At 38.7% G+C, this 144,179-nt stretch overlaps 1 protein-coding gene across 2 annotated transcripts; it reads right to left on the bottom strand.

Annotated features, from left to right (window-relative positions):
* Nucleotides 1–37,598: 37,598 nt before the first annotated feature.
* LOC108138359 (poly [ADP-ribose] polymerase) lies at nt 37,599–134,407 on the bottom strand. Of its 2 annotated transcripts, XM_041708573.1 has the most exons (6): nt 134,216–134,407; nt 120,652–120,793; nt 120,260–120,593; nt 102,667–103,197; nt 70,805–71,374; nt 37,599–39,007 (listed from the first exon to the last, which is right to left on the bottom strand). In XM_041708573.1, exons 1-6 carry the CDS (start codon nt 134,327–134,329, stop codon nt 37,717–37,719), a joined length of 2,982 nt encoding a protein of 993 aa, XP_041564507.1. In that variant the 5' UTR covers nt 134,330–134,407; the 3' UTR covers nt 37,599–37,716. The 2 variants fall into 2 exon arrangements, with proteins under 2 accessions (XP_041564507.1, XP_041564508.1); XM_041708574.1 differs by lacking the exons at nt 120,260–120,593; nt 120,652–120,793; nt 134,216–134,407 and adding an exon at nt 109,943–109,999.
* Nucleotides 134,408–144,179: the final 9,772 nt, after the last annotated feature.

Genomic DNA, 144,179 nt, shown 5'->3' with positions numbered 1-144,179 from the left:
CGAGACAATGATAACAATGAAGCGGGGGCTACGTCGCTAACTCGCCATAATAACGGCGAAACCCCAAACAACGTGAACGTTCCAGAAGTTTCGTTGGAATCCATGAAGCTTCAGATGCAACTACTCCTATTGGAAAACGAGTTGCTGAAAATGGAAGTTTATCGGCGTCAGCCGTTAACAGTGTGACCCCTTCTTTAACAAACGATACGTCACAAGGTCTGAACAACGTGGTCACATCAAACAACAACAATGTTGTCCCATTGGATTGTCGTCGCCGAAAATGCCAGATCTGGCATATCATATTCTAATAACAATTATTTGCTGACCACGGTGACAGAAATGCTTCCTGTTTTTGACGGTGCCGCCAACAACAAAGTTCCAGTTAATACATGGATTGCTCATCTTAATGTCGTTATTAAGATTTAAAAACTCAGCGACGATCTAATTCGCATGCTAGTGATGTCCAAATTAAAAGACCGCGCTCAAGTTTGGTTACACTTCACTGAAAATATTTTGACCCTGCCAGCTCAGGAATTGCTGACTCTACTTGAGGAGGTTTTTCAGTCCAAGGAAAGCAAGATTATGTCCCGACGCAAGTTTCAGGAGCGTAAGTGGTAACCATCTGAAAACTTTGCCACCTATTTCAGTGGAAAAACACGTTTAGCTGCGCACGTTCAGATGGACGACGAAGAACTGTTGATAGTATCATCGAAAGAATACCGGATACACCTCTGAGTCAACAAGCGCACATGCACTTCTTCAACTCGTCTGCACAACTTTTGCAGGAATACACGAAAGTTTCGTTTCGCAAAACACCGTTTACACCTGGACCCCAAAAGCGGATGCCGGGAATGGACCTGGTTTGGGCACCACTATTAAATGTTTCAACTGCAAAACTGTTGGACATTTCGCTGCCGAAAGCAAGATTTCGGATCCTGCTACCGATGTGGAGGTCATAACCTAATCAGTATTTGTTTGTAGAACTGCTGAAAATATGATACAAATATTGAAAATGATTGCTCAAATGAAAAGATTACTGAAAATAATTGCTCAAATGATAGAAATATTGAAAAGTATTGCTCAAATGATAGGATTACTGACAATTATTACTCAAGTGATAGTATTACTGAAAATGTTTTCACGAATGATATGAATATCGAATATTATTTCTTAAATGATAGGATTACTGAAAATGATTTTTTGAACTGTAGTAGAATTAAATTTGAGGGTTGTATCAGAAGTGTTTACTCGTTTGATAAAAATGTTAAGAACAGTTGTGTCATTACAAGAATGGATCGGTCTGATGATAGAATTATAAATGATAGCAAGATAGACAAAACAAAAAAGTTTTAGAGTAAAGTTAATATTTAATTGGAGAGCAATAAGCAATGATAAAGATCTCAGTCAGATCCAGAAGTCCTTTACAAGAAATTTGTGAATCACCGAAACACCGGACAAGATAGTTTCATTCAACGAGTGAATGAGTAGTTTGGGTCACGCCGAAGGTTCTTATGGATGTCGTGAGAGAGAGCGATGACGGAGTTGATCACAGGACACAACTGTTCCGGAGTTAAAAATCCAACTGGCTGTACTTTCGGGCGAGACCGAGCCGGGAGGAAACCTTTGCGGACGTCTAAGTCTCGTGTTAGAGGCGTAAAAATCACAAGGCTGGACGTTCGGGCGAGTTCAATTCGGGAAAACTATTTCGCGAGAGTGGGAACGGTGGGTGATGTCACTGATCACTTCTGTGATTGGGGCGCACTAGCCGTTTTCCGCGTGTCGGAGGCCAAAAATCCACCGGGCTTGACCTTCGGACGGAAGCAGATTGAAGGGAAAAGGATGGAGACACAATCGACCGGTCGGGAATGATGTCCACACGCAGGTCCTAAGCACTACTACGAGGAGGAAAACTACTGATCAACTACGTATAACATCACAAACGAGAGATTCCACTTTCACACATTTCTTTATTTTTCATAAATTTTATTCGTTTAATATCCTCCTACGAGTCAGCTACACCGTCTTTCCTTAACGGAGAGGAATATTATATACACTAACCTTGGAGCTCTGATCAATCCACTTGTTTGTTTTTGATGAGTGCCGTCGCGCGATCGCGGCGTGGTACCTCGAATTAAACGAAAAATTACCGCGGGAGACGCGTCTATCCCGTCTTACCATTCCGATACAAGTGAACGGAAACTCCTTCGTTGTGTGACCACCTTCCCCAAGCTACCTTTTTCTCACTTTCGGGATTTCTGGATTATTCCTTACTTTGTATTATTTTCTATGACCATGCTAAATATCGGCTAGCGTTGCCACTCGGGTTTGGCACTTAGCTATGACTTAATGTTCTGTCTCAACTTAATATTTTTTATTCAGAATATATTTCTTACAACTACAACCTTACATACTACTAATAATTGTAACGTACACCTTCTAGGTTTGTCTCCGCCGAGCTACCGCCTGCCTCGCCCTCCAACGTGACGACCTCCTCCTCCAATGCTTCGCCACCTCCGTCACTGTAGTCCATCTTCGCGTTGAAGGCCTCCGTGTCGCTTGAATCACGCGACAAAACGATTACTTCGTCCGTCTGAAACGGTAAACAAAGCTTTGTGACGACCCACCGTCACAAATATATAAAATTCAACCTTCACATTAAAGCTTAAAAAGAACATTCCAACTACTCGCCTTTTATTATTCAAACGCGCGCCCAAAGCCAACAGCACCCGGTCACTTTTATTCAATGAAGTTATCGATTGCCGATATTCATCGCCCAATAAACCCGATAACAAAAAGCGGGATTATCATCATCGTCCGATCTGCTCACACTAAGCAGCGCCTATATAAGCGGAGACACAGCCCCAGACCAGTCACTTGCGTTCCGACGACTCTCGAGGAAACAACAACTAGGAGGAATACCCGGGTAAGTGTTCTGGTAGTTAGTCTTGGTAGTGGTGGATCCGTAAGAGTTCGGTTTGAATTCGGTTCTATGACCTGGTGAGGATCACCGACGCCCGGTGTGGTTTAGGAATAAGCACCCAGGCCCGGTCGTGATCGCTGAGCCCGGCACGGTTTTCGTAACTCCGGCCCATCTCAGTGAGTTCCTACCAGAAGTCACGTTTCCGGCTTCCGACCCGGAAACGATACGGAATAAAACGGCAGATCGAAACTAATGATGCCCGGCAGCTCGAAACAAACGATGCCCCACATCCCACTAGAAAATCCAAGTAGTTCGTTCCTCTAAAACGACCCAGAACACTACGAACCTGACGTAATCGAACGAAGAGACACGACGACACCAAGCAGTGCACAATCGACCCTTCCGAAGCGCCGACACCAAGCAGTGCACCCAGCTACCTCGCAACATCGACAACAAGCAGTACACTCAGCCATCACACATCGGCAACACCAAGCAGTTCTTTAAGCCATTGCGCAGTACCAGCAGCAGCTGCGATATACTCGGCCCTTCCGCAGCGTCGATACAAACAAGCAGTACCACATTCGGCCCTTCAGCAGCGCCACTTATCAAGCAGTATCACGCTCTATATAATTATAGTTAGAAAACGTAGTCTTAATCAATCGTACTATTAAAATATAACCATACTCTGTAGTATGTTACATTGTTACATTTGTGTTATTCTTTGGGGAAAGGGAGGTAAACCGATCAAAAGAGGAAATAAATTTCTGTCTCGAACCCTGGCCACGGCCGCCTCCCAAAACAGGTTCGTTACAGTGGCGCCCGAGCAAATTGAACACAAAAAGACAGTATCCTCAAAAAGAAACACCAAAGATCATTTACCCTCTTCCTCAACACAAAATAATACAATGGCAGACAAGTTAACTCGAGGCTGGATATGCAATGCCAATAAAACCCAACTGGAAGCCTATCTAATAGAATTCGGGGTCAAACCAGAAACACTGTTCGAGGACATGCGAAGACAAATGTCAGATTTTATAAAGAACGGCAACCACGGCGAGGAAATTATCAAACGCCTTTTAGAACTGGCTCAGAAAAACGCAAGAAGCCCATCACCAGCACCTAACGGAACAGGAAACCAACCGAAAGGTATTAGCGGGACAACCGACACAAAGAAACACACCGACCCGACGGAGTTTGTCGAAGGAAAACCTGGACCTAAGCACACAAGGACAGAAGGAAATAAAGTGGCCACGATGGGAGGCACTACAACCACATGGGCACACAGCACAGCAGACAACGTAACAAACACCGGAAACTCGCTTGGGACACCAACCACCAGAAAGTTCCAAAAAACCAATAGAGACCCCAAGAAACACAACCAATACTTAACAGAGGCGTCACAAGATATTGGGACATGAGCAATAGATGCTTGCGGTGCAAAGCAGAGGGACACATTGCACGCGGATGCAATAACCAACCAATACTGATTTGCTGGGTATGCGGACAGGATGGAATACGAACAATTCATTGCTGCCGCAGGAATGAAACGACGGGAAACGGAAGACACCCATGGGATCAGAGCGGGCACCCAGGGCACACACCACACCCGCAACATCAATAAAGTTCAACGGTCAACGTCACTAGCACAAGTCATCATAGCAGCACAAGAATTCGCGGTGCAATTGACACAGGAGCCACACGGAGTTTTATCGGCCAAGAACTAGCCAGTAGAATAACCAGTCATTGAAAAAGAAAACAAGTAATTGAAGCCATACGACTTGCAGACGGAACAAACAGAACGGTCACAGAGGCACTAGAAGTACCAATACAACTCGGGACACAAACAAACACAACAACACTATTAGTCCTTGACGAGGTCATCGGAGACCTACTCTTGGGAATAGACTTCTTAGAACAATGCAACGCTACACCAGAATGCGGAGGCATCACAGCGAAAATTAAAAAGAAGAAGAGGAACCAACGCAGAAGCAAGAAACACAAGAGACACGGCATCGGATCACTAGAAACAGGAGATTTAACAGACGCACAGATCCATGAGACCCTCGAAAGGGAGTTAGAGATGATGAGTCAAATCAAAGGAGTAAGTTACATTGCTAGCCACAAAATCTTCATGAAGCACGACCGCCCAATTAAACAGAGGTACTACCATCGAAACCCAGCAATGCAGTCAATAATAAACAAACAAGTCGACGAACTCATAGCACAGAACCTCATAGAACCCTCGCACTCCGCCTACAGTTCGCCAGTGGTAATCGTGGAGAAGAAAAACAAGGAATGGAGGCTTTGCATAGACTATAGGCAACTGAACGAGCACTCTGAGCGAGACGCATACCCAGTACCACGAATGGATCACATTCTCTTTGAAAAAACCTTTGTACTTCAGACGGACGCCAGCAATTACGGACTAGGAGCAGTACTGACCCAAGAGTACGAAAACGGAGAAGCACTTAAATGGCCTAACTCGATCGAGAGCCCTTCAGGACGGATTGCCAGATGGGCATTGGCAATGCAGCCATACTCATTCGAGGTACGCTATCGCAAAGGCAAGCTTAACGTCGTGGCAGACGCATTATCCCGAATGCTCGAGGAAGAAATACACGGAGCCGAAGTTGAAGAGGACGAGTGGATATAACAGAAACTCCTTGCAATAGAGAAATAGCCAGAAACATGACCAGATTACGCATTAATAGAAGGAAAACAGACATCTACCGTCATGGGCCGCAGACGAGGATACACAACCGTGGAATCTATGCAAGGCAAAGAACCAAAGAGAACGAGTGCTACGAGAAAATCACAGCGAAGCTACAGCAGGCCACCTAGGAGTTAGAAAAACCAAGCATCGGGTAATAGTATCGTACTACTGGCAAGGGATGCACAGAGACATTCAACAGTACGTACGTCGCTGTAAAACATGCCAACGGTACAAGTGCTCACAGCAGTAGGCAGCAGGGAAAATGCTAACAGAAATAGCAAAAGCACCCTGGGAAACACTCTGCATAGACTTCGTTGGTCCACTACCGAGGTCTAGTCACGGCAATAACTTGCTTCTAGTCATGTTCGACAAGTTCTCCAAGTGGGTGAAGCTAGCAGCCGTCAGAAAAGCAACAACAGAAAGTGTATTAAAAGTTTTACGGGGACAGATCCTTACACGATATGGTGCACCGAAAAAACTCATCTCGGACAACGGGGTTCAGTATACGAGTATTATGTTTAAGGCACAGTTACAGAAATGGAGCCATACACCCCGCAAAAGAACCCAGCCGAGAGGGCAAATAGGACAATAAAAACTATGATAGCTCATTTCTCTGGAACCGAACACACACGGTGGGACGACTGGCTACCCGAAATAGCAATGGCCATCAATAGCAGCAGGTCAAAATCAACAGGATACAGCCCGGCGTACCTACTATACGGACGGGAAATACGACTACCTGGGAGCCTGTATAACGAAACCACACCTGGATCCGGAATGGTAAAGGAAACGATAGAGGCAAGGTTGCAACGCATGATAGAAACGAACAAACTAGCACATCGGAACATGGGAAAAGCAGCACAAGACCAAGTCAGATCATACAACCAACATAGTGACGACCCACCGTCACAAATATATAAAATTCAACCTTCACATTAAAGCTAAAAAAAAACATTCCAAATGCTGGCCTTTTATTATTCAAATGCGCGCCCAAAGCCAACAGCACCCGGTCACATTTATTCGACGAAGTTATCGATTGCCGACAATCATCGCCCAATAAACCCGATTACCCAAAGCGGGATTATCATCATCGTCCGATCTGGTCACACTAAGCAGCGCCTATATAAGCGGAGACACAGCCCCAGACCAGTCACTTGCGTTCCGACGACTCTCGAGGAAACAACAACTAGGAGGAATACCCGGGTAAGTGTTCTGGTAGTTAGTCTTGGTAGTGGTGGATCCGTAAAAGTTCGGTTCGAATTCGGCTCTATGACCTGGTGATGATCACCGACGCCCGGTGTGGTTTAGGAATAAGCACCCAGGCCCGGTCGTGATCGCTGAGCCCGGCACAGTTTTCGTAACTCCGGCCCATCTCAGTGAGTTCCTACCAGAAGTCACGTTTCCGGCTTCCGACCCGGAAACGATACGGAATAAAACGGCAGATCGAAACTAACGATGCCCGGCAGCTCGAAACAAACGATGCCCCACATCCCACTAGAAAATCCAAGTAGTTCGTTCCTCTAAAACGACCCAGAACACTACGAGCCCGACGTACTCGAACGACGAGACACTACGACACCAAGCAGTGCACAATCGGCCCTTCCGAAGCGCCGACACCAAGCAGTGCACCCAGCTACCGCGCAACGTCGACAACAAGCAGTACACTCAGTCATCACACATCGGTAACACCAAGCAGTTCCTCGAACCATTGCGCAGTACCAGCAGCAAGTGCAACATACGGCTCTTCCGTGGCGCCGATCCCGCACACAAAGCAGTGCGATACTCAACGAGCTTCGATATACTCGGCCCTTCCGCAGCGTCGATATCAACAAGCAGTACCACATTCGGCCCTTCAGCAGCGCCGACGCCACTTATCAAGCAGTATCACGCTCGATATAATTATAGTTAGAAAACGTAGTCTTAATCAATCGTACTATTAAAATATAACCATACTCTGTAGCGTTCGATTTGTGTTATTCTTTGGGGAAAGGGAGGTAAACCGATCAAAAGAGGAAATAAATTTCTGTCTCGAACCCTGGCCACAGCGAGCTATACCGCCTCCCAAAACAGGGCCGTTACAGCTTATTGGTATCGCCCTACCTCTTCGAGCTCCCTACCTGACGATGTAGCTAACAAAGGACTCGGTAGTATTAATCAGTTACAATGGTTATACGATGGCTATACAATGGTTTTTAAGACTATTCTGCGGCTGCATGCTGCTTACTGTGTCGGGTTACTCAGCCCTTCGATGCTGTCGTCGATCCTGTCTGGAGTGGCTTCTGCGTAGTATGATTTGAGCTGGGATATGTAGGCGATCCGCCGCCGTCGATCTCCAGGGCGTTGCAGGCGTGCCAAATTCGGAGATATGAACTTCGTGACGGTGTAAGGGTCGTCATACTTAGGAGCAAATTTGGCGGCGAATCCCTCGGCCGCTTTCGATAAGGGATACTGTCGCAGCCAGACTTGACCGCAGAGCGTTGGTCTCCATTCTCACCTTCGTGGGTTGTAATATCTCGCCTGGTCTAGAGACGCTCGCTGAAAATTTGCTTGTACGATGTCGAAGATTCCTTGGAGGTGAGACGCCTTGTCAATTCGACACATTTCGTGAATACGTCGTAAAGCACGAGGCATAGAATTTCCTTGTTTCGACCAGGGTAGTGGGCCTACAAAGGTTCACTGACTCGAATTTCTCGGGGTCATCATGTATTTTGTCTATCCCCTTTTTGATCCAGTCGCAGTTGTCCTGCGATATTCGGCCGGAAGAGCTAGATGGTTGGTAACGACTTCGAATCGGTACCCTTCCAGGTAGCACCGCATCTTCCTGATTGCCCAGATTATGGCCAGACAATCTTTCTCCGTGGTCGTGTAGTTATGTTCCGCGGGGGCTAGTCGGCGGCTAGCGTATGCGATGACCTTTTCTTGACCTTCGGTGCCCTGGGATAAAACTACGCCCAAGTCGACGTCGCTCTCGTCTGTTCGCAAAATGAACTTCTGGTCGAAATACGGACAACCCAACACGGGGGCAGTCAGCCATCTTTTAATTTCTTCCAAGGCAGCTTGCTGTTCCGGTCCTCAGGTCCACTTCCGTCCTTTCTTTGGTAGCGCAGTCTCCGGTTGCACGATAGTCGCGAAGCTAGGGACAAAGAAACTACACTTTTTTGGATCTATCCTTAAATTCGCCGCCCGCAGTCTGCGGTAGACTTCCGAGAGATTTATGAAGTGCTGTTCTTCTGTCGCGCTTATGATAATAATATCGTCCAGGTAGGCGAAGGCGACCGGCTCCATCTCCACACCAATTACGCTATCCAGAACACGTTGAAAAGTGGCACTGGCAGAATGCAGCCCCAAGGGCATGACCTTCCATTGATACAATCCTCTCCCAGGAACCGTGAATGCCGTATATTGGCGACTATTTCTAGCCATGGTTATTTGCCAATAGCCATGTTTCAAGTCCAACGTGGAGATGTATCAGGCGAGGCGTAATTTCTCTAGAATGTGGTTGATTCTCGGGACTAGGTAGGCGTCGGGCACTGAGTGTGCGCTTAACAGACGATAGTCCACACACATGCGCCAATCGCTAATCTTCTTCTTAGTAAAAACGATAAGAGCGCTGTGTGGGCTTCTGGAAGGTTCGATGGCCCCGTCACGGAGCAGTTTATCTACTTGGGCATCGATGACATGTTAAATCGCGGGGTTCCCGGGATAATACCTTTGCCTTACGGGCTTGTCGTCGCGCATGACGATAGTGTGCTCGGCGACATGAGACACCCCCTGCAGCCTCTTGAATAAGGCCAGTTCTCGATCGATGAAGTCTTGTTGGGCCGGACTCAATGGTGGGTACCTCTGCTCCTCCTGGCCTGGCAGTCCCCAATTGGGCACCAACCTCAACAGAGTGTACCGTTTCCGCCTGGCTGTCTCGCGGCTTTATAAGTACTGGCTGTAATAGAGGGTCTCCCACCGCTTGGGATTCAGATTGCAAGTCAAAGGTGGCTCGCCCACCTGTGTTCCCGCTACTTTGAGGAAGTCCATCCCGTGTATTATGCGATCTTACATGATGGGCATTACCAACATAGGTAAGAGAACCGTAGTGCCTGCCAACGTAACCGAGGTTCGCCAGAGCTTCGTCACATCCAGACATGACCGGTCGGCCAACGCTATTCTAGTGACAACATCCCGTAACTCGCCTGCACGTGCGGCCAGCTTAGTAAAGCTTTCGCTGGCGAAACTCCTCGATGCCCCTGTATCAATGGTGGCGTCCACCCGTTGTCGTCCGACTTCTATCGCTGCTGTGATGAGCCCGCCGTGTAATCTTATCGGGGGGTTCACTGGGGTCGGGTTGCTGCTCCGTTCGTCTCCGCCGCACACGGGTTCCAGTGGAGACGTCCCCCGTTTCCCGACGCATTTCGACGGCAACAGTCTATGGTTAATACTCCTGGTCGTCCACAGTCCCAACAGAAATCTCGACGCGGTTTGGGGCAGTTCCGTCGGAAATGTCCATTAGAAGCCCGCTTTACGACCACTCGAGAGGTTCCTTGCTCGATCATCTGGTGGTGGTGTCTTGTCTGCGTTGTATTCTCCGGATTCCGGAATGGGTTCGGCGATCGGCGAAGTTGAGGTTCCTCTTGGTTACTATTGTCTCACGTCAAATCGACTGGAGTTGTTTGACACTCTCATATTCTGTGGCCATATGGGTCAACTGTGTAAAAATCGCGAATTCACTGCGTTTAATGTATAACCGGTATTCTGGAGCCATGTTTTCGTATGATCGGTACAATTCTTCCTCTTCTCGATAGCCGGCTTGCTGCATCTTGGTTCTGAGCTTGATCAGGTAAGTTTTGAAAGACTCTCCTCTCCGCTGCCCATGGGTCCGTATCTCCGTAGGAAGAAATCGAGGTATTCCCCCCGACTGAAGGTAGCTCGTGCGGAACCACCGTGTCGCTGGCCCTCTCAGCTTTTGGAAATAGCGCGGGGGTCGTCTTCTGGATTAATCCTGTACGTCGTCAACTTTTCCTCGAGCGCGACGATGAGAGTCAACGGATCCGAGCTCCCCTCGAACCGTAAATTCCACTTCTCGGGGAGCAGATGTTGAGTGGGAGCCGTGCTGCTCCGTGTGTCTCGCCTTTGTAGGTCGGCGGGCAAGCGGTCGTCTACTGGCGCCGTGTGTCGGTCCTGGGTGTATCCCTCGATGGCGGGCTGGAGTCCCGATCGAGAGAGCCATGGGAATAGTGAGGGATTCCGTGAATTGCCCCGTCTCACCGTTCCTTCCTGGAGGATTTGAGCTTGGGCCCGGCTGCTATATTGCTATTGCAACTTAGCCAGTCGGTCCCACACACCCTGTGGGAACTTACCTGTGTTGAAGAGGTTGGCGAACGCCTTCCTGGTTTCTTCGACGTTACCGTCCGCCTTGAAATCAAACTCCAAGGCGAGAGAGCTGAGTTCATTTTTCGGCGAGCGTATATCCAGAGAACTCCTATACCTGGATTTTTAATAAAATCGGCTTCTTCTTACTCACCGTCGGATTCCTTGGGGTTACTCATTGTTTATTGTCGTCTTTGATTTAATTCCTTCATTAACTTCCTTCTAAAGTCTTCCAAGTCTTTCCTGAGGCCGGATGTGAGCGGTCGCTTTATCTTCGAATCGACTCTTCGGGTGCCTCTTCCTTATTGCGGTGAGTCTTTAAGACACTTGGATGATTCTCTAGCTAATTTCGATGTCCCTGCTCGGCCGGGGTACAGATCTCTGTCAGATCCAGAAGTCCTTTACAAGAAATTTGTAAATCACCGGACTGGAGAGTTTCATTCAAAGAGTGAATGAGTAGTTTGGGGGGTCACGCCAAAGGTTTTTATGGATGTCGTGAGAGAGAGCGATGACGGAGTTGATCACATCGTGTCCTGTTCCGGAGTTAAAAATCCAACGGGCTGTACCTTCGGGCGTGGCCGAGCCGGGAGGAAAACTTTGCGAGCGTCTAAGTCTCGTGTTAGATGCGTAAAATTCACCGGGCTGGACCTTCGGGCGAGGGTGATGTCACTGATCACTTCTGTGATTGGGGCGCACAAGCCATTTTCCGCGTGTCGGAAGCCAAAAATCCACCGGGCTGGACCTTCGGGCGAGGCCAAGCCGGGTAGAATTTGTCGGGAATGATGTCCACGCGCAGGTCGTTTGCACTACGAGAAGGAAAGCTAAGGTATTAGACCAGACGGGATGGGTGTCCACGTACGGGTCACATGCACTACGAGGAGAATAACTAGGGTATTAGCCCAGACGGGATGGGTGTCCTCGTGTACTTGGCGGCCAGAAAGCCGAGGGACCCGAACATAGCAACTCGGATTCGAATCGGGCGAAGTGGCAACGTCAGCGTGACGACCACGGAAGCCACGAACCCCTATAACGGGGGGAGTGTGACGACCCACCGTCACAAATATGTGCAAAGTCCAGTTCGACATTTACATTAAAAACTAAACATAAGAAAATTCCAAATACTTGTCTTTTATTTGAAATAATTACTCAAAACACGCGCCCAAAGCCAACCACACCCGGTCATACTTTTTCCACGAAGTTATCGATCGCCGATAATCATCGCCCAATAACCCAATTATAGCCTGATTCCATTGCCGCATTAGTGGACTTTTTAAATGTGCCTGATTCCATTGGCGCATTAGCATTTAGTTAATGCTACTCCGACATGTGAGTGGCACGAACAGCTGATCTGGGCTTGTTTAATTCTGAATTTTGGCAAATCCAAAAGAAATTAATTAAAATTAATGAACTTGAGTGAATTTACTAAACTCTGTAATGCTCAGCAGGACATCCATATTGCGACCGAGCCATTTGCCAACTTGGACGACAAGGAAGAGAAGCTGATTGCGTTGTTATGACGGGTTCGCAATGGAGACCACCACAGTTTCTAAAAAGGGCAAGGATCCCTGTATATGTGGGAGTTATTCTATGCCAGAGATCCAGCAGTAATTCATTGTGGTACTGCGAGCAGAATTTGCAGCGTGCGCTCTAGGTTTCAGTCATTTTTATACAAAATAGATTTTATATTCAAAAGACATCAAAAATTGCGCCAACCTTTCTTATAGAAAACAGCTGTTTTAGTGGTGGCACGAACAAAATATCGTTAAACATCGGTATTTTCCGGTATTTTTTCTAAAAACGTTCGGGGCGAATGGTTTTTAATCGCATTTAAAAATCGCATTTAATTTAAATGCGGCATTTAGCCTTATGGGATTCCCTGTGTAAATAAATGCGCATTTGGCTAAATGCGTTTTAATGCGGCAATGGAATCAGGCTATTACCCAAAGCGGGACTATCGACACCGTCCGATCTGGTCACACTTACCGGCGCCTTTATAAGCGGAGACACAGCCCCAGACCAGTCACTTGCTTTCCGACGAGCTTCGAAGAAACATTACCAAGGAGGAATATTTGAAAAACCCAAGTAGATCGTTCCTCTAAACGACACAGAACACTACGAACCCGAAGTACTCGAACGACGAGACACGACGACGTCAAGCCGTGTACAATCGGTAATTCCGCAGCGCCGACATCAAGCAGTGCTCATTCGGACCTTCCACAGCGCCGACGCCAACCGAGAAAGCAGTATCACACTCGTCCTTCATAGCGCCGATATAATTATAATTAGGAATGTAGTTCTAAACCATACTATTAAATATAACATTGGAGCGTTCGACTTGTGTTACGAGGAAACCGATCTAAAGAGGAAATAAATTTCTGTCCCGAACCCTGGCCACGATGATCTGTACCGCCTTCCGAGACAGGGTCGTTACAATTGACTCAGGAGACGGGAGGACCGGAAAGAGTGATCGCCTACATCAGCCGCCGACTAAGCGAAGAAAACTATACCCCGACTGAGAAGGAGTGTTTGGCGACCGTATGGGTCATTAGCAAGTGGCGCTGTTATCTCGAAGGATACGAGTTCACCATTATACCAGAACGTCGTGGAGGTCGTTCTGTCCCGCCAGCCACTAGCAGTATTACAGTTGTAAGGATGCTCTCTGGCCGGGGTACAGATCTCAGTCAGATCCAGGAGACCTTTTCAAGAAATTTGTGGATCATCGAAACACCGGACTAGAGGTTTTCATTCAACGAGTGAATGAGTCGTTTGGGGGGTCACGCCAAAGGTTCTCATGGACTTCGAGAGAGAGAGTGATGTCGGAGTTAATCGCGTCGTATCTTGCTCCGGAGTTAAAAATCCAACGGGCTGGACCTTGGGGCGAGGCCAAGCCAGGCGAACGATTTCACGAGGGTGGGAACGCCGGGTGATTTCACTGGTCAATTCCGTGATTGGGGCGCGTAAGTCGTTTTCCGCATGTCGGAGGCCAAAAATCCACCGAGCTGGACCTTCGGGCGAGGGCAAGCCGGGACACTATTTCGCGAGAGTGGGACCGGTGGGTGACTTCACGCGCAAGTCGTTTTCTACGTATCGGAGGCCAAAAATCCACCGGGCTGGATCTTCGGCCAAGCCGGGTAGAATTTGTCGGACGTGGGGGGGATTGGAGGGAAATGGATGCCGGAATGATTGACCAGTCGGAAATGATGTCCGCGCTCAGGTCACATGCGCTACGAGGAGGGAAGCTAGGATACTAGACCAGACGGGACGGGTGTCCGCGTACAGGTCTCATGCACTACGAGGAGAGAAGCTACTGATCGACTACGAATAAAAAAATCACAAACGAGGGATTTCACTTTCACACCTTCTCTTTATTTTTTTCTAGATTATTTTATTTATCTAATACCCTCCTACGAGTCCGCTACACCGTCTTTACTTAACGGAGAGGAATATTATGTATACTAACCTCAAAACACAGATCAGTCCACTTATTCTCTTGCAGCGTGCCGTCGCGCTGTCGAGGCGTTACTCGGATTACACGAAAAATTACTGCGGCACGTCCGTCCCGTCTTACCATTCCGACACAAGAGACCGCCAACTCGACTCGTGTATAACAACCTTCCCCACGCTCCCTTTTTCCCGTGTTCGGGATTTCTGGTATATTCCTTACTTTCTAGTATTTTCTATTAACTTACTAAATATCGGCGAGCGTAGCCACTCGGGGTTGGAACTTAACTACGGCCTAATATACGCTTTCAACTTAATATTTATTATCCATAATACGTCGCTTACACCTATAACCTTAAATACTACTAACTTAATATTTATTAATCATCATAAGTCCCTTACACCTAAAACCGTACATACTACCAAAAATTGTACCGTACACCGTCTAGGTGTGTACGTTACACAGTGTACAGAAATAGACAAGAAAGAATGATAATGGTGGGTACAAATACACGAACAGATCTTAGGAAGCCAGGAAAATTTCCTGTATTTCACCTAGAACAGAGAGAACGGAGAGCCATATCGTCGACTTGGGACCCGAGCTGTGTGTAACTCCACACCACCGGAGACGAGTACTGGGAAAGTGTAATGACGCCCCAACGGCAGCACACCTTGGCAAAAGGAAAAACAATCCTACGCATTGCTTCGAAGTATTACTGGCCAGGGATGTATCGAGATGTCAAAAGGTACGTTCAAAATTGCCAAGCCTGCCAAAAGTTTAAGGTCGACCAACAGAAGCCCGCGTACAGATGCTAACTCGTCGAACAGAAGAACCCTGTTCGACATAGTGTGCCGACTTTGTTGGACCCTTGCTAAAGTCAAAGGCAGGTCACACATTTTTGTTGGTGTTCTTCAACTCAAGAAGGCAACCACAGCGACCCTAATCAAGGCATTCCGCGAGCGTATTCTTGGACATTTTGGGGTCCCACTAACGTTCGTGTGTGAATATATGAATATATGAGAACTCGGATGAGAGTTACAGTATACGGCGCCATATTGGCCACACGAGAATCCCACGGAGCGTGCAAACCGCACCGTCAAAACCATGACCGCGCAATTCATCGAAGGCGAAGAGTCAAGTTGGGACAACCTTCTACCAAAGATGACACTGGCAGTCAATTTTAGTATTTCAGATACTACGAACTTCAGTCCCATTTTTCTGATGCAAGGTCGCGAACCAAGGATGCCCAAGGCGCTGTACGCAGGAACACCCCAGAAGACTTCACGATCAAGGCGACCAAGATGAAGGAAATATTCGAGTTCGTCAAAGTCAATGCAGAGCGGACGAGTGCCGTCCAGATGCGCCAGTATAACCTGAGAAGACGCGAATGGGGCCCCACTTTGGGCTCATTCGTTTTGGTAAAACAGCACCAACTGTCCAGGGGAGTGGACGGCATCGCGGCGGAGTTGGTGTCGAAATATGACGGCCGAGTACTAAAGTTTATATCGCTGAACATGGTACGAATCCAGAAACCTGGGGAATGAAAGATTAAAATGACCAATTTTGCGGAACTAAGAGAATTCCGAGATAACGAGCCGGTCGGAGGTGAAGAAGTAGCGTAAGGTTTGTAACGATCCTGTTTCGGGAGGCGGTATAGCTCGCCGTGTCCAGGGTTCGAGACAGAAATTTATTTCCTCCCTAGATCGATTTTTTTCCCTTTCCCCAAAGAATAACACAAATCGAACGCTTCAGAGTATGGTTATATATAGTAGTACGGTTGGTTAGGGCTACATTTCTAATTATAATATATCGGCGCTCTGGGTGGGCCGAGTGTGGTATTGCTTGCTGGGTTGTTGTCGGCGATGCTGAAGGGCCGAGTGTAGGATTGCATGCTGGGTGATACCGACGCTGCGGAAGGGCCGAGTGCTGGCACTACTTGGTGCTGGCGCTGTGGAAGGTCCTATTGCGCACTGCTTGGTGCTTGCGACGCGGATTGGTCGATTGCCCACTGCTTGGTGTCGGCGATCCTAGACGAGGGCAAGGGGGAAACAGCGGGCATAGGAGACGACTTTGGACCGGTACAGGGTGTTGGAAGAATCCGAGGAAGAGGAGGACGAAGACAGCGAGATCACTACCAGCTTCTAAAGAGAACGGGAGGACTATCACTGGGCGACAATACCTGGAGGATATCGGGTCACCCAAGTCCGACAGGTGACGATACACATGATTCCACAACCAGGACAGGGGTCAGCGTTTCGGTTCGATTCGAATTGCGGCAGAACCATTGTGCCTCCCCTGGCTGAGCGACCAGCATGCAACGAAAGGGACACCAGCGAAAGCACCCAGGCGACCCGGACAACCACGCCTCCACCTCAGGAGAAAGTTGACGATGCCCTTCGAAGTGACGAGAGGAATCAGAGCCCGGTACACTCTTAAGAAGAGGTGCAAGACGGTGTCGAAGGATCCGGAACCACCCGATGCCAACTCCTACAAAGTAGGTACCCTGAATCGTCTGGGGTCGTTGATGCACTATGGTTAGTACAAACAAGTGGCTATGGCGACACCAAGAAATGCTTGTTACGCGAACCCCAGCGGGTTGTTCAAAACGAGATCGCGAGATTCGACAGAACCCAGAAAAGAATGGACGGACAAGTTCAAAATACATACGAAACAAAATACTACATACTAATTTCGTGCTAGGTAAGATAAGATCAGAGCTTTCAAAATTGGTAAAGAGTCGCTAGTAAGATGATGCGATAGAGTTTGTTATAGTCATTACATAGTACTCTAAAAGGCTCATGAATATCAGATTCTGATCGACAATGGCTTAAGATAAGAGGAATATATTTCCAAGTAATTTTAGTAGGTACAGAAAACCCAGTAACTCGGGACTCTCCACTTTTTCTTTCTACGATAAGCTAAAGTTGGTAAACTAATTAGAAGAACTGTAAGATGGTTAGATAAGGTTTGCATCCCAATTAAGGCCTCGTAGATCATATAGCTTAAAGTTCTTTTGCAGAGATTCTATCCTATACATTGGGGACTCCAAACTGGTGAGCAGTACTCCAGAATTAGACGTACTAATGCAATGAACAAAGTTTTTGTGAGATATGGATCATCAAATTCCTTAGACCAGCATTTTATAAATCCAAGCATTCTCCTGGCTTTAGTCACCATGGATGGAATATGGTCAGAAAATTTAAGTTTTGGGTCCAAAAGGACGCCATGGTCATCAGTATGACTAATTCAAGTCAACTCACAACCAACTAACGTACACGTCGTTTAATGTGGGTTGACCAGATACAATGTCATTACTTTGCATTTAGTGCTATTTGAGTCGAATAGATTTACAGAACACCATGTATGAAAAGCATTAAGGTCCGTTTGTAAATTTGAACGGAGGGAAATATCGCTATGTTGCAGGTATAACTTGACGTCATCTGCGTACATAAGGACACGCGACTTTATTAATACTAAAAGCAGATCGTTAGTAAATAGTGTAAAAAGAAGCGGGCCTAGGTTTCCCCCTTGTGGGACAGTAACTTGGATTATTTTAGAGACGGAGCTTTTAAAGGGGACTGGGTCCTACCATTTCGATAAAACAAAATCCATTTTAGAAGATCATTTGAAATCCCTAATAAGTCTAACTTCCGTACAAGATGAGAGTGATTTACAAAATCAAACGCTTTAATAAATTCAGTCTAAACAAAGCCAGTCTTAGGGTTATCTCTGAAGCCGTTTATAACGAAAGACGTTAGTTCGTAGACCTAGGACTTATAAACCCGTTTTGGCACGGGGATATAATAGACCTAAAGAGATGTTGCAAGTGGGGAAAAAATGTTTTCGAAAAGCTTGGGGATAACGGACAACTTGGAAATACCTCATTAATAAAAAGAACGAAAAGTAGTGGCCCCAGATGACTTCCTTGGGGGACACCAGAAAAAGCATTTACGACGGAGGAAAGTTGATTATTGAAGAGAACGCGTTGAGTTCTGTTTGAAAGATAGGCAGAAATCCAGTTAAGTAAATTAGGTGGAAAACCAAGAAGAGATAATTTATGAAGGAGAAGGCTATGGCTTACTGAATCAAGTGTCTTGCTGAAGTCAGTAAAAATAACGTCAGTTTGGCATTTATTTAGGAAACTACGGTGGATGAGAGTAGAAAATTCGAGAAGATTAGTAGTGGTCGACCGTTGTTTTACAAAGCCATGCTGTGCGGGAGAGATGATGGAGGCACACATATGTTGAAGTTGACAAGTGACCAGCTGTTCAAAACGTTTTGGTATGGCAGAAACTTTGGCTATACCACGATAATTTTCGACATCCGACCTTGAGCCTTTTTTATGAATTGGAATAATAAAAGATTCATTCAAAATTCTCGGGAACTCTGAAGATAATAAAGATAAATACATAGTTGAGGGATACGCATTTGATTTTCTTTTGGAGTTTACTAAGGAGTAAAAACTTTTCGGATCATTACGAATGTTATCTCTACATTGAGCGATGTAGCATTCATAACAAAGTTTAGAGGTATTAAAGAACAGCACGCGGCTCGTAACATAATTGGAAAAATCCGCCGCAGAATGGGATTTTAAGTATTTTTATACAGCCTCGATTTTTTATTTTTGAGGTAAGACAAGTGTCTATTGAACCATGGGGACTTAGAAGAGTCACTTACCGATACCTCGGGAACGAAAAGATTTAATGAGGACTGCAATGTCAAATTAAAGGATGACACTGCAGTTTCTATGTCATTACATGATTTTAAGAAGGACCAATCGATAGCACTCAGATGCTGGTGTAAACCAACAAAATTGGCATTGCGGAAACATTTTACGAGTAAGGCCGCCTTAGTCTGAATTTCTGCAACGATCTCAACATTCAACAACAGGGTTGAATGATAGGGGTCTTCAGGCAGAGAAAAGGGAGGGCTTCTGAGGACATTAGCTAGAGTGTCGTTATTAACAAATATTAAGTCGAGAAGTCTATCCAAACGCTTCTTTACAAAGTTGTAAGAGCAAGTTATATAAATATTAATGATATTGATATTAATTTTAACTGAAACGAATTCAATGGAAGGAGGGTTTTTAAAAGGAAAAATCTCCGATGAAAGTGAGTTGTTAACTGCAATTAACACGCCACCGCCCAGGGAGATGCGGTCAGTTCTATAGATAACAAACTTATCAACGAATATATCTTGATCGGAAACCGAAGAGTTTAGCCATATTTTAGTAAAGCAATGACGAGTATGCACTGCTCACATCGAGTGGTAGGCACATAGAATCACGAATCTATTTTTATTACACGCTTAAGAGACTCCGAACAACAATACATGACAGAGACAATTATAATTAACACAAAGAACACGGAAAGGGTCATGACGGGCAAAAGTTGACTTGCACAATGTCAGAGACAAATGCAGAAAACGACGAATTGACCTGCACGGTAAATTCCAATTAAGGGAACTCAGAAGAAAGAAGGAGTCCAGATCACCATTGGTAAATTTGTGCAAAAACAGTACGCCATGACAAGTTCTACGATTACTCAGGGAATCAATCAAATGTAAGATGGCAACCGACGGCCAGTGTCCCAGTTGAAACCTCTTAGAGCAAACACCAACAACTGCTTTTGAACACACTCTATCATATTTTGATAAGTGACATGCACGAACAATACTCTAACGATGGCCGGACAAGAGTAAAGTATAAAAGCCAACGTTTCATAAAAGCAAGCAGGCTTCTTGCTTTGTTGGTAATTGTCGAAATATGATCGTCATATAAAACACCTAGGCCTTGAACGGTAAAAAACACTTTGAAGGGCATTGATATCAATTGAATACGAATACAGAGATGTATTGCTACGATAAAAAGTCATTAAGGTGCATTTGACAAAGTTAAGCCGTAAATTTATAAATTATTCCACCAAGTCTGAAAATGGTCAAGATCAAGTTGAAGGCGAAAGTAAGAATCAGGTAATGAAATGGGCATACAAAGTTAATACAGTTGCGGAATTAATAATTTGTGGTAGATCATTTATCAACAAGTCAAATATTAGGTTCCCAGATGGCTTCCTTGAGGAACTCCAGAGGTAACTTGGATAGTTTTGGAAGTTGTATTATTAAATTTCACAATTTGTGAGCGGTTAGAAAGATATAAATGTATCCACATTAAAAATTTCGGAGGAAAATCCACTAATTTTAGTTTCTTGCAACTGCTGTTTTGAGCGTCCAAACCAAAAGTGGCGAGTTTGTATTAGCTCGAGCGTTGCTCGACTCTGGTTCACAAATAAATTTTGTGACCGATGAGCTCGCTCAGAGGCTCAAAATTACAAGAGAGGACGTGTGCATGAGCTTGCGAGGCTTTGGTGGAACTAATGCCCAAGCCACAAAGAAAACACACATGAAGTCTCGAGTAGGGCACAGCCAGTTGTCGTCCGATTTTTGGATTATCAAAAATATTTCTGGTTATCATCCGGATCAAGCGGTGAACACCAGCGAGTGGAAGGTGCCTGAAAATATTGTTGGCAGATCCAATCTTCTTCAAGCCCTAAAAATAGATATGCTTATCGGCGCTAATACATTTCTTGAACTTTTATCCATTGGCAAGATAAAGCAGGGGCCTAAATTCCCCATCTTACAAAAGACAGATCTCGGCTGGATATTGCTGAAAAAATGATACATCTCAGCTGCCAGGAGGAAGCGTTGGAATCAATTGACACAACCATGCAGACATTTTGGTCTGTGGAGGATTTGCCGCCCAAGGCTAAAGTCATTACTCCTGAGCAACAACTCTGTCAACAGCACTTTGAGAAAAATACTCAAAATTGTCGTCCGGTAGATTTTCGGTTCGGTTGTCGTATCGTACTTGACATACAACTACACCGATTCAAACTTTGAATTCCTAATTGTACCTTCCATACAGCAGAGCGTGATATGCGGTATGGATTTCTGGTTTATTCAACATACAGAATTCGAAATTGCAAAAAGTCAACGTCTTCTTCCCGTCGTTTGAAAAAAACGGCTTAGGCTTAACTTAACTGATTGACACATTGACAACATTGACACATCTTCACATTTCTACGAAATCCATTAAGCAAAGGTTTTATCCCTTATCGCCAGAAAAGAAAAAGTTGCTGTGTTTGGAAATCGACCGCATGATTTAGATGGATCTTATAGAAACAACTCCTTCATCGCCTTGGTCTTCTCCAGTAACCTTGAATATTGAAACTGGTAAGGGACGATTTTGTCTGGATGCAAGAAAACTTAATGCAGTCACTGTGAAGGACGCTTATCCGATTTCCATAATGGATGGCCTGCTCAGTCGCCTTCCACCAGTGCACTGTATTTCCAAAATTGACCTCGAGGATACCTTCTGGTAAATCTGCTCGGATCAAGAATCCCGCGCAAAAACCACTTTCACTGTTCCGAATTTTACTTTACCAATTCAATTACCTTTTGGGTTGACCAATGCTCCACAAGCTATGTGTCTGTTAATGGATTTAATAATTCCCTACCAACTCCCTAACAACCTACCAACTCAAACTGGTCTACCTTAATAACTTATTGGTGTGGTCATTTCGACGACTACCTTCTGCATCTGTCAAGCCTCTTTCGAGATAATTTGGGTGGACAGAGAGTTTTTCATTGTACGTCGGTTTTTCTTTGTCTAATTCATCTTTTACTGCAAGAATGCCGAGGTCCCTGTGGATGTTTTGGTTGCGAAAATATAATGGAGTTAAAGTTCTCAGGATTTTTGATTATGCGCACTGTATGATGTCTATAAAGCTGCTGTTCGCGTTCCCACATAGCTGGCCTTAAGAGTGGAGTTGTACAGTAGGACCTTGTATTCCAGACGCATGGGCGCTTGAGCGTTTAAGATCCAGTGTAAGCTGCTGGCTTTATTTTAGGTGTAGATTCTTGCATTCGATGTGTCTTCTCCAGGTTCGTCGTATGTCTAGGTGAACGCCGAGATACGTTACTTCGTTGAAATGGGGAATCTGCGTACTATTCAATAATAGTGGAAGACATGTTTGCCAGTTGAGAGTAATCGTAATGTGTTTTCATTTTCTTAAATGGCGATTGCAGTGTCGTAGATATATCCGCTGTATAAAGGACGAACACAGTATACCCAAATGCGCTTCCTTGCGGGACTCCAGCTTCGATAATGTAGTCTTCAGATGTTTGTTGTGTCGCACCTTACTGCGAAGACTCTGTTGTAGAGATACGACTCAAGCACCTTATGAATGTATGTAGGTAAGTGTGTTTTGATTTTATGAGGCCAAAGAGCCAGACTTGAACGAAAGCTTGAGATACATCGAGGAATATTGCGCTGCAGTATTCCCAATGCTTGAAGGCTGTGCGAATTTCCATGGCTTTAACGGAAGCCAAATTAATGTGCCGGGATGACATTGTGTGCTCCCAGATATGCTATTATGCGTGTTAAAAGGCTTTTTTAAAATAATTTAGACAGACACGAAATTGTGTGGTCGTATTATCCCATTGAAGAGTTTACAAAAACCTCGATAGCAGAGTTTGGAAGTTCAATTATCATTTTTTTGGTTATAAGGTGACCGCCCGAAAAATTTGTCGGTTTCAGTTTCTTGATGACTTTAGCGATCTCCTTTGGCTGAAACAGTGTTGGTATGGAACTAGTGTTCAAACATGAACACGTCTAAATATAAGTATGAACATATAAGCTGAACGGAGCAGTCACTTGACCTCCTGTGAGCGGTCACAGAATGTTTTAGCTACAAGTGCTATCAGGGTAGTTGTGATCTCCCGTATCGTACTTTAGCTTGTTTTCACAGTTAAGGGATAAACAAGTCATTCCGTGGGTTATTAGAAATAAGATAATGACTTCGAATATAAGATTTTATGAGTTCTGTGCATGTCACTTGTCAATGGAGCCAGAGCAATAAATTACGATCTGTTACTTAAAATCCAAGGGAACATTTGTTTCCACTTGTAATCCACGCGAGGCCACTTGAGCCTCTAAATATTATCACTTGAAAGGTTTCCCACACAACACAAAGGACTTGGGCGGGGGTCAAAATATAACTCTCCCGCTCAGGGCAAAACAGATGCGGTCTCTGCGTAGGCCATTGATAAGAACAGAATACGAAACACCCCAATGTTACTTGCTAAGAATCTTATTGAAATAAAAACAGTTTGAACTCAACAAATGTAGACGTCTTTCAGTAGATCGCTCTAACAACTAGTTTCAGATTCGGTTTGTGGGAACACAGTGGTCTAGTGGCAGAGTTTGGCTAAAAGGCTCTTCGGAGATGGGAAGTAAACGTTTCGGCTCTATCGTCGTCGCTGCGGACCCAGCTATTAGAGAGCTCACATTTTGATGAGCCCTCCACAGAGGGCTTTGTATTGGTTGGCGAAAATTTTTCGATGTACCGTAGTTGCGCGATTTCAGCGTATTTCTTCAGGGCTGAGTTTTGTGTGCGTATGACTTCCTTAAGACGTTGTTTTGAGGATGGCAATCTGTTGGCTTGCCAAGAAAGTTGTAGTCGCCTCTTTTTCAGTACAAGCTCTTGAAGTTGTAGATTAGTTTTGAAATGGTTGGCTTACACGTCCTTCCCTTGTGGTGTTGAAATAGTGGCTGCTGCCACGAGTATGTATTCAAGAGCATCGGTAGAGCAGTCGATGCCCGCTTCGATATTGAGCTGCGGGGTTAGTTCAATGTGGGAACTTACATACTGGCTAGTATGTGGGGCTACCACGGGAAACATAGTCCAATTTGTTACATTATAAAATTGCCTTGCTTTGGAAGTCTCGAGTCGTGATCCCCAGTGCATATGTTTAGCATTATAGTCTCCTGCAGCTATGAATCGATCTCCAAATCCAAATTGTAAAAATCCATGATTTTTCCTTCAGAGATTGTAAAGCAAGGCGTGCAGTATACGGTGGCTACAGAAAGATTTCCGTTACCTAAGAAACATGGAAGATCCAAGGAGTCCGATAAGGAGTACGAGTAATCTGATTTGAATGTGATTTAATTAAGAACCCGGGGGTTGGGGTACCATGGACTTACGCGCGCAGTACTGGCACTCGAATTCGGATTAAGCGCTAATGCCACCGTAGCCGAAACGCAGAAGGCGTTCGCCACGTTGGTGAGTAAAGGCGTAGGACTAGTACAGGGCCTAGTTCATCGTCGTCCAGAAGACTTGCTACGCAGCGAGGATCCCATCCCGGTATTCCGTCGGGATTGGCGGTCCAGGTAACCAATCCTCGATATTTATTACACGAACGAATGCGTAAATGGAACTTGCGATTTAACGGAGACTCCGATCCATTAACATTGATAGCTGAGCTTGAAGAAAAGACAGCGACTTATGGAGTCCACCTCGAAAAAGTACCTCGCAGCATGTCCAAAATTTTGAAAGGTTGGGCAGCACTTTGGTTTTGTACAAGTCGTCTACAGACCGCTTCTTAGGCAACGTTCTGCCAAAAATTAATTAAATTTCTTCCAGTCCGCCCGCTACTTCGCATGCCTAGAAGACGAGATCAGGGTCCAAGGAGTAGACGTAACGTTCAAAACTTACTTAGTTGAATTAAAAATGCAACAAGACGAAGGAAGCATCAGGAAAAGGTCTACCGAGTCTATTTCTATTTGGACGTTGAGGCACTATGGTCAGTACAAACAAGTGGGCCCAAGGGGGTGTTCAAAACGAGACAGCGAGAGGTGAAAGAAGACGGACAAGAAACAAAATTCTATACACTAATTTCGTGCTAAGTAAGATAAAACTACTGCTTTCAAAATTGGTAAAGATTCGGTAGTAGAAATTATGTGATAGAGTTTGTTATAGTAATTACATAGTACTCTAAAAAGCTCATGCATATCATAGTTTGATCGACAATGGCTTAATAAAAGAAATGTAGAATTAGACGAACTAATGAAATGAAAAAAGTTTTTGTTACGTATATCAACAAATTCCCTAAGCCACCTTGAGCGTCTTCAAAAGAAATTCTTAAAATTTGACCTTATATCCTTTTATCCGCAGCCATCATAGATATAGACATCACCTGGTTCTCTTATCTAGTCTTAAGGACCGGAGGAAAATTCAGTCACTGCTTTTTTTGAATGATTTATTAGCTGACAGCAAAGACGGCCCATTGCTGCTATTTAAAATTGATTTTTTTATACCATGTAGGTCGTTACGTTCTTTTGAACCATTCTCAATGAGAAGCCATCAAACGAACTATGCCGCAAATGAGCCCCTCTGCAGAAGTATGCGCTCGTGCAACAATTTGCCTGCTAGCATGCGGTTTAGCTTTAGCCGCGATTAAAGGGCAATTCGATATTTTTTTCCGAATATTTAAAAATAGTCAAGTTTATATAATAGTAGCCGTGTATTATTCGGCCGCCCTTAAAAGCGTCGAGAAATTTAACCAGCGAACTCAACAGACGCGTCATACTAATTCACAAATAATCATTGAACCTTTAAGCTTCTCCTTCGATTTCGAACTCATCGTTACGCTATAACAGCCGACTAAGTAAAAATGTTTCGACGAGTTTTAGTAAACAAAAAGCATCGAAAGTTTCAATACGATCTCTGGCGAAAATTACTTCGTTTGAACGATTGTAGTTGCTGCATATATGCACGTGCCCGCAGATCAGCTGATACAGTAAAGTTAATGCTTGTCATCGTTCTTTGTGAGTAATGGCATTTCGGAAGTCCAAAAAGGAACTACTGCCCGTCATTCAAATGCACTTCAATCCTGCAGATGTCATCTTAAGAGGCTGTACGGTAGACGAACTCAAGTCGTCCACATGGTTTACGATCCCGAAGTGGCTTCGCTTCATAGTTCATAGTTTCTGAAAATCGATATTTTTCAAGACTACTTCACACCCTTGAGTGCTGGAAAGGGGCTCTCCAATTAGAAACAATTTGAAAAATATTGGCCTTGGCCGCTCAGTAAGGCTTATAATCGCTGGGTGGGCCACTCATAATAGAATCGATATATCAAATATTTTGGTTTAGAATCACTATCGAGGTTTTAAATTCGAAGGTAAACGATTGTGGTAAACTCATTAAAAATTGTATATCACTAAATTTGGCGATTAAAAGCGTGCCTCGTTTGAGTGTTTATTTGTGTTGGCAGGGTAAGTAAGAAGTAACGAAAATTTTGCAACGTTTCACTTCATTAGCACAACATCCAACACCGATGTTGGGTATTTTTTTTAGACGTTGATGCACTACGTTCAGTACAAACAGTAGCCCTTACAACACAAAGCAATGCTTGCTACGCGCGGGCCCCAGGGGGCTATTCAAAACGAGATCGCGAGAGGTGAAAAAAGACGGACAGGAAAAGGAACGGACGGACAATTTTTCGATGTACCGTAGTTGCGCGATTTCAGCGTATTTCTTCAGGGCTGAGTTTAGTGTGCGTATGACTTCCTTAAGACGTTGTTTTGAGGATGGCAATCTGTTGGCTTGCCAAGAAAGTTGTAGTCGCCTCTTTTTCAGTACAAGCTCTTGAAGTTGTAGATTAGTTTTGAAATGGTTGGCTTACACGTCCTTCCCTTGTGGTGTTGAAATAGTGGCTGCTGCCACGAGTATGTATTCAAGAGCATCGGTAGAGCAGTCGATGCCCGCTTCGATATTGAGCTGCGGGGTTAGTTCAATGTGGGAACTTACATACTGGCTAGTATGTGGGGCTACCACGGGAAACATAGTCCAATTTGTTACATTATAAAATTGCCTTGCTTTGGAAGTCTCGAGTCGTGATCCCCAGTGCATATGTTTAGCATTATAGTCTCCTGCAGCTATGAATCGATCTCCAAATCCAAATTGTAAAAATCCATGATTTTTCCTTCAGAGATTGTAAAGCAAGGCGTGCAGTATACGGTGGCTACAGAAAGATTTCCGTTACCTAAGAAACATGGAAGATCCAAGGAGTCCGATAAGGAGTACGAGTAATCTGATTTGAATGTGATTTAATTAAGAACCCGGGGGTTTGGGTACCATGGACTTACGCGCGCAGTACTGGCACTCGAATTCGGATTAAGCGCTAATGCCACCGTAGCCGAAACGCAGAAGGCGTTCGCCACGTTGGTGAGTAAAGGCGTAGGACTAGTACAGGGCCTAGTTCATCGTCGTCCAGAAGACTTGCTACGCAGCGAGGATCCCATCCCGGTATTCCGTCGGGATTGGCGGTCCAGGTAACCAATCCTCGATATTTATTACACGAACGAATGCGTAAATGGAACTTGCGATTTAACGGAGACTCCGATCCATTAACATTGATAGCTGAGCTTGAAGAAAAGACAGCGACTTATGGAGTCCACCTCGAAAAAGTACCTCGCAGCATGTCCAAAATTTTGAAAGGTTGGGCAGCACTTTGGTTTAGTACAAGTCGTCTACAGACCGCTTCTTAAGCAACGTTCTGCCAAAAATTAATTAAATTTCTTCCAGTCCGCCCGCTACTTCGCATGCCTAGAAGACGAGATCAGGGTCCAAGGAGTAGACGTAACGTTCAAAACTTACTTAGTTGAATTAAAAATGCAACAAGACGAAGGAAGCATCAGGAAAAGGTCTACCGAGTCTATTTCTATTTGGACGTTGAGGCACTATGGTCAGTACAAACAAGTGGGCCCAAGGGGGTGTTCAAAACGAGACAGCGAGAGGTGAAAGAAGACGGACAAGAAACAAAATTCTATACACTAATTTCGTGCTAAGTAAGATAAAACTACTGCTTTCAAAATTGGTAAAGATTCGGTAGTAGAAATTATGTGATAGAGTTTGTTATAGTAATTACATAGTACTCTAAAAAGCTCATGCATATCATAGTTTGATCGACAATGGCTTAATAAAAGAAATGTAGAATTAGACGAACTAATGAAATGAAAAAAGTTTTTGTTACGTATATCAACAAATTCCCTAAGCCACCTTGAGCGTCTTCAAAAGAAATTCTTAAAATTTGACCTTATATCCTTTTATCCGCAGCCATCATAGATATAGACATCACCTGGTTCTCTTATCTAGTCTTAAGGACCGGAGGAAAATTCAGTCACTGCTATTTTTGAATGATTTATTAGCTGACAGCAAAGACGGCCCATTGCTGCTATTTAAAATTGATTTTTTTATACCATGTAGGTCGTTACGTTCTTTTGAACCATTCTCAATGAGAAGCCATCGAACGAACTATGCCGCAAATGAGCCCCTCTGCAGAAGTATGCGCTCGTGCAACAATTTGCCTGCTAGCATGCGGTTTAGCTTTAGCCGCGATTAAAGGGCAATTCGATATTTTTTTCCGAATATTTAAAAATAGTCAAGTTTATATAATAGTAGCCGTGTATTATTCGGCCGCCCTTAAAAGCGTCGAGAAATTTAACCAGCGAACTCAACAGACGCGTCATACTAATTCACAAATAATCATTGAACCTTTAAGCTTCTCCTTCGATTTCGAACTCATCGTTACGCTATAACAGCCGACTAAGTAAAAATGTTTCGACGAGTTTTAGTAAACAAAAAGCATCGAAAGTTTCAATACGATCTCTGGCGAAAATTACTTCGTTTGAACGATTGTAGTTGCTGCATATATGCACGTGCCCGCAGATCAGCTGATACAGTAAAGTTAATGCTTGTCATCGTTCTTTGTGAGTAATGGCATTTCGGAAGTCCAAAAAGGAACTACTGCCCGTCATTCAAATGCACTTCAATCCTGCAGATGTCATCTTAAGAGGCTGTACGGTAGACGAACTCAAGTCGTCCACATGGTTTACGATCCCGAAGTGGCTTCGCTTCATAGTTCATAGTTTCTGAAAATCGATATTTTTCAAGACTACTTCACACCCTTGAGTGCTGGAAAGGGGCTCTCCAATTAGAAACAATTTGAAAAATCTTGGCCTTGGCCGCTCAGTAAGGCTTATAATCGCTGGGTGGGCCACTCATAATAGAATCGATATATCAAATATTTTGGTTTAGAATCACTATCGAGGTTTTAAATTCGAAGGTAAACGATTGTGGTAAACTCATTAAAAATTGTATATCACTAAATTTGGCGATTTAAAGCGTGCCTCGTTTGAGTGTTTATTTGTGTTGGCAGGGTAAGTAAGAAGTAACGAAAATTTTGCAACGTTTCACTTCATTAGCACAACATCCAACACCGATGTTGGGTATTTTTTTTAGACGTTGATGCACTACGTTCAGTACAAACAGTAGCCCTTACAACACAAAGCAATGCTTGCTACGCGCGGGCCCCAGGGGGCTATTCAAAACGAGATCGCGAGAGGTGAAAAAAGACGGACAGGAAAAGGAACGGACGGACAAGTTCAAAATACATACGAAACAAAATACTACATACTAATTTCTCGCAAAGTATACTCCAGAATTGGACGAACTAATGAAATGAACAAAGTTTTTGTGTCATATGGATCATCATCCTTGGACCACCTTTTTATAAATCCAAGCACTCCTCTTTATTCACCATGCAGTAAATGTGGTCAGAAAATTTAAGTTTTTTGTTCAAAAGGACGCCAAGGTCATCAATATGTCTAATTCTAGTCAACTCATAACCACCTAACGTGGCATAATGTGGGTTGACCCGATAAAATGTCCTTACTTTGCATCTAGAGCTATTTATGTCCAATAGATTAACAGATAATCATGTTTAAAAAACATTAAGGTCCGTTTGTAATTCTGAACAGAGGGAAATGTTGCAGGCATAACTTGAGGTCATCTGCGTTCATAAGGACGCGCAACTTTGTGAAAACTAGAGCTCCATTGTGAAACGCCTGAAGTAACTTGGATTATTTTAGAGACGGAGTTTTTAAAGAGAACTTTTAAGCTCCTACCACTCACACACAAAATCCATGTTAGAAGATCATTTGAAAACCCTAAGAGGTATAACTTCCTTACCAGAAGAACGTGATTTACAGACTCAGACGCTTTACTAAAGTCAGTGTAAACAACGTCAGTCTGAAGTTTACTTCTGAAGCCATTTATAATGAAAGACGTTAGTTCCAAGAGTTTTGTTGTCGTAGACCTATGACTAATAAACCCGTGTTGGCACGGGGATATAGTCGACCTAAAAAGATGTTGCAAGTGGGGGTTATAATGTTTTCGAAATGCTTGCGGACAGCTTATTTTCCTTTTAATAAAGGGGAATAACAAATGACTCCTTCCTGCTAGGTGAGAAGTCAGAAGTTTCTAGGGATAGGGTAATCAATTTATGTAGTGGTCTGCACAGGGTCTCTGCGCAGTATCTAGGCAGACAGCCTGAAACACCGTCAGCACCCGGTGCGTAAACTGGCTTTACCCTTTGTAGATCTACAACAACGGAGTTTTCACTTAAATTCTGAAAAAAATTAAGTTCGAATTTGTCATGGCATTGATGTGTACTGGACGAAGCTGAATATGTGGTTTGGAAACACTGCGCAAAGAGATCGCCAGTGATGCTGGGTAAGAGGCGGATTTACGCTTAGTGTTAACAAAATTATAAAACTGTTTTGGATCTTGTGAAAACTGGATCCTACGGTAAAATTTGATCGAGCACTTAAATATCTGGAAGAGCCAGCTTGCGAACCACACGCTTTATATTTATTAAAAAGTCTGTACTTAACATTTTTTTAGACGTGTTGTTAAAAGGTTAGTGTAACGGAACACACTTTTGGAAGAAGGTGTTCAATACATAAAATATATTATTGGCCTCAGCCATGTTAGTGCATGAATAAAGTTCGGACCAGTCAAAGTTAGATAAACAAATATTTAAGCGACCAAAGTTTGTCTTACAAAAGCAGTGGATTCGTTTAACAGTCTTTCCAAAAATTTCCTTTATATCCTTTATATCCTATAGTCAGCTCTAATGCTGGGTGATAGGGATCTTCAGGTTGCGAAAGTGGCAACGTTCTTAAAACAAAGAACAAAACACAAATCCAGTTAACGTCCTAAAGAATTTTGAATATGGATTACTTGAGATAGCGCTATGTCAAGTAAGACTTCAATAAAAAAATTGTTTACCGCCTGCACACCTGTTTTTTGGACGTCCGTACACATTGGTTGCGTGCTTGACCTGTGGCATCGAAAACACTCAAATACACGGGGATTTTCGCCTTTTTTAAGCAACACCATCAGCCCTTCACCTTCGTCAAACATGTTGGCAAATGCCACGATTGCATTTTTCATAGCTTCAAACTGCTATATAAACTCACTCCTAATCAATATTGTACCCACTACTCAAAAAGGAAAAAGAGTATTTTAAATTTATGAAAAGTGTGTAGCAGGTAGGCACGGTTGCCCAAACTCTGCTAAGCAAAATACCAATACCAATGCACAAAGACACAAATAATTGGTGCGAGATTTTTTTTTTTCATTTCAAGTCGTTACACGTTACAAATTTATTAAAACTAATAAAATTACAAAGAGCATTTTCTGCGAAGAAGAAATTCATCGATGCGAGCTAGACCATTCTACCACCAACGAAGACAAGAAGTGATTTCAGGCGTGCAGAGTTTTAGGCAATCCAAAATCAAAATGCTACGATATTTTTGTAGGCCTGATCGTCGACAGAGGTAGCGGATGAAGAGATTGAGGAGAACACGCAAACTTTTTTTTTTGTAATTGGCCTCCGCTATGCTTAGAGAAACATGTGTAAATGAATTTGCTTTTCCTACATCAGGGGTGCTAAAACTGGCTAATGGAAGTGCATTACGCATTTAAGAAAGATCACGATCAAGCCTACAAGTTGTTAGGCGTTAGCTTTTTGGGCTTTTTTGTCACTAACAACGATGCCACTACCAACCCAGAAAAAATCAAGGCCATTCAGGAATTCCCCGAACCCAAAAATATATATTTCACGTTAGATGGTTCCTTGGAATGGCCAGCTATTACCGATGCCTTATCAAAGATTTTATGTCAATAGCCAGGCAAGTCTCCGTCATTCTAAAAGGGCAGCATGGAAGTGTCAGTAGGCACAGATCAAAAAATATTCACAATTGCACAATTTAGTGAGCTGCAACGACTTGCAGAGGATGTCATCCTCAGATACCCCGATTACAAAAGGGCATTCGATCTAACTGTCTAGGCATTTGGCATTGGCTCGGTACTATCCCAAGAGGGAAGACTCATTACGATGAATCAAACGCTGGAAAGCTCGCATCGTCGAGTCAGACGCTAAAATGTTTTATAGGCCCGTCGCGGATGCTCCCTCCAGGCAGCAAGTTAATGTTGTGAAGCAGGAGGAAGCTTTTTCGTGTGCGTCGGAAACCACGGATATGCCATTAAATTGCTTTCAGAATCAGATAACTCTGGAGGAAGCACGCTTTTCGTCTAAATGCAGCTTCTTGCTTTTTGGAAACAAGAGACGGCACAACATTGACTTCACATGCAAGGAGTCGCTGCTTGAGGAGCTCGCGGACACCATAGTCTCCAAAGGCGTAAACGCCATTCATTGCGATTTGCACACGCTAGCGATGATACAGGATGATTTGGTCCGGCAGTTCCCAGCCAACAAAAAATGTTGGCACTTCCAAAACCGCGTTACGGATATTTTCGCAGTCGCTGAGAGACGAGAAGTCCTCACCACTAAGCATAATAGGGCTCACAGATCTGCACAGGAGAATTTCAAGCAGGTACTTTCGGAATACTACTTTCCGAAAATGACCAAGTTAGCGAATAAAATCGTCACTAACTGTAAGACCTGCGCTAAAGCAAAGCAGGCATCCTTAAAAACACGAACTCGGCGAAACGCCGTCTCATGTGGGGGAAATGCTGCACATAGACATTTTCTCCACAGATAGAAAATACTTCCTCACATGCATTGACAAATTTTAAAAATATGCAATTTTCTCTAGAACAATAGAGGATCACAAACCGGCTCTGCTAAAACTCCTGAACGTCTTCCCCAAAGCCAGGGTCATCTACTCCGACAATATACCCTCATCGCATTCTGACCATGCTGAATAATCACTTTGGAGTTAGCAACCCGAATGCACCGCCCCTCCACAGCGTTTCAAACGGACAAGTGGAGCGTTTCCACAGCACTCTGGTGTAGTTTGCCAGATGGCTCAAAATCGAAAACGTTATCAGCGACACCGTAGAGTTGATCTTATTGGCCACGGCCAAATACAACAAGTCTATCCATTCGGTCATTGAAAAGAGGCCAGCTGACGTGGTAGTCACACAATCGAGTGACCCACAATGCGAAATACAGGATAGGATAAGGCTTGCCCAAAATAAGCTGAGAAGCAAGGACGGAGTTGATCGCATCGTGACCTGTTCCGGAGTTAAAAATTCAACGGGCTGGACCTTCGGGCGTGGCCGAGCCGGGAGGAAAACTTTGCGAGCGTGCAAGTCTCGTGTTAGAGGCGTAAAATTCACCGGGCTGGACCTTCGGGCGAGGGTGATGTCACTGATCACTTATGTGATTGGGGCGCACAAGCCATTTTCCGCGTGTCGGAGGCCAAAAATCCACCGGGCTGGACCTTCGGGCGAGGCCAAGCCGTGGAAAACTATTTCGCGAGAGTGGGAACGGTGGGTGATGTCATCACTTCTATGACACACAAGCCGTTTTCCGCGTGTCGGAGGCGATCGACCGGTCGGGAATGATGTCCACGCACATCTAGCTAGGGTAGAATACCAGTCGGGTGTCCATATACAGGGCGCATACACTACGAGGGGGAAAGCTAGGGTATTAGCCCAGACGGGATGGGTGTCCACGTGCGGGTCGCAAACACTACGAGGAGGGAAGTTAGGGTATTAGACCAGACGGGATGGGTGTCCACGTGCGGATCGCAAATACTACGAGGGGGAATGCTAGGGTAGTAGACCAAGCGGAACGGGTGTCAACGTGCGGGTCGCAAATACTACGGGGAGGAATGCTAGGGTAGTAGACCAATCGGGATGGGTGCCCACGTTCGGTTCGTATGCACTACGAGAAGGAAAACTACCGATCAACTACGTATAAAATCACAAACGAGAGATTCCACTTTCACTCATTTCAATTAATATCCTCCTACGAGTCCGCTAAACCGTCTTCTTTCGACGAAGAGGAATATTATATACATTAACCTTGGAGCACTGATCAATCCAATTGTTTGTTTTTTTTTCGCGTGACGTCGCGCATTCGCGGCGACAGAAGAGACCAGAAACTCGATCGTTGTGTGACCACCTTCCCCAAGCTCCCTTTTTCTCACCTTCGGGATTTCTGGTATAACAGGTTCACATCCATTTCTCTGCTATTCTCTTTGACCCTAACATCGGCACACATCACAGACTACTCGCAGGTCAAGCACATTCCCATCATTGATTTTAGTATGGGAAGAATTCGCAATTGTGAGACACTCAGCGAATCTCTTAGAGTATAGCCGCGTGGTAGAAGAGACTGGTGGCACGATTAACATGTTTCCCCAGTCACACATGCAGAAGCTCTTTAGCGTAGATTTCGCTCACCTGCGTGTCCTGCTCGAATCATAGATCATCCACCATAGGCTAGCGGCGTTAAAAATAGTGGCGGGAACGCCAGACGCGGAGGACCTTGAAACAATAGACAGATAAATATAAACAACAAAGTACAAGAACAAATCAATAGTATCTCCGCCACTGTCAATCAAATTCTGAGGTCGGCTAAATAATCCCATCTTGACTTGGGACACCTATACGAGATCTTATTGTCTCGGAATAGGATGATTGCAATGGAGCTACAAAATTTATCGCTAGCAATAGCTTTTGCTAAAATCATTATCGTTAGCTTTAGCATTCTAGATCATGCAGCCCTAAAAGTGTGTGGATCGAGGAGCCCACAGATACCCTTGCGTCCGTTAAAATATTACAATCCGTTAACATTTTCCATTTCATCATTAGAATTCCTAAAATCAAGTCAGCATGCGTCAAAATCACAGTTTTTCCCGTGTCACACCACGACACAATACTCAGCGGATTGCAACAGAGAGATGCACACAGTCAAAAACTACTCTGTGTCACCTGAAGACACATTTTGCCAACTGGCGCTGAGAAAATCATGCGCTCTGGAACTCCACGCTGGAGGAATTGTGCACTGCGATATTCAAAACAGCGATCTCCATCTCCGTCACCTACGTGGATGATGGACTCATCATCATAAACGATCGCCCGGCTCGTGTGAGTGTGGACAATGGCACTTACGACCACTTTCGAGGAACTCAGCTCATCACCTTCATTAAGAGTTAACGAGACCCGGAACGTCAATCACGACACCGCCCAGAAGAGGGCACCAGGAGTAGTTAGCTCGAACTCCCTGAACATCACCTTGGAACACGACATACTTAGCCTTCCATACCTTCACCGCTTGAGTGAGCGTAACCTGGAGCATATTAAGAAATACGGGGAGGATATCAATGTCCAGAAAGTGCTAATTGCACTCACTTATTGGTATGTCGCCCAAGCCAGGAGATCGACCGCCTAACTAAGGGGTGTGATTGCCCAAATAGGGCAAAGACAATTACCGACGGCAATTCGCTTATTCGCTTGACCTCATTACTCTATTAATTTGTACTTCAATTAGGACGGACAAGGAAAGTAAATAATAATTTTGTTGTATAAGGATCGTCAAATTCTTTTGACCATCGCTTATTAAATCCAAGAACACTAATAGCCTCATCCCCCTATTAAAGGGCATTACGTTACATATAAGGCAATTCAAATTTAATAGGTTGACACCTAAAAAAAATCAATATCAGACTGTAAAACGAAACCAGATTGCAAATTATTATAGGACAAATAAAGTTTAACATTATCAGCATACATTAATACTCGTTAATTTGTTAAGACAAAAGGAAGATCATTGATGGTATGGGTATGACATTACATTTTTCGCTTCATTCATTGACGGATTACTTGGTCCTTGGATTTAGAGACAACTATATGGATACTGCTTGACAATTGTTGTTTCCTTTAACTGGTCAAAAATATTTCGTATATATTTAAGCCTCGCTTTTTCATTCCGTTATGTCATCAACTCCAATCGACCCCGGTGGTATTTCATCGAATGGCATTTTTTTTACCAAAGTCCGGTTCATATTTTTTACTATCGGGTATCGGTTCTGACAATTTTCTTCATTCATTGCTCATTGGAATCGACATAGGTTGTCTTCCTCGCACTTACGTAATAGTTAAAACAAAAAATGAGCAATGAATGAGGCCAACAATGTAGTATCCTAACCCCATTAATAAAGTAAATAGCAATGGGTCCAAATGTCTACCCTGAGGCACTCCAGATGTTACGTTAATCATATTGGAACTGCGTTTTTAAAAATAACCATCTGAGTTCTTACATTCAAATAACTTGAAATCTAAGTTGAACGATTATTCGAAAACCCGAGCTGATCTAATTTAAATAAAAGAAGAGAATGGTTAACAGAATCAAAAGCTGTTTATCTGTAAATATAACATCAGTCTGTATAGTATTATTAAATTCTTTAGCTATAATAGATGTGAATTCAAGTATGATCGTGGTAGTAGACATTCGCTTAACAAAACCATGTTGATAATGAGATATTATGTTACAAATGAGAAGTAATGATGCGCTCAAATGCCTTAGGTATTGCAGACAATTTAGAAATACCTCTATTATTTTGTACATCTGATCCTCCCTTTTTATGGAGCGGAATAATAAAATAATCTTTTCAGAAAGTTTCAAAAACTGATCTTGAGGTAGACAATTGAAACAGTTTAAGAATCGGTTTATAAAAAGTTAAGGCACAAAACTTAAGCACGCACCCTGGAAGCCCTTCTGTTGTGGTTTTGTGGTTTTTAATTCCATTAGATGATATCTTTATGTTATTACCGGGGAAAAAAACATTTATTAAAGTTATTAAATTGCTTTGGATTATTTGAAATTTGGTTTTTCACCGGTTCAAATACATAGAACAGCATTGACTGTTAAGAACATTAAAATCCAATCGAGCAACCACATATTTCGAAGAATCAGTCCGTTTGTACTCTTTGTAAACGCAACCGATCACAAGCGACGCTAAATGGACGCTAAATGATCAAAATGTTTGTTTTTTGGCGCACCTACCCCCAGAATTTGCGTTATTTAAAATATACAACATCGATATTCCCAATTTTTTACAACTCAATTCCTATTAAGCCTGAAAATTAACAATTCAAAACCGACCGGAAGGCATCAGTTTGAAAAAACAACCAATTGTGCAAATTAAATGACAAAACAAACAATTATTTTGATTGAATTTTTAAATACTTTAATTCATGTAAGCACAAACCAGCGCCAATAAATTTGTAAATATAAAAAGTAGATACATTTTTTGTTTCGAAAGAAGATATAGTTTAAACTATTTTAGTACTTATACTTAAATTCCATTCTAAACAAATATTGCAAGTTAACTTGAGCAATATCATACACTATGTACTCATTGTATAATAACGATGATTGAAATTTCTCAGTGGTGACTGCTTTCCCCAACGGTATTTCGACTCCATCATTTCTTACATAGCTCATCTTCGGGTCTGGCATTGTGCGACCATGACCAAAGCAACTGTGTTTGTCCTTTGGTAGTTTTGTAATATATTTTGCTGCAGTGCATTCCATCATGTCCCCCAAAGCAACTTCGGACAGAAGCATTAACCCAGTTGAGTTTTGTTGACTTGTGCAACAATAATTTGCTGATTTCGACACCATATCTGCAAAATAAATGCCTTTGCCAAACATATAGCCAGCTGAAGGTGCTTCTGGAGGAGCAATTTTCAATCCATGCGATAATATACCAATAAAATTGGTAAGCCGAGATCCGTGCCACAACAATTTTCTATTATGTAGCTTCTTAAATGGTTTATAACGCCTTGCTTCCCCTTGGCGAGCAACTTTGAACACATCTACAACGTCAAGATCATAGCTGCTATGGGTAGAAGCATGAGTGTTTTTTACATACTTGTTTAGAATTGAAAATTCTTCACTACTTTTATCTAGTGGAACTAATTCCGTTTTTAATTGCATGTAATGTTTATCCAAAGGATTAATATTATCAGTTGCGTCTTCGGTTTTGATTAGCCTGTAGGCAACCTCGATCTCAGTTAATGAATCAAGCATTTGTCGCAAGTCTTCGATTTGTTTATGTGTTTCAATTAATGTTGGAGATTTAACTCCAAAGTTATGAGGAATCAATGTATAAAACCTATTAGTAGCATCAATTAAATTTGCATTACTTGTTCCGGATTCTATTAATTTAAAAATTTCTGTTATAACACTATAAGCGGATTGAATCTGATTTACACTAAGCTTACCCAAAGGCATTTTATTCATGTCAATTTGAAACTCTGTCAAAGTTCTATTCATAGATTCTACATCAAACATGAGCCTTATTAAATTTTGCAATGAAATTTCTAACTTAGACTCAACAGACCGACCGCTATGAGTTAACCACTTTGGGTCATCATCATACTGCATTTCTATTGGGTACATACGACCGGTAATTTTAACAAATTGGTCTCGTTGTTCGAATTCATTTCCAGTTTTGTCAGCATATATATCTTTAAACTTTTTTTTAGCAGAATCACTTGTGTTAAACTCCTCAACCTTAGAGCTTCCAATACTAGTTCCAATTCGGCCCCATGAACGAAAAATCCAATACCTGAAATTTGGAGTTTGTATAAGATTAATAAAATTTTAAAATCGTTTTTTGTTAATAATTAGTAAAATAGTTTCTTATGGTACAGTATAAGTTAACACGGTTTCTCAGCAACACGGAAGTTCCCAAGTTAATCATGCATAACCGACTAAAATAATGCAAGACCAGCTTCACCTACGGATGTTGCACAACGACGTCGCCAAAATCCCAAGCTTCGGTCAGCGCAATGCACTCTGATGCAACGGCGGCTACCCAGACCATGCATGGGCAGTCGGGTCAGCACTTCTAGGGCATAGGGCTAGCTTTCGTTATAACAATTATTGTACCTAGCAGTTAGTTGAATTTTGGAAATAATCCGTGACGGTCAAACCTCGCTATTACCAAGTCTTCTCATTCGCGCAGTACAGTGCGTCTTAAAATAAATCCTCAAACAGGACTTATAATTAGTTGGCACCCAACGCGTCGTAAGACACTCGACCCGTGTTAAATAAAAAAACGCGTCGTAAGACCCTCGACACGTGTAAAATAAAAAAAACGCGACCGTAAGACACTCGATTCAACGTTAAAATAAAAACCTAAAACAAAAAAAAAAAAACAACAAATCAACCAAATAAAAACAACCAGAAACGACTACAAGAGCGAAACTGAATTAAAAGAAGGAAGACACCGACAGCGGCAACAACATTTAGTTTTATAATCAAATAAAAACCATGTAAGTAGAGTGTTCATTGATATTCCCACTATTTTAAAATTGCAAAATATTTTAAAAATATTAAATAAGTGATTTTCTAAGAGTCTCAGTCAAAAGTAAAACAAGTTCGGAAACCTTTTTTAGAATAAATTAAATGCGAAAGGAACTAAATTCTTTGTTCTTTGTGTTAAAATCATATGAGCGTTAGAGAGATAGAAGAATTATTAGACAGATTTCAAAAACTAAATACCGCGGAAAGTTCACAACAAAATAGTTCAAGCATGGCATTGACCAGTGAACAATTAAAATCCATTATAGATGGCGCAGTTGCGCAAGAAAAGGCTGCGCCATCTATAATGGCGCGCAAGAAAAAGGCTTTGAGAAAAAATTACAAGATTTTCAGAAGCGATTAGGCGGTGTAAATATCGGCACACCAGAAGCAGAAACGTATAAGGATGCGGCGCATATCGCCTATAAAGTATTTGAAAAATATGATGGTAGTTCCAAGCACTACCAAGCCTTAGGCATTCTCCGAAACAAAATAAAAGGCTCAGCCGATATGGTTCTTTCGTCGTTCGACACGCCTTTAAATTTTAAGGCTATTATTAACAGGCTTGACTTTACATACGCGGACAAACGACCGATATATTTAATAGAACAGGAGATGTCAATACTCCGTCAAGGAAACATGACACTTCTGCAGTACTATGACGAAGTAGAGAAAAAACTGACTCTGCTAATAAACAAAACAATTATGACCTACGACAACACGGAAGCTAAAACACACTGAACGAAAAATACAGAGCAGATGCGCTACAAGTATTTATCTCGGGCATAAGAAAATCGCTTAGCTACGTTGTTTTTTCGGCAAGACCAACCGATCTTCCTTCCACTTTAGCATTAGCCCAAGAAGTAGACGCTTAGCATGAGCGATACATGTTCGCAAGTAGTTTTGCACGTACCACGGAAGAATAACACCAAAGGGCTGAACAAAGAAATGAAACGACAGACGCTAAGTTTAACCCAAAGAATTAAAAAACGTTATTTTCGTAGATAAACCATTCTCTATAAAATCAATTCATGGTCGCAACACAATAAACAAAAAATGTATAATACACCTTTTTAATATAAACCAAACTTACCAAACTTAACAACGTTTGATGGAATAATTGGACTGGACCTACTAAAAAAAACTGACGTCGTACTTGAGCTAAGAGAAAAAAAGTTAATAACTAATAGCAGTTCGGAGGAAATTAAATTTTTGAAATGTGCAGATGTTAATTTTACAAAAGTTGAGGATATAGTGGTACCACAGGAAATGTTGGAAAAATTTCAGGAAATGTCAGGAAACCGTACGGGTGCATTTGCAGAGCCAAACGAAGCGCTGCCGTACAATACTAACATTATTGGTACTATCCGGACAGAAAATGAAGATCCGATATATTCAAAATTGTACCCATACCCAATGGGCGTGTCCGACTTTGTAAATACAGAAACACAAGCGTTATTACGAGACGGCATAATCCGACCATCTCGGTATCCATATAACAACCTTGTTTGGGTTGTAGATAAAAAAAGGGACCGATGAACAGGGAAACACAAAAAAACGCCTAGTAATAGACTTCAGAAAGCTTAATTTGAAGACAATAGATGACAAATACCCTATCCCGAACGTAGTTTTTTCTTGGCAAATTTAGGAAAGGCAAAGTACTTTACCACATTAGATTTAAAGTCTGATTTTCACCAGATACTACTAGCCGAAAACGACAGAGAAAAAACGGCTTTTTCTGTAGGAAATGGGAAATATGAGTTCTGTAGACTACCCTTTGGATTGAAGAATGCACCCAGCATATTTCAGAAAGCCATTCACGATGTGCTCAGGGAACAAATAGGGAAATCATGCTATGTCTACGTCGACGACGTAATTATTTTTTCAGAAAATATGCACGAGCATGTGAAACACATAGCATGGGTCTTAGACAAATTATATGAGGCCAACATGAGAGTAGAAAATGTAGAGTACTTAGGTTTCGTGGTTTCACGCGGAGGCATAAGAACATGCGATAACAAAGTAGACGCAATCCGTAACTACGAACAACCGACCACACTATTTAATGTCAGGTCATTTCTCGGACTAGCTAGTTACTATAGGTGTTTTATTAAAGACTTTGCATATATTGCAAAACCTATAAGTGACATCCTGAAAGGAGGAAATGGCAAGGTTAGTGCAGGACAATCAAAGAAAATACCTGTTAGGCATTTGAAAATCTTAAGAGTGTTCTCGCGTCTGAAAACGTAATGCTATTATATCCAAATTACAAAAAAGCGTTCGACTTGACGACAGATGCATCATCTTTTGGTTTGGGAGCAGTCTTGTCACAGAACGGAAAACCCATAACCATGATATCACGAACTTTAAAGGACAAGGAACTTAATTTTGCAACTAGCGAAAGGTAGTTATTAGCAATAGTATTGGCCTTAAAAAGCGTCAGGAATTATCTATACGGCGTGATAAATTTAAACATTTTTACTGACCATCAGCCACTTACTATCGCCGTCTCAGATCGCAATCCAAAAGAAAAAATTAAGCGCTGGAAAGCTTTCATTGACGAGCACAACGCCCAAATTTTTTATAAGCAAGGAAAAGAGAACTACGTCGCTGACGCACTGTCCCGACAGCACATCCACGCGCTAGAGGAGGATGCCCAGTCAGATATTGCCACAATACATAGCGAGTTATCACTTACCTACACTATTGAAAAAACAGACAAACCGGTCAACTGCTTTCGGAACCAGGTAATCATAGAAGAAAGCAGAACTGCTTCAGTTAGAACGGTCAATATGTTTCGTGAAAAAAACTCGACATCTTTTATATTTCTCGGATAGAGAAACAAGTATACGATGTGCTCAAAAAATACGTAGTCAATACAATGTTATGCGAACTAGCAGTACTGGCATTTATCCAACACGAACCGTTTGGTGACTGACATCCAAGACAAAAATGAGAAAAAAGAAATTACGGTGTCAGAACATAACAGGGCTCATAGGGCCGCTCAAGAAAACGTGAAACAGATTTTGCAAGACTATTTTTTTCCCAAAATGACTCATATGGCTAATGAGGTGGTCGCAAATTGTAAAATATGCCAGAAGGCAAAATACGATAGACACCCTCAGAAACAGATTCTCGGAGAAACACCTACTACCTCGTACGCAGGCAAAATCCTACACATTGACATATTTTCAACAGACAAAAAATACTTTTTAACTTGCGTAGACAAATTTTCAAAATTTTCAATTGTCCAACCAATCGCTTTCAGAACCATTGCAGACGTGCAAACCGCGATTTTACAACTTATTAATTTCTACCGGCGACCGAAAACAATATATTGCGAAAATGAGCCCACTATAAAATCCGAAACAACTAGGTCTCTTTTAAGCAACCGGTTTAACGTGCAAATCGTTAATGCACCGCCTGTTCACAATACATCGAATGGACAAGTGGAAAGATTCCACAGTTCACTAACAGAAATAGCACTGTATTTAAAAATCAAAAAAGGTATTAAGGAAACGGTTGAATTACTACTCCTCGCGGCTTTAGAATACAATACAACATTACACTCTGTAACAAATTAACGACCCATCGACATAATTCATTCATCAACCTAAAGCTTAACGCAGAAATTAGAGATAAAGTCTCAAATGCACAGAACATCCAACTACAAAGATTAAATAAAACTAGACAAGACAGAAATATTCAAGTATCATATGAGACAAAGTTCTCGTAAAATCAAATAAGAGGTTGGGAAACAAACTTTCCAATTTGTACACCGAGGAAACCATAGAAGCAGACTTGGGGACCACAGTCTTAATAAAAGGGAGGGTGGTACATAGGGACAATTTGAGGTAATTAAATGTTCACCATAGACACGCTAGAAGCATCAACTTATTAGGCACCGCATTAAAAATCGTAGCCGGTACTCCAGATTTCGATGACTTCGAGGAAATTAAATTCACGCAGAAAGAACTCATAGAATCAGAAAATTATGCAGATAAACATTTACACTAAGACCCAAGAACAAATAAATATCCTAACAAACACAGTAAACATTTTAGTAAAAAAGGCAAAAGTAGAACAGATAAATACAGAAAATTTGTATGAAAAATTGCTATCAAGAAACAGAATAATTAGTTCCGAACTCGAAGCCTTAATGTTGTGAGTTACACTTGCGAAAATTGGAATAATAATCCCCGTAATTTTAGATTCAAATGATTTACAAAATTTAATCAATGAACATTCTACAAATGTTACTGTTACTGATCTAACGGAAGTTGCTCAAATTAAAGTTTTATTAAATAATAATTTTTTACACTTTATATTTAAATATCCTAAGTCGTATTTAGCTTGTAAGAAGATAATCTTGCACCCCGTTGAAAACAACGGCCCTATTATTAATTTTGCTGAAGACAATACTATAGCTGACTGCGGTAACAAAATCATGCCGATTGGAAACTGCAGCACCGCCCTTACAACAACATTTCGCAGAGAAATGCCCTACACAACCTGCGCACAGCAACTTCACTCAGGAGGCAACGCATACTGCTCGACTCGCACCAGCCACCTTGAACACCTAACAATCATCGATGATGGCATCATCATTCTTAATGACGGAACAGCTACGATCAATGGACAACTGGCAACCGGTACGTTCTTTATTACATTCGAAGACGAGGTAAGAATAAATAACACCGTATACCAAAACTTGAAGAGCTACGTTAAGAAGTCACCAGCCCCAGCTGCATCAACAGTCCTTAACATTACGGGCCATCAAGAAATACTGAGCTTACCATACTTACAAAAATTAAATTTGAAAAACCTACGTTACATTGGCGAAATAGAAAGGGACTGGAAACACGGCCTATAATATCTGGAATGGCCATGATCGCCTTCTTGGTCACCTGCTTTACTATTTACAAACTCTACCATAGATGCCAGCGAGATCAACGTCAGCGTGACCTTCAAATTATTATTGACAGCTTCAAGAAGTCCGAGGACGTCCTTCATCTAAGTAAGGGGGGAGGTAATACGGTTTCACAGCAACACGGAAGTTCTCAAGCTGATCATGCATAACCGACTAAAATAATGCAAGACCAGCGACACCTACGGATGTTGCACAACGACGTCGCCAAAATCCCAAGCTTCGGTCAGCGCAATGCACTCTGATGCAACGGCGGCTACCCAGACCATGCTTGGGCAGCCGGGTCAGCACTTCTAGGGCATAGGGCTAACTTTCGTTATAAGAATTATTGTACTTAGCAGTTAGTTGAATTTTGGAAATAAACCGTGACGGTCAAACCTTTACCAAGTCTGCTCATTCGCACAGTACAGTGTGTCTTAAAATAAATCCTTAAAAAGGACTTATAATTAATGTATACACTCAGAAAATTTGTAGACTAATTTAATTTTTAGGTAATGCATTACTTAAAAATACCAAAATGTGTCTTATTTCTTACAATTTAGATAGACCAATTTTGAAGGCGATTGTTTCCTTCAGTTATAGTCTATTATAGAATTACCAATAAATGGACAATTTTCATATTTTTTAGGCCATTTACATTTAAAGGCCATTGTTTTTAAAGGACTATTAAATTCAGACCATTAAAATCAAGACAATATTCAAGCATAAGGCATGGTGTATGATGGTGTAAAAAAAATGTTTAAAACTTATTCTTGGGCCGCTACATCCTGCTTTTTGTTTTCGAAGTAGGCGGAAGGCACGTGTTCGATTTTTAACATAGGAAAAATAAAAAATGCAATTTTTTATCTTAACTTTAGGTTACAAGTGAACTAAAATTGTAAGGCCATTAATGCTTTTGGCACCATTTTTTAGGTCACGTTTCCTAAAATTAGTTGTAATTTTAAGCTGAAAATCGCATATAATTTATGTTTTAAAATAATAAACAATTTTTGCTTCCATTATTGAAGTCTATAATAAGCTTGCTTAATATACGAAGGCAGTACATGTAGTGACGATGAGCACCGGAGAACGTGTGCAAGGAGACTACTATATATATACGCAATATTCGAAATAAGGAAAAAATAGTCCGATCTTAATAAATGATGTATCAATCAAAAGGTATAACTTTTACAACAGTTTGTGCATACTAAGAGTTTTAGAGTCAATTGGTTTCGGAGAAATGGGGGTGAAAGTGCGAACAAATTATGTCTACTGTTGGCCGGTAGAGCATGAAGTCTTACTTTTATAGCATTAAATACGTGTCCAACGACACCAAAATTTTATCGATCCGATACTCCGTTAAAAAGAAATTCAATCAACAAGATAAAAACAGCATTTTTGAAATGGGAGTTGCAATCCAATTCATATCTTCTTAGTTATCATTTAATACTTATTTGAATGAGCAGAAATCTATGCAAGTCCAATTCGATTATGAAAAATTCTAAATGCAATTAATAATTGTATCATATTATTAGTAATAATATATTCTTCGGTTTTTTTATATACAACTCATGGAAACAACTCCTCTTCATGGTGCTGATCTTCTTTAATAAAAACAAATGGGTTCTAGTCTTGTACAAATTAAAAACGAGAATTGAAGCTAAAGTTTAAATACATTTGCAGCCTTGTCAAAAATAAATTTCGATATATATTCGTATATGTTTCAAAACTCTGGAACATGATTTTTGGCTCAACTTTACGTTCTTTTTAAAACCCTGATTGGAGCTATATGATAAATTCGTCCGACTTTAATCAAATTTAACAAGAAATAAAAAAAAAACAGCAAAGCTATAACTTTTTTTTATTTTTTTTCGATTGTTCCAATGGAAGTTATTTGATATAATCGACCAAACAGTCTAGTTAAGACTTTTATTATACAATTGCAGAGGGTATTATAATTTCAGTAAGTCTTCTGCAACGCTGTGAAGGAGACATTTCCGACCCTATAAAGTGTATATAAGTGAAAAGATTAATTAGAATTTTGTTATAAAAAAACAAATCAAACTTCACTTTATTGGGTTGGATTAAGAACTAATTTACTTAAGTTAAACATATATTGATTATAGCTACGCGTCGCTCCATCGCTGCAACCGACTCTGCCGCTGTTGCTGTTTCTGCTGACGTTCTTTGATATTATTGGTTGCTGCTCTTGGTTGCCGTTGCCTTTGGCCAAACTAAATTGTAGTTCACCGGTGCATTTTATTGTAAGCACTTAGTTGAGTTCGATCAACTTTGGAAATTGGCTGTTCTGCATTCCCAAGATCGCTGACCACAAGGTGCAAGCTCAGCGCACGCGTCTAAGTTCTTTTGAACTTTATTGAGGGCATTGCTTTGCTGTTTGTTGTGCAATCAATGCTTACTCTTTTCTTCTGTCTGGGAGTTTGCATTATTTTGGGTGTTAACTCTTCCCTGCTTAAACGCGACTTTCCTCGGTCGCAACGTAGTAAAGTACAGGTCCGGAACGTGTGGGTTTATCTTGCGTTTCTGGCACTGAAGCTGATGTACTTTCCGTTGACCTACGCCTTCGTAGGAGTTCCGTGATTGATCCCATTATAAGTACTAGTAGGATGATGGCGGATCCGTAGCTAACGGCAGATTATATGTTTGCCTTGCTTCTTAATATTTCCAGGGTTTTTGTCCTGTTAATGCTGAGTTCCTTGACCATTTATAGTGAGAGAACTTACTCTAACTTAGTCTTCTGGTTTGTCTACGTGGATTTCCCTTGACTTGAAAGTGGTTTCGCCAATAGTTGCAGTCGAATTACGGTATTGTATTATGAAAGAGCCTTGCAGTTGTAGAAGTTTTCCAACTAGCGAGTCTGGTGCCTGGTAGTATTTCTTTGAAATCCGGTATATGTTTATTGTGATCGTCTTACATTCTGGTTCTCGAATGTTTAAGAGATCGTTTACGCAAGTATCATTGCTTAAATCTGACAAATTTTCTGAATTACAAATAGTCTTATCATTATAGGATTCACAAGGTTTAATTATTGCAAAATTTTGTCTGTTACATTCTAAAAAATGTTCATATTTAATATAATTGATTGGGAGGCGAATAATGTAAATAAGGTCGGTACCATTTGTGGCTAATTTGATTCGAGCAAATTTCAATAATTCTTCATTGTTAAAAAATAATTTTTTTTTCTTTTTCATCCACTATTTTGGTAACTGTGTTCGTAAGTACAAATGAATTTATTGTGTTAGATTTGGCCCATGTAATTGCGTATATTATTTTGGTTATTTCTTCTTTTATTAATTAAATTTTATACTTTAAAAAATTTGCTTTCTGATTTACGATTTCTTCCGAGCTCTGGCTAACTCTCAAAATTGCATTAGTAGCATTAGTAAGTTGGTTAATTTTTTGATTTATTAATCTGTTAATTACTACTTGTCTATTGTTGTTTTCTAGCTGCTCATTTATCTTATCTTCTAAGATCTGATACTCGTGGTGATATGGTGATCCCGCCAGCCATTTCCATGCAGTATCTATTGCTTCTATTGCCCTTTTTTGTCTTTTTTGAGTTTGGAGTATGCGTTTTAGTTCATAGGAAAGATATGGCTGTGATGGATGAGGTGAGTGAATGAAATGATTCTTCTACTTCGCCAGAGTTTCTTCATAGCTTTGTAGGTTGAAGATGTGGATGATTTTAAATATTCCGTCTTGCTTAGCCGCTAATCCGGTTTCGAGTGAGATGATTTGTGAATTGGAATCACCAAGCGTGTTGGGAAAAATAATCCGTCTGTTTGTTTATTTTTAATTTTCTATTTTATTTCTTCTCGTTTTTTTCTATGTCTTCTGCTGAACTGGAGATTGTGCTTCTGAAAAACATGTCTATGGGTCTTTCTTTTTTTTTTTTTTTTTTTTAAGTTACCACATGATTTCGGATAGGGTTGAATGAAACCTTTCTATTTGTCCATTACTTGTCGATGCGTACGGAGCAGTGGTGTGTACTGATATTTTCAGTTCATTTTCTAACATAAACTTTATTGCGAATTTCATGAGAAAAATGTATTATATATAAAAAACTTAGTAATCTAAAAAATAATAAGGACTCAAAATAAATAGAAATAATTAATCGTAATTGGTTCAAAATATCTTTCTAACGACACACAACACACACCCACAGCTTTAGAAGTTGTGGGGCGAGATATCTAGCTTTTCTATCTGTTTTCCCGCTAAAAATGGCTGGTTATTCAAAAAGTGGTAGAACAAAAGTTTTTTTTAACAAACAAACGGGAGAACCAGAGTTTTAATTTTAAAAATGCAGTCTACAATGTAGACTCTATGTCTTGTTTATTGAACATCTTTTATAAATATTGGATTGATTTATGTCGTTAGACGAGCTCAAAAAAGTTGGGTCGACTAAAATCGAATTTTCGAAATTTGAAAACGGAATCGTTTGCCCATTTTTTGCCCACTTTTGCCCACCAATTAGTTTTTTTGCCCACCTCCAGTTTTGAAAATATGGGAAGTTCGAAAATTTTCGAAGATTTTCGAAAACATAAAAGTTGACTTTTTAAAATTTTTTTTTTTAATCGCAAGAATTTAGAATTTTGAAAAAGTAAAAACTTTAGAAAATATTGAACTTTTAAGTTTTCATAACTTTTTACCCAATAAAAAATCATTTGCCGCCGAAGGCAAAAAAACAATTTTTTCGAAAAAATAAAAAGTGGCCATGTTTGCCATCCTTTTAAAATTTCAGAATCTAAAAAAAAATTCGTTTGTCCACCTCTTAAAATATGATTTTTTAGCAAAAAACGTTTGCCGACGGCTTTTAAACAGCCTTGTCCGAAAAAAACGTTTGCCCACCCATTAAAAATAGGTTTTTCAAAAAAATAAAAGATGCCCATGATTGCCCACCTCTTAAAATTTAAGAATTTAAAAAAAATCGTTTGCCTCTTAAAAATATGTTTTTTCAACAAAAAACGTTTGCCCACCTCTTAAAAATTAATTTTTCCGGTTTTGGTTTTATCGAAAACGGAACACTGCTTTCCGGTTACTGTCATTGACAAAAAAAAAACCAAAAACCTTTTTTTATTACTTTTAAGAAGTGGGCAAACGATTTTATTTAAATTCTTAAATTTTAAGAGGTGGGCAATCATGGGCATCTTTTATTTTTTTGAAAAAACTATTTTTAACTGATGGGCGCAAACGACTTTTGTCGAAAAAAGCTATTTTTAAGCCGTCGGCAAATGATTTTTGTTAAAAAACTAATTTTTAAGAGGTGGGCAAACGATTTTTTTTTTTAATTCTTAAATTTTAAGAGGTGGGCAAACATGGTCAGTTTTTATTTTTTCGAAAAAACTATTTTTAAGGTGTGGACAAACGACTTTTGTCGGAAAAGTTAATTTTTAAAAGGTGGGCAAACATTTTTTGTTGAAAAAACATATTTTTAAGAGGTGGGCAAACGATTTTTTTTTTAATTCTTAAATTTTAAGAGGTGGGCAATCATGGGCATCTTTTATTTTTTTGAAAAAACTATTTTTAATGGGTGGGCAAACGTTTTTTTCGAACAAGGCTGTTTAAAAGCCGTCGGCAAACGTTTTTTGCTAAAAAATCATATTTTAAGAGGTGGACAAACGAATTTTTTTTTAGATTCTGAAATTTTAAAAGGATGGCAAACATGTGCACTTTTTATTTTTTCGAAAAAATTGTTTTTTTGCCTTCGGCAAATGATTTTTTATTGGGTAAAAAGTTATGAAAACTTAAAAGTTCAATATTTTCTAAAGTTTTTACTTTTTCAAAATTCTAAAAGGTGGGCAAACGTGGGCAAACGATTCTCTTGCGATTAAAAAAAAAAAAATTTAAAAAAGTCAACTTTTATGTTTTCGAAAATTTTCGAACTTCCCATATTTTCAAAACTGGAGGTGGGCAAAAAAAACTAATTGGTGGGCAAAAGTGGGCAAAAAATGGGCAAACGATTCCGCTTTTCGAATTCGATTTTAGTCGACCCAACTTCTTTGAGCTCGTTAGACGCGTATTCAAATCCAAAATACAACCATGCTTTAAATCAGACTTTTTACTTCACCGGCCCCAACAACTCCATTATGTCAGACCCAATTTTAGATAGTACTTTCACCCCCCATTTTTCCTGAACCAATTTACTTTCTAAAAGTCTTAGTATGCACAAACTCTTAGCTATATTTATACTCTTGCAGAGGGTATTATAATTTCAGTTAGAAGTTTGCAACGCAGTGAAGGAGACGTCTCCGACCCTATAAAGTAAATATATTCTTGATCAGCATCACTAGACGAGTCGATCTAGCCATGTCCGTCTGTCCGTCCGTTTATATGCAAACTAGTCTCTCAGTTTTAAAGCTATCTGTATGAAACTTTCCCAAAAGCAGCTTTAAAACTGAGAGACTAGTTTCCGTAGAAACGGACGGACGGACAGACAGGAATGGCTAGATTGACTCTCCAAGTGATGCTGATCAAGAATATATATACATTATGGGGTTCAGAAATGTCTCTTCACTGAAATTTTAATACCGTCTGCAACAGTTTACAAATATATGTAATTATAGAATAAATATAGAGCAATTTAATGCAGGTGTCGAACTCGGGCCGTTCTCGCCCAACACCCAACCATCTAACGCGATGCGCCACTAACCACTCGAATTATATGTGAATAATGCGCCGGTAGTTTTGTTCCAAGTTGACAAATATGAAGGGAAGTGTGAAGTTTGTTTTCTTTTCGGCTTCACAAAAAAGCCGCTGCATACAAAAAAAATTTTCGTTCCTCGTTACTCGTTTTCGTAATAGAGTCTTTGAAAGTCACTTATCTGTTCGGACACGTTTCTTTGGAGCTCTGCATTTCATTTTTTTTTAAACATCTGTAAGCATCTAAGTTTATGGCCCATGCTAAGGGCGCGGGGTATGGCCGATAAGAAATGCCCGCATTGGAGTGCAGTTATCAACAAAAAAGTTTAAAATATCGTAATCCACTAGAACAAATATCAGAAACAGGGGCAATAAGCAATGAATAGTTACAAATACTATAAAATCATAAATATATTTATAACTTTATACTTTTTGTTTTATGTTTACACCCGTAACTCGTAAGGTGAAAACTTGTATTCGTTGAAAGTTATGAAACGTATTTCCGACCCTATGAAGTATGTGCATAAATTTAGCAGAACAACTTTCAAAATCAAAACTTTTAATTATCCGTAAATTATTGGTGAAACAAAAAAAATTGTTGCTGAATTTTTTAAAAGTTATATAATGTTTTGCTAACTTGATTGCAATTTAGCAATACACAAAACAGAAATTTTACTTTTTCAAACTTTTTTTTGCATGTATTTGCCGTTAATTGTCCGTAAATTATTCGTGAAAAATAAAATTTGCCTCTCTTGTTTCTATGTTTTTTTTTTTTTTTAAATCATTTGTTTTGCTAACTTGATATAAAGTTAGCACTACACCCCCACTAAACTTTAACATTTCGCAAATTTTCTTTTACAGGAATTTGCCGTTAATTATCCGTATATTATTCGTAAAAGAATCAAATTTGCCGCCTGTGATTTAATATTTTTTTTAACAGACCTTGTTTACTGATATCAAGTTAGTATTACACAAAACTAAATTTTAACTTTGCCGTTAATTATATGTAAATTATTATTTTAAAACAGACCTTGTGTTCTGCTAACTTGATGTAAAGTACTAACTTAATATCAAGTTAGCAGTACTCAAAACTTTAAATTTTTCAAAATTTTATTTTGGAGAATTCCTCCAAATTATCCGTAAATTATTCGTGAAACTTGATATCAAGTTAGTAGTACACAAAACTAAATTTTAACTTTGCCGTTAATTATATGTAAATTATTATTTTAAAACAGACCTTCTGTTCTGCTAACTTGATGTAAAGTACTAACTTAATATCAAGTTAGCAGTACTCAAAACTTTAAATTTTTCAAAATTTTATTTTGGAGAATTCCTCCAAATTATCCGTAAATTATTCGTGAAATAATTAAATTTAACTTGATAACAAGTTAGCAGTACACTAAACTAAACATTAAATTTTTCATAATTATTTTTTTTTTGCTGGAACTAGCCGTTAATTATTCGTACATTTTTCGTAAAAGAATCAAATTTGCCGCTTGCGTTTTAAATTTTTTTTTTTTACAGACCTTGTGTTCTGCTAACTTGATATCAAGGAATTGCCGTTAATTATTCGTGAAAGAATCAAATTTTCCGCTCTTGTTTTTATATTTTTTTAAAGCTATAACAAACAAAATTTATCACATGCATATGGATATGAAACACGTGAACGACAACAGAGCTCTGCTAACGTCAAAGCCCAGAAATCTAAATTCCCAGCCACTGTTGACAATCAGGCCTGTTCCAGTTTTCTCTCGGAAGTGAATTCGTTAACATTGGCGAATTTCCTACGATTTCCAGGCAAATTTCTGATCAATATTTGGTCCTAATGGTTGTGCATTATTGGTACACATATTTAATGTCTAAAATCAGACAAGAAATCATTGGTAGCCAAAAATAAAATACTTATTTTAAAGGCAGTTATGGAAACTGACCAACAAAAGTGTTAAAGAACTCATGTGAATCAACTGCTTGGCACCAGTTTTGAAAACTTTTCACAAGTTGTGTTCGGGACCAAAGTTGCCAAAGACAATAAAAAAGGTCCCAACACAACACGCTTTGTACAGTAAGTACATTAAATTATGGGGCAATTAGAACAAAAACACTTTTAAACGAAACTTAGATAATTTACACTTCTAACCCTATAAAAACAAACCGAAAGGCGCTTGCTAAAAGTAAGTCCCAAGAAAATAATTGTTATTTTTCGTACCAAGACAACCTTTGCTTTGTTTCTATCAAATTCGTTCCGAAACAGGACGAGGACGGCGGACTTGCAAAACTCCAGTAGGTTAGAATCGCAGCGATTCTGAGGTGCCATCACAAAATAATTTTTAAAATGTCAAAATCTGTTATGCAACAATGTTCTTGCTGGAATGATGGAATATTTCATGTGTTATACATAAATTTGGGAACTAATAATACTGAACAATTCTGAAAAATTCGTAAAAATGTTTTAATTGTATGGTTGATCAATACGGTTCTGCCACATTTTTCTTAACGCTAAGTCCGAGCAAGTATCGTTTGGAAGACTTTCACCAATTTCTTTAATAAAAATTAATGAACGTTAAATAGTCTTGTATCTGAAGATCCTCTTAGTGTTTCAATGTTTATGAATTTAAAGTTCAAAGAAATGTTACAATTACTAATATCAAAAGATATGCCACTTGGAGAAGTAGATCATTATGCATGGCGACTTGAGTGTCAATGACGATGCTTGCAACGTTTTCACATACTTTTATGGATAAAGGATGCACCGATTTGTTTGCTTCATTAGTAAATAAAATAATTATTGCATGCGGTAAAAAAGCAAAAAAGGAAAATCTTCAAAAGTATTCAGATTTGGCTTTCCAAAAAAAGTGGGCAGTTTTTTGGTTATGAATAGCGTAGCAAAATATTTTCTTGGTCGTCGAAAATTTACGAAAACTAGATTATATGATTTGCCAAGAAATGAATCGGAAAATCAAATAAACGATTACAATGCTCCAGTTTTACTAGCTTGGTGTGGAAACACCCACAAACTAAAGCAGAAAAAACATTTGCAACCGATGATTTTAGCGCTTGTAGCGGCTGACCCATTATTTAAAATTTCTCTATACGGTACCGAAAAAAAAGGTGATAAAATTGATAGACACACGCTATGAAAGAAGTCGAAGAGTAAAACCAAAAAACGAACTAAAGAATATGGAAGACGAAGATACAGATATATATTTCCCGAAATTGGATCGATGTGCATTATCCCAATCGGCCAAAACAATTCGAAAATATAAATTTAGGGATTTGAAGTCGAAAAAAACCCATATTTTTAAGTTTTTTTTTTGCGGATACATTTAAAATATATTTCTATTTAATTTAATTAAATATTATTATACAACTTTTAAAGAATGTAAGAAAAATGTTCAAAGAAAAATAATGAAAAACAAGCCGGTGAGCGTGAATCCTTGGAGAAATCAAAAAAAGAAGTGTATGAATTTTTCGAACTGATGAATTTTTCGAATATTATTTTTTTTTGAGCACTTTGAAGTGAACAACGCGATTTTACCAAATACCAAACAAAAACACCTCTTAACGAGGTAAAACAAAGTAATGATCGCACCTTCGCACAAAATTTCTGATATTAAATTTGGTTACTAAAAATTGTCAAGCATTCAACTTAACAAATACACATTTTAAAATTCCCTATTCGGCACCCTGCAACAAAAATATGCCTGTGTAGATAAAAAGATTTTGTTAGATCGCGATCAATAAAAAAAATGTAAAAGAAAAGATACAAAATGGTTTAGTCTCAGGAAGTCTATCTTGTGAAAACAATGTAATTGCTAAGTAGACTTTTACAATTTTCTTCTGTAAGGGATCCTTGAATGGATCCTTGAAATGGATCTTCAGGTTGCGTAAGTGGTGCTTCTGATATTAAATTTGGTTACTAAAAATTGTCAAGCATTCAACTTAACAAATACACATTTTAAAATTCCCTATTCGGCACCCTGCAACAAAAATATGCCTGTGTAGATAAAAAGATTTTGTTAGATCGCGATCAATAAAAAAAATGTAAAAGAAAAGATAAAAAATGGTTTAGTCTCAGGAAGTCTATCTTGCGAAAACAATGTAATTGCTAAGTAGACTTTTACAATTTTCTTCTGTAAGGGATCCTTGAATGGATCCTTGAAATGGATCTTCAGGTTGCGTAAGTGGTGCTTCTCTGGACAGAAACACGCTTTTACGCCTAACTCCAGGTAAATTAATATCACCTATCTCCCAGTTGTTTCATATCGGAAAGTATATTAAAAACTGATTTGATAGCGGAAATGTGATTTAAATAATCCGAAAGTTCAGACGATGGCTGACCAGGGAACGATAGCTTTATGCAAATAAATGCAATATTATAAAATTCCTCTAATTCCTAAACGGCAATTAGTACTCCACCGCCCCGCCTAGAAGGACGGCACGATGGCACACTGGTCTGGCCACGAACACAAACTCTTTTACCACCATATTTTCCGGCCAAAAGTCGCAGGAGCATATGACTGCAAGGAGCTCGTTTGGGGCAGTAATCTTGAAAGTTGAAAAGTCCCTAACGTAATAATATTTGCATTTTTCCACCTTCACATTAATGTGGATCGGCTTGGTTTTGTCCTATATACAGGGTTGCCCATATTCGACGGACCCATGTTTTTTTTAAAAAAATCAAAGAAAAAAATAAAAATTTGGCGGTTGGCAATCTTAATCATTTAATTTGTTCCAAGTAGATTTGTTTACATCAATTTTTGAATATGATATCTTTCAAATGGCCGCCTCTGGCGTTGATGGCGTATTGTGCCCTTTTTGCAGCATTTTCCATCGTTTTCGCCAACATTTCGTCCGGAATAGCGGCTATTTCTTCACGAATGTTGTCCTTGAGCTCTTCTAGGGTCCTTGGCTTGTTAACGTAAACCTTTGACTTTAAATATCCCCACAAGAAGAAGTCAGGCGGCGTCAAATCGGACGAACGCGGTGGCTTTTATTTTGCTTATTTACGGTCCAATTCAATGTGAAATGGGCTTCATCGGACATGATAATTTTGTTCCAAAATTGATCGTCATCTTCGGCCATTTCGATGACTCTCGCGTGGCGTGTATTGTTCCATGGTAAAAATCTGCTTGGACTGACGCTTCAAACGCGGTATGTCATTAAGCGATCTGGCATCGTCCGTCGAATATGGGCAACCCTGTACATCAAAAGATGTTTGAGTAGGGGAAAGCTGAAAAACAAATATTTGTTTCATCAGTGGAACCACAGAAAGGTGTTTTGAAAGTACAGACTGATTTTCTGCGGTCCCACCCTGGGCCGGTAGTCTGGACACAGTATTCCCTTGTGGCAGTATAGGTATTATACTTGTGCTTAATGGGTTCAGTGGTTGTGAACCCATAACGGACAAATCAGAATTTTTGGATATCCCTGGCTGCACACACTCCGCTCCGAATTGTTCGTGTTCAAAGTCTTTTTTTGCTGCCGATCTTAACAGCCTTGGAGGGTCTGCTGTGACCGGCTGCTGTTCGCGTGAAATGGACTTCAGGGTGTTCCGCTTAGGTCGCCTACCACCACTAATTGCCTTTTTGAGCTTAGAGGATTAGAGTTAATTTGGCTCATGAAAGCTTTCATTTCGTTCACTACCAACCTCAATACAGGCGCCGCAACATAATTGCAGGTTCGGTCTCTTGGAAAGGTCATCACTTGTCCGGCCTATAAACAAGTGCACTTAGAGTGGACCATATTTTCAAACGGCCAGCTATTTTATGCAGAACCCGAATACATTTTTTCATAATTTAATCTAATCAGACTGTTTAAGAGAAATACTACAAATTTGTAAGCAAGCAGTTAAAGGTACCGCAAAAGCGCAGAAACTGCACGTTTGGAACTTTTGAGAGAGAGAGACAGAGAGAGAGAGAGAGAGAGAGAGAGAGAGAGAGAGAAAGAGAGAGAGAGAGAGAGAGAGAGAGAGAATGTGAGAGCATGTGCATGGAAGCCCAACATCAAAAACAACACTACAGCGTTGGCGGACAAAGCACAAAGCAAAAAAAATAAAAAACAGCCCAGAAAAGAAACACAAATGCTTAAACAGTTTTTATGATTTATAAGAGGAAAAGCGGTTTAAAACGAAGCATTTAAATTTAATTTAAGTTTTTTAAGTTCACAAAGTTCCTCCATGATATCATTGGTTTTTAGTTGGCAATTAATTGCCTCTTTTGGCAATTCGACAATTCGGAAATGAATGTAACAGGTAAAGGGAATCGGTTTCGTCGCTATAAAGTATATATTTTCTTGATCGGGATCAATAGCCGTGACGATATAAATTGTCATTCTATTTTTCTGTCCATATGAACGTTGAGATTTAAAAATTTATAAAAGCAAGAGATTTGGGAATTGACATTCAGATTATTTCGAAACTGAGCAACGCTTACTCTAACGCCGTTGCTCGGACGCTGGCCGATGCTCTGCCTTCAAAACATTATCCAACGCTGATCGCTGATGTAGACAGACAAACGAAAGGACTTTAAGCGGGCGGGGGAGCTGCTTCAGCTTCTTTAGTTTAGTTTGAAATTTGTTTGCTGAGTAACGGGTATCTAATAGTCGGGGAACTTGACTATATTTCTTTCTTTCGTATTTCAATTGTTTTCATAGGAGCTATATAATATAGTCGTCCGATTTTATAGAAACTAAAACCGTAATTCTGAAATACTAAACCACTACTATCACAAAAAATATTTAAAAACAATACAAAAACAGAAAAATTTAAATTTATTTTTTAATTAGCTATACGATCTATATGATTGAGTCGCCCGATTTTAACAGTTATGGTTACGGTTTATGATTTTATATTAAAAATGGTTTTATAATATATTATATTTTTGTTGCTCTAGATCAGGGGTACTCAAAACAGTTTTCAATGAATTCAAACCCCATCGACGGTTTGACAACCTTAACATCCGAAACACTGCAGCGGCTTCCACGCGGAAGTATATGCGATAACGGTAGCACTTACACATCTAAAATATGCCAACTCTCAACTCTCTTCCACTCCTTTCGGGTAAGGAGAACAATGGTATTAAACTGTCGCTGATTTCTACATGACATGCCTGTGCAACCCGTTAATTAACTAAAGACCACGCTAAGAATAATAATTAAACGAAGAGTTAGTTGTACGTCTTTTTTCGGTTGATCTCAGCTTAAGACTATTCTTGTGACAAAAATTTTACTTACTGCCCTTAGTTTACATAAGTTTGGGAACGAAATCGCTCGCTTGGAATATTGATTGTACATAGTTTGGGAGTAAGACTGCCACTCAGGGAGCCGCACTTAGTGATTGCAAGAATGGTTAATGTTATTGAAGATTATAGGGTTATTTACATTGGTTCAGCGTGCCTACACTGCATATTCGTATTTCTTGGTATATAACTGAATATGTGAATGTGTCACTAAACCCCCCCTTAACGTATTTTCGCTTAAAATAACATTTTTAATTTTAAGTCTGTTTTTAACTAATCATTTTGCTTCCATTTATTTTTATATCGCCATTTAATTATTGACAAATTTGTGCGATTTTTGTTTCAGTTAGATTCCATTTAAGTATCTGGTAAACGTATTGAATCATTTCTTTTCAGAGAGTTGGTATAATATTACAAATTGGATTCTTGCTCCTAATTATATTTCATAAGCATTCATTACTAACTTATTTATTGTATTGATTATAAATTTTATTCCCATATTTCAAAAGTGATTGTTGATCTAGATAGTCTAACTAATACCCAATATAGTCGGGATAAGGAATTATTTTGATGGTGTTAACGATATTGTGGGTACTAGGGATATGTAAAATCACTAGTAATTTGTTATTTTTGTGGTCAATCCATGATATTTTGATTAAAAGTATATTTTCGCTGCTAATGCTTTCTTGTTTGTCGTAATTAAGTTAAAAAATGTGTCAATACTATTTTGTTATTTTCGTATTTTTTTTTAGAAAGTTTCTGCAGTCTTTCATTCATAAACCCTACGATATAATTTTATTTATGAGGTTGAATTGAATTTTCTACATTTAGGTCTGTTTTTTTTGTTAATTTATACTCAATCATTTTCATTAGGTGTGCCAAAAACAAATTTAAAAGATAAATCTATTATGGCAAAAAGTCCACGTTTTTGGCTATTTTGCTGATGAATAGTTATACCATTTAATTCTTTCAGTAGTTTATTGTACAAATATTTCATTCTGGGCGAGTCTGTGATTTTTTTCCCAAAAGGTTAAGTGATGATGTCAATTTCCGTTGAACTACATATGTAGTTCTTAGACAGTGATGTTCATATACTACCGATATTTGAATTGGAATGAATAAAAGTTAACAGCCAAGGTCGGAAACTGGATTGGTTATTTGAATTTGTTGAGTGTTGCCCGTGGTGAATACTAGAAACAACATCATTGTACAGAAGGTTACTGGGCAAGTTTAACGGCATTAGTTATCTTTTGTTTCTTAAATTATTTTGTAGTATTGGGTTTTCCTATTTCAATTAGTAATTTTGTCATTAACTTAGTCTCTTTTTTCTATATTTTTATTTGCTTTAAATGGATTTTTTAATTTTCATTTTTGAATTGGACCTTTTCTGTATCTAGTGTCAAATATTGGACGCCCAGCGTATAAGAATATTTGAGAAGGTGTTTGTCCATAGGTGTCATGTTTCATTTAATGTTTGTATGTGTAAAGGATTGCTTAATTTTACTTCTTCATCATTGGCTGAGTTGATTATACGGAAGTTTCCATTTATTTTCTAATGTATTTTTTCGACGTCTGCTACACCGTTTTGTTGAGTTTTAATTGAATTTCTTCTGCATCGGGCTATCGCTTTAGAGTAAGTTGGAAAAATCTCCGTCTGTCTGCTTTTAGTAATTTGGGTTTAGCTAACTGATTAAAAATGCGGATTAGCGAGTTCCTGCATTCTATCCAGTCCTTTCGTGAAAACTTGAACATTACTTCTTAGCAGCAGCAGGTAATGACGAAGGGTTTTTTTTTTAATATTTTTTAATAATAAGTAAAGCGCATTTTTGTAGCTAAAATCGCGCTTTTCACTTAAAAATGAATAAAAAAAATTTTCTTTAAAATTGTTTTCTAATATTCTTCAAAAGTTGTACAATAATATGAAATTAAGCTTAAAAAAATAATATTATAGGTTACGCCGCAAAAGAATCAATTAAATATGCGTTTTTGCCTTTAAAACCCAACCATCACCTTAAGGGGGTTTGGTTTTATGCCATTTTGGGTTACGATGTAAAGCAAAGTTTTTTTTTATGATTTTAATACCTGACTAAGCATTTCCTCAATTTGGTTTCCGACTTCAAATTCGTGCGCTTGAGCAAGTGGGTACTGTTTTGAAAAAAATGGGGAGTTATGTGTTGTATTTGGTACTTGTTTAATGGTATTTGATTTTTGAATTTATTTAATAAGCCTATCAACCTTAAAGTTTCCTCCTGATTCAGGTGATCTAATCGAAACAATTTAAAATCTATTTTTTTTAATGGATTCCTGTGCTGTTTTTTCTGATATTGCAGTAATTAATTTGTATATTTTATCAAGCAATTTTTGTAATTTATAATCTATTGTGAACTTTTCAACAATTTTATCCCAATCAGTAAATCGTAATAATTAGAAAAACTGTGTACATAAAATGGTTCATTTGTTTTAAAAATTCTATTGCTGGATAACATAATCAAGTCGTTCAACGCAATAGGGCTATTTGATATCAAAACTTTAAATTTTTTTATCATATTTATTGTGGGTTCTGTGTCTATAAGGCATTTGTATGTGCAACCTTTGTATGCTATTTCTATATACTGGTGTTGTCCGGGGCTGTTAGCCGAAATTTTTCGTTTGGTTCTGAGATTTTTTGTTCATGTGTATTTTGGATGGACTGTACCTGTTGATGCCCTTTATTAATCGACCGATGGTATTGATTGTGGTCATAATACTATTCTTCATAATTATAAGATTGTAATTCTTTGTATTTGCAATTCAGTGATCAAGTTTGTTCTGTTGAATACGCCCAATTACTCATAAAAATCTTTTCCCACAACATTCCTATAAAATTCAAAATCCTCAAACAGCATATTTTAAAGGAAATACAGCAGAACAACATGATCACTGATGGATATTTAAAAGGAAATACAGAAGAACAACATGATCACTGATCACTGAAGGATGAGTAATCAGTGATCAAGTTTTTTCTGCTGAACGCTTATGATACATTACGCATTATTAATTAGTTTTTGCTTGTTATATATTTTGGCTTTGTTTACATTCTGATTTTTCTGTTTATTCTTATTGATAATTGGTACAGGCAGGCTAGCAGATATGTATCATGTATCAAGAAAAGGTAGCGTACTATTTTTACGCTCTTGATCATGATGAAAGAATTTTTGCAATATGGTCAGTGATCATTCCCATTCAGCAGAACTATCATAAGAAATCCATCAGTGATCAGAGATCATGTTGTTCTGCTGAATACGACCATTGAACAGTGGTCGGGCTTGTATGGGAGCTGCGGCCATAACTACTGCTAGAGGGGCTATCGCTTTGAAACTTGTACCAAAAATCTAGAAAAATTGTTATAAATATACAGGACAAGAATTGGCCAGATAGTATTAGTACATCATATAGCTTTAACAGGAACAATCGGGGGAAAAAATTAAAAAAATTATAATTTTTTTTATTTATTAAATTTTTGTTTAGTTCTTTAAGATTTAGTAATAGTTTAATATTCCCGAGTTTCGGTTTTAATATTATTGAAATCGGACAACTGTATCATGTAGCTTTCATTGATGCGACTCAGAACAGAACGCAATCGCGAAAATAAGCACTCTTAAGGAAATAAAAGGCTATTATTTTAAAGAAAAATATAAACACAATTCATAACACAAAAAAAAACAAGAAATGACAAATAAACTACAAAACACAGCAGCAACACGCCTTTTTTAAATTGAGGTTATGTTACCTTTTCGTATAATTGCAAGCCTATTATACTAAAAGATTTTATTGTGCCTAAGAATGCCATCACAACTAAAACTCTAACCAAACACAAAAACAGACAACCCAAGAAAGCTCACAATTATGTACTAAATAAAATATTGATTTAGACAAAACACAACGCATACTACATATACTTTTTGTTGTAAATTGGAAGTTTATTTAAAATATTAAGCACTTTTAATGCACAAAAACTTGTTTTTAATAAGCTTAAAAAAATTTTTAAGGAGAGCTTCCCTTGCACGTTTGCTTACGCTGAAATACCCAATAAATATCATGTTTTCTCCTTTGATACTATTCTTGAAGAGGACAGACCACAGTGCATTGGTTGTGTGTTCATATATTGGTTGGGTCCAAAATGATTTGGTACGTGCCAAATAATTACATATATTGATTAAAATTAATTTGGGATGGTTGAGAATATTGTGGGTAAGCCCTGGTGGCTATAAGGTTTGTATTGAATTGGTGAGATTTAGAATTTTGATTAGGGTTATTTGCGTTTGCGTTTTTATTAAGGTTTGGTGGATTTTTATTCAATTCAAAATTAATAAGTTCTTCATCTTTTCCTTAATTTTGTGCAATGGTAATTAAAGATCTTAAGTCTGTAATATCATGATGAACCAAAATAGTGAATGATTGTGTGGGTAATTTTCTGATCAGTATTTTGATGGAATCTTTAATCGCCTGTACATAAATAAGAAAATCTAGTCGGTTACCTTCCAGAAGCAAATTTCAAAATCAGCTTTTGACGACGTTCCCTCTGTTAATTCTCTGTTAGCTTCCGCAAAAAAAACTCACGCCAAGCATTTGTCTGATGAATTCAGATCCGCAAGAACCGAAATGAATTATTTTAAAATACTTTGCGATAACTTAAAGTTCAAATGAAATTTTAATCTTGTTCTTTGATGTTTTAAGAACATTGCTGCAAAACAGATTTGGTTAATAGTAACATATTTGACTTTTTAAAAATTATTTTGTGATGGCATCTCAGAATGGCTTCGATTCTAACCTATTGGAGTTTTGATAGAAACAAAGCAAAGGTTTTCAAGGTATGAAAGAACTAAATTATTTTCTTGGGACTTATTTTTAGCAAGCGCTGTTCTTATTACCCCTTAATTTAATGTACTTATTTTGCTAAGCGTATTGTGTTGGGGCCTTTTTCATCGTCTTTGGCAACCTTGGTCACGATTCACGCACAAAATTTAAAATACAAAATGTAAGTAATTAAAACAAATATTTTCTCTATTTAAAATTAATTTTATTAGGAGGAAACAAGAACAACAAACAAGACATATTGTTTATGACGTTTATGGAGGAGAACGTGGACATTGCCCGGGGCTTGTGAAAGGTTAGAGATCTGCCAAATGAAAAACATTAGTATTGCATATTAAATTTCGGTTATTGCGTTTTATGTCCAACAGTTCCTTCTTCTCAACTCGTTATTTGCCAAAAGTTGCAAAAACAATGAAAAAATCAAACCAACAACCTTTGAATTATTTCGGGCAACACAACTGATATCCACACGAGTTGTTCAACACTTTTGTTGATCAGGTTCCATCACTGCATTTAAAATAAGTAGAATTTGTTATTTTTGGCTACCAATGATTTTATGACTGATTTTAGACATTAAATGTGTGCACCAATAATGCACAAAGATTAAGAACAACAGCGAACCAAATGTTGATCATAGATTTCCCTGGTAAAATTAGGCAAATCATAGGCTTTTGTTAAGAACAGTAGCGGCAGTCAGCTGTTTTATTTCCCCTTAAATAGTAATTTCCCTAATTTGCTAGCAAGCAAGGGAACTTTGATTATGTTAAAGGGAAATCCGCCAATGTTAACGAATTCACTTCCGAGTGAAAACTAGAACAGGCCTGTGTATGTTGTTTTTTTAACAGTTAGTTGCCTTTTGACTTATTGTATTTATTATTTTATTATAATTTTAGTCAGAAGTTTGCAACGCAGTGATGGAGACATTTTCGACCATATAAAGTATATATATTATTGAACAGCATATCTAGGAGAGTCGATCTAGTCATGTCCGACTGTCCGTCAGTCCGTTTCTACGCCGTTTTTAATTTTTTTTTTAGTTAGTTTTTCGATATTTAGCGATGGTTTCCTTTTTAAGAATTACGGTTTAAAATTGATTCAAATCGGACGACTTTGTCAAATTTGGAAAAAAAAACTGAATATTATTCAACTCAAAATCTTTTTACCGTAGAAAGTTTGAAAGGTATTTACAGATGTTGAACAAATAAATATATACCAACAAAAATTTTTTTTTTTTTTTTATAAATTATAGAAACATTATTAGTTTTTATGTAAAAAACAGCAAGCAAAGTATCGCCATAAGAGCGTGGAAGTGATTAAGTGATATATTTTACAATTGATTTAGTAAGTCTGCATTAAGTACAAATCAGAGAATGAATAAATATATAAAATAATTGTTATAACTGTAACGGTATTTAAACTTCGGCTTGTCGAAGTTTGTTTTTTTTTTTGTTTTTTGTTTTTTTATAATAATTTTTTTTTTTAATCCTTTCACTTTTTGTTAGACAACCGAATTAGAATTTCAAAAAAGTTGAAGCGTTTTGAAATGTGTCGCGTAATCATTAATCGAAAACTGGGTTTTATATTGGGTGTACAAGTAGAAAACCGCCGTTTTTTTCATAGTTTGAGGCTTTATTGCGTAAAAATAGCTACATACTGATTATTCAAAATATTTTCCATCGCTGGCTACAACTTTCTCCCATCTTTCTGGCAGCATGTGAATTCCGCGTCGAAAAAATTGTTCGTTTTTGGACGCGATTCATGTATCCAGCCAATTTTTGACCTCCTCGTAAGACTGGAAGTGCTGTTCAGCTAGACCATGAGTCATCGATCGAAACAAGTGAAAATCGGAAGGAGCGATGTCTGGAGAGTAAGGCGGGTGGGGTAGGATGTCCCATTTCTGTGTTTCTAGGTAAGTTTTTACGACCTTGGAAACATGAGGCCGGGCGTTGTCGTGCAGGATTTTCACTTTATCGTGCCTTTCCTTGTATTGTGGCCGTTTTTTCTTCAGCGCTCGGCTCATGCGCATCAGCTGGGTCCGGTAGAGAGCTCCTGTGATGGATTCGCCTGGTTTCAAAAGTTCGTAATACACTACGCCGAGTTGGTCCACCATATACACAGCAGCAGCCTCGAGCCATGAATGTTTGGCTTTGCAGTCGAAGTTGATGCATGGCCGGGAAGCCCCCACGATTTTTTCCGCTTAGGATTGTCGTAAAAAATCCACTTTTCATCCACTTTTTTTTTGACGTTGCAGTAGCTGCTCCCTCGTCCGCAACTCATACGGTACCCAAGTTCCCTGCTTTTGAATCTTTCCCAAGCTTTATAGGCGAAGGGAAATGGATTGTTGAGTCACACCTAAAGAATCCGCGAGTTCTGGTTGTGTCTGACAAGAATCTTCATCCAACAGAATCTCCAAAGCTGCATCTTAAAACATTTTCACGGGACCTGGCCGAACCTTGTCTTCCACGTCATAATCACCATTTTTGAATTTCACGAACCATTCTCGGCACTTCTTTCACTGATACACAACTCACTATATGTTGCTACAATCATTCGACGAGCTTCAGCAGCAGAATGAAAAGCGAAAAGCAAAATCTCCCGCAAATGACGCTTATTCGGTTCTAATTTCGACATCTTCGCGCACCAACAAAAAAAATTGACAATGAGAATAGACGAGCGAGATGATGTGGATTTGTTGACCGATACCTAAGCTTGCCATGTGATGCTTCTGATCGCAATTCCCTCACCGATAACCAAAGGTGGCGCCACCCAGTGGAAAACGGCGGTTTTCTACTTGTACAGCTGATAATTTAATTTATTTTTCACTCGAGGTTCTTTGTTTTGGATACTCTTTGTAACACACCGAGCCAAACTAATGCCCCGACAATAAACTAGGGACAACGCTAAGGATAATAAATAAACGAAGAAATAGTTTTACGTATTTATTCGATTGATCTCAGCGTAAGACTAAATTACTTGTGCTGCCCTTTCTTTTTATAAGTTTGAAAGCGTGAAGCTCGCTTGGGAAAATAATGGTACATAAGTTTTGGAGTAAGAGTGCCACTCAGGAAACGGCACTTAGTGATTCCAAGAATTGTTTATGTTATGGAAGAGCGGCATCGCCCGCTTCGGATGTAAATTGTTTACATTGGTTCAACGTGGGATCGCCTCCACTGCTTACTTTTATTTCTTGGCACATAACTGAATATGTGAATATGTCACTATATCCCTTCCCGGGGTGTGCTCACTTCGCTCGGATTGCTTGACGGGCTATCAAGGATAAGCGTTCGTTCTACGACTATGGCGGTTATGACGAGCCCGCCTAGAAGGCTACACTTGGTTATTATAACTTTGTAAATTTCAAGAGAAAAGATAAATAATGAAGTTTAATAAACATTAAGGTGTTATATACAGTTAAAAGGCCAAAAAAAGCGAATTTTTGAACATTTTTTCTGAGAAAACTATTCAATTTAATTATCTGATAGTTTGTACACATATTATATTATATTTTAATTGTATTTTAAGACAAAGTATTGGAAAAAATATTTATTTAGAAAGGAGCTAAGGCCCTTAAGAAAAACGAAGTCCATCCCAACTACAATCTCCAGTATCTACTACATCGCAGAATCATGGTTGAAGAGCCGCATAAACGCAATGGCCCAGTCCAGTACGCAAATCGCCAGGAATACGAACACATCAAATCTTACTGCACACTTCACTCTGTATGCGTCGCTTGCGGAGGGCTGCATACCTCTGCTACGTCTCAATTAAAAAACGAGCCAAATAGAAGTAGAAGTAGTAACTGGAGGAGTAACAGCAAACTACAGAGGCTGTCCAGTATACAAGGAGCTAAGAAATCGGATCAACCAAAGAGTATCAACCCTCCAATTCCATACCTGAAATTTTCTTTTCGTCAGCAGTCAGATCTTCACTCGGCAGTTCCACTATAACTAAAAACGTAAGCTTTGCAAGCGTTTTAAAATCGGATCATGCGAGCCCTGCCCACAATGTTCAATCACCACCTACAGTCTCTTACCAACCTGCAAAGCATACAGAAAATAAAATGGATACAATGATACTCAGATTGCAACAAAGAATGGGTGCATTCTTTCCTTTTACGCGAACGACCATGCAAAGTAAGTTGACAATTCAAAATATTTTAATTCAGGTGCTCCAAAACTTATCAAAATAATCAATGGCTCGCCTGCGCATTGCACTGTGGAATGCCAACGGCGTTTCACGGCACTAACCTGAACTAGCACAATTTATGCATGACAATGAAATCGACGTAATGTTACTTGCAGAAATCCACCTTACCAACAAATACAACTTCCAAATCCGAGGGTATATGATTTATAATACTAATCATCCTGATGGAAAGGCCATGGAGGCACTGTAATCCTGATTAAAAACCGCACCACATCTATCAATATACAGTTGGCTTGTCACAATCTAGCTCTAGCAGCGATATACTGTCCTCCTCGATTCACGATATCCGAAGCGCAATTTATCGACTTAAGCTCATTCGACAATCACCTGGTTTATCTAAACACTGGCCTAGTGACCCCAGAGAACTACCAGACTTCATTGACTTTGCAGATACAAATAACATCCCACAAAATCTGATTAGCGCCAGTTCTCTCTCGGATCTATCATCAGACCAATCGCCTGTACTCTTTAGCCTAAACCAACAGCCAGTTGGCGAAGATGACATCAACAAAAGCGTAAGCATACTAGAGTCAGTCAAAACATAATTCTTAACACAAAGCACACGAATGCAGAAATAGAGCTGCTAGTTCTGGCAAAGCGTCGTTCCCGGCCGGAATGCAAATTACTTACAAAGCCATCTGCAAAGAAACAGCTGAAAGAAGCACTACGACAAGAAGACAGATCCCAACAGCGCTATATGGAGTAACTATCTCCATCCAGCTTAAAATTCCCACTATGGAAACACTACTGAGTCCTCAAACACTAACGTTTACGCCAATGATGACCCCTGCAAATGGCTGGGGCCGAAGCGACAAAGACAGAGTCGACACATTCGCTACCCACCTCCAAAAACTCCAAAAATGCTTATTGAACTCCCACTATGCGCTGTTAACACCATATGCGAGCTGCTCAACGCGATGACAAGACTGGGTTGCTTTCCAAAGAGGTGGAAAAGGGCCATTATCATAATGATACCAAAACCCGGAACACACCACCTCCTGATACAGGCAACAAGTTTACTTTTGTGTTTATCGTGTTTTTGAAAAATGTCTCCTAGCCCATATCATACCATATATCGGCACATCAAATCGTCTTCCCCAAAAAACGTGAAACTATCGAACAGGTGAACTGAAAACATCAGAAGTTCGAAGTGCATTCGAAAACAGAAAATACTGCACTGCGGTATTTTTGGACGTCTCTCATGCTCCCTAATAACATACATAAACTCTTGAAGTCATATCTTTAAAACAGGATATTCGTTGTGATACACTTCTGATATCAATACGAGCAGACAACAGCACCAGCGCAACTTGCGACCCATCTAGATGCAATAGGGAAATGACTCTCAGACTGGAGTATAAAAGTAAATGAACAAAAATGTAAACACGTTATCTTTACCTTAAATAAACAAAATTTCCCAAACCTTGCAGTAAACAACGTGCTTTCTTAGTCAGATGAAGTAGCGTATCGTGGCGTACATCTCGACAGACGTCTTACCTGGCGCACGCTTATTGAAACGAACTCATCTACGGCTGAAGGCAAGCAGTCTGCATTGGCTTATAAACTCTACAACTCCGTTTCGAAACCAAACTGAACTTAAAGCTCCCAGTTGTGTGGGAGCGCCAGTAACAGCAACTTAGAAATCGTGCAGAGAGCCCAAAGCAAAGATCCTGAGAACTATCAACGGCGCACCGTACGTGGAAATATTCAGAGAGACTTGAATGAACTCCCCGTCCGAGGTGTAATAGCGCAACACATGAAAATTTAGTACACACAGCTGTCAACCCATCTAAACCACCTCGGTAGAGCACTAACGTTGGTATGAAGCCTTTCTCGCCTTCGCGTTACGACCGTCCCATCCTGTGACAATTATTAGAACCGTCTAACATAAATACAGTTTAACAAACTGTTAGAATAATATAGTACTTTAAGATTTTATCAGAACAAAAATGTTTGATTAATTACTAAAAAAATATATATAATCGTAGCAGCTTTCGAGTAATGTTGGTCACCGACTTCAAAAACACCATTTTGAGTAAAACGGGTTTAAAGTTTGTATTCCTACTTGCAAATACTCTGAAACTACTTTTAAAATTCGAAAATATTCACCGGAACGATATGAAATTTTCAGTGTGTATTCTCAAATATATTTACTTATTTTGAATTTTTATAAGTAGTTTTGAAATCGGACGATTACATTATACAGGTCCCGTGAGAACAAACGGAATATAAAAAATATATATTTAAACAAATTTAAAAAAAAGTTTAGTAATGGTTTAAAATAATCTCAAAAGCTAAGTAAAGTAGAACAACAATCGTTAAAGCCGTTATAGAAAAAATCTGCAAAAAAAAGTGTCAAAATATAATTTTAAATAAAAGATTTTGTTATAATTTAAAAACAAAGACCATTTAACAATACCTCTTAAACGAGATATGGCATTTGACTGTTTTACTAGTTTAAAAGCTGTTGGATCAGTGAGCTTTTTTACTAACACTAACCTTTGTGATGCGTAAATAAAATAAAACCGCATAAACCTAAGCTATGTGATGCCCAAATAAAATAAAACCGCATAAATTTCCAATTAATTATGCACTAAGTTTAATTAAATGGCACCAAGCCCTTATTTACAAAGTTTAATGTATATGTTTGAGATTAGTTGGTTGGGCAGGCAGACCGATTTGTCTGTGCCCTGTAACTAACGAAAGTAAACGAAAAGAATAGGTAGGCGATCTGCTACCTTGCCTTCAGCGAGCGAGTACAAAATCGAACTAAAACTAAATAGATTCTTAGCGTGGACAAAGGGCCAGGCAGCGATTGGCAAAAGGAAATCAAAAAGGAGTAGCAATTACAGAAATTGAAGGAGAGCCACGCAGGGCAAATTGCAAATGCAAAAGCAAACATCGAGAACTTAATTTACGTTAAGGTTCGAAGTTAGCACTTATGCTCTGGCCGCCTGAATTTATTTTTTTTTAAAATAGAATCCTTAAATCATTCGATTTTTTTAAAAATTAATTTTAACAAAAAAAGTTCATAAGTATCTTCAAATTAAATATAAAAATACATTTCCCTGAATAGGAATAGATTTTAGTGCCTTAAACATTAAACCGCTGTACAAAATTATCGGAGAAAATTTTTTAAAAAATTGACATAGATGCCTAAATAGTTTCATACTGATGTCCACAATTTTCGTTTACTTACTTTGCCGTTTTATCTGATTCCAAAAGCTGCAACTTGTAAAATGAATTTTTATTTCGCTGAATGTCAGTCAAACCGAGCACAATACTGTATTTGTCTTTACTCTCTACGTAAACATGGGCGATGTCCTCAAGCCCACTGTCAGGATCAACAGCCAGACCATCTTTTACCTTAAACGCTCTTGATATGGGCATGGATTTTGTATATATACTTTTAAGCTTTGAGGTTTTTGTTGTATCTTGTGAAACTCTTAATGTTGGATCTGTTCCCCAATTGCAGATACTCATGCTATTTATATAAATAATAGCTCCTTCTGCGTCAGCTTCCACAAAATCTAAATATTCCATGGGCACAATATGTATCCCAAGCAACTGTGCAGATTTCATCCGACTAGATACCTTTTTGACTTCTGATTCAGTTGATATAATTGCAATTGTGCTTTCCGTTATTTTGGTTTCACATTTGCCACCCATATTTTCTATTCGCTTTTTTAACTCATTCTCTTGGTTTTTTAAGCCTATAATTGAAAACTTCAGGTTGTATAAAGCAGGCTTTTTACGTACAATTTTCGGCCTGGAATAAAAAAAAACAGAAATTATTATTATATATAGGATTTTGCTTATTTTAATAATATTATAAATATATAAAAAAAAGAAGAAATGATAAAAAAGGGGAATCACATGCCACCCGAAGTAATTGTGTGCACCGTGGCAGTGCGATTATATACCAGCTTAGTGAGGAAGATTGATATCAATCTCATGGGTCTCATTGCAAATCTCTATTTTAAGGTTTAATAAAATATGTCAGATGGACCAACATTTGAAACATCAAAAGACATTCTCCCCAAGGCGATAAAAGACAGCCTGTTAGGGCAGGTCACTGCTCGCTGAATTCTGAACTCTCATAACTGAAGCATAAGGATTTTTGGGAACTCTATCCGTTTGTTTGTCTCTTTTTATACAGCACTATCAGTGTTCTGCTGTTACTGTCGGTCGTTGTTGTTTTTTGCAGCGAGGCTCTGCGTTGGCTGCTGCGGTGTCGCTATTGGCTGGCTGGCTCTCGCGAACTTGATTTGCTTACTGCATTTGCGATGATGCAAGCTTCACTGCCGTACAGTTAATTCACGGCGCGTCTTCATTGGACGGGTCCGAAGTCCGCTTACTAACCGTTCGACCTCGTTGTCTATCAGTGTTAGGGCCCAAGATCCAGCGCAATATCGATAGTTCGCGATCTCTCTACTTTGCCAGGATCCAAGATCCATTTTCGTTCGGATTTGTGGGTAGTTTTAAGACTTCTTTATAATAATATATCTTTGTGGCAGCTATGTATTAGTTAAGATGGCGCCATATTTCTTTATCCATTCTGAATCAGGAAGTCCTGATTACAGGAACTGTAAAAACTGGAACTGGAGGACTTTGTCAATTTTAATTTGTAAGCTAGTGTAATATGAAGTAATGTTTAATTTTTAAATAATAATAATCTAATACAGCAGCAGAAAGTTCCGCTGCCACTTGACATCAACTGACGAAAAGGGCTTAAGAATCCGTTACCGTCTTCAGATTAAAGCGAACAGGCGCTGTGCCTTTAAAGCATAAGCAGACTCCTGCTCCGACAGTCTGCTGCCGTCGGAGTCGGTCGTCAGAGCGTCCTTTCTGGGAAGTTGGGATAGGCCAATGCAGTTCTATACATTTTTGTGTTACGAAGGTAGCAGCAAAATGTCGTTCGGCAATAAAGTGTTGCTCTTCAGGTCGATTGTGGTGCCTTTTATGACATAGTGTATTCAGATATTGGGCACAGCTTTTGGCTCTAGTGTCATGAGGGTGCAAAGAGCTCACAACCGGGCGTTGCGTACAATTGCAAATGCATATTGGTATGTAAGAAATGTTGCCTAATGACCTTCACAACTCTACGGCCTTTCTTGGCAATGATAAGGCATCCAGGAGACCTCAGGATAACAGACAGAGAAAGCGTTGGACAATTTTAATCGTTTAACCTTTGGTCAATAAGTTTCTCATACATCCGACTTACTTCGACCCCGTGCATTCGGAATGCCGAAACTTCCGAGTATTAAAACAATAAAACGCCAAACGGAGTGGAACGAAATTTATGGCATATTAAATAAAAAAAAAAAATTTAATTATTCTGCGAAAGTGCTTGTTCCATGTCATTATTTGGAAACTAATAATGGAATTTTAACAATATTTATATAATATCAAAATCACGTGCCTTCATTAATTCTTTTAAGAATACTAACTGTGGGCAAAAAGAAAGGTGAATTTGAATTTAAACTTGAAAATTCAACTTACTCTTTTCTTGTAGTGTTTTGTGAAATTTGAAAACTGTGTTGAAATCCGTTACAACTAATCGCTTAGCACCACCCCTGTTTTTCTGTTCCAATTACAAGAAATAAAAGAAAAACCTATTGATAAATAAATAATAAAAATAAAGTGACGATCGTACTATTTTTTATTTTACGTAAAAAAATTACTTTTGTTTTTATTTTATTTTATATAGTAACAAGGCTGATTTTATTGTGTAACTTTGTGCCGATTAGGAAACAAATTAAATAAATATAAAGTATTTTTTTTTGGTAAAATAAAAAATAGTCGTCACAAAATGTGATATAAGAAGTTTTTGAGTTGAAGGTGCGATCGTCAGGCTAATTTTACCTCGTCAAGAGGTGTTTTTGTTTGTAATCAGAAGTGTTTGTTTAAAACAACAGTCATATTACCGCAAAGCTCCAAAATCTGGTTACAGTAAAAAATTTCCTTAATATCATGGTCACGACTTTATGACTTCGGTATTGAAAAAAACCAAAGCACACAGTTTTTAGTCTTGATCGAAGCTTAACGCCACCTGACATCGCACAGGCACTGTAAGGTTATTTCCAGTCGGCATCATCGGCTTTAAAAAAATACTCTCTCTTTTCGTAAAATGGATGTATAATGAATGTCCTTCCTCAAAACCCTGAAGATCTCTTTTTAATGAAAGTTGAATTAAATGAATGATCGACTAAACTAAGTGCGCTATCATATAGCTGAAATAGAATCGATCGAATAATTAAGCTAAAAATATTCATAGCATCAATGTTTTTAAACATACATAATACATCGAAATTTAGATGTTTTAAAGAATATTTAATTTTTGCAATAGCTGCAGGGGTATAAAAACTTCGACTTGCCGAAGTTTGCTTCTTTTCTTGTTTTTTTTTTTTAAGCATTAAAACAACAGTTCTATTCATTATAGCCTTGCAGAGGGTATTATATTATATTACATAACAATACATTACATTATATATATTTTTGATCAGTATCACAAGGAGAGTATCTCTAGCCGCTTTGCCGTTTCTACCCAAACTGGTCTCTCAGCTATAAATCTATCTGCAGGACAATTTCCCAAAAGTAATCTATTTCACGTAGAATATAAATTGGAACTAGACTGTTCGGACGACTATATCAAATAGCTCGCATTGGGAAAATCTTGAAAAATAAAGAAGGAAAATTATACAGCCCTGTTCGAGTTTTCACTTCTGAAAGATTTGCACGAAATCTAAGTTCCCTCTGTTAATGCTCTGGTAGCTTCCGCAAAAAGTTCACGGAAACTTTTCACCAAGCATTTGGCTGACTGATTAAGATCCGCAAGAACAGAAATTAGTTATTTTAAAATACTTTGCGCTAACTTAAAGTGCAAATAAAATTTTTACCTTATTCTTTGATGTCTTAAGAACTTTGTTGCATAACAGATTTGGTTAATAGTAACATATTTACCTTTCTAAAACTTATTTTGTGATGTCACATCAGAATCGCTACGATTCTAACTTACTGGATTTTGCAAACCCCGCACCCCTTTCTAGTTTCCGAATTTGAAAGGCAAAGGTTGGCATGGTACTGACGCTTTTTGGTTTGTTTTTATATGATTAGATAAATTAATTTAAGTTTAGTTTAAAAGTGTTTTTGTTCTTATAACCCCTTAATTTAATGTACTTATTGTGCAAAGCGTGTTGTGTTGGGACCTTTTTCATCGTATTTGCCAACTTTGGTCCTGAAACCTAATTGTGAAAAGCAGCTGATTCACGCACAAAATTTAAAATACAAAATGTAAGTAAGAAAAACGAATATTTTTTGTATTTAAAATTAATTTTATTAGGAGGAGAAAGTCGACATTGCCCAGGGGTTTGTGAAGGTGACAGAGTGGCCGTGGACGCCAAATGGCGCATTGCCTCTTAAATTTCGGTTGCCTTCTCAACTCGTTATTTGCCAAGAGTTGTTAAAATCAAACCAATAATCTTTGAATTATTTTGGGCAACACAGCAGATATCCACACGAGTTGTTCAACATTTTTGTTGTCCAGTTTCCATCACTGCCTTTAAAATAAGCACAATTTGTTGTTTTTGGGGACCAATGTTTTTTTGACTGATTTTAGACATTAAATGTATGCACCAATAATGCACAAAGATTAGAAAGCGAGCTAAATGTTGATCAGAGATTTGCCTGGATAAGAGCAGTAGTGGCAGTCAGCGGTTTGATTTCCCCCCAAAAAGTAAATTCTCAAGGAAATTTGTTAGCAAGCAAGGGAACATTGATTATGCTAAAGAGAAATCCGCCAATGTTGGCGAATTCTCTTCCGAGTGAAAACTGAAACAGGCCTGATAACCTTGCTGTTTTTAATTTTTTTTTTGTTAGTTCTTGTTCAACTTGATTAATATCGGACGAATTTATCATATAGCTCCCATGGGAACATGGGACTTACGCTGCTTTAACAAAACAAAAACGAAACAAAAATGCTAAGTCATCCAACAGTCGTATTAACTTTTTCGACTGCTACTTCCGATGACTTCCGAAAGTCGATGCCTGTCGCAGCTCCGACTTACGCTCACAACTATAGCAACAAGCAATGAAACGAAAAACAGCGACTGTTGATGCTTTCTGATTCTTGTCGCTTTTTGATTTTTGCATTTGCTTCGACTGCGACAGTAGAAGCAGAAGCTAAATCATATGAAATGAAACTTACTGCAGTCTTTAAAACACTGTGTTGAACATCACTGTGATATGCACATAGAACCAAAAACGGGAAAACGTTCTCATTTAAAAAATGTGTATTTGTCTTGTTTGTTGATTATCTTTAACGGAGTATCGGATTGAGATAATTTTGGTGTCGTTGGTCGCTTGTTTGATGCCAGAATACAACCATGCCATAAAAGTAAAAATTTTGCTTCACCGGCCCCAAAAGCTCCAGTACAAGACAAAATTTTTTAGCACTTTTACCCCCATTTCTTCAAAACCAAATGACTTTCTAAAACTCTTAATATGCATAAGCTCTTACAGAAGTGATACATTTTGATTGCTCTATCATTTATTAAGATCGGACTATTCATAGGTGACTTCGAATATAGCTGCTATATATAATAGTTTCCTTGCGCACGCTTATCGGTACTCATCGTCACAGTATGTACTGCCGTCCAAAGTGATGCTAAGGACGGTCAAGTCGGAGCCCACCCTATAAAGCCTAAAGTACAAGGTGCAAGGCATACGAAGCGAATGGAGGACTGTTACTCCGGATAAAGAAGCCCCTGGATCCGTCCACGCTGCAATTGCAGGCAGTCATGCAGGATGTAGTGCAAGTGGAGACCCTCGACCTGGATGAGATTACCAGCGCCGAAAAGGTACTGCAAGTCCTATACGCGGAAGAGGAAAGCGACATTCGACGGATGCGAAAGGACTACGACGGAACCTTAAAAGCGACGGGTATCCGTAGACCAGAACACGCGCAGAGGATCCTGAAAATGGGCAGGATCAGGATTGGATGGGTCCGCATAAGGAAGAATATCGGGCCAAGGCAATACTATAAGTGCATGGGCACACCTCCGTCAGATGCCGAATCCACTCGTGGAATCTCCGAATCCACTCAGGAAGTGTGCTACAATGCGGGAAGCAGGTCCAAACCACATTAAGTGTACATAAAGCAAGCCGAAATGTATTCTATGCTCCAGAGGAGGCAAACACTAGACTCTGAGCAGGATGTGACCAGAGTACCGGAAGACCATGACCAGCTCGAAGAAATAGCAAACCTCAACAAACCAGAAGGTTTCTGGCAACAGATACACAGGTGCTACATAGCCACGAGGACATGTAACACAAAGTCACCCCCACGCGAGTGGAAGAGTCCCTGCCTTTATGGTATACTTACTACATAGCACTACTATAATATATCTACTATCTTTATTATTGTCATATAGTTTCTAAAGGAGGAAACATTAAAATGAAAAGTCTTTTATAAAGTCTTCTATAAAAAAAAACACCTTGAACGTCGTTGTGCTTGCATCCACGGTCAAATCCGCCTAAGATGCAGCGATGGAAACAGCATCGAAAGGACACCCTGGTAAGGAATAAAAAAGAAAAAAATAAAATAACCAGAGACAGAAGATCAAAGTTTAAGTTTCAATTAAAATGAAATTCAAAGATAAAGTTTAAACTAAAATAAAATTCAAAGTTAAAGTTTAAATTAAAATCAAAAATATAAATTAAAAATCTACACACTTTAAAAACTTAAAGATTAAGATCAAACAAACAATTTTAAGAAATTTTATATAATTAATTTGTGAGACAGAGCCAAAAGGAATATTTATTTTTAATTAACAAATGGCCGATCAAATAAATTTCATTAAACTCCCAATTATTTCACTCGAAGCTCAGCCAAATTTAATCCCGCAAAAACCAGTAGTAGCAAATCAAGTTCAATTATTACAGCAGCAACAGCAAAGACAAATTCAGAGACACGAATTTCATCAATAAAATAGGAACAATATGGCAGAAAACGAGTTACAAGGTGCCATCACACAAATCCTCGCTGAACAATTTCAAATTTTACTACAAACCAGGATTTGATTTTTCACTCGCTACTAACCAAGAAACTTATTCAGAACATTGGGCCAACCTAGAGGGCTTAGAAAAGTACCAGACGTAGTAAAAAGAATAAGGGAATTTTCAGGTTATAAAATAGAATTCAGTTCATGAAAAAAGGGAGTCGACAGGGCTTACGAAGTCATTAAAAGAACTTCAAAATATCCAAATGCTTAACTTTACATTATGCTGATAAGCGAGATAAGTATACTCGAATACCAAATGACAACAATAAGCCAAGTAGAGGTGGAGAACTATCGATGGCACTATCGCCACTATCGATGGTTTAGCACTATCGAGCCACCATCGATGGCAGCAGACACCTTCGATAGTGGCCCATCCACTATCGATGGTGCCATCGATAGTGCGCTTCTTACAAGTGCCGAGTTATAAATTGCATATAATTGAGTATATTACTTTTTTCCAGGTGAATCAAACTGATTTCCCTGCCATTGGGAGCCTTTTCGCCAAATATCTTTGCATTCCGGCTACGTCCGTGGAGTCTGAAAGAACATTCAGCAAGGCGGGCCAAATAATATCGGAGAGGCGAACCCGACTCAAAGAAAAAAATGTTAACATTCTTTTGTTTTTAAATCGCAACTCTTGGCTGAAATAAAGCATATTTTATTGTATTCGTTTCATTCTTTTTTTTTAAATCGTAACTTAGTTAAAATAAAGCATAATATTTTTATATTTGCTTAATCAAATTTTTTTTGTTGGGCTACACTATCGAGCCACTATCGAGCCACTATCGATGGCACTATCGACACTATCGATGGTTTAAAATAAAATATCGTCGACCATCGATGGCGCTCACTATCGATAGTTCTCCACCTCTAATACCAGCCTCATATAGACCACCGATTACTCTCGTGTCTGTCAAAACTGCTCGAAAAATGCCTTTTGACACGCATAATCCCATATCTAAAAGAGCACAACATTATTCCGGCGCATCAATTTGGCTTTCGAGAAAGCCATGGAACAATAGAGCAAGTTAACAGATTAACAACAGAAATACGAACTGCATTCGAGTCTCGGGAATACTGCAGTGCGGTATTCCTTGACGTTGCGCAGGCTTCCGACCGAGTCTGGCTCGATGGCCTTATGCATAAAATCAGAACGTTACTACCGGAAAACACTCACAGGATACTTGAATCGTACCTTTACAATAGAGCCTTCGCCGTGAGATGCAACACTACAATATCCGACGATTACACGATAGAGGCCGTAGTTCCTCAAGGTAGCGCCCTTGGTCCAACTCTATTTCTCCTTTACACCGCAGATATTCCCACGAACGAGCGGCTAACTACTTCTACATTCGCAGACGATACCGCGATCTTAAGTCGGTCCAAATGCCCAATTCAGGCAACAGCACAACTAGCTGATCATCTCGTGGTAGTGGAGAGGTGGTTATCAGACTGGCGTATAAAAATAAATGCGCAAAAGTGTAAACACATAACGTTTACTCTTAACAGACAAACGTGTCCCCCGCTAACTCTGAATAACACGCCACTTCCACAAGCTGACGATGTAACGTACCTTGGCGTCCACCTTGACAGAAGACTTACATGGCGGAGACATATCGAAGCTAAGAAAATTCATCTAAAACTAAAATCCAATAACCTCCATTGGCTCATAAACGCTCGCTCCCCCTCTGCCTGGACTTCAAGGTTCTGCTCTACAATTCAACGCTTAAGCCAGTCTGGACTTACGGCTCCCAATTGTGGGGAAACGCGAGCAGCAGTAACATCGACATTATCCAGCGAGCACAATCAAAAATCCTGAGAACTATAACTGGGGCACCTTGGTATGTTCGGAACGACAACATCCACAGAGATCTTGGCATTCTACCCGTAAAAGATGAAATTTCAAAACAAAAGGCGTCCTACCACACCAAGCTAATTTCTCATCCAAACCAGCTCGCCAGGGGCCTAGCCAGGGTTTCCAACCGGACCCGATTGCAACGAAATGACCTTCCAGCTCAGCAATAGTTGTTAGAGCCCTTACATCCCGCGTCAGTCAACTTGACTGTCAGATATAGCTTTTTAATTTAAGATTTTATATACTTATTGTTAGTCTCAATTCAGAGAAGATTCAATAAATAAAATGCATATGTAAAAAAAAAAAAAAATATACTATAGTCGTCCGATTTTGATGAAATTTAAAACGTAATTATGAAATATTTAACCATTACTATATCTCGAAGAACTAAAAAAAAAATTAAAAAGCACAAAAGTTATAATTTTTTGTAATATATTCTTATGATTATTCCTATGGGAGCTATATGCAACAGTCGTACGATTTTGATGAAATTTAAACCGTAATTCTGAAATATTTAACCATTACTATATCTCGAAGAACTAACAAAAACAATAAAAAAACACCAAAGTTATAATTATTTTAAATTTATTTTTCCGATTGTTCCAATGGGAGCTATATGCTATAGTCGTCCGATCCGGCTTGTTCCGACTTATATACTACCTGCAATAGAAAGACAACTTTTGGCAAAGTTTCATGCAGATAGCGTTATAACTTAGAGACTAGTTTGCGTAGAAACGGACGGACAGACGGACGGACAGACGGACATGGCTAGATCGACTCTCCTAGTGATGCTGATCAAGAATATATATACTATATATATATAGGGTCGGAGATGTCTCCTTCACTGCGTTGAAAACTTCTGACTGAAATTATAATACCCTCTGCAAGGGTATAAAAAAGGTAGCGTCAAAAACAATATAATGAAATGAAATATGCGAAAATAAACAAAAAAAAAAAGGGAAAACAATAAGTATATGCTTGTAGCGCTGGTATAAAATATCCAATAAAATTAAAAATTACCCTTCAGTACTAATTTTATACTAACAAAATAAGTTTGGCAAGACTTTAAAGCTTAACCAACAAGAAAGGAAGCAAATTTCTGCAAGCCGATGTTTTGTAGTATGCTCACATATAGGGTACACACTGTACCGCTTATATCACTATAACATTGTAGCATTTGTTTATGTCCGAATATTCCCAGCAATGGGAATGTTATGCACCTCCTAAGTGCTGAGTCGGCATGTCTGCATGCGCGGTCGACCATTCGGTTACCATGTGAGCATAACACTCTCTCTCTCATGCGCGGCCGCTGCTTGCGCCGCCTAAATACACTTACGCATACATTAACATATATATTCAGATACATAAGCGTTGGCCACGGCGCTGCTCGTGCAGCTATATGAATTGTAAGCCAAGCCAACATTATTCTTAAGTGAGCATTCTAAGACTGAGTCCCGATCTAAATCGACGGAATAATAAAGCCCAATATATAAGTTAACACCCAAAATAATACAATTTCTCAGACAGAGGAAATGAGTAAGCATTGATTGCACAACAAACAGCAAAGCAATGCCCTCAATAATAGAATTTCCCAAACCGAAGAAGAGAGCATTAATTGCACAACTAACAGCAAAGCAATGCTCTCAATAAAGTTCTAACGAACTTAGCTTGCACCTTTTGGTCAGCGATCGTGGGAATGCAGAACAGCCAATTTCCAAAGTTGATCGAACTCAACTTAGTGCATACAACAAAAACTATAATTAAAATGCACTGGCCAATTACAATTAAGTTTAGCCAACGGCGACGGCGACCAAGAGCAGCAACCAATAATATGAAAGAACGTCAGCAGAAACATCAACAGCGGCAGAGACGGCGGCAGCGATGGAGCGACGCGTAGCTATAAAAACAATTGTTTAAACTAAGTAAGTAAGTAAGCAGTAAATACAATTGGACCGCAAGTCAGCCATATGACCGAGTCACAAAAATCAATAATAAAACTCCTCGTACAAAGCCACAAAATCCTCTTCGCAGATCCCGATTCAAAGTTAGCATACACAACTAAAGTAGTAGGTGAGATCAGAACATTACCCATACCCAATATCACTCAAACAGGAGGTAGAAAAACAAATAACTGAGATGCCAAGAGATGGTATTATAAGACCTTCAAGATCACCATATAATGCACCAGTCTGGGTAGTTCCGAAAAAGTCCGGCCAGTCCGAAGAAAAAAGGTACAGATTAGTAATTGATTATAGGAAACTTAATGAAGTTACTATCTCAGATCGGTATCCCATACCCGAAATTGGAGAAATTATTGCGCAGCTCGGGGACAACAAATATTTTTCGGTATTAGATCTTAAGAGCGGTTTTCATCAAATACCACTGAAAGATACGGACATAGAAAAAACAGCATTCGCGGTAAATGGCGGAAAATATGAATTTACGAGACTCCCATTCGGTTTGAAAAATTCCCCTTCCATTTTATTGGAAATACAATTGGCACGGTATCGCATACCGAACTATCGATAGTAAAGTCTAATGTAACTTCTCTAACGATTGTACTGTTCTCCCTTCTTCTGTCCACCGCTATCGCCAACGAATGTGTAAAGCTTAATCTGTATCAATTATCTCTGTAATAAAACTATTATACTCAAGCTAAATTACAACAGGTTATGGGCCGCAACACCCTTCCACTGCGCCAGAAAATAGTTAGCAGAAGATATTGAACAACGAGTGAGATTAAATGGCAAATTTTAATTTGTGGTGAAATTGCCAACGCGCACATACGCACACATACACATGTGCAAAAATTTGAGACTTCTGGGATTGAGACTGAAGGCGTCAAATTGGTGATAGAGAGAAGAAAAGTGTTCGTTGCTTGTGTAGCTTCGTGAACTAGTTGCTTGTGTAGCAAAAACCAAAAAGGAAGAGTATTCGTTGCTTGTGTAGCTTCGTGAACCAATTGCTTGTGTAGCAAAACTAAAAGGAAGAGTATTCGTTGCTTGTGTAGCTTCGTGAACCAGTTGATTGTGTAGCTCCGTGAACCAGTTGCTTGTGTAGCTTCGTGAACCAGTTGCTTGTGTAGCTCCGTGAACCAGTTGCTTGTGTTGCTTCGTGAACCAGTTGCTTGTGTAGCAAAACTAAACGGAAATTATAAAGAAAAATGAGTATTGCTAGTATACGCATAGAGCCCTTGGGCAAGGATAATTTCGACACATGGAAAATACAAATGCAGGCCCTGTTAGTCAAGAACGACTCGTGGAAATATGTGAACGGGACTCTTTTAAAACCCGAAACAAATTTCACGCAGTGGATAAACGAAGATGCAAAGGCTAAGTCCGATCTCATTTTGGCCATGTCAACATCGGAACTAAGGCATACAAGAAACTGTGAAACTTCAAACGATGTATGGAAGAAGCTGCATAGCACTTACCAGTCAACGGGACCAGCCCGTAAAGCCGCACTGTTGAAATCACTGATCCTATTAAAAATGAATGCAGGCGGAGACATGAGAAGCCACATAGATATGTTTTCCGATTTAGTAGACAAAATAAACGAAGTTGATCTCATGAATATTGACGATCTGTTAACAATTTTGCTACTGTACAGTATCCCTGAGGAATATGAACAGTTTCGAATCGCGATTGAAACGCAGGAAAACTTAATCTCAACGGAGGCACTTAAAATAAAGTTATTAGACGAATACGAGGCGAGAAACAGAAATCAAAGCGAGTCGACGCCCGGAGCATTATTGGCACACAAGAAGTATAATAACAGCAATCCGCAAGAATCAGGCACTAATAAAAAGTTTAAGTTTAGATGTTACAACTGCGGAAAAGTCGGTCACCGTGCAGCTGAGTGCAGGTCGAAGCCAATAAAGAACCAGAATGATAGCATGTACGTCAACGCAGCTCATCATACAAGCAGTGATTGCAGTAGCTGGTGTCTAGACTCTGGAGCAACGTCACACATGTGCTCACAACAAAATATGTTCGTAAATCTTGAGCCTGCAGAAGGCCCGAAACTCAAACTGGCAAATGATGAGGCTACAGACATAAAAGGATATGGATCTGTGCAGTTCTTGCCAAACAAAAAGTTCACCGCCAGCCTGAAGAACACGCTCTATGTACCGGACTTAAGGACCAATCTCTTGTCGGTCTCAAAAATATGTGATCACGGCTTCAATATTATTTTCAAGAAGGAGAAAGCTGAAATAATTAGAGCTACAGGAGGAGAAATAGTGTTCACCGTTCCTCGCAAATTGGACTTATACCAGTTAGAAGAAAAACTCGAATGCAGCCAGATCACTGCAGGTAAGCAAAACAGCATCCAAGAATGGCATGAACGTTTCGGCCATCTTAATGAGCCGGACCTAAAAGAACTAATAAGAAAAGGTAAAGTACAAGGAGCCAAAGTCGACCTCAAGGAGACTCTTCCAATTTGCGAAGTATGTATCAAGGGGAAGCAGTCCCAAAAGCCGTTCCCAGTATCAGATTCAAGAGCAGGAGACGTACTAGAACTAATCCACAGCGACGTATGCGGTCCCATGCGTACCAATAGCCACGGCGGCAGCCGCTACTTTTTGACATTCATCGATGATTTCTCAAAATGGTGCGAGCTCTACACGATCAAAAGAAAGTCTGAGGTGTTCCAGAAATTTAAGGAATTCCAAAACGATGTCGAACGGCGAACTGGAAAGAAGATAAAAACTATCAGGTCAGATAACGGTACAGAATACACTAATAATGAGTTCAAAAGTTATCTTGCAGCCCAGGGAATAAAGCACGAGTATTCCGTAGAATATACTCCTCAACAAAATGGTACAGCCGAACGTAAGAACAGGACCCTTGTTGAAATGGCTCGCTGCCTGATGTTGCAGGCCGCACTTCCTCCGAGCTACTGGGCTGAAGCAGTAAACACGGCAAATTACATAAGAAACGGATGTCCTTCAAGGAGCCTATGTGGAGAAACGCCTTTTAAGCTGTGGAACAATCGCGTCCCAATTGTAAGGCATATGCAAAAATTTGGTCAAATTGCATATACACTGGACAAACGATCGAAAAGCAAGTTCAGCCCAAAATCCAAAAAATGCGTATTCGTTGGATACTGCACCGATGCCAAAGCTTATAGGCTGTACGATGTGAAAAATCAAATGTTAATCAAAAGCCGAGACGTCGTTTTCACAAATCTGTTTGGGCACGAGTATAAGTTCGAAGAGTTCATTGAACCGCAGATCGATGTCAACATTGAGCCGGTAGCAGAAAATCAACCAGAAAATGACCAAGATGACAACGAAAGCATCCAACCAGAAGATCCTGAGTCAGAGGAAAATGAGCCAGACGATAGACAGCCAGTAAAACGTGGTCGTGGAAGGCCAAGGAAGCAGTTAACAGGTAAACCAGGAAGACCCAGATTAATTTACAATCAAATACTTGCAGACCAGATCGACACACCTAATCAGCAGTTTGAGTCCGACCAGGAAAATGTTTTCTACGAAGCTACCTCACTTGCAACGAACCCAAAGGAACTAACTGCAAGCGCAGCACTCAAAGGTACAAACGCCATCGAATGGAAGGAGGCATTTATAAACGAGTACAAGTCATTAAAAATGAACAATACCTGGGAAGTTGTTGATCGCCAGGAAAACCAAAGGGTTATCGAAACGAAATGGGTGCTTCGAACAAAATATTTACCTGACGGAAGGGTAAATTGCCGTAAAGCTCGCCTGGTTGCTAAAGGATTCACCCAACGCGAAGGCATTGACTACGATGAGACCTACTCCCCAGTGTCCAGAATGAGCTCGATTCGAATTGTAATAGCTCTAGCTGCAGAACTCGGACTGGATCTTCATCAATTTGACTTCAACAGCGCCTATTTGAATGGAGAAATTGAGGAAGAACTTTACATCAGCGTTCCACCTGAATTCCAAGAAATCTTGACTGCTAAAGAGAAAGAAATGTATGGAAGGAAGCTGTATCTCAGAAGCTTTCTACAAGAAATTTTGGGCCAACTGAAGACGACCATTATCTACAACGACAATCAAGGAGCTGGCCAACTTACACGCAACCCCGTGTTCCACAAACGCACCAAGCATGTTGACATCCGTCACCATTTCATCCGAGAGCTGGTTGAAGAAGGAACTATTTCAGTAAACTACATTCCAAGGACCGAGATGCCAGCAGACATATTAATAAAGGGACTCAGCGCTTCAAAACACAATACCTGCAAGACAGCCTTGGGTATGCGTCTAGTCGATCAACGCCTTACCAATTGAAGGGAAGTATTGGAAATACAATTGGCACGGTATCGCATACCGAACTATCGATAGTAAAGTCTAATGTAACTTCTCTAACGATTGTACTGTTCTCCCTTCTTCTGTCCACCGCTATCGCCAACGAATGTGTAAAGCTTAATCTGTGTCAATTATCTCTGTAATAAAACTATTATACTCAAGCTAAATTACAACACATTTTTCAAAGAGCGTTAGACGACATATTGAGATATTATAGTCTTTAGCAAAAACGAAGTGGAGCACGGCAAAAACTTGGAAAGAGTATTTTCAACGCTACAAAACGCAAATATGAGGGTTCAAATAGAGAAATGCCATTTTTTTAAAAACGAAGTAGACTTCTTGGGGTACACAATATCAGAAAATGGAGTAAAAACCAACATAGATAAAATAAAAGCGATTACAAAATTTCCAGTCCCAAAAACATTAAAAAATCTCCGTTCCTTTTTGGGCATGACAGGTTATTATAGGCGGTTCATAAAAGATTACGCCAAAATAGCAAAACCCCTAACCATTCTTCTAAGAGGCGAAGAAGGCCGGATATCTAAGACCAAGTCAAGCAGAACTGCTATCAACTTGAGCAAAGATGCGATTACAGCATTCGAGAAACTTAAAAATACTCTCGTCTCCAGGGAGGTTACCCTTGCCTATCCAGATTTCGGAAAAGAATTTCAATTGACTACTGACGCTTCAAGTTACGCAATAGGCGCAGTATTGGAACAAAATCAGAGGCCAATAACGTTCATTTCACGCACCCTGTCAAAGACTGAAGAGAACTACGCAACTAATGAAAGAGAGATGCTCCCGATCGTTTGGGCGCTCCAAAGTTTAAGACATTATCTTTACGGGTATTCAAAAGTGGTAATATACACGGATCACCAACCCTTGAGTTTTTCGAATAGCGTAAATAACCATAACGCTAAGCTTAAACGCTGGAGAGACCTCATTGGCGAGTATAACCACGAGATCAGGTACAAGCCCGGAGTAGCTAATGTGGTAGCGGACGCGTTGTCCCGGGCCCCCGCAGAAATTAATTCAATTAGCTCCTCAGCATCAGCCAATAGCGACGAAAGCTCGTCACACAACCTCATATTTTCAGTAGAAGCTCCAATTAACGTATTTAAAAACCAATTATTATTACTGAGTGCCGATACTGATTCCTATAGCTTCGAAATGCCATTCCCAACATACCACAGACACATAATTAAACAAAATTCTTACACGGAAGAAAAACTTATTGCAATTTTAACTAGTAAACTTGATCCTAAGCTTATAAACGGAATCATTACATCCGAAGAGGTAATGGGAAAAATTCAAAACATTTACCCTACCTATTTTAAATCATACAAGGTAAGGTTTACTCAAAACGAAATAGACGACGTAACTTCGGAGTCCCAACAAAACGAAATAATTACCCTCGAACATAAACGAGCCCATAGAGATGAAAAAGAGAACAAATTACAACTTTTGAAGAATTATTTCTTTCCACAACTTACCAAGAAAATCCAAGCAATAGTTAAAGCCCGTCAAACTTGTAAAGAATCAAAATACGATAGACACCCCCCAAAAGGAGAAATCCAACCGACCCCTATTCCTAATTACCCAGGAGAAATAGTTCACATAGATATTTATATTACCGAAAAACATAGAGTCTTAACGGGAATTGACAAGTTTTCAAAATATGTTCAAGTAAAAATTTTAGAGTCAAGAGCATCTGAAGATATTAAAAATCCGTTGAGGGAAATGTTAATTGCTTTCGGTATGCCGAAATGGATAATAATGGACAACGAACGATCATTTGGCTCAGCAGCAATAAAGTTTATGTTAGAAGATGAACTCAAAATATCATTACACACCACCGCACCGTACGCATCGACAAGTAACGGACAAATAGAAAGGTTTCATTCAACCCTATCTGAAATCATGCGGTGTCTCAAAAAAGACAACGGGAGCATATCATTTGAAGATTTAATCTTTAAAGCAGTTCAAGAATATAATAAATCGATACATTCTGTAACAAAAGAAAGACCCATAGACATATTTTTCAGAAGCACAATCTCTAGTTCAACAGAAGACATAGAAAAGAAACGAGAAGAAATAAAAAAGAAAATTAAAAATAAACAAACAGCCGACCTCGAATACCACAATCAAGGAAAAATATTACCAAAACTTTTTAAGCCAGGCGAAACTGTACATGTAAAAATAGATAAAAGATTAGGAACTAAACTTACACCTACATACAAAACCGAGAAAGTAGCGGAAAATAGAACGACCACCATTAAAACACAAACCGGAAAAATCATACATAAAAATAATATAAGAACATAATTTTTCAGATTATTTTTACCAACATGCTTGGGAATAACTACAGTCCTCGACTATTCCAATTCACAAATCATCTCACTCGAAACCGGATTAGCGGCTAAACAAGACGGAACATTTAAAATCATCCACATCTTTAACCTACAAAGCTATGAAGAAACTCTGGCGAAGTTAGAAGAATCATTTCATTCACTCACCCCATCTCATCCATTACACCCATATCTTTCCTATAAACTAAAACAGATCCAAACGGATTTACGCATACTCCAAACTCAAAAAAGACAAAAAAGGGCAATAGAAGCAATAGGTACTGCATGGAAATGGCTGGCGGGATCGCCAGATCACCACGACTATCAGATCTTAGAAGACAAGATAAATGAGCAGCTAGAAAACAACAATAGACAAGTAGTAATTAACAGACTAATTAATCAAAAAATAAACCAACTTACTAACGCTACTAATGCAATGTTGAAAATTACCCAGAGCTCGGAAGAAATCATAAATCAGAAAGCAAATATTTTAAAGTATAAAATTCAATTAATAAAAGAAGAAATAATTAACATAATATACGCAATTACATGGGCCAAATCTAACACAATAAATTCATTTGTACTTACAAACACAGAAACCAAACTAGTGGAAGGAATCTTTAAAAAAGAAAATAACTTATTTTTTAACATAGAAGAATTATTGGAATTTGCTCGAATCAAGTTAGCCACAAATGGCAACGACCTTATTTACATTAATAGCCTACCAACCATTGAATCAGATAATTGTAGAACTTTAAAAATTAAAGCAATAAAAAAAGCCCAAATAATCAATGATATAAAATATGAAAATTTTTTAGAATGTAAGAGACAATTATTGGCAATAATTAAACCTTGTGAATCCTATAATGATAAGACTATTTGTAATTCAGAAAATTTGTTAGATTTAAGCAATGATACTTGCTTAAACGCTCTATTAAACCTTCGAGAACCAGAATGTAAGATGATCAACAATCAACATATACCGGATTTCGAAGAAATACTACCAGGCACCATCCTGCTAAACAACTTCAATGGACCAGTCTCACTAGATGAAAAACTTCTACAACTGCAAGGCTCTTTCATAATACAATATCGTAATTCGACGGTAACAATTGGTGAAACCATCTTCAAGTCAAAGGAAATCAACGTAGTCGAACCAGAACCTCCGTTATTCCAACTATTGGGCGAAAAGACTAAGTTAGAGGAAGTTCTCTCACTACAAATGGTCAAGGAACTCAACATTAACAACACAAAAGCGCTGGAAAAATTAAGAAGCAAGGCAACCATAGAATCTTCCGTTAGCTACGGATCCGCCATTATCCTACTACTACTTATAATAGGATCAATCACGGAACTCCTACGAAGACGTAGGTCAACGGAAAGTACACCAGTTTCCGTGCCAGAAACGCAAGAAAAGCCCACGCATTCCGGACCTGTACTCTACTACGTTGCGACCGGGGACAGTCGCGTTTAAGGAGGGAAGAGTTAACACCCAAAATAATACAATTTCTTAGACAGAGGAAATGAGTAAGCATTGATTGCACAACAAACAGCAAAGCAATGCCCTCAATAATAGAATTTCCCAAACCGAAGAAGAGAGCATTAATTGTACAACTAACAGCAAAGCAATGCTCTCAATAAAGTTCTAACGAACTTAGCTTGCACCTTTTGGTCAGCGATCGTGGGAATGCAGAACAGCCAATTTCCAAAGTTGATCGAACTCAACTTAGTGCATACAACAAAAACTATAATTAAAATGCACTGGCCAATTACAATTAAGTTTAGCCAACGGCGACGGCGACCAAGAGCAGCAACCAATAATATGAAAGAACGTCAGCAGAAACATCAACAGCGGCAGAGACGGCGGCAGCGATGGAGCGACGCGTAGCTATAAAAACAATTGTTTAACCTAAGTAAGTTAGTTCTTAATCCAACTCAATAAAGAAAGGTTTGATTTATTTATCAAAATCATAATCAATCTTTTAACTTATATAAGTTAACACCGGCTAGCGGCCCCTTCCCTTCACCCCCTCTCGACATCCACGATACCCGACGATGACCCTTCTCATTCAACCCCTCGGCCACCCACATCGTACACATTCAATTCGAGTGGCCACACAGCGACAACATTACGCTCAAGTGGTCACATGAAGACGACACCAACTCAAGTGGCTGCAATGACCCGGCCGCTGGGCCACAAGAGCTACAGCGGCAGCACCAGCAATAGCGACAGCGGCAGCACCAGCAATAGCGACAGCAGCAGCACTAGCAATAGCGACGGCGGCAGCAGCAGCTAAACAGCGGCAGAGAAGCAACAGCAGCGATGCAGCGGCAGCGACGCGACGATGGAGACAGAACGACAGCGGCAGCGCGAGAACGACAGCGGCAGCGCCAGAACGTCAGCGGCAGAAGAGCAACGGCAGCAACAAGCAAGCGAAAGACTGTTGACCGCCCGCTAGCTGCCTCAGCTCAACAGCCGCCGCCCCTACCACTGCGCTAGATAAAATGCAGCGCTCACATCCGGAGCGCAACAAGCGGACCAACCAAAACCGCTGCCGTCGACTACGGTACTTCCGCGTCTGCCAACGGCATGCTGACGCCGGAGGACCAGAGTTGGTTAAGAGGCCAACCCACTAGTATTTAAGAGCTTACATCTGTAACCACAGTAGTACCGTGCGGACTGAATATTAGATTATAAAAGTAAACTTATAACGTAATCCGAAAGTAAAGGTTGCCTTCCTTAAGTACCAAAGAGAACGAGTGAGCAAGTGAGATGCAGCTGATAAACAACACGATAAGGTAGTATAGGGGAGCTTCGTACCCCCCCGGCCATGTCTGGCCTTAACTTATATAATAACATTACAGTGCACTCTTTTCTTGAGTTTATAAAATAAAGTCTAATATATATATACAACCAACCTTACATGGCGACCGTGACATGTGCGCGAGTAGAAAGTGAGACGGTTTAATTGTTGTCTCTGCGCGCTGTGTAATTTTCGTTATTTTGGCCCCAAATCGCGTAAATCTGCGAGTTTGGCTAATTAGGGCCAGTGCTTAACAAGTGTGGCTGTCCAATGTGGACGATGCAAGCCGATCCCTAATCCTCGGCTGTCCGAAATTAGGTTCTCCAGAGCCGCCCTCGAAAATCGTCAATCGAAATCTCCAGCCAGAAAAAAAAAATCAACAGTAATTAGCCTGTGCGATGACCAGCCGCCTGAGCCAAAAAGGCCCGGACTACAGAAACAATAACACAAAATCAACAAAAAAAAAAAAAAAAAAAAAAGGAAGGAAGAAAAATAAAGGAAATTGACCAGGACATGTGTGGAAGGAATGGCAAATCCTTCTACACCAACGATGGAAACTGAAGTGTGGTAGGCAGACCGCCGGCTACACCAACGAAGGAGGCATATGAGTGCGGAAGGCAGTCCGCCCTCTGCACCGTCGTGGGAGGCACCTGCTCCTGTTGAGCAAAGGGACGCACCAACCTTACAAGAGGCCCTAGAATTGTGTCCCAACGATGGACCTCGACCCCTCACAATAGCTGAGTACAGGGCACGACAGGAGTCCAGCAAACCCATCCACAAAAGAAAAAGAAGTAGAAAAAGGGTAAAACTTCTGCAACAGAGACGATTACTGAAGGTGTTTGCGCACTCAGCGCTTGTATTTAAATCACTAGTTGTAGGGCGAGAGCGGGAGCCAATAAAGCTTTCGTCTGTTCGCTCTTGCGAATTCGCCCCGTCTCTCGCCACCGTAGCATAAGTTAGGTTCTAAGAGAAATTATTGAAATATAATTGTTAGTGATCCATCGAACGTCATCGTAGCCACTCCTTTTCGTCGCGCTTTCGACATAGTTTTCACAAGTTTCGCAATTAAAATCGTCTCGAACTACTACGTTCACAAGTTCAAAAGTTCGCGTTGTTAATACAAAATAGTATTAAATTTTCAGAAGGACTACAGGAATATGGCAACGATCCCGCAGGAGAAGGAAGCACACGCACGAAACATTAAAGAACTGGACAAAATACTTTGTAAACGAGCAAAGTAACGCAACAAGGGCTGCATTTATGCCAATGCCTAAGTTGTCTTTAATTATAAACTTCTAAACCCGAGCCGATGCGCGTAAGCGCTGCTCGAAAAATACTAACCACTGTTAGGCTATATACTAACAACATATAACTGATATTGGTTTATATAGAGCAAAATATTGTAAATCAGTTATATGAAAATTAACACAAAATTTTTTCTTCTTCCAATTTTCAATTTTAATAAAATGAAATTTATGCGACTATGCCAGCATACAATTATTTAATCAATCAGTTTTGAATAACTAAATTCCTAAATTTTTGTTTGATGACGTTATTTTACTGAGTGCTTCTCAGACTTTAAAAGCTAGACAGGAATATTTACGTATATCCATTTAAAATCTCTTCATATAAATGAATAACAATAGAATAGATAAATTCTCTGACGAAAATCATAGTAATTATAATAATACCTATATATTAGAAGTTTATCTACCCAAAATGGGAATCGTAGACGTTAAGTCAGTGGACTCCACTGCTAACGTTATTAATAAAGTAGAACAATATTGACCTATATTGGGTACATATAATAATAATAATCATTGTCATCTTGAGCGCAAATTTTGTTACCAAAGTATACAAATTGCACAATAAATGTTTAAAGAAGAAGTAGTAGAGAAGTAGAGAACACGATCTAGATAAGATATAAAAAAAAAAATTTCAAAAGATTAGAGTGTTCAATTTAATACCCCCTTATTAAAAAAAAAAAAAACAAAATTTTTTTAAATTATTTTTGTTTAATCTATGGCATTTAACATGATAGAATTGGATAGCTGTTTTGAGGAAATAATTACTAAAGATCCAGAATTTAGAATGCGTGCATTAAATATTCTCCATTGCCATAAAAACTTCATTACAATCACTGAATTCGAATATAACTATATGGAAAAGTACAATTTGGAACTTAGCCTTTTGTTTGCTTACAATAAAAAAATAAAGGGTTTAATCCTAAATACTTTGCCATACGTCTCAGTAAAAGAGATCGTGGATTACCATTCTATACTCGGTGAAACCACGATCCTCATGGTAAAATTACATAGATAATATTGCCATGGAATGGAACGATTTGTATGCGAAATTGAACAAAATAAAAACAGTTCGATAAATCCTACAAATCCCTTAATCAGAACAAACCAATTCAAGGGAGCATAATAAAAAAACACGCAGAAATAGTAGAAAAATTGTTTTAACGAGGCGCGCATATTAATACATGGGCAATGAGAAAAATTAAATGACGACCATTGGTCAAGGGTATCAAAATTTTTGTAAGGCTCAGAGAAAATCTAATATTGATAAAAGAAAAATTCAATTTAGATATCTCTGTACCTACCATTCTTAATACCGCAATAACAGTTGAAACCGATGAAGAATCAACATTGGAAGAGTTAACTGGTGTAGATCAAACGGAGCAAGAAAATTTCAACAAGGAAATTAAGGAAGAAGATTTAAATAATCTTACTATCCCAGCCGTTTTATTATCAAACGCAGATAATCAAACAGATTCAGACTCAGACTCAAGCGCAAACATAACTAAGAACAATAACTTCGAAATGGCGTAAACAAATATCGACTTCATTAACACTGCATCAAAGCTTATACCAGTTTTCTATGGTAAAGCAGTAAACTTAACCAGTTTCATTGATGCATTGCATATTATAGAGTCAATAAAAGGCAAAAGACAAAACTAAAGGGCGTAGCAAGAAATCTAATTGGAAACGAAACAACGGTAGGTGAAGTTATTGCCAAGTTAAAAAGCAACGTCAAAGGCGAAACTGTAGAGGTATTGCCAGCAAAGCTAATGAATCTACAGCAACGAAATAAAACTGCTAATCAATACAAATCAGAAATTGAGCAGATGACGAAGGCTTTAGAAAGTGCATACATAACAGACGGCTTAACACTAGAACTAGCAAGAAGTTATTCCACACAGCACGCAGTAAAAGCAATGACTAAAAACTGCACGATTAATAAGGTAAAACTTATCATGCACGCCGGCAACTTCAACACAATGAACGACGTAATTTCAAAATTCGTAAACAGTTGCACAGAAGCAACTGGACAACCAAATTCGGTCCTCTACTACAACAACTATACACAGCGCGGCGGAAACCGCGGACGTGGAAGTTATAGAGGTAATTTTCGTGGTCGTGGTAACAATTATGGTTACTACAACAATACCAACCAAAACAATGGTCGCGGCAACTACAGAGGAAACTCAAGGGGCCGTGGCAACTCTAGCGGAGGCTACAATAACAACAATACAAGCAATGTAAGAGTAGCCAATGACACGTCGGGAAACTCCGAACCCCCTTTAAATGTTCAACAGTAGAGACAGTAACGGTCCATACTATTAATCTCAGTCAGAATATATTCGTCTCATTCACCCATGTGGCTACCGGAAAAAAACTTGTCTTTTTGGTAGACACAGGTTGTTCAGACGAACACTGATAAATATTGTGTCAAAGATTTAATGAGCTCTGCACATGTCATGTAGAACTGTGTAATTCTATCAAGAGCCATAATTTACGATCTGGGACCCGACAAGGGTTCAGTTTTTCAAATGCACTTGTAATCTGTAACAGCAGGCCACTTGGGCTATCTAATACCGAGAGTTCTTGTGCGGGGGCAAAATAAATAACTCCCCCGCCCAGACTAAAAGATTAGGTTTCTGCGTAGACCATAGCTAAGATTAGAATAAGATTTTCACATAAGTTTCTTGTTAAGAAGTTTTAAATAAAATGAAATAGTTTCAATACAGAACTCAAACAAAAAGGTTGTATTTATTTACTATCCTTAACACAGGTGCCGAAATCTCTATAGTAAAAGAAAATTCCGATATATTTCAAAACGTACAAAATAATAACATAATAGATATACGGGGAATAAGCCAAGAAATTACTAAATCCAAAGGCTTAACATCAATTGAAATACAGACTACCAAGTACATAATCCCACACGATTTTCATATCGTAGACTTACACTTAGCTGTCCCTTGTGATGGCATTTTGGGGATTGATTTTATTAAAAAATACAACTGTCAACTAGATTTTCAGCCATCTGAAGATTGGCTTATAATAAGACCAAACAATTTAAAATTTCCAATTTATGTTCCAATAGAATACAGTTCTGGCAATAACTCAATTCTTCTCCCAGCAAGATCACAAGTCATTAGAAAAATAAAATTAAATTCAAAAGAGGACAGTGTATTAATTCCAACTCAAGAAATTGAGCACGGAATTTATATAGCAAGTACAATAGCTACAACACAAAATGCCTTCATAAGACTACTGAATACAACAAACGAAGATAAAGTGGTCAGTGCGGATAATTTAGCATATGAATCACTGTTGAACTATGATGTAGTCGATGAACATATAAAATAGAGAAAAGTCTGTATTATCCCAATTGTCAGAAAATTTTCCCCCACAATTCAAATTCCAACTCACAAATTTATGCAAAAAATATAATGACATATTCGGATTAGAATCCGAACCAATTAGCACAAATAATTTCTACAAACAAAAACTGAGATTGAAAGATGATGAACCCGTTTACATAAAAAAATATAGAAGCCCACATGGTCAGGTGAACGAAATTCAAAAGCAAGTCGGAAAACTAATCACCGACGGAATAGTCGAACCATCAGTATCGGAATACAATAGCCCATTATTGCTTGTCCCTAAAAAATCAGCTCCAGGTTCCGAAGAAAAAAAGTGGCGATTAGTAATTGACTATCGTCAGATTAATAAAAAATTATTGTCCGATAAATTTCCACTCCCTAGAATTGATGATATTTTAGACCAACTAGGTCGAGCAAAATACTTTTCATGTCTTGATTTAATGTCAGGATTTCATCAAATAGAACTTGAAAAAAGCTCAAGGGACATAACTTCCTTTTCAACGAGCAATGGCTCGTATCGATTCACACGATTACCTTTTGGCTTAAAAATAGCGCCAAATTCATTTCAGAGAATGATGACTATTGCATTCTCTGGACTTGAACCTTCACAAGCATTCCTTTATATGTATGACTTAATAGTTATAGGTTGTTCGGAAAAACATATGCTTAAAAACTTAACAGACGTTTTTGAGAAATGTAGGAAATACAACCTAAAGTTACATCCACAAAGATGTTCATTCTTTATGCATGAGGTGACTTTTCTAGGTCATAAGTGCACAGATAAAGGAATACTTCCAGATGACAAGAAATATGACGTCATACTGAACTATCCAATCCCACACGATGCAGACAGCGCAAGACGTTTTGTAGAATTCTGCAATTACTACAGAAGATTCATAAAAAATTTCGCCGATTATTCACGGCACATAACACGATTATGTAAAAAGAATGTTCCTTTTGAATGGACATCTGAATGCCAAAACGCATTCGAATATTTAAAAACAAATCTTATGGCACCTACTTTGCTACGATATCCAGATTTTAGTAAAGAATTTTGTATAATTACTGATGCAAGTAAGCAAGCATGTGGAGCGGTTTTAACTCAAAACCATAACGGACTCACCCCATTGCATATGCATCAAGAGCTTTTACCAAGGGAGAAAGTAATAAGTGTACTACCGAGCAGGAACTAGCTGCAATACATTGGGCAATATTACATTTTCGACCATACATTTATGGCAAACATTTCATTATCAAAACCGATCACAGACCGTTAACATACTTGTTCTCAATGACTAACCCAAGTTCCAAACTGACACGTATGAGGCTAGAATTAGAAGAATACAACTTCACAGTTGAATATTTAAAGGGAAAAGACAATTACGTAGCTGATGCGTTATCAAGAATAACCATCAAAGAACTACAAAATATAACCGGAAATATACATAAAGTCACTACAAGATATCAAAGTAGACAGAAATCCTGCGCAGGAGAAAAAGAAATAGACTTGCCTAGGCAATCTATAGAAAAAGCTTCAAAGCCCAACGTATACGGAGTCATAAACAATGACGAAGTACGCAAAGAAGTGACCTTGCACGTAAAAAATATGCTATGTTTATTTAAACATGGAAAAAAAGTTACTGCAAGATATGATGTTAGCGATTTATATACCAATAGAGTTCTTGACTTAGGTCAGTTTTTCCAAAGGCTTGAGAAGCAAGCCGGTATACATCAAATCAGCCAACTCAATGTGGCACCGTGGGAAAATATCTTTGAATACGTTTCAATAGATAATTTCAAGGAAATGGGCAATATAACATTAAAATCATTGAGAGTAGCGCAACTCAACACGGTGACCCTAATAAATTCTGAAAAAGAAAAAGAAGCAATTATGTCTACATACCATGATGAACCAATTCAAGGAGGTCATACTGGCATTTCCAAAACCTTGGCCAAGGTCAAAAGACAAGGAATGACTCGATATATTGCAGAGTACGTACGAAAATGTCTAAAATGTCAAAAAGCGAAAATAATCACGCATACGAAGATCCCATTAACCATTACGGAAACACAACAAACAATTGAAGATTTATGTAAAAATTTAAATATCAAAAACATAAATTCTACTGCACACCATCACCAGAGCGAAGCCACAGAACACTTAACGAGTTCATACGCTCATACATCTCAGTTGATAAAACAGATTGGAATGTATGGCTACAATACTTCGTATACTGCTTTAACACAACACCCTCTATGGCACATAATTATTGTCCATACGAACTAGTTTTTGGGAAAACTCCAAACTTATCAAAACATTTCAATAGCATAGATAGAATAGAACCATTATATAATATAGAAGATTATGCTAAGGAATCTAAATTTAGATTAGAACAGGCATATAAAAGAGCCAGAATAATGCTAGAAACTAATAAACAAAAACAAAAAGATAGATACGACAAAAATAGCTTAGACTTTGAATTAAAAATAGGAGACCAGGTTTTATTAAAAAATTAAACTGGCCATAAGCTAGACTTTAAATATTCAGGACCATATACGGTAAAGAAGATAGAATCCAATAATAATATAACTATTTTAAATGCAAAAAACAAAACACAGACAGTTCATAAGGATAGACTAAAAATTTGTATAGATTAGATTTTGTAGGATGGCCATTCATATAAAAAAAAAAAAATAATAAAATTACATCAACATTAAAAAAAAAACAAATATTTTTTTGTTTATTACTTCACTATAATAAAATATAGGAATACAAATTCACAAAAAACAAGAAAGAAAGCAAACTTCGGCAAGCCGAAGTTCATATACCCTTGCAGCTATCGCAAGAATTAAATATTTTTGAAAACATTAAAATTATGATTTACTGGCGTATATGTTTAAAAACATTGAAGCTATGACGATTTGCAGCTTAATTATTTGATTGTTCTTTTATATATTTTTTTATTATTTGTATGGGAGCTATATGATATAGTCGTCCGATTTTGATGAAATTTAAACCATAATTCTGAAATATTTAACCATTGCTATATGTCAAAGAACTAAAAAAAAAATTAAAAAACAGCAAAGTTATAATTTTTTTCAATTATTTTTCCGATTGTTCCTATGGGAGCTATATGCTATAGTCGTCCGATTTTGATGAAATTTTAACCATAATTCTGAAATATTTAACCATTGCTGTATGTCGAAGAACTAAACAAAAAATTAAAAAACAGCAAAGTTACAATTTTTTTCAATTATTTTTCCGATTGTTCCTATGGGAGCTATATGCTATAGTCGTCCGATTTTGATGAAATTTTAACCATAATTCTGAAATATTTAACCATTGCTATATGTCGAAGAACTAAACAAAAAATTAAAAAACAGCAAGGTTATAATTTTTTTTCAATTATTTTTCCGATTGTTCCTATGGGAGCTAAATGCTATAGTCGTCCGATTTTGATGAAATTTTAACCATAATTCTGAAATATTTAACCATTGCTATATGTCGAAGAACTAAACAAAAAATTAAAAAACAACAAAGTTATAATTTTTTTTCCATAATTTTTCCGATTGTTCCTATGGGAGCTATATGCTATAGTCGTCCGATCCGGCTCGTTCCGACTTATATACTACCTGCAATAGAAAGACAACTTTTGGGAAAGTTTCATGCAGATAGCTTTAAAACTGAGAGACTAGTTTGCATATAAACGGACGGACTGACGGACATGGCTAGACCGACTCGCCTAGTGATGCTGATCAAGAATATATATACTTTATAGGGTCGGAGATGTCTCCTTCACTGCGTTGCAAACTTCTGACTGAAATTATAATACCCTCTGCAAGGGTATACAAATTTTTATAATAATAAATAATAAGAAATAGTCGCATAAATTTTCAAAGTTTCAACTTTTCCAATATTTACTATATTAACCAAAAAAAAAAATAACAATAATAATAACAAAAAAAAAAAAAAAAGTTTTACTAATTTGCTAGTTTTTATAAACATACATATATATATACTTAACGCAATAATTAAAAAAATAACTTCATAGATTACGTTATTTTTCAAAAGGAGGGAGATGTAGTATGCTCACATATAGGGTATACATTGTACCGCTTATATCACTGTAACATTGTAGCATTTGTTTATGTCCGAATATTCCCAGCACTTCAAGTGCAAAGCAATTCGACCCACACAACTATGTAATGCACATCCTAAATGCTGAGTCGGCATGTCTGCGTGCGCGGCCGACATTACAGTGCACTCTTTTCTTGTGTTTATAAAATATACCTTATATTACAGTTTATATACCCTTGCAGCTATTCCAAAAATTAAATATTTCTTAAAACAACAATATTCCGATTACTTGGTTTTTATGTCTTACAAGCCGCTAGATGATGTCGTTGTCCGAATTAAATAAAATTAGAACCGTAATTCTGAAACAATAAACGATTAATTTGTATAGAAGTATGTATATTAAAGTCAGTGAAGTAAGAATTTTTGTCATTTATTTTCCCGATTGTTCACATGATATAGTCATGCGATACGGCTCGTTTTAACCATACGTTTCTATGCAAATTAGCCTATCAGTCTTAAAGCTATTAGTAATAACACTTCTAAATGAGTAAAACGAGTTATAGCTTTAAAACTGTCTAGTTTGCGTAAAAGGAGTGGACAAACAGACGGATAAGGCTAGATGCTGATAGGGCCGGAAACGTGACCTTCTAACTGATAATTTAATACTATTTGTAAGGATATAAAAATTAACGAGAAAATTGTCTGGCCCCCAATAGAACATTTTATTGCTCATAACTTATTTGTTTTTAAAGATATTTGCTTACATCTTGCTCACTTTTTTGCAATTTATTTGATTTCTTATTATTTTGCTTAAGCTAAGAATAGTTTTAAATTTAATTAAAAAAAAAAAAATGAACATTTTACAAATGTTTACTGAATATGTTTTTCTTTAACCAGAAAACATTTTCCTCACAGAAAATACGGTCCATACTTTAAGGAAAGAATTCTTACCAGGACAACGTTAAATGCTTTTAATAATCATGCATTAAAACTTGTTATATAACAAAAGTTGGGGAATTTTAAGTGCTTTATAATCATAAAGTGCAAGGAAGTACAAAATAAAATATAATTTAACTTTTTTAATAAAACTAATAACATTAAGGTAGCTTAAAAAACATTTGAAAATATTTTTTTGTGACATATATCATACTCTTCTTGTATAAATGTAATAGCCGTGCAAGGTCTAGCAATTTTGATCGATTTAAGGCTTAATAAGCTAGATTTTCAAAAAGTCGTAGAACAAACTTTTTTGTACCGAACTGTCCAATACAAGAAAATTATTGCAGGACTCTATAACAAGACCTTAGCATTTTGAAAAACCTTTAGAGGCTCAAAAATTTTCGTTTTTTGAATAACTTTTGAATGGAGAATCGGATTCCAGCAAGTAAGGTGTCATTCGACGCGTATAAGTATTTTACTGAACCGAAAACAAGAGCTAAAATTAAGAAACAATTTAGTATTTCACGTTCACCGGCCTTTATCCTGAACAAAATAATTTTATTTAATCTAATTTAAAAAATTTTTTTTTGAGTCTTGGTATGCAATCCCTTTAGATTTAACGATACCTACCGATTGGGCTTATTACTTGTTACGATCGAACCAACACAGCAGATTTTTAATTCTGCGACTATACATAGTAGCAAAGATTATACAATACATAGGTGGTACATTTCATAAAAAATTAAATGCATGGCGGCAAGCCGAATTTTATATTCCCCTTTAAATATTCTTTAAAGCATCTAAACTTCGATGTATATGTTTTAAAATGTTTATGATTTTCAGCTAATTTATTCGATTGTTAGATCCAAAATAAAAACAACAAAAAATAAAAACCTTTTGTAAAATATCGTTATTTTCTTTAAGAAAGTCCTAACTTAAAAATTAAAAAAAAAAATTAAAAAGAAAAGTCGCCTTTTGCCACACCCGATCAAAGATCTAAAAAAGCTGAACTTAATGCACATTGACTTAACCATCACGACTACAGATAGACTTTTAGTTTACAGGACATTTAATAATTTTTGTGTTCTCTCAGCGGCATTGAAGCGCTGATCCGGCTGCCGAAAAACAAAAATTTGTAATTTGACTAAAAAGTTGCACATGCAAAACGTTTGCGCATGTATTGTGTTAGTCCTACAACCAAATTCTAAAAATATAATCTCTCGTCCTTCTTCCAGTCTCCCCTTATCATCAAGCTTAAAACAAAACAGAACATTTTTTTGTATGAGATGTCGCATCTATGTATGTATTGTATAATATTTGATAGTAGTCTCCTATGCACACGCTCCTTGTGCGCATCGTCACTTTATGTACTACTGTCCATAGTGATATTATCAAATTTAAGACTATTGCAAACACGCGGAACCGAATGAAGCATGGTGACACAATTTTAAAAATCCATATATTATTTTAGAAGTTATTTAAAATAATGTTTTAATGTGCGTCACTGCATATGAAATACAATAAAATTTTCGCACTTAAATTGGACGAGTAATTGGCACGGGGGAACTAGTCAATTTTTTTTGTTTGGCGACAGCGGTTTTAAAGGCCGTGTCGACCACGGATATACATGCTTATGCATTTATGTTCAGACGTCCAATTTTGTCGGCGAAATTTTCTTTTACAAGTTGAATTTATTTAGTTGTTCACTGATCATGCTAAAAAAAACCTTGCCCATCGGACGACATATAGCAGCAGATCGGGTAAAACATGATAATCTGTTTGTTTGCCTAACTAATGGTTTTTATCAAATCGAACTCATCCCTTGACTGCAAGGGTAGTAAACACTTCGGCTTGTCAAAGCTTGCTTCCGTTCTCGCTGTTACAAAAACATCATTATTTTTAAGTAATTTTGGTTTTCATAAGAATAAATCACATAACAATAAAAATGTTTGTATTGTAAAAATACAAACATTCAATGTTTACGGTTCCTGATTTTTAATACTAACCCATCATATTCGTCGCTTAAATTTTTCGTCTCCAGATTTTTAGATAAGGTCCTTTCACTTGGAGGAAGATATTGAATAAGGCGTGTTGATGGCATTTTGTTTACTACATTTAAAAAGCTATATCTTGCTTTAAGATCTTTTGGTATTTTGCATGCTGATCTGGTCGGCTCCGCTAACACCTTGGTGCATTTGCTCCACTCAGAAATATTTCCGTTACAAATGTAACCAGACTTATCAAAAATAAATTGAGAGCTGCCGCATTCAGAGCATGATTCAATAGCACCGAAAGTCAGCAAATCTGATGCTTGATCTAATAATCTTTCAGAGTCACCAGATAAAGGCTGTTGATTATTCAACTGTAAAAGTTTTTCAATGTCGGTCTTCTTCATTGTACTTTTAAGTTCGTCCCGATACTTAAAAATGGCGTCATTTTGACTTTGTAAATATTTAATTTTTTCAATTTCATCGGTATTATTTAACAGTTCCGTTTTAATTTTTTTTGCTTGAGGTAATTCTTCAGATTTTATTGCTCTGTCAAAAAAGAAAAAAACAAAGGATTATTTAAACAGATTTATTCTGTTGCAGGGTAGGCTTAAATTTAAAACAAAGTTAAAGTACAATACTTAGAAACATGTTTTGCGATTGCGAGTTCATCCGAGAGTAATCATTTTGTTTCACCTAAGGAACTGCGAATTATTTTTAAATTTAAATAAAAGTTAATGCGTGTATGTTTTAAAAAATTAATTATATCTGTTTTTCGATTCATTTGTTAATCATTCCTCTGAAAGTATTTAACGGAACAGTACAAAATAACTTTACCCCAAGATGCACGACTTTTTTTATTTATTACATTTATGATTAAATGTTTTAAAATTCTCCTTAAGAAGACATATTTGAAGGTCGTTTTGTTAAACGTGTGCATAGTAATTTTTTTATGGTAGGCATACTTGCTTTGTATAATTTTTCATAATTTACCGTCGAAATGCAGGAACCCTGTGCATTGAAAATTAAATGATCTAATTCCACTCGAATCTGCTAGTTATGCGAATTCACAATCATACACTTTCATTCCCACAATGTATTCCATAAGTTACTGTAAGGTTTGAAGAATAAAGTTTCATAATAATTTTAACTGAAGCAGAAGGAGGTTCTCATTTCTTTAAATTCAATTACACACCGAAGCACTGAAGCATAGAAATCGACCCCAGTATTCATAAATACTGTAATTCGCGTTATCGATATCGACGTTGATGTTGCTGATACTGGCGTTCCCTCACAGCTTGTAGCTGAAAGTGGGATTATAGAATTAATAATCCAATTGGGAATGCTGATTCCAAGTTTTTATACATATATAACCCAAACCGCTCCCTTGTAGCTTTGGGGGGATTTAAAAAATTATGATGTGTCATAAAATAAGGAACCGTTCTGAACACGACATTGTGTCTGGATACTTATTTAACACTTCCATGGCGACCGAAGGCAAAAACAATTAACAAAAACAAAAAACAAAAAACAATTTAACAAATCTTAAAATTATAGTAAATCTTTTACCGGGAAAATAACAAAGGTTGAGGTCAACAGTACTACGGTAACAACAATGGTATCAATAATTATAGTCAAAACAGCTATTATTATAATGCCCAAAGAGCACTAAACAGAAATTCAAATCAAAGTACTGAGAGAGGAGACTTAAATATTTATGTAAAAGAAATCAATAACGACAATGAAAACCAGAACGCTTACGTGTTGATGGCCAGTGTGCGCTAGGAGACTACTATATATAGCCCCAATATACAAAATCACCAAAAAATAGTCCGATTTTAAAATGATTCAAAGGGTATTGCTTTTATAAGAGTAATATCGAATATTGGAACTTTTGGGGTCGGTGGAGCAAAAAGTCTGGTTTTGTGTTCTGGCTTCAAAATTGCGCTCAACGACACCTGACTCATCTCAATCCAATACTCCGTTCAATAAACAATATTTAGACTGAATTTTTTCTCAGAACACTTTATTATTGTCAGTATTCAAAGAAAAATTCTTAATAATGTTAGCACTGTGTGGAAAAAAAACGTAAACATTTGGCACAAGGCAGGGTTCTTTCTTTACCCACTTGCAATCATGAAACATGAGGACATTGCAGAAATAAAAAAGTGGACAAAATTTACAATCATTAAACATGAGGACATTGCAAAAATAAAAAAGAAAGGAAGCAAACTTCGGTAAGCCGAAGTTCATATATCCTTGTACCAATTACAAAAACTAAACATTTTTAAAAACATCAAAATTATGATTGACTTGCGTATATGTTTAAAAACATTGAAGCTATGATGATTTGCAGCTCAATTATTCGATAGTTCCTATGGCAGCTATATGATATCGTTATCTGATTTTAATAAAATTAAAAACGTTATTCTGAACTGTCATATTATTAACTAGTCAAAAAGAATTTCTAAAAAAAATTACAATATAAAAGAGTTAAGTTTTTTTAATTTATATTTTTATTTTTATTGTTCCCATGGGAGCTTTATGTTATAGTCGTACGATTTTGATGAAATTTAAGCCGTAATGCTTAAATATTTAACCGTTACTATATATCGAAGAACTAAAAAAAATCAAATCAAATTAAATTATTTTTCCCGATTGTTCCTTTGGGAGCTTCATGCTATAGTCGTCCGATCCGGGCGTTCCGACTTATATACTACTTGCAATACAAAGTCAACTTCTGGGAATGTTTCATGAAGATAGCTTTAAAACTGAGAGACTAGTTTGCGTAGAAACGGTTGGACAGACGGACGTACAGACGGACATGGCTAAATCGACTCTAGTAGTGATGCTGCTCAAGAATAAATATACTTTATAGGGTCGGAAATATATCCTTCACTGCGTTGCAAACTTCTGACTGAAATTATAATACCCTCTGCAAGGGTATAAAAAATCAAACGAGTGACAACTGAAATGTAGCCTGATGGAGGCCGTTTCGATACAGCCTAGAAAAATACTTAAAAATAAAAGGCGCGATATTACGACCTTTGTAATAGCTGGTCGCCAAGTGACAGTGAGAATTGAATAAGAAGAAAAACAAAAACAAAGTAATGGCCGAACTTAAGCCATTCCGATGCAATTGCATAGACAAATCACTCTGGCGCTCCGAATGGGAGGTCTGATTGCGCGCATTCAACAAATATGCAGAGAGCGAAGAGATCAGCTCAACTCTTAAAAATCGCAATAAACTTTTGCATCTGGGAGGTTCACAAATTCAGTCTACTGTTATAAACAGCTTGCCAGGATCAAAAAAATTAAATGAATATTTTTCGCCGATACGCAATTCGGTATTTGAGCGACGAGAATGAGGATGGAGAATGTTTCACCGAGTTTCTTATGCGATTGCGTCAGCAGGTGAGGAAGTGTAATTTTGGTACTTCCAAAACAGAAATAAGAAAAAAAAATTGATTCTTGGGTACCGGCGGAGCTGAAGAAAAAGTTGCTGTCAACTGAACAGTCCTTGGAGGAAGTCATACCTGCTTGTCTAATTGAGGAACAAGTGCGCAAGCAAATGGATGCTCAGACTCTTTGATCAATAAGATTGCATCGCGCACGGCTAAATGGAACAACACCAAATAGTTTGCTTTGTCCAGCGAAAAATGCGGAATGTAACAGATGTTTTAATGTCGGGCACGTTGCTAAGAGATGTCGGACTACTGTGAAGAGATACGGTGGAAATCATAGAGGAGGTGCAAAGCGGCGCTATGTAGATGAAGCACCGGTCCGAGCAGTGAGTGGTGGTCAACGATCCCTGTCTCCGAGTTGTAAATGATTGTGACATGGGCGAAGTCATTTCTTGCCGAGTTGGTGGCTTACCAATTGGCATGGTTATCGATTCCGGATCCAAGTATAACTTATTAAGTCAAGATGATTCGAACTATCTACAAGGTGCAGCTATATTAAATCTGCGAACTGATTCGAGAAATCAATTTCGGGCATATGCTGCATATCAGTTGTTACATATTTCATTTGTGTTTGAAGCACCGATTTCAGTTGGAGGGAATGCTAAGTCTATTGCCGCCTTTTATGTAATAAAAAAGGGTAAGCAATCGTTGCTTGGTCGCGAAACAGCCATAAAACTCAACGTGATGAGACTGGGCATAGCTATAGAGTCGAAAAGTTGGAACCTTTTCCAAAGTGAATAATGTAATCTATTCGTCTGTCAATTGATCCACTTGTGAGGCCGTGAAGCAACCAATGCGACGCATCCCAGACCCCATTGAAGACACCGACTAAGTGAATGGATTTCTCCAATAGTTATCGCATTCAAAGGTGATGGGGATATAAGGGTGTGCATTGATATGCGTCAAGTGAATAAAGCAGTTCAACGGGAAAATTACCCATTACCAACATTCGAGTCGTTTTTAACGAAGCTTAAGAACGCTAAGTATTTTTCCCGACTGGATTTAATGAGTGCGTATCAACAATTTGAATTGCATCCAAATAGGCGAGAAGTTACTACATTTTTGATACCACAAGTACTGTATAGATACAAGCGTCTACTCTGCGGTGTTAACTCAGCAACTGAGATATTTCAAAAACTGCTGGAGGAACGATTTGCGAAATGCCTTAAATTATATAGATTATGTAATTGTCATCGGGAGTTCATTGGAGGAACGCGACCAAAATCTGGAGATGGTAAAAGTTATTTTCAAGGAAAACAATATATTTCTCAACAAAGATAAATGCGTATGGAAAACACAGCGAATTAAGATCCTCGCGCATATATTATATCTGACATAGGCATTTTTGCTGATCCAGAGAAAGTAAAAGTAATTACGGCATTCAGGCCATCAAAGAACAAAGAGGTCACGAACGTGGGAAGGTTCTGGCCAGATTTGGCAGATACAACAGAACCGTTGAGTAAGTTACTCAAAGCGGATGAGAAATTTCTGTGGAACCAACAAGTACAGCAGCATTCGACAAATTAAAAATTGGAGTTCCACGAGTTTCGGAGTTGGCATATTTTAACGTGAAATTAAAAACACGTGTAATAGCTGATGCCAGTCCTGTAGCGCTGGGAGCGGACTTAATACAGTTTGATGTCGAGAATAATCAATTTATCATATCGTTTGCAACTAAGAGCCTTTCTGATGTTGAAGTTGAACGGAAGGGAAAGTTTGGCATTGGTATGGAGCGTGAAAAAATTTCGTTACTAAATTGTTGGTCTGGAATTCGACTTGGTAACTGACCATAAGCCATTGGAAACAATTTTTAAACCAACTTCTAAGCCTCCAGCTAGAATTGAGAGGTGGTTATTACGTCTACAGGCAATATATAAGTCTGGGAATGAAAATATTGCTGACTCGATCTCACGCTTATATGACATTTCAAGTACTAAATTATTTGATTGGGGTGGATAGGAAAACATATTCCATATGATTTCAATTTCTAACATAACATGCCTGGACAAAGACTGCTGGACTTCTGCAACAACAGCGCATATTATCCATTTCGTCTGGAGCTTTCAAGTATTGGTAGTATTCTATTAAGAGTAAGCCGTCTGATCATCCCCCAACAACTACGACAGAAAGTTTTAACACTAGCTCATGAGGGACACCCTGGAGAAGCAGAAATAAAAAGGCGACTGAGATCAATAGTATGGTGGCCAAAAATTGACTGGGATTCAGAAAAATCTGGCAAGGATTGTCGTGACTGTATATTGGTATCCTTACCAGATAATCCAGTCCCAATGAGACGTCATGCATTTCCGAGTAGCCACTGATTTGTTAGGACCATTGCCAAATAATGAGCACTTGCTAGTTCTCACGATTACTATTATAGATACATAGAAGTAAAATTTGTACAATCAATAGGATCCAAGGTGCTCATTGAAGAGATGTCCGAAATTTTTAGTAGATTGGGGTTTCCAAAAAATTTAAGAACAGACAATGGCAGACAATAAGTGTAGAGTTTAAAATGATCTCAGGGGGTTCTAGTTTGGACATCAAATCTTCTCAACAGTTGGATGGCAGCGAGCAAGGAAATGGTGCCTCACTTGGAACACAGCCACCACCGCTACCGCAAGCCGAATCAATTCCCGATATCTCCGTGGAGCAGCCTTCAGATGCGCAGCAGAACTTGAAGCTGAAAAATATTGGAGGGAAGTGGCAGCCTGTCACTGTAAGCGGTGCTGAGAGTGGAGAGCATTCTGTCCCTCATTGAGTAAGTCGTTTACATACACTTTTAAAGCGCGGATCGCACCGAAGAAATAATAAATATTGTTTGTATATCTGAGTTATTGCGTGCAGTTGGTATGTAATTATTGGGCAATTTGCAGGTCATAACAGTATTTTATGATTTTCAACAATCAATCGAATTATCGATACTACTTAAACAAATCACGCCTGCTCTAGTACTCGCTTTTGCTCCCTCAAGTTAAGACGAAGAGGTAATGTTTTCTTTTTCCACTCACAATAAATGTCATTCAACGAAATTGTCGAGTTTTAATTGAACCAATCACCGTCAAACCTACATACACTGCAGGTAATCTAAGCTTGGTTAAGATAAAAGCACCAGTACTTTCAGAAAATAATCAAATCTCGAAAAAATCACAGAGCATAAGATAAACACATGATCACAAGCGACAGTAAATCTAAATATACTTATTTAAGAATACATTATACCCATTTACTCTGATAATAGCGCTCAATTCGGACATGTTCTGCCAACAACTGGACCGCTCATGCAGAAGAGACCATTTTTTGATCAATAGAGGTCCAATTTACTTTCATTAGGACAACGTAAGGTGACGGGCCAGAAGCTCCGGGAGCTCGGATGGGAGGTTATTTTGCATCCACCGTATAGTGATTACCACCTGTTTCTGTCCATGGCGAATAAGCTTGGTAGTTGGAAGTTTTTTTCCAACAAGGAAACAAGCTTCCATCAGAGTGGGAACTAGTCATCGGACAAAACGGCGCATAAATTTGACTTTAATCGCATGATTGTAACCCATTTTATGAATAATTGAGAACTCAATATATATGCCGCAATACTTTTTGACACCCTTGTATATGGTACAAACTTGACCAATTTTTTGTAACAATTAAAAAAATGCATTATGTGTAATGATTACCTAAGCATCGTCCGAGAAGAAGAAGATAAAGCATTTCAAAGCGGATTAAAAGCAAGCAGCGTTGTTTGTAACGCTGTTCAATTGTGTTATACAGCTTTACACACCTTAGGGGTTTATAATTAAAAAAATTTTTTTTTAGTTATTGCAAGATATACTTACGGGAGAATGCTTTTTACTGCCGCTTGATCATCACTCGTTAGACTCGCATAACAAAGTAATGGCCGAACTTAAGCCATTCCTATGCAATTGCATAGACAAATCACTCTGGCGCTCCGAATGGGAGGTCTGATTGCGCGCATTCAAGAAATATGCGGAGAGCGAAGAGATCAGCTCAATTCTTAAAAATCGCAATAAACTTTTGCGTCTGGGAGGTTCACAAATTCAGTCTACTGTTTATAGCTTGCCAGGAGCAAAAAAATTAAATGAATATTTTTCGCCGATACGCAATTCGGTATTTGAGCGACGAGAATGAGGATGGAGAATGTTTCACCGAGTTTCTTATGCGATTGCGTCAGCAGGTGAGGAAGTGTAATTTTGGTACTTCCAAAACAGAAATAGGAAAAAAAAATTGATTCTTGGGTACCGGCGGAGCTGAAGAAAAAGTTGCTGTCAACTGAACAGTCCTTGGAGGGAGTCATATCATATCTGCTTATCTAATTGAGGAACAAGTGCGCAAGCAAATGGATGCTCAGACTCTATGATCAATAAAATTGCATCGCTCACGGCTAAATGGAACAACACCAAAATAGAGTGCGGCAGATGAGGCCGAAATGATCATGATTCAAATAGTTTTCTTTGTCCAGCGGAAAATGCGGAATGTAACAGATGTTTTAATGTCGGGCACGTTGCTAAGAGATGTCGGACTACTGTGAAGAGATACGGTGGAAATCATAGAGGAGGTGCAAAGCGGCGCTATGTAGATGAAGCACCGGTCCGAGCAGTGAGTGGTGGTCAACGATCCCTGTTTCCGAGTTGCAAATGATTGTGACATGGGCGAAGTCATTTCTTGCCGAGTTGGTGGCTTACCAATTGGCATAGTTATCGATTCCGTATCCAAGTATAACTTATTAAGTCAAGATGATTCGAACTATCTACAAGGTGCAGCTATATTAAATCTGCGAACTGATTCGAGAAATCAATTTCGGGCATATGCTGCAGATCAGTTGTTACATATTTCATTTGTGTTTGAAGCACCGATTTCAGTTGGAGGGAATGCTTAGTCTATTGCCGCCTTTTATGTAATAAAAAAGGGTAAGCAATCGTTGCTTGGTCGCGAAACAGCCATAAAACTCAACGTGATGAGACTGGGCATAGCTATAGAGTCGAAAAGTTGGAACCTTTTCCAAAGTGAATAATGTAATCTATTCGTCTGTCAATTGATCCACTTGTGAGGCCGTGAAGCAACCAATGCGACGCATCCCAGACCCCATCGAAGACACCGACTAAGTGAATGGATTTCTCCAATAGTTATCGCATTCAAAGGTGATGGGGATATAAGGGTGTGCATTGATATGCGTCAAGTGAATAAAGCAGTTCAACGGGAAAATTACCCATTACCAACATTCGAGTCGTTTTTAACGAAGCTTGAGAACGCTAAGTATTTTTCTCGACTGGATTTAATGAGTGCGTATCAACAATTTGAAATGCATCCAAATAGGCGAGAAGTTACTACATTTTTGATACCACAAGTACTGTATAGATACAAGCGTCTACTCTGCGGTGTTAACTCAGCAACTGAGATATTTCAAAAACTGCTGGAGGAACGATTTGCGAAATGCCTTAAATTATATAGATTATGTAATTGTCATCGGGAGTTCATTGGAGGAACGCGACCAAAATCTGGAGATGGTAAAAGTTATTTTCAAGGAAAACAATATATTTCTCAACAAAGATAAATGCGTATGGAAAACACAGCGAATTAAGATCCTCGCGCATATATTATATCTGACATAGGCATTTTTGCTGATCCAGAGAAAGTAAAAGTAATTACGGCCATCAAAGAACAAAGAGGTCACGAACGTGGGAAGGTTCTTGCCAGATTTGGCAGATACAACAGAACCGTTGAGTAAGTTACTCAAAGCGGATGAGAAATTTCTGTGGAACCAACAAGTACAGCAAGCTTTCGACAAATTAAAAATTGGAGTTTCAAGAGTTTCGGAGTTGGCATATTTTAACGTGAAATTAAAAACACGTGTAATAGCTGATGCCAGTCCTGTAGCGCTGGGAGCGGACTTAATACAGTTTGATGTCGAGAATAATCAATTTATCATATCGTTTGCAACTAAGAGCCTTTCTGATGTTGAAGTTGAACGGAAGGGAAAGTTTGGCATTGGTATGGAGCGTGAAAAAATTTCGTTACTATATTGTTGGTCTGGAATTCGACTTGGTAACTGACCATAAGCCATTGGAAACAATTTTTAAACCAACTTCTAAGCCTCCAGCTAGAATTGAGAGGTGGTTATTACGTCTACAGGCATACCGTTTCCTGGTAATATATAAGTCTGGGAATGAAAATATTGCTGACTCGATCTCACGCTTATATGACATTTCAAGTACTAAATTATTTGATTGGGGTGGATAGGAAAACATATTCCATATGATTTCAATTTCTAACATAACATGCCTGGACAAAGACTGCTGGACTTCTGCAACAACAGCGCATATTATCCATTTCGTCTGGAGCTTTCAAGTATTGGCAGTATTCTATTAAGAGTAAGCCGTCTGATCATCCCCCAACAACTACGTCAGAAAGTTTTAACACTAGCTCATGAGGGACACCCTGGAGAAGCAGAAATAAAAAGGCGACTGAGATCAATAGTATGGTGGCCAAAAATTGACTGGGATTCAGAAAAATCTGGCAAGGATTGTCGTGACTGTATATTGGTATCCTTACCAGATAATCCAGTCCCAATGAGACGTCATGCATTTCCGAGTAGCCACTGATTTGTTAGGACCATTGCCAAATAATGAGCACTTGCTAGTTCTCACGATTACTATTATAGATACATAGAAGTAAAATTTGTACAATCAATAGGATCCAAGGTGCTCATTGAAGAGATGTCCGAAATTTTTAGTAGATTGGGGTTTCCAAAAAATTTAAGAACAGACAATGGCAGACAATAAGTGTAGAGTTTAAAATGATCTCAGGGGGTTCTAGTTTGGACATCAAATCTTCTCAACAGTTGGATGGCAGCGAGCAAGGAAATGGTGCCTCACTTGGAACACAGACACCACCGCTACCGCAAGCCGAATCAATTCCCGATATCTCCGTGGAGCAGCCTTCAGATGCGCAGCAGAACTTGAAGCTGAAAAATATTGGAGGGAAGTGGCAGCCTGTCACTGTAAGCGGTGCTGAGAGTGGAGAGCATTCTGTCCCTCATTGAGTAAGTCGTTTACATACACTTTTAAAGCGCGGATCGCACCGAAGAAATAATAAATATTGTTTGTATATCTGAGTTATTGCGTGCAGTTGGTATGTAATTATTGGGCAATTTGCAGGTCATAACAGTATTTTATGATTTTCAACAATCAATCGAATTATCGATACTACTTAAACAAATCACGCCTGCTCTAGTACTCGCTTTTGCTCCCTCAAGTTAAGACGAAGAGGTAATGTTTTCTTTTTCCACTCACAATAAATGTCATTCAACGAAATTGTCGAGTTTTAATTGAACCAATCACCGTCAAACCTACATACACTGCAGGTAATCTAAGCTTGGTTAAGATAAAAGCACCAGTACTTTCAGAAAATAATCAAATCTCGAAAAAATCACAGAGCATAAGATAAACACATGATCACAAGCGACAGTAAATCTAAATATACTTATTTATGAATACATTATACCCATTTACTCTGAGAATAGCGCTCAATTCGGACATGTTCTACCAACAACTGGACCGCTCATGCAGAAGAGACCATTTTTTGATCAATAGAGGACCAATTCACTTCCATCAGGACAACGTAAGGTGACGGGCCAGAAGCTCCGGGAGCTCGAACGGGAGGTTATTTTGCATCCACCGTATAGTGATTACCACCTGTTTCTGTTCATGGCGAATGAGCTTGGTAGTTGGAAGTTTTTTTCCAACAAGGAAGCAAGCTTCCATCAGAGAGGGAACTAGTCATCGGACAAAACGGCGCATATATTTGACTTTAATCGCATGATTGTAACCCATTTTATGAATAATTGAGAACTCAATATATATGCCGCAATACTTTTTGACACCCTTGTATATGGTACAAACTTGACCAATTTTTTGTAACAATTAAAAAAATGCATTATGTGTAATGATTACCTAAGCATCGTCCGAGAAGAAGATAAAGCATTTCAAAGCGGATTAAAACCAAGCAGCGTTGTTTTTAACGCTGTTCAATTGTGTTATACAGCTTTACACACCTTAGGGGTTTATAATTAAAAAAAATTTTTTTTTGGTTATTGCAAGATATACTTACGGGAGAATGCTTTTTACTGCCGCTTGATCATCACTCGTTAGACTCGCATAACAAAGTAATGGCCGAACTTAAGCCATTCCTATGCAATTGCATAGACAACTCACTCTGGCGCTCCGAATGGGAGGTCTGATTGCGCGCATTCAACAAATATGCGGAGAGCGAAGAGATCAGCTCAACTCTTAAAAATCGCAATAAACTTTTGCATCTGGGAGGTTCACAAATTCAGTCTACTGTTTATAGCTTGCCAGGAGCAAAAAAATTAAATGAATATTTTTCGCGGATACGCAATTCGGTATTTGAGCGACGATGAGAATGGAGAATGTTTCACCGAGTTTCTTATGCGATTGCGTCAGCAGGTGAGGAAGTGTAATTTTGGTACTTCCAAAACAGAAATAGGAAAAAAAATTGATTCTTGGGTACCGGCGGAGCTGAAGAAAAAGTTGCTGTCAACTGAACAGTCCTTGGAGGGAGTCATATCTGCTTATCTAATTGAGGAACAAGTGCGCAAGCAAATGGATGCTCAGACTCTATGATCAATAAAATTGCATCGCTCACGGCTAAATGGAACAACACCAAATAGTTTGCTTTGTCCAGCGGAAAATGCGGAATGTAACAGATGTTTTAATGTCGGGCACGTTGCTAAGAGATGTCGGACTACTGTGAAGAGATACGGTGGAAATCATAGAGGAGGTGCAAAGCGGCGCTATGTAGATGAAGCACCGGTCCGAGCAGTGAGTGGTGGTCAACGATCCCTGTTTCCGAGTTGCAAATGATTGTGACATGGGCGAAGTCATTTCTTGCCGAGTTGGTGGCTTACCAATTGGCATAGTTATCGATTCCGTATCCAAGTATAACTTATTAAGTCAAGATGATTCGAACTATCTACAAGGTGCAGCTATATTAAATCTGCGAACTGATTCGAGAAATCAATTTCGGGCATATGCTGCAGATCAGTTGTTACATATTTCATTTGTGTTTGAAGCACCGATTTCAGTTGGAGGGAATGCTAAGTCTATTGCCGCCTTTTATGTAATAAAAAAGGGTAAGCAATCGTTGCTTGGTCGCGAAACAGCCATAAAACTCAACGTGATGAGACTGGGCATAGCTATAGAGTCGAAAAGTTGGAACCTTTTCCAAAGTGAATAATGTAATCTATTCGTCTGTCAATTGATCCACTTGTGAGGCCGTGAAGCAACCAATGCGACGCATCCCAGACCCCATTGAAGACACCGACTAAGTGAATGGATTTCTCCAATAGTTATCGCATTCAAAGGTGATGGGGATATAAGGATGTGCATTGATATGCGTCAAGCGAATAAAGCAGTTCAACGGGAAAATTACCCATTACCAACATTCGAGTCGTTTTTAACGAAGCTTGAGAACGCTAAGTATTTTTCTCGACTGGATTTAATGAGTGCGTATCAACAATTTGAAATGCATCCAAATAGGCGAGAAGTTACTACATTTTTGATACCACAAGTACTGTATAGATACAAGCGTCTACTCTGCGGTGTTAACTCAGCAACTGAGATATTTCAAAAACTGCTGGAGGAACGATTTGCGAAATGCCTTAAATTATATAGATTATGTAATTGTCATCGGGAGTTCATTGGAGGAACGCGACCAAAATCTGGAGATGGTAAAAGTTATTTTCAAGGAAAACAATATATTTCTCAACAAAGATAAATGCGTATGGAAAACACAGCGAATTAAGATCCTCGCGCTTATATTATATCTGACATAGGCATTTTTGCTGATCCAGAGAAAGTAAAAGTAATTACGGCATTCAGGCCATCAAAGAACAAAGAGGTCACGAACGTGGGAAGGTTCTTGCCAGATTTGGTAGATACAACAGAACCGTTGAGTAAGTTACTCAAAGCGGATGAGAAATTTCTGTGGAACCAACAAGTACAGCAAGCTTTCGACAAATTAAAAATTGGAGTTTCACGAGTTTCGGAGTTGGCATATTTTAACGTGAAATTAAAAACACGTGTAATAGCTGATGCCAGTCCTGTAGCGCTGGGAGCGGACTTAATACAGTTTGATGTCGAGAATAATCAATTTATCATATCGTTTGCAACTAAGAGCCTTTCTGATGTTGAAGTTGAACGGAAGGGAAAGTTTGGCATTGGTGTGGAGCGTGAAAAAATTTCGTTACTATATTGTTGGTCTGGAATTCGACTTGGTAACTGACCATAAGCCACTGGAAACAATTTTTAAACCAACTTCTAAGCCTCCAGCTAGAATTGAGAGGTGGTTATTACGTCTACAGGCATACCGTTTCCTGGTAATATATAAGTCTGGGAATGAAAATATTGCTGACTCGATCTCACGCTTATATGACATTTCAAGTACTAAATTATTTGATTGGGGTGGATAGGAAAACATATTCCATATGATTTCAATTTCTAACATAACATGCCTGGACAAAGACTGCTGGACTTCTGCAACAACAGCGCATATTATCCATTTCGTCTGGAGCTTTCAAGTATTGGTAGTATTCTATTAAGAGTAAGCCGTCTGATCATCCCCCAACAACTACGTCAGAAAGTTTTAACACTAGCTCATGAGGGACACCCTGGAGAAGCAGAAATAAAAAGGCGACTGAGATCAATAGTATGGTGGCCAAAAATTGACTGGGATTCAGAAAAATCTGGCAAGGATTGTCGTGACTGTATATTGGTATCCTTACCAGATAATCCAGTCCCAATGAGACGTCATGCATTTCCGAGTAGCCACTGATTTGTTAGGACCATTGCCAAATAATGAGCACTTGCTAGTTCTCACGATTACTATTATAGATACATAGAAGTAAAATTTGTACAATCAATAGGATCCAAGGTGCTCATTGAAGAGATGTCCGAAATTTTTAGTAGATTGGGGTTTCCAAAAAATTTAAGAACAGACAATGGCAGACAATAAGTGTAGAGTTTAAAATGATCTCAGGGGGTTCTAGTTGGAACCTTTTCCAAAGTGAATAATGTAATCTATTCGTCTGTCAATTGATCCACTTGTGAGGCCGTGAAGCAACCAATGCGACGCATCCCAGACCCCATTGAAGACACCGACTAAGTGAATGGATTTCTCCAATAGTTATCGCATTCAAAGGTGATGGGAATATAAGGCTGTGCATTGATATGCGTCAAGCGAATAAAGCAGTTCAACGGGAAAATTACCCATTACCAACATTCGAGTCGTTTTTAACGAAGCTTGAGAACGCTAAGTATTTTTCTCGACTGGATTTAATGAGTGCGTATCAACAATTTGAAATGCATCCAAATAGGCGAGAAGTTACTACATTTTTGATACCACAAGTACTGTATAGATACAAGCGTCTACTCTGCGGTGTTAACTCAGCAACTGATATATTTCAAAAACTGCTGGAGGAACGATTTGCGAAATGCCTTAAATTATATAGATTATGTAATTGTCATCGGGAGTTCATTGGAGGAACACGACAAAACTCTGGAGATTTTTTCAAGGAAAACAATATATTTCTTAACAAAGATAAATGCGTATGGAAAACACAGCTACTTAAGTTCCTCGCGCATATATTATATCTGACATAGGCATTTTTGCTGATCCAGAGAAAGTAAAAGTAATTACGGCATTCAGGCCATCAAAGAACAAAGAGGTCACGAACGTGGGAAGGTTCTTGCCAGATTTGGCAGATACAACAGAACCGTTGAGTAAGTTACTCAAAGCGGATGAGAAATTTCTGTGGAACCAACAAGTACAGCAAGCATTCGACAAATTAAAAATTGGAGTTTCACGAGTTTCGGAGTTGGCATATTTTAACGTGAAATTAAAAACACGTGTAATAGCTGATGTAGCGCTGGGAGCGGACTTAATACAGTTTGATGTCGAGAATAATCAATTTATCATATCGTTTGCAACTAAGAGCCTTTCTGATGTTGAAGTTGAACGGAAGGGAAAGTTTGGCATTGGTATGGAGCGTGAAAAAATTTCGTTACTATATTGTTGGTCTGGAATTCGACTTGGTAACTGACCATAAGCCATTGGAAGCAATTTTTAAACCAACTTCTAAGCCTCCAGCTAGAATTGAGAGGTGGTTATTACGTCTACAGGCATACCGTTTCCAGGTAATATATAAGTCATGGAATGAAAATATTGCTGACTCGATCTCACGTTTATGTGACATTTCAAGTACTAAATTATTTGATTGGGGTGGATAGGAAAACATATTCCATATGATTTGAATTTCTAACATAACATGCCTGGACAATGACTGCTGGACTTCTGCAACAACAGCGCATATTATCCATTTCGCCTGGAGCTTTCGAGTATTGGTAGTATTCTATTAAGAGTAAGCCGTCTGATCATCCCCCAACAACTACGACAGAAAGTTTAAACACTAGCTCATGAGGGACACCCTGGAGAAGCAGAAATAAAAAGGCGACTGAGATCAATAGTATGGTGGCCAAAAATTGACTGGGATTCAGAAAAATCTGGCAAGGATTGTCGTGACTGTATATTGGTATCTTAATCAGATAATCCAGTCCCAATGAGACGTCATGCATTTCCGAGTAGCCACTGATTTGTTAGGACCGTTGCCAAATAATGAGCACTTGCTAGTTCTCACGATTACTATTATAGATACATAGAAGTAAAATTTGTACAATCAATAGGATCCAAGGTGCTCATTGAAGAGATGTCCAGTTTTTAGTAGATTGGGGTTTCCAAAAAATTTAAGAACAGACAATGGCAGACAATAAGTGTAGAGTTTAAAATGATCTCAGGGGGTTCTAGTTTGGACATCAAATCTTCTCAACAGTTGGATGGCAGCGAGCAAGGAAATGGTGCCTCACTTGGAACACAGCCACCACCGCTACCGCAAGCCGAATCAATTCCCGATATCTCCGTGGATCAGCCTTCAGATGCGCAGCAGAACTTGAAGCTGAAAAATATTGGAGGGAAGTGGCAGCCTGTCACTGTAAGCGGTGCTGAGAGTGGAGAGCATTCTGTCCCTCATTGAGTAAGTCGTTTACATACACTTTTAAAGCGCGGATCGCACCGAAGAAATAATAAATATTGTTTGTATATCTGAGTTATTGCGTGCAGTTGGTATGTAATTATTGGGCAATTTGCAGGTCATAACAGTATTTTATGATTTTCAACAATCAATCGAATTATCGATACTACTTAAACAAATCACGCCTGCTCTAGTACTCGCTTTTGCTCCCTCAAGTTAAGACGAAGAGGTAATGTTTTCTTTTTCCACTCACAATAAATGTCATTCAACGAAATTGTCGAGTTTTAATTGAACCAATCACCGTCAAACCTACATACACTGCAGGTAATCTAAGCTTGGTTAAGATAAAAGCACCAGTACTTTCAGAAAATAATCAAATCTCGAAAAAATCACAGAGCATAAGATAAACACATGATCACAAGCGACAGTAAATCTAAATATACTTATTTATGAATACATTATACCCATTTACTCTGAGAATAGCGCTCAATTCGGACATGTTCTACCAACAACTGGACCGCTCATGCAGAAGAGACCATTTTTTGATCAATAGAGGTCCAATTCACTTCCATCAGGACAACGTAAGGTGACGGGCCAGAAGCTTCGGGAGCTCGGATGGGAGGTTATTTTGCATCCACCGTATAGTGATTACCACCTGTTTCTGTCCATGGCGAATGAGCTTGGTAGTTGGAAGTTTTTTTCCAACAAGGAAGCAAGCTTCCATCAGAGTGGGAACTAGTCATCGGACAAAAGGGCGCATATATTTGACTTTAATCGCATGATTGTAACCCATTTTATGAATAATTGTATATGGTACAAACTTGACCAATTTTTTGTAACAATTAAAAAAATGCATTACGTGTAATGATTTCCTAAGCATCGTCCGAGAAGAAGAATATAAAGCATTTCAAGGCGGATTAAAACTAAGCAGCGTTGTTTTTAACGCTGTTCAATTGTGTTATACAGCTTAACACACCTTAGGGGTTTATAATTAAAACAAAATTTTTTTTTGGTTATTGTAAGATATACTTACGGGAGAACGCTTTTTACTGCCGCTTGATCATCACTCGTTAGACTCGCATAACCAAGCAAGGCTGCTCCTGAATCAAACCAGCCAAGTTCAGAGCGCAGTTTAGCAAAGCAATCCAAATGATGCCATAGCGGCTGCCCTCCATACTTCATACCAACTTCAGTGTCAAAAACAGTTTTCCGTAGGCGGACTTGATCCTTTATTATTTTTTGGTCGCATCCACGACACGTCGAACGACTTGATTTTGCATATTCGATTCCAAAGTCTTTAAGTCCTAAGTTATAAGCCGTGGATCGCTTCGTTCCCGATTTTGCATGTATATTTTTCTCTATATTTCCTATGGAAGTTATATACATTTTAAAATACGTATATTGATTAAACCTCGATTCTCTTACCAATAAGATCACTTAATTCATTTTGGTCAACGAACCGAAGGTTTTGAAAGTTCTGTATGTCTCCCACAGAGGCAGGACGTTGGTGTTTGAAAAAGCAACTTTTATGATACCAATTCGGTACTTTTGCATCATGAAATGCGGACTTTACAAAAATAAAAGAAAATTAGTAAGCAATCGATTATTTATAGCACAACAATACTTTTAACAAGAAATAATATAATAATATAGTTGAGTGTCTTGACTATCAGTGACCCGTCACTCTAATAACCAATTTCAAAATAGCTTGGTCCCTAGCAGGTGACACCATGTGCGATCTTTCGGCACAACCCGGCAGGTAGCAATTCTATATATCGTTTAATAGGTCTTGACAGCACCTGTCAAATGACTTACAGTTTGTTTATGTATATTTACATCAGCTTTCGCACCCAAGTTCAAAAACGCTGAATTTTTTGGACGAGGAAAAATTGCTGCGGAATCTCACAAAGGATTATTTCTGTTTTAGATGACTACAATGTATCGATTCAAAAAGGTAAACAGTGGTTCAGACGAATCCAACGTGGTAATTTTGTTATTGAAACACTCAAGCTTGAGGGACGATCAGAGACCGTTGATACGAATAAAATCGTGGAAACAGTGGATCGTGATCGTCATGTGACCATTAAAATGATCGCAGAGGAGCTCAAACTAAGCGATCACCGTCCGTAGACATTGAATGATATCACCATTTTATGATATCTTTAGTAAGCCGATTTTATCGGACAATGCTAACTATGTTAAAATAATCATACAAAATAAATATAATATGCGATCACAAACTTTAAGGTGCACGTGAGCCTAGTAAGCATCAAGAACCGTTGATATCATGGGTTTATAATAGCTAAGAATTGGGAATTATTATGAAGACGCATTACGTGGACTCGGCCTGCAGAAATAGAGTTCACCCATGCATTGCGACTTTACTCTCAAAATTGTTGAACGGTGATGCACTATAAGCAGTACAAAAAAGTGGCCCAATAAAAAAAGTCACGAGCTTGTTATGCTAGGAAAACACAAATAACATAATGTAGAGACATTAATAAAATATAATTAATCTAAGTACGGTGAGAATATTTTAACACTCTAGTTTTTAAGATAAGGATAGAGATTGAAATGCAACTTTGATTATATAGATTATTATAATTATTACATAGAACATGAAAGGGTTCATGCAGGCCAAATTTGAAGTAAATCTTGGTAAATTAAGAGGATGGTAGTTGCGGGTTGGTCTAAAAGGCACATTAAAAGTTAAGCTGTTAAGATTGTGCGTAAATATAGTTCCAAAATGGATTCTACGATTTACAAGAGTAGGTAAATTCAGCAAAAGTAATATGCGAAGGACGATAAGAACACATTTTTTTTGTACCGACTCAATTCGATCAATTTGTACTTAAATTAGGACGGACAAGGGAAGTAAATAATAATTTAGTTGTATAAGGATCTTCAAATTCTTTTGACCATCGCTTAATAGATCCAAGAACACTCATAGATTTGTTAACAGTAGACTTTATGTGGCAGTCGAATTTTAATTTTGGGTCAATAAGAACTCTTAACTCGTTTACGAATATATTCGGTCCAGTGGCATATATAATGAAGAGAATAGCTTATAAATGAAGGCGCATCCCTATAAAAGTTATTCTCGTTTTTATGCTCGCGCACTCATTGCACGAGTTCAGTCGTTCAGTCGCTGAGAGGCGCTTACATACATTTTATTTTTGTTTACAAATTCAAATCAGTTGTCGCAGTAAAATGTTTTACATATATGTATGTATTCGAATTAATAGAACTCAGTCCACTGAGATGAGAACAGGGTATATGGCAGTCGTGTCACTTAAGACACCGACTGCTCTTCAGTGGTTGAGAAAACTTCAAACTAAATCAGCTCTTGTCGGTGTTTTGCCAGCGGTTGGTGCCTGCATACCCTAGCGACGATTGCTTTTAAGGGGAGCGGGCTTTTAAAATACTTGTTTTGAATGTTATGTTTAGTGATCTTTGGTTGATTTATTTTTTAATGATTCGCAGTGTTATTTTAATTGTCTTTATAATATACTTCTTATATTTTTGTAAAGGTAACTGGAACAAGTATAAAAATCCGCATTTTTTGTTTGAATGTTATTTTAATGATCAAAATTTAAAATTTTAATTGTACCAATATCTAGGATTAAAACGAATTGATTAAAGACAATTATAATTGTTCAAGAAAATTACAATTACTTAATTCATCATTACATTCAAAACAAGTATCCTAAAAGCCCGCTCCCCTTAAAAGCAATCGTCGCTAGGGTATGCAGGCACCAACCGCTGGCAAAACATCGACAAGAGCTGATTTAGTTTGAAATTTTCTCAACCACTGAAGAGCAGTCGGTGTTTTAAGTGACACGACTGCGATATACCCTGTTCTCATCTCAGTGGACTGAGTTCTATTAATTCGAATACATATGTCGGAACATCGAGTTCCTCGATGATTTCTAGGGCGTTGCGAGCCGTGCGCTTTCTCGGCTGTGACATTTCGTGACCTTTTAGTACCGTACCTCGATCGAGACTACCCGATCTATCAATCAGAGCTCCCTTTTATACAGCCCAAATTGGTCAACATCCCCTTGTTCACATACTTTACCAAATACCATATGGCCGTCTCTTTTACTCGCACCATGTCACAGCGAGACTGCACATAACGGACCTCCGTTAGGCTCAACGCAACACTAACACACAGAAACTCGTATAAAGAAAGGAATGCGAAGGGAGGAACAAAAAGCAACGAGTGGCATTCATAACATAAGCTTTAATTCTAAGTAAAAATGTAATTCCAAGTAATACAGCATTTCATGTTAATTCTTATTTTAAGAGCGTAATACCACGAAAACAAAACTAAAGATCCGACACGGCCATCCTGATATCCACACGTCCTCGTGTGTTACAAATTTTAATGAAAATACTAAGAGTAATTAGAAGGTATCGTTCAATCTGAAACGATCATAAAAAAATAATAAAACGTATTAATACGTCGCTCGTTGTTACTTTTTTCAATAGTTACTAGTTAATTAGATTATTCGTTTGCGAAGAGCCTTTACTAGAAATCGATTCCCAAAGATTTGAATACCATCTACCACAAACACACCAATCAGGTTTCCACCACTAATTAGGCGCCTCACCATAGCCAGGTGAATACATGATCATGTATGCACCTACAGCAACCTAGTGGCTAGAGTTGATCTAGGTGTATGATTGTACAGAATCTCGCATTGAAGTCCATCAATGCCACATCTTAGTTAGAATCCTCTAACTGACTCGCGACGTCGCCTTCCACGTCGCTTGCTTCATTGGAATCCACCAATAAGCTATCATCATTTTCTATTCTCTCATTACATACATCTAACTCTCTGGGAATCTCTTCAATAGGCATTTTTCTTAAAGCTTCGTGCGCGTATTTATACGTTCGTTTATTAGTTAGTGATTTTAGAACATAGCGGTCGCCTTCAAGTAACTCTGACACTAAGAATGGGCCTTTAAACTTATTATCTAATTTGGTCTGATGCCTCTCTTCGTTTTTAAGCAAAACATAATCACCAATTTTAAAACTTTTAACTTTACATTTGTTTTTATTAAATCTTTTCTTTTCATATTTAGCATTATTTTCCATATTTTCTTTGGCTTTATTTCTTACAGTGCTTAAATCTACTTTGTTATTTCCTTCACAGAGGGGTAACATATTAAAAGGTCTCGCTTCTTTTCCAATTAATAGTTCTAGAGGACTTGCTTTCGTAATTCGATTTACAGTACAGTTTATGGCCAATTGTATCTCGCCTAAAGCGTCCTGCCAAGTACGCTGACTACTTTCTACGGCAGTCAGCATACCCTTCAGGGTGCTCATTACTCGTTCTACTTGGCCGTTTGCACGGCTGGCTCCCGTTGCAATTAAATGTAATTGTATTTTTTGCATGTTACAAAAGTCTCCAAAGACTGCTCCGGTAAAACTCCTTCCCTGATCTGCTATGATTCTTGCTGGTATGCCAAACATAGATATGGACGATTTCACTGCTTCAACACAACTTTCACTGGTAATATTTATGGTATGGTGCAAATAAACAAATTTAGTAAAGGCATCAACCTGGACTATAATATACTCCTTTTGATCCCTTTTGCCACTTAATTTTCCTGTTATATCTATGTGAACAGTGTGCCATGGAATATCTACTTTCGGTATAGGGTGGAGTTCAATTGGTAATTTACCCGAGGGTGGTTTTGTTAATTTACAGGTGATACAATTACTTACAAATTTTCGGACATATTTAGACATATTGTCGAACCAGTAGAACTCATACATCTTGTCCAATGTCTTTTCCCACCCTAGATGAACTATTGCCTCATGGACGTGGTTTACTACCGACCACCTAAATGATCTGGGCACTACTGGAAGGCTGCGCGTCCTACCATTTCTTTGAATTATACGGAAAAGTATTTTAGAACGCAATTCATATGTTTTGGCCAAATCTTCTCCCAGTTCTTCATTTTGAATTCTTGAAATAATGGATAAAGTTTCTTCATCTCGTTGCTGCTCAGCCAGCAACCAATTGTCCGATATTTCGGCCAACGAAACACATTTGTTTTCAGGACTGGGATACAATTTAGTAATTACCTTCGATGGCATCGGGTTGCGTGATAAAAAATCTACGTGGGCCATTTTTGCACCAGGTACATATTTTATATCGAAATCAAACATTTGCATATAGGCCCACCAACGTTGTACTCTTGGTGTAAGGCTTATTTTATTTCGCGTAGCTTGCAGAGAATTACAATCCGTAAATACAACAAAATGCCGGCCGTGTAAATAGTGTCGGAAATGTTTCATAGCGTTAAACACGGCTAGTGTTTCTAACTCGTAAGAGTGGTAACGTGATTCAGTTGCAGATGTTTGTTTACTGAAATATTCAATGACCCTAGTTTTATTGTCGATTTTATGAAGTAGTATTGCACCGTAGCCATCCATGCTCGCGTCAGTGTGCAATTCGAGGGGATATTTCGGGTCAAAAATGAAAAGCACCGGCTTATCAGTTAAAATTTTGATAATTTTTTTCGCACTTCCTCATGGTCGCTTTTCCACTCGAATACTTTATTTTTACAGGTAACGGCGTACAATGGCTTCATTATTTCAGAAAATTTTGGGACGAACTGTCGAAAGTAGGACGCCAAACCGATAAACTGCCTTACTTGTGTAACTGACTGTGGAGGGGGTAGATTGACCAAAGCATGCACCTTTCGTGGATTGGGTCTAACTTCGCCATCTTTGATTTGAAAACCTAAATAATCCACGCTTGTTTTTAAAAAGGAACATTTCGCGATATTAAATGAAAAACCAGCTTGAGATAATAAGCTTAGAACTGTTCTTAATCTTTCAAATGCTTCTTCTTCTGTACCAGAGGTTATTAAGATATCATCCATATAAACTACGACATATGAATATGCCAGCTCACCTAACGCCTTAATTACCGCCCTTTGAAACACAGGTGCCGCATTCTTAAGTCCGAAAGGCATTGTTAAGAACTCAAATTGACCCTCTGGTGTAACGAATGCTGTACGTTCAACTGAGTTTGGATGAATCGGGATCTGGTGATAACCGCTTGCCATATCCAAACACGTAAAATACTTTACCCCACCTAATCTAGCGATCTGATCATTAATAAGAGGCAAGGAAAACTTTTCTGCCACCGTGTTCGAATTCAACTCGCGGTAGTCTACACAGAGTCGGTCAGATCCGTCTTTCTTTTTTACCAGAAGCATCGGACTAGCAAATGGAGAAGAGCTAGGACGGATGATATTAGCTTGTAGTAATTAATTTATTCTTTTTCTCACTACTTCTTTTTCCTCGATACTGAGTCTGTATGGCCGCCTTTGGACGGTCTTATTTGGATTAATTAATCGAATATGAAACTCTGTGGTTGTCACTCGACTTTTAGGGAATCCATCTATAATTGCGTCCGAGAATTCATTCAAAATGCACAACAAGCTTGACTTATTTACACCATCCAAACCGGTATCGATATTTGAAAAATTAAAACTATTAATCAAAGCAGAACAGGTATTTACAGATACAGTTTTTAACAGTTTAAATTTATCGATCGTTATTGAAACGCCAAAGCCCTGACTTAGAATTTCGCGGCCAATTATTATACTATAATTAATATAACTATCTTGAACAACATACAGAATAACTTCAAGCGTGTACTCGCTAATCATGACATTAGATAATATTTGTAACGTACTAGTTACCGTATTATTTCCTATCCCTCTTAAGCTAACAACATTATTGGTTCGTGTGCCGGACAGCTGTTGGGATACCGATTCTTTTACGAGGGAGCACTCTGCTCCAGAATCAAAGCAAAATGGATACGACTCACCGGATGATGTCAAAGTGCTTATTGGTCCTGATACGTTACACAAGTTAATACGCTTTTCTTCTGATTTGCCCTGGATTTGTGATGATAGACGTCCTGGGCAAGCCGATGCAATATGTCCCGGATTGCCACACCGGTAGCACGTAATGGTTCCCCTGTTAGCGTCGATCGGTCGGCTGGAAATTTTATGGGCTCCGTGTTGGTTTTTTGAGCTGTTTTTCCTCGCGTGGCAGTCGACGATCTTATGACCGATTTTCCCGCAGAAGTGACATATAGGTGGTGTTGTCAGGCGCGGCTTTTTGGCCACAGGATTCTCCGAAGCAATATAGTTTCCCTTATTGACGAATGCGAATGCCTTCAACTCGTTCTGCAACTCTGCTCGTGTTTTAATGTCGGTCGTAAAGACTGTACGTTGCAATCTAGAGTCTATTTGGGCGGTATGCGCTAGAACAACTGACAAGGCTATTTGTTCTGTCGTCATTGATTTCCACTTGGCCATCAGAGTGGTTAATTGACGGCTTCCATAAAGGGACAAACATTCGCCGTCTTTTGGGCGACCGTTAAAAACGTTGAACACTGTAGCCGCTGTAGTTTCGTTGCCTTCGAATTGTTGCAGAAAGAGTTCTTTGAACTGGTTCCAGGTCATTCCAGAATAACTAATTTGGGATAGCCAATTGGAAGCGCTACCCTCTAGGGATTTACTCAGTGCTATGATCAGTGCGCTTCCATACATAGGTTTTTCTGACACTATCAGGTCCACTGTAGAGCACCAAGACGCTGCACTTGCCCCTGCGGTATCGGGGTTGAATTTTGGTAATGTCACTGGATTGTTTTCACTTCTTTGTGGCTCTGCACTTTTCACTGCTCTTATCACTTCCATCATGCTTCGGTGCTACATTTCTAGAAGTGCACAAACGCGATCATCGGACTCAACTTGGGGTGTAGGCGATCCCACTTCTGATGTCGGAACATCGAGTTCCTCGATGATTTCTAGGGCGTTGCGAGCCGTGCGCTTTCTCGGCTGTGACATTTCGTGACCTTTTAGTACCGTACCTCGATCGAGACTGCCCGATCTATCAATCAGAGCTCCCTTTTATACAGCCCAAATTGGTCAACATCCCCTTGTTCACATACTTTACCAAATACCATATGGCCGTCTCTTTTACTCGCACCATGTCACAGCGAGACTGCACATAACGGACCTCCGTTAGGCTCAACGCAACACTAACACACAGAAACTCGTATAAAGAAATGAATGCGAAGGGAGGAACAAAAAGCAACGAGTGGCATTCATAACATAAGCTTTAATTCTAAGTAAAAATGTAATTCCAAGTAATACAGCATTTCATGTTAATTCTTATTTTAAGAGCGTAATACCACGAAAACAAAACTAAAGATCCGACACATACATATATGTAAAACATTTTACTGCTACAACTGATTTGAATTTGTAAACAAAAATAAAATGTATGCTGAAATATTAAAAAAATATATATTATAACAGATAAAATTCATATTTTTATCATAACCCAATAGTAAATACGCCCATATTCTTAGGGTACCAAGTTTGAAAAGTGGCAAAAGAGGAAATATTCCTGATGCGCCGAAATGAAATAAACGCACACATGCTCCCGTGTATGAGAATGCATGATCACGCATACATACAAAGACGAATTCAAGCGCAGGGCAGCCTTCTTCAAAAAGCGCCTCTCTGCGACTGAACGACTGAACTCGTGCAATGAGTGCGCGAGCATAAAAATGAGAATAAGAATGAGAGAGCAATAAACCCGAATGCACAAGAAAGTGCAGGGGCCTGCTGTTGAGAGCATCGGGGGCCTCCCGATAAAAAGTTTTTGTGTCCAAATGCGTTGTATGAAATGACCAGTCTATATGTTGTATGGTTAGTGTTTAAATGAACATATTTTAGTCTTCACAGAAACTTGGCTGAAACCGGATCCATCCCTCAATGGAATTGACAATTTACCTGCCCTGCCCTGATACCTATTCCCATTTAGTTTGTGAAACTGAAACGAAATGCTTCCGAAAATGCGACTTTAATAAGCTACACTACTTGATTTCCGAATAAAACTGGACAAACTTATACAATTAGATGGATATAGAAAGTGCTAATGAATTGTTCTATAGCGTTTTAAATACGTTTTTTAATCATAACACCCCTCCGTGGATAACACAAGAGCTTCAAAGACTTTTGAACCTGAAAACAAACACAAAAACTACAAACGGACAGATTCTTCGAAATATGTGGTTGCTCCATCTGATTTTAATGTTCTAACAGTCAATGCTGTTCTATGTACTTGATCGGGTGAAAACCCGAATTTTTAAATAATCCGAAGCAATTTATAACTACTATAAATGTCAAGCGAAACAACTCTGCGTTGCCTTCATTAGAACGATTAACCTCAACTGAGGCGTTTACTGACTCTGAAATTGCTGATTTATTTGCCAAGTTCTTCCAAGCTACCTATTGTGGGGATTCTTGTCTTAATTTAGAGTACCCTTACTGTTTAAACATGTCAAATTGTATTTTATTCCCGGTAATAACATAATATTTTCTTCTAAAGGAATTAAAGACCACAACACCAACATACTCTCCAGGGCCTGACGGGCTTCCGGGGTGCGTGCTTAATTTTTGTGCCTCAACTAGTTAGAAACCAATTCTTAAACTGTTTCAATTGTCTACCTCAAGATCAGTTTTTCCAACTATCTGGAAAAATTCTTTTATTATTCCATCACGTAAAATGTCGGATGTTCAAAATTATATATGTATTTCTAAATTTTCTGTAATACCTAAGGCATTTGAGCGCATTATTACTTCTCTTTTGCAACATTTGTGTTCCTCACAAATATCTCCTGATCAACATGGTTTTGTTAAGCGAAGGTCTACCACCACAATTCTACTTGAATTCACATCTAATATAGTTAAAGGATTTAATAATAATATGCAGACTGATGTTATATATACAGATATACAGCTTTTGATTCTGTTAACCATTCTCTTATTTTTTTTAAATTAGATCAGCTCGGGTTTTTAAAATAATCTTTTAACTTGGATTTCAAGTTATTTGAATGTAAGAACTCGGAGGGTTATTTTTAAAAACGCAGTTCCAATATGATTAACGTAACATCTGAAGTGCCTCAGGGTAGACATTTGGGCCCATTGCTATTTACTTTATTAATGGGGTTATGATACTACATTGTTGGTCCAATGCATTGCTCATTATTTGTTTTAACTATACGATATTACGTAAGTGCGATAAAGACAACCTATGACGATTCCAATGACCAATGAATGAAGAAAATGGTCAGAACCGGTACCCGATAGTAAAAAATATGAACCGGATTTTGGTATAAAAATGCCATTCGATGAAATATTACCGGACCGATACATCAATAAGTATTGATGGGAGTTGATGACAAAACGGAATGAAAAAGCGAGGCTTAAATATATACGGAATATTTTTGAACAGTTAAAGGAAACAACCTTTTATCGTTAAAGTTAGCGGGATAAACACAATATTATAAACAAAACAATAAAGTTTGAATTTAATGTTAAAATAGCAGTGTGAAGCAGTGTCAAGCAGTATCCATATAGTTGTCTCTGAATCCAATGACCAATGAATTCGTCGATGAATGAGGTGAAAAATGTATTGTCATACCCGTACCATGATGATGATCTTCCTAATGCTGCTGATGTTAAACTTTGTTTTTCTATAATAATTTGCAATCGGGTTTCGGTTTACAGTCTGATATTGATTGTTTTCAGAGATGGTGTCAATCTTAACTCTTAAAACTGAACTAAATTATTATTTACTTCCCTTGTCGTTCCTAATTTAAATACAAATTGATCGAATTGAGTCGGTACAAAAAAAAATGTATTCTTTTCGTCCTTCGCAGATTACCTTTGCTGAATTTACCTACTCTTGTAAATTGTAGAATCCATCTTGGAACTATTTTTAGAACAAACTTAACCGTCTTACTTTTAATGTGCCTTTTAGTCCAACCCGTAACTACCATACTCTTAACTTGACAAAATTTACCCAAATTTTGGCCTGCATGAACCCTTTCGTGTTCTTTGTAATAATTGTAATAATCTATATAATCAAAGTTGCATTTCAACATCTATCTCTGTCTTAAAAACTAGAGTTTTAACATATTTTCACCGTAACTAGTTTTAGTTTTTTTTATAAATTTTTCTATAAGAAGTTATTTGTGTTTTCTTTGCGAACTCGATAACTGCCCAGTATGCTTACAAAGCGCGCGCGTGACAAGCTCGTACTTAGGAGCGTTAGGTCACTTGTTTGTACTGTTTATAGTGCATCAACGTTCACCAATGTATAAACGGTATGTCAGTTTTTCCGTCTATGTCTATACCGTTTGCAAGCTCAGCTTCAAAGCTAGAGATTTCAAACTTTCGCAAATAATAATTTTAATCAAACGTTTGAAATAATAAATTAAACATTTCCGAACCTACAAAGCGTATAAATTCTTGATCAGCATCACCAGGAAAGTCGATCTAGTCATGTCCGTCTATCCGACGGTCCGTCTAATTCTACGCAAACTAGTTCATTAGCTTTAAAGCTACCTGCTTTAAACTTTTCCGTCTAATTTTTATTGCAGGTGGTAAATAAGTCGAAACAAACCTGATCGGACGACTATATCATATAGATGTCATAAGACATCATTTTTCAATTTTAGTAATCTCAATAATAAACAATGTCAAAATACAAAATAAAAATTTTCCCGACTATTTCTATGGGATTTTATCCGGCTCGTTCCGACTATAATTGAAAGACAACTTTAGGAAAAGGAAGGACGGATAGACGGACGGACGGTCGACTCTCGTTGTGATGCTGGTCAAGAATATACATATATACTTCTAGAGCTTGGAAATATCTTCTTCACTTTGTTACAAAGTTCCGACTAAAATTAAAACAGCCCGTTGTACATATACCAGCACTTGACATAAATAGAAGGATGGAAATATTACTATATACAGTGGCTCGCAGCTTATTTTGTCCAGCTGTATTTCAAAACTTTAAGTCGGTATTGCGGCTAAGCCAATGAATATAAAATATTTTAAATAAAAACAGTAGCATAATAAATAAACTAAAAAAAATCCTTTTTTTCTTAGAGTAATAAAAAATCTAACAAAAACAAAATGTACAGTCATTTTTCATGCCGCAGCTTATTTCGTGCAGTTCATTTACATATATTGAAAAAATTGTAATTTTAGCATCAAAAATACATAATTTTTTTTTGATAGTGACATTTTAATTACTTATAAATTTATATTTTGTGAGTTTCCGGAATTAATTTAAGCGATACAGGGGAATCACCGATATAGCACCACGAACAAGTATTGAGCAGCGAGAACTCGTCCTTAAACACTTTAAAAGTGGAAAAAGTCAGCGTGTCATTGCTGAAATGGTATCCGTCAGACCCAGTACCGTACAATACATCATCCAACGGTTTGTTCGAGAAAACAGGGTTGAAGATAAAGGCCGAAATACTCCAAATAAAATTTTCAGCGAACAAGAGCGTCGTATTGTTCGCAAAATTAAGGAAAGCCCAAAGCTATTGGCCTCTGAAATCGTTGCTCAGGTCGAAAAAGATGTGGGCCAAAAGTGTAGTGCTGATGCAGTGCGCCGTGTGTTGCATGATCACAACTTTAATGGCCGGGTTGCACGGAAAAAGCCATTTATGAGCAACAAAAATATTGCTGCTCGCCTCAAATTTACAAGGGACCATATGCTTTATCCGATTTCGATTTGGAATGACTTATTATTTGCAGGCGAGTCAAAATTTAACCTTTTTGGTTCAGATGGAAGACAATATGTTTGGCGGCGACCTAATACGGAGCTCAAAAACAAAAAGCTAAAAAAAAACTAAAAGCTACAGTCAAGCATAAAAAAGCCTGTACATTTCGTTTTTATTATATTTTGTTGTTATTTTTATGATTAAGGAGATCGTTTTTCGTTTATTAACAAGAAAGAAAGCAAACTTCGGCAAGCCGAAGTTCATATACCCTTGCAGCTATTGCAAGAATTGAACATTTTTGAAAATATTAAAAGTATGATTTACTTGCGTATACGTTTAAAAACATTGAAGCTATGATGATTTGCAGCTTAATTATTCGATAGTTATTTTATATATTATTATTATTTCAATGGGAGCTATATGATATAGTCGTCCGATTTTGATAAAATTTAAATCGTAGTTCTGAAATATTTAACCATTTCTAAATATCGAAGAACAAACAAAAATTAAATAAACAGCAGGTTATAATTTCTTTTAATTTATTTTTCGGATTGTTCCTATTGGAGCTATATGCTATAGTCGTCCGATTTTGATGAAATTTAAAACGTAAATCGGAAAAATTTAACCATTACTAAATGTCGAATTACTTAACAAAAAATAAAAAACAGCAAAGTTATAATATTTTTTCATTTATTTTTCCGATTGTTCCTATGGGAGCTATATGCTATAGTCGTCCGAACCGACTCCCTCCGAATTATATACTACCTGCAACAGAAAGACAGCTTATGGGAAAGTTTCATGCAGATAGCTTTAAAACTAAAAGACAAGTTTGCATAGAAACGGACGGACAGACGGACATGGCTAGATCGACTTACTAGTGATGCTGATCAAGAATATATATACTTTACAGGGACGGAAACATCTCCTTCACTGCGTTGCAAACCTCTGACTGAAATTATAATACCCTCTGCAAGGGTATAAATATGCTACTGTTTCTAGTTAAAATATTGCGTTTTCATTTTTAAATTATCTTTATTAGTTTCGCCGCAATACCGACATAAAGTTTTATTATTAAACTGCACGAAATAAGCTGCGAGCCACTGTATGTATTTACATTTTTTCAATGGCCATAAGCTCTACCTAAGCGCTGAACTTGTTACTTTTTCAAATAAGCTGTAGCCTATTTCTTGTGTTCATTTGGTTTTAAGTAAACAAAATTTCAAAAACTATTCAAATAAATAAATAATAATTTTAAACATTAAATTATAACACTGCATTTTGATTATTTAGAAAACTTGCCTAGTTTACTCATTAATGTCCGTTTGTGTTTATGTACTATGGCAATTATTGAAACTTACTTGAACCATAACAGCGATTCGAAGGCTATCTTTGGGAATAGAACATTTACATCCTTTACAAGACGCTCTCCCAGTTCTGGCATATTCCACCATGTACGGTAATTCAATATCCATAATAAAAAACTTTTTATTAAGTCAATATATTTGACAAGAGCGCGGTCCTATCGATGTTAACGAATAATTAAACTAAGTAATCGTTTCTTATTGGGGGTATTTTTCACTGCAGTACGATGTGTAGTTGACTTATAGCTTGATTCCATTGCCACAATTTTTAACATTTTGAATCTGTCTAGTTCACACATTTTTAATGAACGTTATACACCGACATGTTGGTGGTGAACCACTGGCGGTTTGCTTTGAATTTCCATTTTTAGTTTGTTGAGTTGAAAATGAAAAAATTTCAACGCCAAAGCTATTTATTTGGGATTAAACCACATGAACATAAATATAAAAGTCTAGTTGGTTTTGGCGACCTTTCCAAAGTATTGTTAGCCGGCTCGAGGTCAGGATGTTGAAAAAAAAACACAAAATTTTTTTAATTTTGGGTATTTGTCAATATATTTCGGTTGCTCTTCGGCAACTGTCTTCAGGACAACTATAAAAAATGTACAACGATTTTAATATTTTTAACAAACAGAAAACAATTAACATTTGACATATGTACATTTAATTTACACGTCTGCGTCCGGTGATGTGGAGTTGTTAACTTATTTTTCTTTCCCTAGTAAGAGTCTATGTATATAAATGAGCGCAATTGTCAGTGTCCGTTTTGTAGTTCATCCGTATGTCTGTAGGTGTTTTTATGATATGTAGCATTTCTATGGTGAATCCTTTGGCATAGTGTTGTTCTTGTGATAAAATACTAGTCTTTTCGAAGTTCGGTGAGTGATTACTCTTGGCACAGTGGGACATGAGTGCTGTTTTTTGCGCGTTCGTATGATGTCTAGCTTTGAAGTCCGATTTATGATGTGCTAGTCTAGTTTTTAGTTTAGATTTTGTTGTTCCTATTTATATCATGTTGCATATTTCGTTGTTGTTGCCGTTGCACGGTATTTTATATATTACGTATTTTTTGTCAATTTCATTTATTTTTGATTTTGTTCTGTTGTATATAGATTTTAATGTGTGGTCCTGCCTATGTGCGATACTTATGTTTTCTTTGTCGTAGCATTCCGATTTCGCTACACGTTCGGATAATGCCGGGACGTATGTAATTGACATATATTTTTTGTTTTTATTATTTTTAACGCTATTTTGTTTTGTTGTTTTGTGTTCCGATAATAATGTTTTTATTATGTGTTTTGGGAAATCATTGTCTGTCAACATTGATTTTATCTCCTGGGTCGTCTCCACGAAGGTAATCCGTGTCTGAAATTTTGAGCATTCTATGTATACAGCTTCTAGCTGTATTTATTATCATTTGTTTTGGGTGTTTGGAGTTGAAATTGATTATTTGTCCGGACGCAGTTGGTTTCTTCTACCATTTTAATTTTAATCGATTTCCACGTCTAATTATTACTGAGTCCAAATAAGGTAATTGGTCATTTTCTTCTAGTTCCATTGTAAATTTTATATTATTGGTGAAAGAGTTGAGCATGGTATGGTTTTAATGTCATCCTCTTAAATGATTGCGAACAGGTAATCTACGTATTTTGTCAGTAATCTTGGAGGTCGTCTTAATTTTTCTAACGTGTTGTCCAGAAGAGTTTCCATTACAATATCTGCAATGACCGTCGAGGCTAGCGATCCCATAGGCATTCCTTTTAATTGTGTGTAAAAATTGTTTTCAAATTTGAAATATCTGTTTTCTTGAATACAAAATTTTAATTTGTCCATAATTATTGTTTGCGGTACTTTACTGTGTTTTGGTATTATTGTCCATTTGTTTTTTAATTATATCCAGTGCTAGATCTGTCGGTATACTCGGAAATAATGAAATTACGTCAAATAAAATTAATCTTTCATCGTCGCCTATATATGTGTTGTTGATTTTGTCTTTGAATTCTCCTGAATTTTTATATGTTATATTTGGTGTCTATTGTTATGTTTTTTAATATGTCAATTAAGTATTTGCATAGTGCATAGGATGGTGATCCGATGGAGGAGCAGATTGGTCGTAGAGGGGTTCCTTCTTTAAGAATTTTGGGTAGTCCATATATTCGTGGTGGTAAAGCTGTGGTGGTTGTCAACTTATTTCTTTCGATCCTTGAGATAAGTTCCATTTTAAATAGTTTGTCCACTATTTCGTTATTTTTTGTTTGTAGTCTAGAAGTGGGGTCTTTCCTTAATGTCCTGTATGTGTTCATATCCTTTAATATGTTCTTCATTTTTTGGTTGTAGTCATCTTTGTTCATAGCTACCGTCTTGTTACCTTTGTCTGAGGTCAATATTAAAATGTCGTCATTTTCTTTAAGAAATCTCTTTGTTTGTCCCACTGTGTCTAGTATTGCACGATCAAATGCACTTTCTTTGTTTGATGTTTTGTGGTCTTTGATAAGTAAAGATAATTGGGTTCGCGCCTCTTGTTTCTCTGAGTCAATAAAAGACCCCTCAAAAAATACTGCAAAGTATTTTAATTCTGGATATATTGGAAACGTTTCGGTCGAGTCGGTCTAATAGCGTCTGCACACAGTCGCTTAAAAGAGTTGCATCGAAAAAGTTTAAGCGACTCCTTCACACAGGCAGCCGCTGATGCAAACTTAATACAATTTTGTAATTTGCGAATAGATTGTTTTCGGCAGCTCATAATTTATCTACCGTTGTTGACGAATTGGTGAGGGAGAACGTAGTCACGGCCCTTAAGGCACGGTAACCAAATTCAATAATCAGAATCAATTTAACGGCTCAGGCCGGAGTTTTATGACAGAGCTAGTGCTCTTTATTTCAAATCCAAATTAAAAACTAAAACTTAAGATTGAACAAAAGCTCATGCATAGCCGGATGCCCGTGGCAGAACGCTGACCTTGCACATTTTGCAGAAGTCATACGATTGCTGTCATCCAATGAAAGGGAGCCACGGCTAGGAATGGCACAATGTGCTGGCTCAGCTCTAGGACCAATAAAGTGGACCCAATTTAGGGTGGACATGCATGAGGGAGAAGTGTAATAATAATAATAATAATAAAAAGTGATTAATACTAGAGAATGATAAACATGATAAATGATTAATATTAATAGAGTAATAAGAACTGGCCTGCTCAGCCTAAGCTGGGAGTTGGTTGTTAACTACTCCCCCCTTAAATTTGACAGCTAATTCGTCTTGTTGGAGCAGGACTAAGCCGCATAGTGTGAGGCTGACGGCAACTCCTGCGGCGAACCAAATCCTCGGGGAACCTCCATCCGACACGTCTTCCCGGAGCTCCTGCATTAGACGCAGGTTATACTCATTCATCTGCTGTAGCAATGGCAGACTCAGTATGTGATCGTGTCCTGTGATGTTAATTAAGGGGGAGGCCGCAATTCCCGGGCTCATATTCACTGAGTGATTGAGGTTCAAATATACGGAGTCGTTGATCACCGCCTTTCTCTCAAAGGTGATAAGGTGGGTCCCAACGATGGTTACTGTGGGACCGTCATCGATGGTGATCCTCGTCAGTTTCTCATTAACGATAATTACCCCGTCGTCCACAATTGTAAGGGGTTACAGATTGATGGGCCGAGTCCGGCATGTAGCCGCCCCACCTGCATGTAATTGCGTGGCGCAGGAGTCGTGGGGCGCTTTTTTGCAAAATGTGGCCAAGTTGGTGGATGTGCAATCGGAGGCTGCCAGGATTCAATCACTACATTCCGCCACGATGTTGTCTTCTATTTGTAGCATTGTGTGGTAGTGCGTGACAGGGAAGAGCAGGACTTTTTTACAAATACGCTTAACTCTAGGATACTGGACAATAACGTGGACAAGAACATTAGTTTGAAGAATTTTAATCCTAGATACATCCATAAGGTTGACTATTGGGACCTCTGTGAGCTGTTCGTCAAAAATAGCCTTTAAGTCATTGTGATTAAAAATAGTAGGATTGATGATATTATTTTTAGCAAGAGTGATAGTGATCATACAATTTTGGATTTCTGACATTAACATTCTAGGCGAGGAGTGTTTCATACAAATGGCCTGAGTCAACAAGCCCGTCCTTCTTCTCCCTGAGGATCTTGTTTACTGTATCTGTGAGTAGGTTGATGTGTTTCTGTGTCTTTGCGTTAATTATAACCTGTCTATTATTAGCCTCCATAAGCGAAGCTTGATTGGTGTTGATTCTACTTAAATCGTCCGCGTCGGGTGTACCCGCCACGACCTTAAGGACTGAGCCCAAAAAATCAAGGCTCCTGGCCATTCTATGGTGTATCTTAAGTTCCTCCAATAGGTTTTGCGCATGCTCAACGTCCACTTCCAGCAGCTTCCTCATATGGGACTGTGGGAACAGTTCCAGCACTCCGACTGTGGAGTCGATTATGCTGGCAAACTCGGACAGATTTGTCGAGTGCCTGACCAGGCCGTACTGTTCCCATATTAAGACATTGCCATCTAGCACCGGAATGTATTTAGCGTGGGAGAAATCAGTGATTCTCGCGCTCGCGGTGGACAGCAGTATGACGGATATAATGGCGAGCCTGTGGAATTTAGCAAAGATTGGGTTTTAATATAGGGGCGAATGTGGCGAGTGAAGTGCCTACCTAATGTTGTCCTTATGGACCACCCTCCCCTTAATGAGAACAGATGTTCAGATCAGATCTGCTTCTACACGCTCTTCTGAATAAAGCGGAGTCAATTTATTCCCTAATCTTTTGTTGTTGTGAAGGTGTACTTTTTCACCGACTTCGAAGACTCTGTTTTGCCTAGAAGGATTAACCCTGTCTAGGTTGGATCGTTGTGATTTGTCAATCTTGGTTTTAATTGCCAGCTTCATCTCATCGCTGCTGGCGTGGATGACCTCTACTGGCTTAGACTCTGTGACTGAATGTAGCGACTTGTTGTATTCTATAGTAGACCTCAATATTAGTTCCACAGTATCCTCAATTTTTTTATCAATTTTGAGGCATCTGGCAATTTCCGCCAGGGTACTGTGAAATCTCTCAACTTGGCTATTGGAGCTACTGTGTAGCGGTGGCGCGTTGACAACGTCGATGCTGTATTGGTTTTTCAGCAATGATGTGACTGTCTCCGAATTAAAGGAGGCCTCATTGTCACAGTATATGGTCTTGGTGTTAGAATAAAAGTTTACTAATTGAAGAATAGGTGCTCGTATATCTATTATTGCCCTAGAAATCAAGGGCTGTACGATAGCGAATTTAGAAAATTTATCAATACAAGTTAAGAAAATTTTTTTGTCGGTCGAAAAAATGTCAATATGCAACATTTCGGCAACGTATGATGGGATGGGCGTAGTTCCCAATTCCTGTTTCTTGGGATGGCGGTCGTATTTGGCTTTATTGCAGACCTTACAATTTGCGACCACTTCGCTAGCTAATTTTGACATGTTCGGGAAGTAATAATCCCGGAGAATTTGTTTTGCGTTCTCCTGGGCAGCTCTATGGGCGCGATTGTGCTCGGTGTTAGTGATTTCCAGTTGTTCATTAGCGTTGGTTATGTCACTGACAAAGGTTTTACAATGCCAGAACTTTCTTGCCTCAAGGCATGTTGGATGCGAGCCAGGGTAGGGAGATCGCAGTGAATCGCGTTCACAACGTTGGCGTTGATGATCTCTTTAACGGATTCAACAAGCAAGTCCTTGTTATTAAAATTGATGATATGGCGAGTTCTATTTTCGAATACTATGAAGTCTCGCCGAAGCGGTTGGTTCGCTTCTTCCAAAATAATTTGGTTTCTAAAGCAGTTAAGAGGTTTGTCTGTGGTCTCTATGGTGTACGATAGTGAAATCTCACTATGCACCGTGGCCGCGTCAGACTGAGCCTCAGCCTCTAAATTATTCAGGGGTTGCCTCGATAGCGCGTCAGCTACTAGGTTTTGTTTTCCTGGTGTGTAAAACACTTTCCAGTTGTTCTCATCGATGAATGCTTTCCATCGCTTGATTTTAGCGTTGGTATTTTTGTCGGATACCGCATACGTGAGAGGCTGGTGGTCTGTGAAGATTCTTACCTCAGTGTTACCGTACAGGTAATTTTGGAGTTTGCCTATTGCCCAGACTATCGCCAATAATTCTCTTTCGTTGGTGGCGTAGTTCAACTCGCAGTCCTTTAGCGTGCGTCTTTTGTTCTGGGACAGTACCGCGCCTATTCCACTCGCTGAGGCGTCAGTGGTTAAGTCAAACGGTGATTTAAAATCAGGGTATGTCAACATGACATCTTCGGATGCCAAAATGTTACGAAGGTGGTCGAATGCATTTCGCTGGGTTTCATTAAACCTGACAGCTACTTTTTTCGACATATTCTTGCTGACCGTCCCGTTTTCCCCTTTGAGGATGGCGGTTAGGGGTCTAGCAATAGATGCAAAGTTTTTTACAAAGCTTCTGTAATAGCTCGCCAGGCCTAGGAAGGACCTGAGGCTAAATAGATTTTTTGGTTCTGGGAACTCTTTTATTGCTCTAACCTTTTCTGGGTCTGTTTTTGTTCCTCCTCTGGTGACAATGAACCCTAGGAACTCAACGCTCTCTTTAAAGAACTTGGTTTTTTCTCGTGCCACCCTCATGTTGGCATCGAGTAGACGCTTAAGCACCGTGTCAATATGCCTGACATGTTCCGTTTCATTTTCGGAGAAGATGATAACATCGTCAACGTAGACGTAGCATATTTTGCCGATTTCTTCCCGCAGCACATCGTCGATGGATCTTTGGAAAATACTCCCTGCGTTTTTTAGGCCGAAGGGTAGTCGGCAGAATTCGTACTTCCCACCATTAACTGAGAACGAGGTCTTCTCTCGGTCCTTTTCAGCCAAGTATATTTGGTGGTACCCTGACTTCAGGTCTAGGGTGGTAAAGAATTTGGCTTTTTCCAAGTTCGCTAGAATCATGGGTATGCTCGGCATGGGATAGCGATCGGCGACTGTTCGCTCGTTCAGCTTCCTGAAGACGATTACTAATCGCTTCTTCTTACTGCCATTATCATCAGTCCCTTTTTTGTCAACCACCCAGGCAGGGCTGTTGTATGGGGATCTGGACGGCCTGAGTATGCCATTTTGCAGCAGCTCTTTGATTTCATTGTTTACAAAGTCTGCTGGCCCCATAGGGTAGGGGTATAACTTGGAATAGACAGGTTCGTCACTCGTAGTTCGAATAGTAGCGATGACCGATGTGTTGAAGGTGAGCGCCTCGTTAGAGGTCGAGAACACCTTAATTCTTTTCAGAATAATTTTTTTGAATTCGGCTTTAACCGAACTTGGCACCACTATGTCATCGATTTTTGTGAAGTTGACATTTTGGCAGGCAAAAAATTTGAGCTTTTCGGTGACGTTTGCATATTTTATTACGCTGTTGCCTAAGTCTAATGCCTCTCCTGCTCGCGTTAGCGAATCGAAGCCTATTATAGCATCGAACGTGCTCAATGTATCGAAGAGGTAAAATGGGACGTCTAGTCCAAAAATGCGCATTATGCACTTGTTTTTGACATCACTGGAGCCGTGAATAGAGCTCACAGTGAAGGGGGTTTCGACCGGCATTACGTTTCTTAGCTCCTTTACAGGCTTCACGTAATTTTTTGCCGCCCCGGTGTCGATGAGAATTTTTATTGATCTGCCAGCCAACTGTCGCTCGACGAACGGCAGTCGGGAACGCTCCCTAAAAAATGGAGGAGGTCGTTTAGCTCGGCGGAGTCGCTATCTTCCTCAATGGTGGTGACCTCAGCCTCAGCTGTGGCTGTATAATCTGTTACCTCCTGTTGGGATTGGGCTATATTGTTAACGCGTTGACGTCTTTGGTCCGATTGACGCTGGGACGAGTTCTGCCTTTTGTAGTTTTTGTTACTTTGAGGCTTTCCCCAGCTTGTTTCCTGTCTGAATTTAGCCGTTGAAGGGTCTACCTCCATGGGCTAAACTTTCTTCTGGTCTAAGGATCAGGATCCCTGCGCATTGGCCAGGGATTGTCCTCATGAGACTTACTTTGGTTTTGTTTAGGGACGAAGTGGGGATTTTTATCCTCACTTCTCCACTGCCTTCCCTGACCCTTATTATTGCGTCTATTGCCCTCATAACAAGAAAGAAAGCAAACTTCGGCAAGCCGAAGTTCATATACCCTTGCAGCTATTGCATGAATTAAATACTTTTGAAAACATTTAAATTATGATTTACTTGAGTATATACTGAAAAACAGTGAAGCTATGATGATTTGCAGCTCAATTATTAGATAGTTATTTTATATATTTTTATTAGTTCTATGGGAGCTATATGATATAGACGTCCGATTTTGATAAATTTTAAACCATAATTCTGAAATAATTTAACAATTCCATATGTCGAAGAACTAAAAAAAAAATTAAAAAACAGAAAAGTTATAATTTTTTTTCATTTATTTCTCCGATTGTTCCTATGGGACCTATATGATATAGTCGTCCGACTTTGATGAAATTTAAACCGTAAATCAAAAATATTTAACCATTACTAAATGTCGAAGAACTAAACAAAAAATTAAAAAACAGAAAAGTAATAATTTTTTTTCATTTATTTTTCCGATTGTTCCTATGGGAGCTATATGCTATAGTCGTCCGATTTTGATGAAATTTAAACCGTAAATCGGAAATATTTAGCCATTACTAAATGTCGAAGAACTAAACAAAAAATTAAAAAACAGCAAAGTTAAAATTTTTTTTCATTTATTTTTCCGATTGTTCCTATGGGAGCTATATGCTATAGTCGTCCGATCCGGCTCGTTCCGACTTATATACTACCTGCAATAGAAAGACAGCTTTTGGGAAAGTTTCATGCAGATAGCTTTAAAACTGAGAGACTAGTTTGCATATAAACGGACGGACAGACGGACAGACGGACATGGCTAGATCGACTCGCCTAGTGATGCTGATCAAGAATATATATACTTTATAGGGTCGGAGATGTCTCCTTCACTGCGTTGCAAACTTCTGACTGAAATTATAATACCCTCTGCAAGGGTATAAAAAGGGGCCTTGTCTTCTATGGCCTTCGCGTAGGACGCACTTCTTTCAATGCTGTTCTCAGCTTCCCGCGCTAAAGCTAGTGCGGACGGAAGGTCCTTAGGTTGTGCTGGCAGCACGAGTGATTTGAGAGGTCTTTTTAACCCTGCAATGAAGGCATGTAGGGCGTCGTCCCTAACCTCCTTGTTCAATATCGTTGCCGAGTCCATATTATGAGACATGACTATCTTGTTGGTGACGAGGGTGAGTCTCCTCTCCACCTCGTCATAATATGTCATAAGGTCGGAATCTCCTTGCCGAACCATTTCTAAATTTTGCCGTAGCACTCTCAAGAACGTTTTGTCCGCATATGTGCAATCTAGTCTGGCTATAATTGCATCGAAGTTTAGCACCGTATTGTGGGACGTGAGTAGTGACCGAGCGGGTCCGCAAATTTTGTTTTTAATTATGACAACGGCCTCGTAGTGTGCCTAGCTGCCGTCGTATTTCTTGAATACTTCATAGGCATCTGATGCAGCCTGCCTCCATGAAACGTACTCATCGTGGCTTCCACTAACGTCGGCAGAGATTTTACTATGTCTAACTTGACATCGCATCTTACTGCAGGGTCTGGTACTACCCTTTTATAGACATCCACCTGCGGCACTTGCACTAACAGCGCGAAAGCGCTTCTCAAACGCCCTTCCTGTTCGTTAAGAGCGGCGCTGACCGCATTTGCGACAAGCGCTTGGACCATTTCTGCGTTCATTTCTGGTTGATCTGTGTTCCTAACTTCGGGGCGAAATCCTACTTCTTCGCTATCGTCGCTAACAATTTCCTGTTTTACTTCTCTATACTCCCAACTCATTGGCAGTTAAGGGGCGCGGGGAGATACGAGGGTTTGACTGATTGATTGGGCTCAAGACAAGAG

Source organism: Drosophila elegans, unplaced genomic scaffold (assembly GCF_018152505.1).
Source record: "Drosophila elegans isolate 14027-0461.03 unplaced genomic scaffold, ASM1815250v1 contig_271, whole genome shotgun sequence".
In the NCBI taxonomy this organism is placed as follows: domain Eukaryota; kingdom Metazoa; phylum Arthropoda; class Insecta; order Diptera; family Drosophilidae; genus Drosophila; species Drosophila elegans.
Note: the sequence above shows the minus strand (reverse complement) of the source record. Positions and strands in the feature narration are given on the sequence as shown.

What these genes read in the sequence shown, in the direction of transcription:
- LOC108138359 (XM_041708573.1), bottom strand. Translation starts at nt 134,329, where the DNA reads ATGGATATTGAATTACCGTACATGGTGGAATATGCCAGAACTGGGAGA. An exon ending in GAATCGCTGTTATGGTTCAA is followed by an intron (nt 120,794 to 134,215) that starts GTAAGTTTCAAT and finishes ATTTTTGTAAAG; the next exon opens with TCCGCATTTCATGATGCAAA. An exon ending in TTAAGCGACGAATATGATGG is followed by an intron (nt 71,375 to 102,666) that starts GTTAGTATTAAA and finishes TTTTTATTCCAG; the next exon opens with GCCGAAAATTGTACGTAAAA.